Raw genomic sequence first — 144,179 nt, 5'->3', positions numbered from 1 at the left:
GATGATGCATTGTAAGAACATGCTGGTGCTAGGATCAGAAACGTGATGATGCATTGTAAGTGCATGCTGGTGCTAAGATCAGAAACATGTGATGATACATTGTAAGAACACGCTGGCGTTAGGATCAGAAACATGTGATGATACATTGTACGAACATGCTGGTGCTAGCATCAGAAACATGTGATGATACATTGTAAATACATTCTGATGCTAGGATCAGAAACATGTGATGATACATTGTAAGAACACACTGGTGCTAGGATCAGAAACATGTGATGATACATTGTAAGAACACGCTGGCGCTAGGATCCGAAACATGTGATGATACATTGTAAGAACATGCTGGTTCTAGGATCAGAAACATGCGATGATACATTGTAATTACATGCTGATGCTAGGATCAGAAACATGTGATGATATATTGTAAGAACATGCTGGTGCTTCGATCAGAAACACTACAAGGGTTCCAAGGACCCTTTGCCATCCTAAATATGAATATGTTTTTGTGGTTACCAATATAGGAGTAAAAAATTATAGGGGGTTTAGCCTGAAGGAGATGCAAAGAGACACTGGCAAGGTGTCTTCCTGTGTGTCTACAGAAGAAAAGCCATTAATGCTGAACTGTGTTCTACTGCTATCAAAAATGAGGAAGTATCTGAGGACAAAGATAAAATAATTGGCTTTGACAATTGGCTACTTAACTGCTGCCATTTCAGGAGGGTCTGCCTGCACTGGTAGCAAAGAGGGATAAAGCCCAAACTATCGCTGTGGTGATCGGAGTTTGGCTCAGGTGATTGATGACACTTGCAAGGGATGATGGGGAAGCCTATGTTGGCAGGGAGGATGGACATGTCCATTCTGGGGGCGTGGGAGGCAGGGTGGAGAAAAATGAGCACAGCCACGGTCCATTAGATGAGGGATGGCATTGGTTATGGTTAATCAAGCCACAACCTTATGGCAGTCATTAACAAGGGCACAGGAGCATTGGTGATGCAGGTAGCTTGCCTTCCTCCACCCAGAGATAGGGTCATAGACCTGCATTAATGTTTTCATTACCAGGATGCCAGCTTGAGAGCAAACTCACTGATATCCACCTGAGTGATGACTCCTGCAGATGGACGTCTCCCTAGTGGATCTGGGGATTCCCACCATTAGAAAATGAAAGGGATTGAGTCTGATGGGGAGACTTAATGATCCACGGCCAGAGGGAGGAAGGTCCTTGAAAAAATGCCATGGGATCTGGCATATTTCTGTCTGTGATGATGTAATTGACAGACCCTTCTGCTTTGCCAGGATGATCTTTACTTCTCATCTCATGGCTTTCACCTATTGGTTAAAGTACTTGCTGTCCCCATAGTGCCTTTTTGCACAAAGTTGAGCATATGGACACCCACTTAGTGAATTCTAATTTGGACAGTATCAAAGCAGTGCTACTCAACGTTAGAAGCATGTCTGAGCTTGATGCCTACTATTACCTTGGAGGCATGTATATTTGTAGAGCTACAGAACGTTTATTCCAGTGTAAAGATAGCACTCTCTCCTTTTTGCGGATCATCACCTAGCATACACAGGTCCACAGGGAGCTGCAGGGGCCACACCCATATTTTTTAGAGAACTTATTGTTTTTTAATAATTCATGCATGATTCCATACTGGAAATTGTAAAGACCCAGGTAACACTCAATAAAACTGCATACCATATCACTGCCAACTACAGGTACCCTTATATGTTTCTATTTAAGCGTGCTGGTTATTACAATCAGATCAAAAAGCTTTCCATCAAACTGAATAGTTACTATGGGTAACTTTAACTAGTCCACTACACACTAGTGTACTTCTAGAACTAACAGTAAAGATGGTCAAGGATTCCTCAGTTTTATTAATGCTTATTGCATTGATTAGGTTATTCTACTTCTGTCCTCGAATAACGATCTTCTTAAGTTTGTTTTTACCATCTTTACCCTTCCTTCCTACTTTGTAAAATCTGACTACCTAGCAGTAGCATCCTCTCTTTGAAAAAAAAGTGTTTAAGGATTATTTCAAAATAAACCTCTTCCTCTTTATAGACTCTGTTGAAAGTTGCAGTTCTCTAAATAACCTATTACCTTATGCTATTTTATACTACTTTGAATTCTGTTACCTTCTGGGAGCTACATCAAAGTGTCTGCACCCAACCACCACAAAAATAATGGCAAAGTTAAATATAATATTAAAAAATGGCTTTCAAAGATACTGTCAGGACAAAAAATAAATTGTCACTCATTCCTCTCTAACATAAACGACAAGCAGGTGGAGTATTTAATTTAGATGCTTTAATACTTAGAAACACATCAGGATGGATAGCAACATCATAAAATACAAACAAACTGGTTAACAGACAGACCTTATATGCATACAGGGTTGCATCACAACAGCTTACTACAAAATGGCAGTCAGGTTCACACGTGCTCAGTATTTATACACTTGTGCAAGCCCGTGGACAGCTTCTTAAAGGTACATACATGCATATTTTATCTACATCCTCTTAAAAAGATTGTCCTTTGTAAAAACAGTATTAGAGTTAGACATGCATTGCTACAGATATTAGAAGCAAAACACAGTGATCATGCCCAAGTTGCCGTGTATCTGCTACAGGGTTTAGAGATATGACCAAATCTCGTAACGTAACAATATGGACTAAATTTAGCAACAGGGACAGTCTTCAGTGAACAACTTGTATCAAGAACTTCAGGATTAGTCACAGGAACGGGAATATTCTCTAGAACTTCCTCAGAAATTGGAACACCGGACAACTCACTATGAGATAAAGAGTCTTTCTCACAGGCTATGTACTGTGGTATAGGCTCGGACACCGGTCTCAAATGTTTCCGATTCTGCCTAAATTCTGCTCCTTGCAATTCCACAATGTATGATCTCAGCTCTGGGCAAATATTCTCCCTGACTCCAATCCAATCATAATCTGTTTGCATTCTTACCACTTCTCCTTCTCATAATGGATTGAGTGGTTTGCTGGTTTTATCATAGTAGGACTTCTGGGTTAGGCATTTCTTCAACAGATTGGCTTTCACTGAACTGTTGTTCTTGACACATGGAACCAACAACCGACTACTGATCGGTAATGTGGTTCTGGTTTGTCTCGACAGAAGTCTCTAAGGAGGTGAACCAAGATATTTATCACAAGGAACATTTCTGAGATTTAAGAGATTTAGGAAAACATCACTATTATCTCGTCTTGACTTCTCTAGTAACTGTTTTGCACTTTGAACTGCACATTCTGCCAAACCATTTGACTGCGGGTACTCAGGGCTACTCATGACATAAGTAAAGCCCCATTCTTCAGCAAATCTTTTGAACTGTTGGCTTGTAAACTGCATGCCATTGTCAAAAATAACTTTGTGCAGACTACCATGTACAGCAAAATGACACTTCATCATAGTAATGACAGTACTCGATGCTAGGTTAGGAAGTAGGTCAATCTTGAACCAATTAGAGTAAGAGTCTACTAACATCAAATAATGTTGACCATTCCACTCGAAGATATCAGTGGCTGCCATAGACCAAGGTAATTCAGGAATCTGATTATGCTGAAGTGGTTCCTTCTGTTGATGTGGCTTAGTACTATTACACACTAAACAAGATAAAAGTGGTCTCTCAATGTCTTGTGACATAGAAGGCCAAAATACTAGCCCTCTTGCCCTTCTTTTGGTAGAATCGATTCCTGGGTGACCATGACCACAATGCAAGACAGTAATGTACTCTTGTTACAAGGACTTTGGAACAATCACTTTTAGACCTTTCATAATGATACCATTGTCACACAAAATCTTATCTCTGTATGGAAAATAAGGTTGCACTTCTTGAGGTAAACTAGATGACTTTGATGGCCATCCTTGATTGATAAAGTGGTTGTTGAGCCTTTGTCAAACTGGATCTGTGGCTGTGTGATCTCTCAGCTCATCAAGATGCATGAAAGAAATATTTCTCCCTTCCATGACTTCAAAATCATGGTTCTTATTCTCATGCTGTTCTGTGGTATTTCTGGGTGATCAGGACAATGTATCAGCAAGATAAAGAATAGACAAGACTGAAATTATACATCTGCAATCTCAACATAATACGTTGCAGTCTGGCTGGAGGTATATGCATAGGCTTTCTCTAAATAGTGACTAGAGGTTGGTGGTCTGTTTTGATCTGGATAGATCTACCATAAACATAATCATGGGAAAATGCAAACACAATTGCCAAAAGCTCCTTTTCGATTTGGTATAGTGCATCTCAGTTTAGGTAAGAGTTCTCGATGCACAGGCAACAGGTTGATACTCTTGTAGAATGACTGCACCTAAACCAAATTTCGAAGCTTCACAGGAAAGTGTAACTGGCTTGTGAATATCATAGTATCTGAGAGTTGGTGGACTAGCAATTCTCTATTTCAGGACTTCAAATGCTCTTTGGTGTTTCTCTAACCAAGACCAGGATACATCTTTACATGTCAGTTCTCTGAGTGGTGCAGATATTTGACTCAAGTCTGGAATGAACTTGCCTAGATAGTTAACCATGCCAAGAAAATGTTGCAGGGCATGAACATTGTCGGGAGCTGGCATCTTGAGAATAGCTGTTTGTTTAGAAGGGTCTGGCCGTAAGCCTGAACTGGTAAATAAATGACTAACATAAGTAACTTCTTGTAGCCTGAACCTGCATTTCTGTGGATTAAGCTTAAGATTCACTTGACATGCTCTTTCTAGAACTTTTCTGAGGTTTCTGTCATGCTCAGCTTTACCATTACCTCCTACTAGTATGTCACCTACTATAATAGCACGAGGATACCCAGAAAAGATTTGCTCCATTGCACTTTGAAAGACTTCACTTGCAGAATTTATCCCAAATGGTATTCTCAAAAATCTGTACCTTCCAAACGGAGTACTGAACCTAGTGAGCAATGAGGGTTTTTTGTCAAGCTGAATTTGCCAAAATGAACTCTTTGCACCTAAGACAGAAAAAACAATGGCATTTGGCATCAAGGCTGTGACTTCTTTGACTGTGTGCATTGGATGATGAGGTCTTTTGAGGTCTTTGTTCAAATCTCCTGGATCAATACATATTCTGATGTCATCTGAGCTTTTTTGATAAGCTACCACCATGGAAGATACTCATTCAGTTGGAGTTGTAACTGGACAAATTACACCTTGTCACACCATTTTATCTAGCTTGACTTTGACTCTGTCCTGAATGGCTATTGGAACTTTACAAGCTGGCCTGATAACTGGACTGACCTCTGGGTCTAACTTCATGGAGTACACAACTGGAAGCTTCCCTAATTTGCCTTTTAAAAGATCAGCATAGTTGGAAAAAATGTACTGGACAAAATTAGAGTAGTGGTCTTTCAAGCTAACTTGATGGACATCCTTATTAAATGAAAGCAGTCCCACTTTCAAACTTTCTCTGAACCCTAATAATGACTGGACGTGCCTCTTGACCACATAAAATAACAAGTCATAGCTTCTTCCAGCAGAGTAACATGAAAGCACTACTGAGCCTTCAGTCTGAATTTCTTCTCCTCCATAAGTGACAAGCTTGCCAAATCAAGCCTTTCACCATGACACATTCTAGCAACAAATGTTTATGCTGACATAACATTGCACTTGGAACCTGTATCAACTTTGAGCTCTGTGGGTTTGCTATTTATCTGAACAGTACAAAATACTTCATTTTTTGCCCTTAAATCTACTGCATTGACTGACTCATGAAGCACCGACACACCATCCACATGAAGAGTAGGGTTGCAGCTCTCTAATTCATCAACCCATTTCTTAAAATGTTCCCTTTTAATAAAATAATGTGAGCCTTTTGATTTGGAAAACCTTTTGAAATAATTCCATTTATTGCATTTATGGCATTGCTGACAAAAAGCTAAGCATTTCTCCCTTTTAGATTCATGATTTCCACCACAATTACAACAGATGGCAATGAAAGTAGGTTGGAGCCCATGCTATGAGTTTGCTGACTCACTCTTATGCTTCACTGAGGCTGTGCGAACTCTGGAATTTGCTGGAAAGTTCTGGGATTTACCAGTGAGTGCTGCAGGGGCTACTGTTGCTGCCATGTGTTTGAGTCTGTTTCTTTTAACTACGTGCTGCATACTATCAACATGAGCTTTATCACTGTGCCTTCTAGAGCTATTCTCATTTGTAAGCTTATTTGGGTGCTTTTCTGTGAGCTTGTATATCTGACAAATCTCAAATCTCAATGGTCTTATTCAAAGTTAAATCACTGTCATGAAGCAAAATCTTTCTCACAGCATCATCTTTTATACCACACACAAGTCAGTCCTTTATCAACTCATCCCTTAAATCACCAAATTTGCATGTTTTAGCTTTGTTCTTCAAATCAGTTATATATGCTGCAAAAGTTTCACTGGGTTGTTGATCCCTTGTGTAAAATAAGTGGCTTTTCATTGTAACATTTGTCTGGGGGTTACAGATCTCTCTACATTTATGTTTTAAGCACTCATGGTCCTGCTTGACTAAGCCTGTACAGCAATGTGATGGTTTCCCCCCTCTCTGGTATAGATAGCAGGTGCATACACAAATGGAAGTTCCCTTTCTATGGCTTCTGGTCCAGCTAAAATAAGTAGAATAAATGCCTTTGTACGGTCATCTTTATCAGAAAATGCAGCCTGTATGAAAATGTACTCTTGCTCAAACACTCTCAAGTTCTCAGCAATAGTACTGTCAAACACAAGTGCACTGGATTTTCGAAATCCATCTGCCATGCCCACAAAGTATACACAAACACACTGAAAATATGGCCCTTATTATTATGTACAAACAAACTGTTCTGTGAGCTTGTAATAGCATTCAAATGCACAATAAAGTCTTCAAAATACTGTACTTTGCAAAATATGCTCTGTAATGGCTGTATTCTGTGAAATAACTTTACTGTAATACTGCACAAACATGTGAACACTTTATACACTTCTGATAACTTGGATATATTTGATAAATATGAAAAATATGGATTAACTAATCACATATTGAAAAATGTGGTCATTTCCCCTTATTTTATTTGTTTTGTGTAATTCAGACTTTATTTTTAGCATTTTCTATAGTCATTCGAATATTTTGATCAATATTGCAGATATCGGTTTTGCAAAAATCATATATGCCTTGTTTCATATTTTGTGAATAAGAAATAGTGCTGATCAAGTTTTAATATGTAAAATTTGTTTCTGACCTGCTTTGCAAAGTATGTACATTGTAGGGATGATTCACTCTTGTATATTCCACCAATTCTAAGCAAGTGCCTTAAGTCACTTCAGCCATGCCGCCTCTAACACCATGTCCTTTAGACATGCCACCTCTAACACCATGTCCTTTAGATATGCCTCTTCTGACACCATGTCCTTTAGACATGCCACTTCTAACACCATGTCCTTTAGATATGCCTCTTCTGACACCATGCAGGTGGAGTATTTAGTTTAGATGCTTTAATACATAGAAACACATCAGGATGGATAGCAGCATCATAAAATATAAACAAACTGGTTAACAGACAGACCTTACATACATACATGCTTACATCTCAACAGTCACCTTGCCTTCTGAATCTTGGAAGGGGCTTTGAAAATGTAACAGTACGGATATGTTATTGGGAGCCCTTGCCTTCTGAGTCTTAGAATGGGCATTGAAAAGGTAACTAAGGCCCTAAGACAACTATATTGGTTAGAACTACCCCACCAACTCACTCTCACACAACTCTCTACTGCCCACCAAATGTACTATAAACCTGATAAAACACCAGCTCTACAAGGCCTCCTCAATTGCCATATAAGTACTTGTCCACTAAGATCCACTAATAAAGCTCTAATTGAAGTAACCAGGAGTAAAAATATCTCAGGTGACTCTCTATACTCCTACTACATTACTAAACTGTGGAATAACTTACCACTTGACATTAGAACTATAACTAGCTTTAAAAACTTCAAGCATCACATTAAAGCCCACCTCGCCAATTCCTGGACTTGTACATGTACTGGGCATGGGTAGCCCAAACCATGGAACTAGCTGATTTTAAACTTTTAATTGTATATGTAATGAGCATTGGATTTAAGTCATATGACTACCTTATGTTGTTTTTTTCTTTCTCACTGTTAATATCTGCCAGATTTTAAGTCTTTAGTTTGCTATGCCTGTATATAAGACTAAGTATCGTAATTGCACTCTTATTGAATACAATGTCACTACCTGCTACTACTGTAAGAACTGTCTTCTAGAGGCACTGTTATACAAGATTATCGGTCTTGTCTCCCACTTGACCAATTTATTCTGTTCTAGTCTTTTTACCGTTATGAATGTCTGTTACTATTGTTTTCTTTATTGTATTATACAATTTTCTTTCTAATAACAAAATAGTTTACTATCAATGGAGCTTTTCTCCCCGGGCCTCCGCTGAAAAAGGGTTTTATGCCCAGTCAGTCTCTCCCAGTAAACAAATGTAAAAAAATAAATAAATAAATAAATAAATGGCAGTCAGGCTCGCACGCTCTCAGTATTTATACACTTATGCAATCCCTTGGATAGCTTCTTAAAGGTGCGTACACAAACACATTGAGCTACATAAATAAATTCTCCTAGCTCTTTAAGCACAAATGCGATTCACTGAAGCAAAGTAATTAATCGAGTATACATATTTATATGATAATAAAGTGACTATCCGCTATTCAATAGATCGTCAAATGGATGGCAGGGAGACCTTAGTGGCTGAGCATTTCATAACAGTTCATTCAGGACAGTTGCTTTCATTTAGATTATTTGTACTGACTAGATAAAATCTGGATATTAGATTATATGCTTTATGTAATAGATTTAATTTAGAAAGATTGGAAGCCATTATCATGTTGATGCATAGCTCTGTTGCATGTTATGGTCTTAGAGAAATAGCATGGTGTGATTTGTAAGGGGCATCTTTAAGTCCTTCAGAGTGCAATAAAGACAAGAGGAGACATCCCTACATGTCTGCTGTCACAAGTCAAATTAAAACATTAAAAACTCAAGTTACTCAGTTTCCATTGGTCCAGACAATGTAACCGCTGGTTTTCTACATACAATCAAAGAAAACCTAACTAATCCCTTATCATTTATATTAAACAAAATGTTAGGCTGTGAGCACATCGATGACCTAGCTGTGAGGCTGTAGTGATGCCAGTTAAAAAAGGGGTTCATATCATGTCTGGCAATTTTAGACCCAACAGTTTGTCCTGCACTCTGTGTTAAATCATAAAAACAGTCTTATGGGAATGGCCAAAATGGCATAAGAGATCTACTTTTAAACATACAGCAGTACTGATATGTTATTGGGAGCCCTTGCCTTCTGAATCTTGGAATGGGCATTGAAAAGGTAACAGTATGGATACGTTATTGAGAGCCATTGCCTTCTGAGTCTTGGAATGGGCATTGAAAGGGTAAGAGCAGCACTTGATACAAAAAAGTGCGCACACTGCTTATCTAGGATATGTTAAGGCATTGGACTCCATTCATATAAAGAGAAATGATAAATTAAAAGCATTAAGTGTCAATCCATGTATAATCTGACGTGTAAAACACTGGATAAGAAAGTGAATGTGACACATCAGAGTCAGTGCACTTGGGTTACCACTGGTGTCCCACATGACACTGTCCTGGGGTTATGTCTATTTTTCCTCAGATATAAAAGTGAAACATGGGTTCTGGATAGGCAATAACACTGATGATTGAAAACTGAGCAATACAATTACTTCAATATAAGACTCAAATTTCTGTAAGATACGCACCCGGTGAAATAGCAGTGATGTTACTTTTAATGTCAGTAAAAGTAACTTTAGGAGACTTGAGAGAAAAATACATAAATTATAAGTACAAAAATGATAATTGCATAAAAAAAGACTCGGACATTAAAGATACAGGGATAATGGTATACAACAATGTAAAGTGTAACTAATATACACCGACCAAAGTAAGAAAAACATTTCCTGCAGCCATCTTATTGTAAAGTACATAATCAGTGACTCAGGGGACTTCAGTGTCCCACTCTATAGCATATTGACTGAGCCCGTCATTGAAAACAGCACTGCATTTTGTAGATTTCAAACAAGTCACTCAAAGCTTCTTGAAAAGGTATGATGATTCCTTAACAGAAAAACCATAAGACTGAGCAATCTGAACTGTTTATAAAGTCATCAGGAACTATTATATTATGCTTCTCGTGTTACTTAAAGGTGGTTTCTGCTTAGTCAATAAAGCAATGCCTGATCCAGTTCTGTTTGCAAGTTTATGCATGCAATGCACTGCTAGGTGGTGTTAACACCAGTATGGGGACCCTAATAGCTAAAACATAACAGTCAGGAAAAAAAAGTGATAGGCCCAGCAGATAGTGTTGTCACCTCACAGCTTGGCTGAAGTGCCTTTTGTGTGGAGTCTGAATGCCCTCCCTATTTTTTGTGGGGGTTTCTTAAGGGTGCTCTGGTTTCCTCCCACATTGCAAAGACACGCAGTAGGTGGACTGGAGACATTAATTTGGCCATAGGAGTGAGTGTGCCTGCGAGTGTGTGGTTTGCAACAACTATTGCAGCAGGGCTAGCCACCTGGTGGTGTAAACCTTGGCTCTAGATGACTGTCACTGTTGAAGTGACACCCCAATCCCATGTACAAAAATGGGAAAAAAGGGAGTTGTGGATCAATGGAGCTACATTACACAACACCTTCAAGATTATGGAATAAGATTCCACCTCTAACTAGAATAAGTCAGCCGCTAGCTTCCTTTAAAAGTTATTTTAATGTGTACCAGAGAATATCAGCATGTAATTATAGCAGTCGGACTTCTTCAAGGCCAGTACCCCTGAAGCAATTGACAGTGAAATCTAAGATCCTGTGAACTAGTGTAGTGTTGGATGACTTTTTTCCCCAATCATATTTAACACTGCCCTGCCAAAAACAGGACTTCTTTTCAGATGAGTGTAGCCTGGTCATAAGAAAAAAAATATGGCTGAACTAGATGGGACCAAGAATTCACTATTACAGAGTGTGAATGCCTGAATTTGTTTATTCATTTGTATTTGTTAAATGAGATAGAGCACTGATCAACATGGACATTTTTCAGACTCTGCCCAGCATCACTGCCTGCTAAAGTAAATTGCTGAGAATAATACAGAAGGCAAAAGGACACAAAGAGAATCAAGCCGTGTGCTACAGAGTGGGCAAATGGATGCTGTGCGACTGCTTAAATAATCAGCATTTCAACAACTGTCAGCTGCTTCAGTAAGGCACAGCCTACTGTCCATGGTTATATTAACAATCCTTTCAATTCAGAAGCAGCCACTTGGTCTCACACTGTTCTTTATATATACTCATACACACACCCACACACAGACACACACAGACACACACACACACACACACACACACACACACACACACACACACACACACACACACACACATATATATATATATATATATATATATATATATATGTACACACACACACACACACACACACACACACACACACACACACACACACACACAAACACACACATATATATATATGGGTCTACTTTGAATAACCGAACCGCCACTTCACCGACACCCAGAAGATCGAGACGAAACGACCGAACAGGTAGGTGATCGAAAAGGCGATATTCCGACAGCCGAAAGACCGACAACGGCAACGTGTGAGCGCGATCCAGTAAGTGTGCGATAGTGACGGATTTAGGATTGGGGAGCGGACAGGTAAGTGTACGATAGTGAGGGATTTTAGGTTAGGGTGGGGGAAGGTGAGTGTGCGGTAGTGTCGGACTTAGGGTTCCGGTAAGGTAAGTGTGTGATAGTGACATAGTGTAGTGTAGGGAAGGGTTGAGTGTGTTAGGGTTAGTATGCGGGTGGAGTGAGTGTGCGATAGTGACGGGCTTAATGTTTTAGGGTGGGTTAAGTGAGTTAGGGTGCAGGTAGGGTAACTGTGCGATAGTGACGGTGTTGAGGTTTAGGGGTGGGTTAAGTGAGTTAGGGTTAGGGTGCGGGTTGGGTAAGTGTGCGGTAGTGTCGGACGTTAGGGTTAGGGTTTAGGTTAAGGTTAGTGGATATGTTATTGTGTGCAATGTGTAGTTTACATTTTTTGTGTCGGTGTAATGGTGTTTGGTTTTTTGAGTTGTTGGTGTTTGTCGGTGTTGTGTGTTTTCAGTTGTTTGGGGTCGGTAAATTGTGTGTCGGTGAATCAGAAGTTCGGTTATACAAAGTAGACCCATATATATATATATATATATATATATATATATATATATATATATATATATACACACACACACACACACACACACACACACACACACACACACACATATATATATATATATATATATATATATATATATATACACACACTTGTTTTGCCACAGTTTGCCATAGTGTTTCAGCTCATCCCCTTTTCTGTTTCACTCCTGCCAGCATGAGCAGTTCCTCATTTTCTGCCATCCCCACCTCATAATTCTTTGTTCTTCCTCTGCCCAGTTCCCAGTTGTGCTATTTACATGAATTCTTGATCATTTGGATTGCAGACTACACACAGATTTTGTTTCTTTATTCATTTTACAGCTTGCATTGATGAAGTTTGCATCTGATATTTGCATTTGTTATATCTGTATTTTCTTTTTTCTTTTTGTGTTATACCACAATGAAACAGTTATTTGACATTCTGTGGTGGTTATCAAATCTTGTGTCTGCCTGTTGTGCTCTGGCATTATTATGGCTTCAAAGATCTAAGGGGATCTAATTGGCTAAGCTTCTGGTGTCATTCTAAGGAGATCCAGTATCTGTCTGCCTCAGACAAAATGGTCAATAGACCACGATGCTTTGCCAGAGATGGCCTGCACCTGCCACCCCTGAGATTCTAGATACTGGTAAAGCCTTTTGCCACCCCTATAGGGCCTTTTTTAGGCAAGGTTCAAATGACAAATTCACCACCATAACAGGAACAGGCAAGCAAAAACTGACAGTAATGCTACTAAATGTAAGAAGTCTAAATCTCAAAATGCACTCACTCGAGGCACTCCTTAAAATGGAGAACATTGATGTCAGTGCAGTGACTGAGATCTGGTTCAAGGCTCCAGAGAGCACCCCTGTATTACCAGGATATAACTCATACCACACTTTTTGGCCATCTAACCTGGACTGGAACACCAAAGGTGGAGGTGTGTCCATATTCATTAAGGATATCCACACCTCCAGGCTAGTTGCTCAGTACAATGCAGCCCACGTTATCCAAGTGCAACTAACTCTGGGCAAAACTGCAATCCAAATTGTAGCTTGCTACAGATCCCTCACCATGCCCTAGGATTCCCACTCCTCTTTTCTTGATATACTGGAAAATATTAGGGGTCAACCAAGCACCCTAATATTGTGCGATTTCAACTACCCCACCATTAACCGGGAAAACTACACATGTACCAACTCCTTCGCTCAGCGCTTTCTGGAATTCATAAATTCCAGTGCCCTGGATCAACTTATCCACATCCCCACCAGGGGCAACAATATCCCAGACCTAGTCAATACCAATATGAGTGATCGGTGTTCCACACCTGAAGTCAACTCCTCGTTGGACAGATCCGACTATAAGCCAATCACCCTAGATATCCACATCCCGCCCCCAGCCCCATTAAGGAAACCATGGTAAAAAATTTCTCCAAAGCCAACTTCATGCTTCTTAAGATAGAAATGGTGAACTTTATGACACCCATGCAGATGGACAATACAGTTACAACTGCTGAATCCTACACAAATGCACTGTATAAGCACTTACACAAGTGCATGGATCATGCTAGCCCAAACAGAACCAAGACACTATCCTCCAAAAAAAGGAAGCCAATCTGATGGTCCCCTGACATAAACAAATTGTACAACAGAAGGAAGAAACTGTTGCAAAAGAGAGTAAAACCGCATGAGTGGAGGAACTCCCTGGTCAGCCTCAGTAAGAAGCTGAGATCCCTCATAAAATCCTCCAAAGCTAGCTATGAAAACAAAATCACCACTAATTCTAAGGGCAACCACAAATAATTCTATAGCTATGTCAAGAATCTCAATGGCAACACCCAGATCTGCTCTGAGTTACAGCACAGAGGCATGAAAATTACAGAACCAACTGATATTGCCAACATCCTGGCAGATAGGTTCAGTGCTAACGTTACCCCCCCTCACCCCCTAAAGGGCCCATATCTGTACAGGAAGAATGCAGAGTCCCTGTAATCACAACTATGCAGGTAAAAGCTGCACTCTTCTTCTTCTTTCGGTTGCTCCCGTTAGGGGTCGGCACAGCAGATCATCTGTTTCCATTTCTTCCTGTCCTCTGCATCTTGCTCTGTCACACCAACCACCTGCATGTCCTCTCTCACCACATCCATAAACCTTATCTTAGGCCTTCTTCATTTCCTGTTACCTGGCAGCTTCATCCTTAGCATGTTTTTCCCAATATACTCTGCATCCCTCCTCAGCACATGTCCAAACCAATGTAATCTTGCCTCTCTGGCTTTGTCTCCAAACCTTCCAACCTGGGCTGACCCGCTAATATACTTATTCCTAATCCTGTCCATCCTCGTCACACCCAGTGCAAATCTTAACACCTTCAACTCTGCCATGTCAAGCTCTGAATCCTGCCTTTTTGTCAATGCCACTGTCTCCAACCCATATAACATAGCTGGTCTCACTACCCTCTTGTAGACCTTCCCTTTCACTCTTACTGGTACTTGTCTGTCACAAATCTCTCCTGACACTCTTCTCCACCCACTCCATCCTGCCTGTACTCTCTTCTTCACCTCTCTTCCACACTCACCATTACTCTGAACTGTTGATCCCAAGTATTTAAACTCATCCACCTTCACCACCTCTACTCCCTGCATCCTCACCATTCCTCTATCCTCCCTTTCATTCACACACATATATTCTGTCTTAGTCCTGCTGACCTTCATTCCTCTTCTCTCTAGAGCATATCTCCACCTCTCCAGGGTCTCCTCCACTTGTTCTCTACTCTCACTACAGATCAAAATGTCATCTGCAAACATCATAGTCCACGGAGACTCCTGTCTGATCTCGTCTGTCAACCTGTCCATCACCATTGCAAATAAGAAAGGGCTCAGAGCGGATCCTTGATGTAATCCCAACTCCACCTTAAACGCATCCTTCACTCCCACCACAGACCTCACTGCTGTCGCACTACCCTCGTACATGTCCTGTACCACTCTTACATACTTCTCTGACACTCCCGACTTCCTCATACAATACCACAACTCCTCTCTAGGCACCCTGTCATATGCTTTCTTTAAGTCCACAAAGACACAATGCAACTCCTTCTGACCTTCTCTGTACTTCTCCATCAACACTCTCAGAGCAAACATCGCATCTGTAGTGCTCTTTCCCGGCATGAAACCATACTGCTGATCACTAATCATCACCTCCCTTCTTAACCTTGCTTCCACTACTCTTTCCCATAACTTCATGCTGTGACTGATCAATTTAATCCCTCTGTAGTTACTACAGCTCTGCACATCACCCTTATTCTTAAAAATCGGTACCAAAACACTTTTTCCCCATTCCTTAGGCATCCTCTCACTTTCCAAGATTTCATTAAACAATCTAGTTAAAAACTCCACTGCCATTTCTCCTAAACACCTCCATGCTTCCACAGGTATGTCATCTGGACCAACAGCCTTTCCATTCTTCATCCTTTTCATAGCTATCTTTACTTCCTTTTTGCAAATCCACTGCACTTCATGATTCACTATCCACACAACATCTGACCTTCTCTCCCTCTCATTCTCTTCATTCATCAGCCCCTCAAAGTACTCTTTCCATCTGCTCAAAGCAGCACTCTCTAAAGCCAAAAACACAGCATCCATGGGACCGCACAACATCCCAAGCTGCGTTTTACATGAACTTCAGAACAAACTGGTTCCCCACCTAAGCACCATGTTCAATCATAGCCTCACGTCAGGCTTTGTGCCAGCTGAATGTCACACAGCAACAGTTATCCCAGTCACTAAAGGGAGAGCTACCACTGATCCTGGGAACTATCACCCTATTAGCCTGAAGAACCTCGTCTGCAAGGCCATGGAACGTATCATAATGGAATTCATAAACCAAGAAATTGGTAACCTCCAAACTCTAGACCCCACCCAGTTCGGGTTTGTGAAAGGCAGATCTTGCCTCCTGAACCTGGTCGACTTCTCTTGAGGCAGTCACCAAAGCCATAGACGAGGCTTTCGACACCATCCCCCATTCTGGAATTATAGCTAAACTCACTAAATTAGGTATAAATCCCTATGTCACAAGATGGGTTGCCAACTGGCTCACTGACAGAACCCACACTGTAAAAGTTGCAGACTCCAAATCTGACTTCAAACCAGTGACAAGTGGAGTACCACAGGGTTCAGTCCTGGGACCTCTCCTGTTTGCTATCTACTTCTTTGAAGTACAGGCTAACACAGAAGGCCCCTGGCTAATGAAGTTCACAGATGACTGCAAACTAGGAGCTATAGTCCAGTCCCCAAATGATGTGGACATCCTACAGAAGGGCCTCACTGAGATAGATGCCTGGTGTCAGAGCCATGGCCTCAAGCTCAATGCCAAAAAGTGCATTGTTATCCCCTTTGGTAAAAACTCTGTACCCATGAACTACCACATAGGCAGCAGTCTTCTTAAGACTGAATGTGTGATAAGAGACCTTGGGACCCAGGTGGACAGTAGTCTCTCCTTTGATAATCACATTGCCACAGTAGTCAGGAAATCCTTCTACATAGCACATCTCATCACAAAAGGGTTCTCATCCGGAAAAAAGAGGTCATTGTTCCCCTCTACTTGACACTCATAGGTTCATAGGTTCATACTAGGCTATCTGCCCTAGGGCATTTATAAGCCTAGCCAGAGTGTGTGTGGCTTTCACCACCCCTTAGGATGAGAATACTATACCCATTAGTTTTCTGTGCCTCTGTCCAGCAGTGACACAGAGATGATTCCCGGGGTAAACCTACGATCTCCCATCCACTCGTCAAGATTTCTCTTGAACAGAGTCAGTGAGGGGCTCTGCCTCACATGGACTGGGATTCTGTTCCATAGTGTAGGGAGTCTCTGGGTGATGAATCTGTCCCTCCAGCCCGCCCTATTTATATCCGTGTTGAGGTTTAAGTCTCTTGCTCGTGGCTCTGGTGGATTTGGATTTTTTGAGGTGGAGCATGTCCATTAATTCTGGGTTGGACATGGCCTTGTATGTCAGGCACAGATCACCTCTGAGCAGACGGTATGCGACTGAATAGAGCTGGAGTTTCTTCAGTCGGGCATCGTATGACATATGTTTGAGCCCCTTTATCCTTTTGGTGAGGAACTTTTGGGGTCTTTCCAACTGCTGCAGGTGTCGGGTAAGGTAAATTCCGAATGGGGCATTGTACTCAATCATTGGTCTGATAAGTGAAGAGTACAGGGGTACAATGACCTCTCCTGATCTGGATGTGAATCCCTTCATGATCAGGTGGGCAATGTAGAAGGTCTTCCTAACCACTTTGGCAATGTGAGTGTCAAAAGAGAGGTTACTGTCAACTTGGGTCCCCAGGTCCATGATAACTTCTTCCGTGTTTAATGGATTACCACCTATGTGGTAATTAGGGGTTACCTTGTTTTTCCCAAAGGGTATGGCTATACATTTTTTGGCATTTAGCTTAAGGCCATGGCTCTGGCACCAGTTATCCATTTCTATGAGACCTCTCTGGAGGATGTCTGTGTCTGATGGAGTGTCAATTATGGTGCCCAGTTTGCAGTCATCTACAAATTTTGTCAGCCACAATCCCCCTATGTTTGCCTGCACTTCAGAAAAATAAATGCTGAACAAGAGGGGGCCCAGGACTGAGCCCTGTGGGACACCGCTCGTGACCGGCTTAGAGTCTGACATGGCACCAGCAACTCTAACCCTGTGTGTTCTGTCCTTGAGCCAGTTTGCAACCCATCTTGTGACATATGGGTTTACATCTAAGCTGGTGAGCTTTTTTATGATGCCCGAGTGGGGTATTGTGTGGAACACTTTTGCTAGGTCAAGGTAGGCTGTGTGAACTGCCTTACCCTCATCAATGGCCTTAGTGACTGTTTCGAAAAAGTCGACCAAGTTCAATTGGCAGGATCTGCCCTTGACAAAACCAAATTGGGTAGGATCCAGTGTCTGTAGGTCCCCAATGTCTTTATTTATGAGTTCCATTATGATCCTCTCCATAGCTTTGCAGACAAGGCTCGTCAAGCTTATGGGGCGGTAATTTCCAGGGTCCGTAGAAGCACCGCCTTTGTGGAGTGGGACCACAGTTGCCATACGCCATTCTTTGGGTACGTATCCTGTAGTAAGGCTAAGATTAAACAGCAGCCTTATGTGTGGGTTTAGTTCCTCATTGAGTTCGTGTAGCACACAGCCGGGGACACCGTCCGATCCCATTGATGCTGTGTTTTTTGCTTTAGAGAGAGCAGCTCTCACCTGGGCATCTGAGATGTTTGGGAGGCTAGACTCTGGTGGGATAGATATTTCTCCTTTGGGGAGGGAGGGGAGAAATTTGCACTGAACCTGTCTGCCAGTATGTTGGCAATGTCTGTGGGTTCAGTGATTCTTTTATCATTTTGGACTAATTCTGAGCATATCTGGGAGTTTCCACCCAGGTTTCTAACATAGCTAAAGAAGGCCTTATGATTGTCTTTTGTGTCATTAGCGATTTTTCTCTCAAAGTTGGCCTTGGATGATTTTATGAGTGATCGTAGTTTTTTGCTAGTATTGATCAGAGATGGCTTCCCTTTTAGGGATTTTGCTCTGTCATGTAGTAGCTTTCTCCTCTTGTTGTAGAGTTTGTTTATGGCTGGGGTCCACCAGACCGGGCGCCTGCCTTTGGTGGAAAGGGTCTTGATTTTATTAGGGATTGCTTGAGCCATACATTCCTGGAGGTGCTCGTAGAAGGCATTTGTAAGGGTTTCAGCAGCGTGGGTTGTGGTTTCCACTGGCTCTGGGGCCTTGAAGGATACCACTCCAGTCTTAAGAAGTGTGAAGTTTGCTTTTGAGAAGTTCTTCACTGTGGTCTTTTTTGCTGGGGTGGGGCGGGATGTGGATCTCCAGTGAGATTAATTTATGGTCTGATCTCACCAATGAGGGATATACTTGCGGTGTGGAGCATTTTGTCCCCATGTTTGTGATGATCAGGTCTAGTATATTTTCTCCTCTTGTGGGAATGGTGACTAGTTGTTCCATAGCATTTGAGTTTATGAACTCCAGGAACCTTTGGGCTAGGGTGTTGGGGCTTGAGTAATGTTCCCAGTCTATGTTTGGGTAGTTGAACTCACCCAATATGATGGTGTTTGGAGAGACATTCATACTCTCCAGTGTCTTCAGGAAGGCTGTGTGGGTTTCCTGAGTTTGAGAAGGTGGTCTGTAGCATGTTACAAACTGTAGGGCAGTTTTACCTATGGTTAATTGCACCTGGATGGTCTCCGATGGTTTGTGCATTGCCAATGACCTGGAGGTGTGGGTATCCTTTATGTATATGGATACTCCCCCTCCTTTTGTGGTTCGGTCCGGATTTTGGGGCCGGAACGCATGATATGAGGTATAACCTGATAGTGCTGAGGTGCTCTCAGGAGCCTTGAACCAGGTTTCAGTCACAGCACAGACATCGATGTTCTCCTTACTGAGGAGGGCTTCAAGGGCATGCATCTTGAGGTTTAGACTTCTGGCATTGAGCAGTATTACCCTTAGTTTTTATCCATTTTTGTTTTCTAGGGTGGTAGGTTTATCATTTGAGCCTTGCCTAAAAAAGGCACTATGGGGGTGGCAAGAGCCTTTGCCAATATCCGGAAGCCCAGGGGTGACAGGTGCAAGCCATCCCTTGCGAAGCAGCGTGGCTTGTCAAGCATGTCATCCCAGGCAGACAGACATTGGATCCCTTTAGAATGACACCAGTAATTAAGCCAATTATTAAAGCTGATCATTTTGTCTCTGTATTGTGGCATCATTCTTGGTGAGGGTAGGATACTGCTCAGGGTCATACCGGCCTGGGCTACATAATCTGAGAGCTCCTCTATGTCTCTTTTCATGTAGTCCAGGGAGGTACGTCTCAGGTCGTTCACACTGGCATGGACAATGACTGAGTCATACTTGTACTTGCTGTGGAGTGACCTGAGTGCTTGTGTTATGTGGCGGATTCTAGCGCCTGACAGGCAGCTTACTGTGATCTTTTCCTTGTTCAGTCTGGTGAGTGGGACGTCAGTGTGTCTGACTATGGAGTCACCTATAACAAGTGTGTCTGGCATTGTGTTTGGCCTTAGTACAACGCCCATTTTGAAATATACCACACAAGACATCTGCAGTAGCTGGAAAGGCCACAGAAGTACCTCACAAAGAGAATTACTGGCCTCAAACAGATGCCCTACACTGATCGTCTCAAAAAACTCCAGATTTACTCTATAGCATATCGCCTACTCCAAGGTGATCTCTGCCTAACATATAAAGCTACGTCAAACCCAGAGCTGTTGGACATGCTACACCTAAAGAAATCCCAATCCTTCCAAGCTACACGCTCTATTGACCTAAACATTGTCACCACAATAAACAGGACATGCTTGAGGGATAGATTCCTGTCCCAGAGACTTCCCATACTCTGGAACAAGCTACCCATCTATGTCAAGCAAAATTCCTCATTAACACTCTTCAAGAAAAATCTTGATGAGTGGATGGGAAATAGAAAATACACCCCAGGGATCACTTCTGTGGCTCTGCTCAACAGGGGCACAGGAAATTAACTTTCTTGGATTGGCATAAGCCAGGGAACTTTGTTGGCTAGGCTTACTTAGGCCTTTGGGACGATAGCCTAGTACCTACCTATGAACCTATGAACCTATGGATCATATCATCTGTCTGTATTAGAAATAAGTAAACAAAATCACATGTACCTCATCTTGGCATTTTACTTGAGTTTGTAGTGCTCCTGAAGTGTGAATCCAGTGTGCATCACTACACGTACATGTCATTACTATGAGTTACACTGTCATACACTGGGGTTAGAGTGTGCTCACTGCACTTGCTATGTGGTTAGGGTGTGCTGCAACACATTTATAATGTTGCTACAGTGTACTACACTGCACTTACAGTTTATTTAGGGTATACTGCACTGCACTGCACTTAGACTGTGATTAATGTGTGCTGCACTACATTTCCAGTGTGGCTAAAGTGCATTCCATTGTACTTACAATGTGTTTATGCTGCACTCTTCTGCACATACAGTGTGGATAGAGTATGCTACACTGCACATACAGTGCATTTAGGGTACACTACACTGCAATGCACTTAGACTGTGGCTTAAGTGTGCTGTACAACACTTGCAGTGTGGTCAGGATGTCCTGTACATTACATTTAAAGTGTGTGCAAGGTGTGCCAAATTGCACTTACACTGTGGCTAAATTGCATTGCACTGCACTTACAGTGTCGTTATGAAATTCTAAACTGCATTATGAGTGGCTAAAGTGTGTTGCACTACACTTGCAATGTAGTTAGGGTGTGCTACACTGCATTCACAATGTGGATATGGTGTGCTGCATTATACTTCCAGTGTGGTTAATGTGCATTGCACTTACAATGTGCTTAGGATATGCTACACTGTACTTACAATGTAGTCAGTGTGTACTGCTCTGTGCCTACAGTGTGACTACAGTGTGCTGCACTTCACCTACAGTGTGGTTATGCTGTTTTACACTATACACCCAGTGCAGTTAGGGTGCACTGCACTGCACTTGGGGTGTAGTTAAAATGTGCTGGAAAGTATGGTTAGGGTATGCTAAGACAGTACTTGCACAGTGTGGTCAAAAAGCACTGCAGTGAACTTAAAATGTGGTTCTTGAGCACTGCAGTGCATTTGCAGTGTGAGCCCAGAATTCTGCATTATAGTTGCAATGTGATTTTAGTGTGCAGTATGTTGAAAATGTGGTTTGAGTGTGTTTTAGTGAACTTACAATGCAGTTTTCATGTACTGCAGTGCACTTCTAGAGCAGGCCCTTTATGCTCTATTTCATTTGTAGCATGGTTGTAGTGCACTTCAGTGGATTTCCAGCATGGGTACATGTAGTGCACCAAAAGTATGGTTCTATTATGCTGCAGTGTGCATACAGTGCATCACCAGTGTGCTGTGGTACTCTTGTAATATGGGTTCCAAGTGCAGCAATGCATTTACAGTTTTGTTCCAGTGTGCTGAAATGCACTTGCAAAGTGGTTCCAGTGTGCTGAAGTGTATTTCCACTTTGGTAATAGTGCTGTTGCTTGCATCCTCTCTGCACAAATGATGATTGTTCCATTACCAACATACTGATTTGTCATTTCCTTTTTGCATACAGTTTTGCAATGTACTGCATTGTGATGCAGTTGCAACATATTCCTAGCTCACTGGAATACTCAGTACAGTATGCATTTTACTGCACTGCACTGCACTGCCTTATTTATTATTGCAGTCATGTTGCCTTGTATGTCACAGACACTTTTCTAGCATTATCTTACTGCTGGGTGAATTCATCTCTGGATCTTGTACTGTGGTACAAGATGAGATAAAAGTAAGACAAGATGTGTGTGTGTGCGAGTGTGTGTGTGTGTGTGTGTGTGTGTGTGTGTGTGTGTGTGTGTGTGTGTGTGTGTGTGTGTGTGTGTGTGTGTGTGTGTGTGTGTGTATTTCTGTAGAATATCAGACTAAGCACCTGAAGTCAGCTGCAAAGGTAGCCACCCCCACAGAAAGATGATCCAAAAAAAACTTTTTTAGAAGCACAGTCTGGGTGTCATAATGAAGCAACATCCCTGATTGAAATGATCTGGGAATCTTGTGTGCCCCTAGCCTGACTGTAGCATGGAGATATATGTACAGTAGTTTTCAGTTCCTTTGCAAACAAAAAAAAGTAGTGAAGATGTCCATACATCAAGCACTAGGTTAGGTTAGGATGGTGCAGTCTGTTCACAGCAGATTCAGGTGGGAGACTCTGCTGTGGTCAAAAAAATCCAAGAACACTTCCCTTAAGGATGCATACAAGCAAAAAAAAAAGTAGCTCTATATGCAGAGTTGTCATGATTCGTGATGATGACGAGTGTAACTCTAATAAGAATATTGTACAAAAGCCTGATTGTAAGACAGCTCATACCTGCAAAGTTGGTGTTCCAGGTTCAGTTATCACGTATCAAAAACTAGTTGAGGAGGAGAGATTTCAGTAAATGATGGCTAGTTATTTTTGGGGGATATGATATGGTGCCACTCTACTTCCTGGTAGTTCTTCAATGGAGGCCAGACAGCTTATGACACAAGTAGAGAGTGAAGGGAGGAAAACTCTGATGTCTGTCTTAGTCACATGCCTGGAAACATTGCAATGTCATTAAATGTTGTTGGACAGGAGAAGATATTCACTGGGATAGGAGATTAAGAAACCGAATATTACTTTTATGTAAGAGCAACAGGGCATTTTCAGCTCAGTTTTAGTTTTCAGCTCAGTTTTAGTTTGAGCAAACAAACATCAGACAAGAAGAGATGCTTTACCTTTTTAGGTCCTCATCAACATTTTGTAGCCAAATCTGACATGAGAAAAAAATGGTTAGTGCTGAGAAATACATACAGCGGTAGAAATATGGGGGTCAGTTCACAAGAACTGTCTTGGCAGGAAGTAAAAGAAAAAATATTTACGAGCAACTGGTATAAAGATAAGCTGAAATGTTTATTTGTATATTCCCCATATTTTTTTGTGAGTGTGTGAAAAGTCTGTTTTATAAAGAAAAGATACTGCTAACCTTACAGTTTTGACTTCAGCCTCTTAGTGGAATTTTCCTTTGATCATTGACCAGTCATTCTGCTGCGAGTTTATTTTATGCACATACCATCCCGTCTGATCATTGACCAGTCATTCTGCTGCGAATTTATTTTATGCACATACCATCCCATCTGTGAAGAATAGCTTTCTTGCTTCACTCTTTTCTTTTCACAAGAAACAACTTTATTAAATGAACACATATGACATAGGCAACCATACATATACATAAATGAAAACAAACCATAATGATATGTTTACTTGTAAACATTATACATTACTTATAATCTATTCAGTCATTGTCAGTCAGACATTACATAGCCCATTCTAATCCTGCCCTCTTTCAAACCTTGTTCCTCCTCTGCATGTTATTGTTCCCACAATTCCCATTTTTTCTATGCAATTTGCTCCTACCCTTTTCTAAAGATCCCAATTCCAGTTCTCTTATGTGTGTTACTATAGTCACTACTTCTAGCAAAGTTGGTTTAGACTTTGATTTCCATTTTCTAGTGACTGCTTTTTTGGCAGCCACCATAATTAATCTCAGTAAGGCCTTACTATGGCTAGGCAATTTTGATTCTATATTATAATCTGGTTTGGCAATCTTTGTCTGAGTTACTATCTTGTGGCCTTTCTTTCTCCTCCACTAAGGTTCTTTTATCAGCCATTTCAGTATTTCTGCCTATGGATCCCCTTCTTTCAATGCATTCTCATTCCAGAATGTTTTTGAAAGGGGTTTTGCATAAGAGACTTCCATGAAGATCAGTGATCCCCCCTTAGGGTCTTAATTTTGTGCTAGAGAAGTTAATACTTGCTGCATTTGAACCAGCTAACCTGGGTGACTTGAGATTCTTAACACAGAAAACCGTTTTACTGATTGCTCTGACTTCTGCAATAAGAGTTTCTGAGTTGCAAGCTCTTAAGTCGGATCAAGAGTATCTCAATTTCTACTGCCTAAAGTGGTATCTGTGTTTACTGTAAGCCAAACTATCCATCTCCCTGTGTTCTTCCCTGAAGCCCAAAATGAGGGAGAAAGGATACTTGAATGTCCACAGACAAAAAGTCTTACAGAACTTCCAATCAGTTGTTCATTTCTTGTGAAGATAAGAACAAGGGACAACCTGTGTCAAAACAGACTATTTCCAAGTGGTTGTCTCCAAATATTCCCTTTGTTATTCCAACCATAATAAAATTATTCCAAGCAGAATCAAAGCACACTCTACTTGGGCTTTGGTTTCATCTATGGCTTTTTGGAAAGGGTTAGACTCTAGATGCATTCTAGATGCAACAACTCGATCCTCTGCTTTTATAAAGCACTACAAGCTGCATTCCTTTTCTAGGTGAAGGACACGCTTAGCTAGCTCCATTCTCCAGGGACTCCTGGACCCTTTCCCTTCCACCTTCCAGATGTTCTAAGCTAGGGTGATCAATATAATGAAGCTAGTACAAGTGTGTAAGTAAAGTTACCATAACAGTAGATGTTCAGATTACCACTGCTGCAGTAGCTGCTTCCTCCCTCCTTCTTCCTCTTTATTTTTATTTATTTATTTAGCATTTGTTTACTGGGAAAGTCCAACTAGACACTTTTCTGCGGAGCCCCAGGGAGAAAAGCTCCATGAGTAACAATAAATTTTAATGCACACATTACAGTATGCATAAGAAAATACAAATTTGTTACATCTAGACAGCAAAACCTAGGCTTTGAAAATAGCTAGTACTATTTGTAAAGTATGACTTATGTCAAGATATATGGTTAAGACAGGTTGGTAGGAATAAAGGATTAAACACCAGGGAAGAAGTTGCGTATTATTGGGGTATACTGTGATGTATCAGAGCATTCATGAGGGGTTAGTACAGGAACATAGCCACTTATTTTTTAGATAAGCTTTAAGTGATGGCTTAAAGTGGTTAGTGGATGCGACTGAGAGAATGGAGTTAGGAAGGGAGTTCCATGTACAAGATATATAGCTGGAAAATAAAGGCTCTCATGTAGTGTTGTTGGCCTTGGAGATGGTGAGTAAGTTCTTATTGTTAGAGCAAAGTGGTCTGCTGGAACTGTAAGGAAGGATGAGATTTTGTAGTGCAGGGGTCCTGGTTGGTTGTGTTACAATTTTGTGAGTTAGAGAGACTTGGTTGTAAAGAATAATGTTGGGAAGCTTAAGCTAGTCTAACATCCTTAAAGTTGTACAATGACGTGTTCTATATGGGCAGCCAGATGCAAACTTAGCAATTTTATTATAACATGCTTCTAGCTTAGATAAGTCAGTTTTCCTAAGATTAGTTTAAATTGCAGAGGCATATAGTAGAGTGGAGAGATGATGGCTTCGTGCTAATGTAATTTTGGCCATTTTGGTCAGGAACCTTTTGTGCCTATATAGACTTCCAAGTTTCTTATGGACTTTTTTTATTGTTAGGGAGACATGCAAGTCAAATGTTAGGTTATTTAGAAAACCACCGGAGAAGGATCAAAGAAGTCTGGTGACAAGCACACTGCAAACTACCTCACAATACTGCTGATGTGAGTACTGTTCCGATTGAACAAACCCTCAAATTCAGTTAGACTTCGAACTCCGTATGAAGACTCTGCAGACAGTTCAAAAACTAAGGCTTTTATTCCAACGAACAACAAGGAAAAAACTGATTTAGTCACAAGCGCTTTCGCCTGGTCATACCAGGCTTTTTCAAGTGTAACTAAATTAAAAAACAACAAGCTTTTATACTAAAAGCACATTGCCCTTATTACAATTAAATTGTTCCATCACACCAATTATGCAAAATACCTAATTGATTGTAAATCAAGGATTTTATCCATGCAAGGTTCTTTGTGCAAAAAATGCTTAATTAAACAACACATATAATTAATATTGAATGCTCTTTGGAAACTATTAAATAAAAAATAAAAAATATATATATATTTTTGAAATTTTTCATCCTAAATGTTATTACTCCTTCGAATATTATTAAAAATATGAATTAAAAAATGCTCACAATGACTTTGATTAATTAGAATGACTGTGTATGAGCTTGACTGCAATTGCGTTCCAATATGTTATGAACTAATAAAGTGTTGGATAGGCTTGGGTAAGCTCAATGGTGTGCTTCCAAATGCACCCCTGTATGCCAAAAACTGCTCACCCTTCGCATTTACTTGTAATAAATACATTAAAAACAATGAAACTGCCTTTAAGAACTATTTAAACAAATGACATGCTTACCAAAATGAATGAAAATAAAAATAAAAAGAAAAAGAAAAGAAAAATGAAAGAAAAAATGTAACCAACAATAAAAAACTGCTTTGAATAAAAAACTTGAGACCAAGTTATAGGGCATTATAATATGCTCCTTTTCTTTTTCAAAACTGGTGCCAAACTTGTAGCCTCATTTAAACCAGGATGTTTGGTTGCATTTAACTGCAACTGCCACGTAAGTTCCCTGATAGCTAGTAGGGTTTCCCAGTCCCCCCCCCCTTTGGTCTTGTTGTATATTGTCAATCACAAAGAACTTTATGCTCATTTGTGGACAAGTTAAGAAGTGTCTGTAAAAGGCATTTGTGTCCTTACCCTTAGTGATATCATATTGGTGTTCGTGATATTCTATGCCTGAAGACCCTGTCAGTTTTTCCGACATAAAATGCCGGACAGGCCTGGCATAGACCAATATAAACTACCCCTGCGGCGTTACATGTAAAATGTCCCTTTGCGTATAAAGTAGTGTGCCTTGCCTTAATGTGCACCTTGGTCCCTTTTAAAATGTATTGACATTGATTACATTTTCCACAGGGAAATGTTCCATTCTGTTTAGTGGTCGCATTACTTCTTAGTTTTAATTCAGTTGTTAGATTTCTTTCAAATAGCCCTTTGAGGTTAATGTTTGCTTTTTTGACAAATCCCACCTTTGTGGGAACAAGCCCTGAAATTTCCTCCTGCATGGTTACCATTGGCCATAGGTTCCTTATGGTTCCTTCTATCATTAGAGAATCTTCAGAAAAAGTGTACACAAAATTTTTTGTAAAATTGGTGATCCCAGCTGATTTCTTTTTACTGATCTCAGTCCTAGTACTTAATAGCGGGGAATACTCTTGCTCTCTTTTCGAAATTATTTCATCTTTAATGGATTGAAATAATTGTTCTGGGTATCCTCTACTTAGAAATAACTCTTTTAGGAACTCCACCTCCTGTAAAAACATCAAGTTAGTACTACATATTCTTGATGCCCTTATGAGCTGGCCATTGATTATACCCATTTTTTGTTTCAAAGGATGCCCACTTTCGAAATGTAGAAAGCTGTTCGAATAAGTGTGCTTATGGAAAATGCTGGATATTAATCCAGCTCCGTTAGGATTCTTACATAATTTGATGTCCAAATAATGTAACTCAGTGTTACTGACCTCATATGTAAATGAAAGAAAGTCAGTGGAATTATTTAAATAATGCATAAATTCATTTAGCTGGTTCTCAGAACCTCCCCAGAGAATGCAAATGTCGTCAAGAAACCTCCTGTAATGCTTAATATGTTTGTTCCAGTTGGTTGAGTGTATATAATCCAACTCCCATTTGTGCAATACTATATTTGCATAGGCTGTAGCACACGGTGCACCCATTGCTACCCCACTCTTTTGTTTGAAAAATTTTCTGTTGCAAAACAGAAAATTGTTCTTTAGTACTGTGTCCATAAATTCAATAATCAGGTTGATGATGCTGCTGCTTAGTTTGGTTTCAGTAGCAATCATCTGCGAGAACCATTCCATGCCTTGTTGGTGAGGGATGCTTGGGAAGAGTTCAACTATATCCACTGTTACCATCAAATAATCAGAATTGTCTAAGTCTGGGGGTATGTTACTTAAAAATTCCCATGAATCCCTACAAACAAATGGTAGAGAAGATGTGTATTCCTTTAACTGCTGGTCTATAAATGTGCTTAATGGTTCTGTTACGCTGCCTGCCCCTGCAACTATGGGCCTGAATTTGAGTGGGTCTAGTCCTTTGTGCACCTTTGGAATTCCAAATAGGGTGGGGGTTCTAGGTTTAGGTACCAATAAATAATTATATAATTTCTCATCTATGCAGCCCTGCATCAAATGATCATATAACCCATCTTTTATGTTGGCAATCGAAATATTCAATTCATTCTGAGATGCTGGCTCATAAATTTCATCATTTTGTACCAAATTTTGTAAATAGTTCTCGTAATCATGCTGGAACATGAGTACGATTCCCCCTCCCTTGTCTGGTTTCATGACTCTTATGCACTTTTTCCTGATGTCCTGCATGATGTCCTCAAATACACCTGGAAAATTAGAGGAAGCTGTCCCCTTGTTGCCCCTAATGTCTTCTCTCCAAATCCTTTCAACCATTTCTTCGAATATTTTTAATGAAGGATGTGTAGGTGGGTTGAAAGTACTGCTTCTTGTTAAGGAGTTACCTGTATGCATCTGGTTTTTAAAAAATAAATTTAAATTAATGTTTCTAATGAAACTTTTAAGCTCTATCAGGAGGTTGGGAAGGTGACTATGCTTACTAGGAACAAAGTGCAAACCTTTTGTGAACAGTTCAAAATGCTTTTCAGAAATGAGTAAATCAGTGTAGTTGTAAATATAAAAATTGTTCTTGTTGAAAATTTTACAACCATGTGTTTCCTCCTCTGTCGTGAAACTGGGAACCATTAAAGTAGTGTTAAATACATTACTTATTTTCGTCCCCTCCCCCATGCTCGCTGCTGATGGTAACTCGTTGTTCCCCCTGGTCTCCCTTGGGGAACCTGAAAACCCTGCTGCTGATTAAACCCTTCCCTTCTAGCTAAACGTTCACTTCTCCTCGGGGGTTCGTGCATGGTTATTTCCTCATCCTGGTTGCAGTTGTTAAATGCATTGGCATTGTTGTTGGAATTAACATTAAAATTACTATTAAAATTATTGGCATCATTTCTTTCATGGTGTTCTAAATCACCACCTCTCCCTTTAAATGGTGTAGGATATGCCAAACCTTGTTTATATTCATAAAAATCCCTATCCAACTTTTTAGCCTTTCTGTCCAACACCTTACTGCAATACATATCAACTTCATTAAAAGTGTCATCATATTTTTTCTTGCAGCCTATAAAATTTTCATTCTCAGTTATTAAATCATCCAGTTTAGTAAGCTCATTCAAAATGCAATTTGATTTACATTTATAATCATCAATCATCATGTTTAACATCTCCAAACCCGTCCTGTTAAACAGTTCTACAAGTCTTTGATAAAGTTCAGAGCCTTTATGCGCATTATTCGGAAAGCGGTAACAACGTAAACCTTTAGGAATCCTCTCCACCCTGATACATTCTTTTAAATAATTAATTTCCATTTGGGTGTTTCTGTACGCATATAATTTAGTCCTGAACAACTCTAGTCTACTGTCCAACTGTTCAAAATTAGTGTTTGCAGTACCTGCTTTTAACTGCGGCTCCTGTTCGGCCCAAGCTTTGAAATTAAATCCACCATTCTCTCTGTTCCGATCTTGTTCACTCCGAAAACAGTCTTTAGTTGGCGACCCCTTTGAATCGTTTGCTGCTCCTTTTTTCCTGACCGCAGATACGCCATTCGGCTCCTTCTGCCGTTCTTGCCGATGCGGGACCTCCGTTGCATGCTGCTGGTTGCATGGAATGGAGTCGCTACCTCCATTCATATTTTCAAGAGTCTGGTTTAGCTGTGTTAGAAGTGAAAGTACCTGATTGAACTCACGCCTGGTGACTGGCGCATCATCCGGCTCCTGCCTCAGCAGGAGAGGTGTGCCCTCAAACCCGGGCTCCGATTGGTCCTCCGCCATTCCTTGGTACAAATAATGTAGAGAGAACCACCGTTGCTTAGAAAACCACCGGAGAAGGATCAAAGAAGTCCGGTGACAAGCACACTGCAAACTACCTCACAATACTGCTGATGTGAGTACTGTTCCGATTGAACAAACCCTCAAATTCAGTTAGACTTCGAACTCCGTATGAAGACTCTGCAGACAGTTCAAAAACTAAGGCTTTTATTCCAACGAACAACAAGGAAAAAACTGATTTAGTCACAAGCGCTTTCGCCTGGTCATACCAGGCTTTTTCAAGTGTAACTAAATTAAAAAACAACAAGCTTTTATACTAAAAGCACATTGCCCTTATTACAATTAAATTGTTCCATCACACCAATTATGCAAAATACCTAATTGATTGTAAATCAAGGATTTTATCCATGCAAGGTTCTTTGTGCAAAAAATGCTTAATTAAACAACACATATAATTAATATTGAATGCTCTTTGGAAACTATTAAATAAAAAATAAAAAATATATATATATTTTTGAAATTTTTCATCCTAAATGTTATTACTCCTTCGAATATTATTAAAAATATGAATTAAAAAATGCTCACAATGACTTTGATTAATTAGAATGACTGTGAATGAGCTTGACTGCAATTGCGTTCCAATATGTTATGAACTAATAAAGTGTTGGATAGGCTTGGGTAAGCTCAATGGTGTGCTTCCAAATGCACCCCTGTATGCCAAAAACTGCTCACCCTTCGCATTTACTTGTAATAAATACATTAAAAACAATGAAACTGCCTTTAAGAACTATTTAAACAAATGACATGCTTACCAAAATGAATGAAAATAAAAATAAAAATAAAAAGAAAAGAAAAATGAAAGAAAAAATGTAACCAACAATAAAAAACTGCTTTGAATAAAAAACTTGAGACCAAGTTATAGGGCATTATAATATGCTCCTTTTCTTTTTCAAAACTGGTGCCAAACTTGTAGCCTCATTTAAACCAGGATGTTTGGTTGCATTTAACTGCAACTGCCACGTAAGTTCCCTGATAGCTAGTAGGGTTTCCCAATCCCCCCCCCCTTTGGTCTTGTTGTATATTGTCAATCACAAAGAACTTTATGCTCATTTGTGGACAAGTTAAGAAGTGTCTGTAAAAGGCATTTGTGTCCTTACCCTTAGTGATATCATATTGGTGTTCGTATATTCTATGCCTGAAGACCCTGTCAGTTTTTCCGACATAAAATGCCGGACAGGCCTGGCATAGACCAATATAAACTACCCCTGCGGCGTTACATGTAAAATGTCCCTTTGCGTATAAAGTAGTGTGCCTTGCCTTAATGTGCACCTTGGTCCCTTTTAAAATGTATTGACATTGATTACATTTTCCACAGGGAAATGTTCCATTCTGTTTAGTGGTCGCATTACTTCTTAGTTTTAATTCAGTTGTTAGATTTCTTTCAAATAGCCCTTTGAGGTTAATGTTTGCTTTTTTGACAAATCCCACCTTTGTGGGAACAAGCCCTGAAATTTCCTCCTGCATGGTTACCATTGGCCATAGGTTCCTTATGGTTCCTTCTATCATTAGAGAATCTTCAGAAAAAGTGTACACAAAATTTTTTGTAAAATTGGTGATCCCAGCTGATTTCTTTTTACTGATCTCAGTCCTAGTACTTAATAGCGGGGAATACTCTTGCTCTCTTTTCGAAATTATTTCATCTTTAATGGATTGAAATAATTGTTCTGGGTATCCTCTACTTAGAAATAACTCTTTTAGGAACTCCACCAATAGGTTATTGTCTGTTTCCACTCCAAGAAGTTTTGTGTGGGTTGTCAGGGAGATGACAGTATTGTCCTTTGGCTATTACGTTAAATGGTGGGCATGAGATCGATGTCTTGTTAGGCTGGAAGAGCAATAATTTAGTTTTGTTTGGGTTCAGGATTAGATGGGCATTGGCTAACCATGTTTCAACAGAAGTGAAAGATTCCTGTGTTCGAGAATGAAGAGCTGATAGAGAAGTGGCAGCACAGATTAGTGTTGAATCATCTGCATACTGTATTATAGAACCATCTGGAGTAACTGTGTAGATTATTAGTGAAGAGGGAGAAAAGGAGATGGCCTAAGATAGATCCTTGGGGGACACCAATGGATAAAAGAAGGCATGGAGATAAGTCACCTTGGCATAGAACAGATTGCTGATGGTGAGATAAATAGTTATGGAACTAAGCTGTGGCAGATGGTGAGAAGGATAGTTCAGTTAGTACATCTATTAGTTTGGCATGGGAGACCATATCAAAAGCTTTTGATAGGTCTAGAAAGATGACAGATACAAAGTTGTTGTTATTTCTGTGATGGTTTATGGTATTAGTGAAGGATAAGAGAGCTGTAGTGGTACTATGTGATGGGCAAAACTTATCAGTCATGGCTGCTTGCCAAAGTAAAACGAAACCTTGAAAGCTTTGATTAACTGTAATTTATTTGAAGCGCTAAATTTTTACCCTTCCTGAAAATAACACTAGTCTCAGTGATCGTATAGTTTACTATACACGTTATTTGGACGATATTTTCATCCTTTTAAATGGTGACTTAGAGACTAGCAATAATGTTCTGGAACAATTTAACCAGTCAACCCAATTCTTACAATTTACATCTACATTTGATACAGAAGCAATAGCATATTCAGATATATGGCTAGTTAAGAATAGAGAATTGGGCAGTTTTGTAGCTAAAATCCACAGGAAAATACATATTCTAATTCATTCTTACACTTTTCAAATTGCCACCCATACCATCAAAAGCACTCTATCATCAAAGGACAATTGGTGAGAGCTTCATGCATAGTAAGTCAGGATGCTGAGTTTATGGATGAATGTTATTTATTGAAAAGTATGTTTTTACACCGGGGTTATCCAGAGACTTTGATAGACAGTTTAATTGATGAGGTTAAATACAAGAGATTTAACAGCATGTATAAACCTATACTGAATGTTAAACATACCTCACCTGAGCAGATAGGGACATTGAATACAAAGACCATTAATAATAGTGACCATATCCCTGTCTTGTTTAAGGATTTTCATTTAAGTTTTATCACTACATACACTATACATAGTCATTTTTGCATTGACATTATCCAGAAAAATTGGGATTTATTTAAAATTAATCCCAATATCTGTAGTAAAATGGGTGATATTCCTAGTGTTATTTTCAGGAAGGGTAAAAATTAAAAAAAACTACTTGAACAACAAAGACGTAGTTACCCTAGAATAACAGGTATGGATGAATGTCAAAGTTGCAATTTTTGTAAATATGTAGAAGTAGTGAACTCGTTTACAGTAGGAGGTTCACAATTTAGATTAAAATTGAGGTACAACTGTAACTCAAGAATGATTGTTTACTTGGCTAGGCGCCAATGCTGTCCTGCTTTTCATGTTGGCAAAACGGAGTGGAGGCTCCATGAAAGAATCTATGAGCATCAGTATGCTATAAGCAGGAAGAAGCTGGACAATGCCTTAGCCAAACACATCCAGGGAAACAATGAACATAGATTTAAATATTTGGTCATCGACCAGGTTTATCAGGTTATCAGGGGTGGCCCCTTGCCCTTGCAACTTGAGGAACTAGAGTTAGCCTGGCAGATTAAATTAAATGCATATCATTTTCCAGGCTTGAATGAAACCTGTTCCTTAAGCAGAATTTTAAAATTAAAGAGCCTAAGGAGATGAAGGAGTGATATTGTAGGTCTAGCATTTATTATGTATTCACTATATGTTCTCATGCATATATAATTTGAGTTTAATGTGTTATTAGCAATTGGTTTTAAATTTTATTTAAAATTTTATTTATGATTACATACTTGGTTTTAGTGATGTATCTTCATATGTACATATATTCTTTATGGAACCGCATTTGGTTTTCTTGTGTGCCTTTAAGGAAGAAGTGAATGAAGTTCTGCCTCATCTTGATCGGTTAAATGTTTACATCTGAGACTACTTATATGACTTTAAAATTTTTATACTGTTTTCTGAAGAAGTTTGTACATTGTGCAAACGAAAAGCGCTTCAAATAAATTACAGTTAATCACAGCTTTCAAGGCTTCGTTTTACTTTGGCAAGCAGCCATGACTGATTTTTTTACCTTGTTTAGCTGTTCACTGTGCTTTCTTGTTTATGGGCAAAACTTATGCTGAGTGTTTGAGAGAAGGTTGTTAGTAAGAATTTCATGACCTGGAGATGAATACACCTTTCGAGTAGCTTAGAAAGAGGTGAAAGAATAGCAATTGGCTGATAGTTTGTCAGTTCTGTGGAAGGTCCCCTTTATGAAGTGAGATTACATAGGAGATTTTCCACAGTTGAGAAACCTTGTTTTTGAGAATGTATTTATAAGGACTGATACTGGGAAGGCTATAGATTCAGCTGCAGTTTTGAGGTATTCACTGGGTAAGTTATCTACGGCAAGTGTAGTAGGTTTTACTTTCTGGACTAGTTTTTTTATAGTGGCTGTAGGAACTGGGGAGAAAGAGAATGAGGCATTGCTGGTTGTAGACTTGGTTGATTTGGTATCAGGTGTAGGGGTTTGCTGCTTGGAAAGGGCAATTATAGATTCAGTAAAATGTTTGTTAAAAATGGTAGCTATGCTATCAGAATTGTTGTGGATATTTGGGGTTGGTGCAGTAGATTTTCCTGGGTGAAGGATTGAGTTTATAAAGGACTTCTTCTTAGGAGATCTGAGGGGGAGTTGTGGATGCTGATATGATGCCTGGGCAGTGGGCAAGAAGGTGTGAGGGGGATGAAGTTAGAGCTAAATTTATCTGACCGTAGATTGGCTACGTCTTCAGGCTTAGAGTATGTGATATTATTTACTGTTAGCTCAGTGCAATTTTGAACATTATTAGTCTGAGGTTCTGATATAGTCACACAAGGCTTTGTGAATGTTTTTTGCCTGGGTTGCTAGTTTTGCCATGTTTCTAGTAATTGTATAACTTATACTTTATGTAGCGTTTATTACCACAATGTTACTGGGTTAGTTTGTAACTCTACTTATGTAACTTATGCTATCACTATGTCACTTAGTTACTTAGAAGCACTACTTGTATAACTTAGACCTTATGTAGCATTTACTGCCACAATGTTACTGGGTTAGATAGTAACTCTACTTATGTAACTTATGCTACTACTATGTTAGTTAGTTACTTAACAGCACTACTTGTATAACTTACACCTTATGTAGCGTTTGCTCACACAATGTTAGTGGGTTAGTTAGTAACTCTACTTATGTAACTTATGCTACTACTATGTTACTTAGTTACTTAGCACTACTTGCATAACTTATACCTTATGTAGCATTTACTACCACAATGTTACTGGGTTAGTTAGTAACTGTACTTATGTAACTTATGCTGCTTCTATGTTACTTAGCACTACTTGTATAATGTATACCTTATGTAGCATTTATTACCACAATGTTACTGGGTTAGTTAGTAACTCTGCTTATGTAACTTATGCTACTACTATGTCACGTAGTTACTTAACAGCACTACTTGTATAACTTATATCTTATGCAGAGTTTAGTACCACAATGTTACTGAGTAATTCTACTTATGCCACTTATGCTACTACTATGTTACGTAGCAGCACTACTTATATAACGTATAGCTTATGTAGCATTTACTACCACAATGTTACTGGATTAGTTGGTAACTTCATTTATGTAGCTTATGCTACAAATATGTTACTTAGTTACTTAGCAGCACTACTTATATAACTTATACCTTATGTACCATTTACTACCACAGTGCTGCTGGGTTAGTTAGTAACTCTACTTATGTAAATTATGCTACTACTATGTAACTTAGTTACTTAGCAGAACTACTTGAATAACTTATATCTTATGTAGCATTTACTACCACAATGTTACTGGGTTAGTTAGTAATTTCATTTATGTAACTTATGCTACTATTATGTTACTTAGTTACTTAGCAGCACTACTTGTATAACATATACCTTATGTAGAGTTTACACCACAATCTTACTTTGTTAGCTAGTAACTTCATTTATGTAACTTATGCTACCACTATCTTAGTTACTTAGCAGCACTACTTATATAACGTATACGTTATGTAGCATTTACTACCACAATGTTACTGGGTTAGTTAGTGACTCTACTTATGTAACTTATGCTACTACTATGTTACTTAGTTACTTAACAGCACTGCTTGTATAACTTATACCTTATGTAGTGTTTACTACCACAATGTTACTGGGTTAGTTAGTAACTCTACTTATGTAATTATGCTACCACTATGTTACTTAGTTACTTAACAGCACTACTTGTATAACTTATACCTTATGTAGCATTTACTACCACAATGTTACTGGGTTAGTTAGTAACTCTACTTATGTAACTTATGCTATTACTATGTCACTTAGTTACTTAACATCATTACTTGCACAACTTATACCTTATGCAGAGTTTAGTATTACAATGTTACTGAGTAATTCTACTTATGTCACTTATGCTACTAATATGTTACTTAGTAGCATTACTCATATAACTTATACCTTTTGTAGCGTTTACTACCACAATGTTACTGGGTTAGTTAGTAACTCTATTTATGTAACTTATGCTACTACTATGTTACTCAGTTACTTAGCAGGACTACTTATATAAGTTATATCTTATGTAGCATTTACTACTACAATGATGCTGGATTAGTTAGTAACTTCAGTTATGTAACTTTTGCTACTATTATGGTACTTAGTTACTTAGCAGCACTACTTGTATAGCGTATACCTTATGTAGAGTTTACTACCACGATCTTACTTAGTTAGCTAGTAACTTCATTTATGTAACTTATGCTACCACTATGTTAGTTACTTAGCAGCACTACTTATATAATGTATACCTTATATAGCATTTATTACCACAATATTACTGGGTTAGTTAGTAACTTCATTTATGTAACTTATGCTACAACTATGCTACTTAGTTACTCAGCAGCACTACTTATATCACTAATATCTTATGTAGCATTTACTGCCACTATGCTACTGAGTTAGTTAGTAACTCTTCTTATGTAAGTTATGCTACAACTATGTTACTTAGTTACTTAGCAACACTACTTGCATAACTTATACCTTATGCAGAGTTTAGTACCACTATGTTACTGAGTAATTCTACTTATGTCACTTAAACTACTACTATGTTACTTAGCAGCACTACTTATATAACGTATACCATATGTAGCATTTACTACCACAATGTTACTGGGTTAGTTAGTAACTTCATTTTTGTAACTTATGCTACAACTATGTTACTTAGTTACTTAGCAGCACTACTTATATAACTTATACCTTATGTACTATTTACTACCACAGTGCTGCTGCTATCGTACTTAGTTACTTAGCAGCACTACTTATATAACTTATACCTTATGTACCATTTACTACCACAGTGTTGCTGGGTTAGTTAGTAACTCTACTTATGTTACTTATGCTACTAGTATGTTACTTAGTTACTTAGCAGCACTGCTTGTATAACATATCTTATGTAGTGTTTACTACCACAATGTTACTGGGTTAGTTAGTAATTTCATTTATGTAACTTATGCTACTATTATGTTACTTAGTTACTTAGCAGCACAACTTGTATAACATATACCGTATGTAGAGTTTACACCAAGATCTTACTTTGTTAGCTAATAACTTAATTTATGTAACATGCTACCAGTATGTTAGTTACTTAGCAGCACTACTTATATAATGTATACTTTATGTAGCATTTAATACCACAATGTTACTGGGTTAGTTAGTAACTTCATTTGTGCAAGTTATGCTAAAACTATGTTACTTAGTTACTTAGCAGCACTACTTATATAACTTATACCTTATGTACCATTTACTACCACAGTGTTGCTGGGTTAGTTTGTAACTCTACTTATGTAAGTTATGCTACTACTATGTTACTTAGTTACTTAGCAGCACTACTTGTATAAGCTATACTTTATGTAGCATTTACTACCACAATGTTACTGGTTTAAATAGTAACTCTACTTATGTAACATAAGCTACCACTATGTTACTTAGTTACTTAACAGCACTACTTGTTTAACTTATACCTTATGCAGTGTTTACTACCACAGTGTTACTGGGTTAGTTAGTAACTCTACTTATGTAACTTATGGTACCACTATGTCACTTAGTTACTTACCAGCACTACCTGTATAACTTATACCTTATGTAGCATTTACACCCACAATGTTACTGGGTTAGTTAGTAACTCTACTTATGTAATTTATGCTATCACTATGTTACTTAGTTACTTAACAGCACTACTTGTATAACTTATACCTTATGTAGCATTTACTACCACAATGTTACTCGGTTAGTTAGTAACACTACTTATGTAACTTATGCTACTACTATGTCACTTAGTTACTTAACAGCATTACTTGTATAACTTATAACTTATGCAGAGTTTAGTACCACAATGTTACTGAGTAAGTCTACTTATGTCACTTATGCTGCTACTATGTTACTTAGCAGCACTACTCATATAACTTACACCTTTTGTAGCATTTACTACCACAATATTACTGGGTTAGTTAGTAATTCTACTTATGTAACTTATGCTACTGCTCTGTTACTCAGTTACTTAGCGTGACTACTTATGTAACTTATATGTTATGTAGCATTTACTACCACAATGTTACTCTTTTTTAGTAACTTCATTTATGTAACTTATGCCACTGTTATGTTACTTAGTTACTTAGCAGCACTACTTGTATAACGTATACCTTATGTAGAGTTTACTACCACGATATTACTTAGTTAGCTAGTAACTTCATTTATGGAACTTATGCTACCACTATGTTAGTTACTTAGCAGCACTACTTATATAAAGTATACCCTATGTAGCATTTACTACCACAATGTTACTGGGTTAGTTAGTAACTTCATTTATGTAACTTATACTATAACTATGTTACTTAGTTACTCATCAGCACTACTTATATCACTTATACCTTATGTAGCATTCACTACCGCAGTGTTACTGGGTTAGTTAGTAACCCTACTTATGTAACTTATGCTACTACTATGTTACGTAGTTACATAGCAGCATTACTTGTATAACTTATATGTTATGTAGCATTTACTACCATAGTGTTACTAGGTTAGTTAGTAACTCTACTTATGTAACTTATGCTACAACTATGTTACTCAGTTACTTAGCAACACTACTTGTATAACTTATACCTTATGCAGAGTTTACTACAATGTTACTGAGTAATTCTACTTATGTAACTTATGCTACTGCTATGTTACTTAGTTACTTAGCAGTACTACTTATATAATGTATACCTTATGTAGCATTTACTGCTTTATTACCACTATGTTAATTTTGTAGCTGACTCTACAACACTGATTTGTTTATATGTACAGTTTATGTATTTTTCCCTTCCCTTCTGAAAATGGATATTGCTTAGTAGGGCTCACCAAGTTAACCCAAATAAATGAGCAAACAGACAAACAAACAAATTAATAGATAGACAAGCGAATAAGTAAATAAATTAATACATTCATTTCAAACTAATGATGTGCTCCCTGGCAGGCTCCATTCACAATATATCAGTTAGCTTTATCCAACATGCAAATAATTGCATTTCGAAATTCTGAGAATCATACCTGCAATCCTCTGCCTTGTGGAACTGCAACTTCATATGTGGTGAAGCAGTCGCTTTCACCTTAAGACTGATGCCAGAAACATCCTGCAATACCTCAGTATTCTGAGATTACGCCAAGGCTAATCTACTGAAACTGAGTGATGACCTGGCCAAATTTAACATTCCCTTCCAACTCAAATCTGATGACCCCAATGCTTATGAGGTGTGCTTTACCTCCAAATTCTATGCACATGTGAATAACTGCATAGATGTATATGCAGCTCTACTGAAGTAATATACAATGCCAAATTCAAAAATAACCCCATGTGGTAGAGAACAAACATAAACAAACTCCATAACAAAAGAAAAGAAAACTAATCGCACATAAAAATAAGTGTAACTTTCAGGATGCAAAAAACAAAAGCTCCTGCTAAACTTAACAGAGAACTCTAGACCTTAATTAAATCAGCCAAAGCCAGATATAAGGTAAAATAGCCACCCAGGACAACCACAGAGTCTTCTTTAACTATGTTTAAAACCTTAGAAACAATGCCCACCACTGTGCAGAACTAACAGTAAATGATATCACATACTCAGACCCAGAGAACATAGTCATTATATACTAGGGGATACATTTACCTCTAACTACTCCCGCTCTCCCCCTCCTACATTCCAATACAACTGACCTGCAGCTACACCTCTCCCTTAAATCTCCCACCAACAAGTCTTCAAGGCACTATCGAAGGCCAAGAACACTGCTGCTGTGAGGCCAGATAGCATACCAGACTGCTTACTGGCCAGCCTGAAACAGGGTTTGTGAGACCTCCTACAGAGGCTATTCCATATCAGCCTCCAAACAGGCTTTGTGCCAGACAAATGGAGGACAGCAGCAGTCATACCCCCGCACAAAGGTGGGGCATCAATGGACCTGGGTAATTATAGATCTATATGTCTGACCAGTCTGATCTGTAAGGCTATGGAAAGGATCATTATGATATTAATAAACTAAGGCATAGGTAACCTAAAGACTCTCAACCCTAGCCAGTTTGGAGTTATCTGGGGGCAGATCCTACCTCCTTAGCCTGCTTGACTTCTTTTTGATGGTTACTGAAGAATGTATGAGGACAAATCAGACACACTAGACATCAAGGCCTTGCAAAGGCCGTCAACACCATCCCACACTCAGGTATTGTACATAAACTATTCCAGCTAAATGTTAATCCCATATAATTCATTTGCTCACAAAAAGAACTTAAGAAATTAGGGTGGCAGCTCTACCTACTCCAAAAGACCGGTTATTAGTGATGTACCACAGGGTTCAGTCTTCGGGCCACTCCTCTTTGGCACTAACTCCTTTGTGGTCAAAACTACATTTAGGAGTTTATAGCTGACCGAGTTTGCAGATGAGTCTAAATTTGGCGCCATTATAAACTCCGCAAAGGGCACCAAGATCTTGCAAGATGGGCGTTTCCCCAAACCAATAACCGATATCAAAACTATGGACTAAGACTAAATTCCAAGAACATTGACGATACAACCCTAAAAAATAATCCTTTAGTTAGGGACTAGGGAACCTATGTAGACAATGAACTTTGTTTGTCTTTCAATCACCATGTATCCACTATTGTGAGAAAGTCCATTTTTATTACCCAGCTTATTAAGCGTATTACTAATGGTATGGTGTCCAGGTTCAGGGATGTAATCATTCCAATGTATTTTGCATTCATCAGTCTAATCTTTGAGCATAACGCCTGCTTCAGTATTTATCTGTCCAAATATATGGCACAATTTGAATACTCACGATGCTTTCGTACAAAGAGTATCAGAGCACTTAACTCATACAAATTATGCAGACCATCTCAAACCCTTGTCCCTCTTCTTGGTGTCATACAGGCTAGTGAGAGGAAATCTCTGCCATGGGTATACAACCTCATCACACCCTATCCTGCCAGACCTAGTGAACATTCACAAGTCCATTGGGGGCATAAACACCCACTCAAGAGAGCCAAACCTCATTTGCAACATAAATTGATCATGGTGGAGGAATAGATATGTATCACAGATAATACCACTTTATTTATTTATTTTACATTTCTTTATTGGGATATTCCAACTGGGTATAAGACCCCTTTTCAGTGGAGTCCTAGGGATAAAAACTCTACGTCACAGTTCAATACAGAATGCAAAAATAATTAACTTTCTTTCTCCACATAAAGTAAAATACTTTTCTTACACTATTCAAACATAATCTGGATGAATTGATAGGTAACTCCAAATTCAGATCTGGTTTAGCACCCTCGTCACTTGTGGATAGGAGCAATTTGTAAATGTGCTGCTGGTCTCTGGGTTTTCATACTTAAAATATAAGGGCTAGAAATTTCATGGGATTCTACGGCTAGGCTTCCAAAGATTCCCACAGATCAATAGCCTAGTAAATATTTATGAACCTGTAAGTATCTAAGTACCTATACTAATTCCAAAGCTTTGATATCTTGAGATATTCTCACCTACTCCAAGGAATGACCTCTAAAAATAATTTAAAAGTATAGCAGTGAATTTTGGAATTAGTTATTTTTTCCATTGAACCCACAACATAATATATGAGATGCTAGGAGTCAGAGTATCGTTCATCACACTTCAAAAAGAATCATATCATCGCTAATATCCCTTCCTCTCCTAACCCATGTCCAATGCAACACCTGAAGACATAGCCAACAAATTTAACAATCATTTTATAAACTCAATAACCTCCATAATAAATCCCCCCCCCCCAGAAACAACACTAGCACCCCCACAATCTCTATACCTCTTCCAAACCCTCCTAACTCCTTCTCTCTAAAAGCAGTATCAAAGTCATTACTCTCTAAACTTAAACCTTGCTCCCCATCTGTTGACAAGCTACCCTCTTACTTCCTGCAGATTGCCTCTGAACCTCTTGCCTATCCTGTATCCATCTTAATCAACCGATCCATTTCTGAATCCTATGTCCCCACTGTGTGGAAGAATTTCTTTACTCTACCTATTCACAAAGGGGGCAACTCCTCAGACATATTCAACTTCAGACCGATCGCCATACTCTCTCCACTCTCAAAAATCCTAGAGAAATGCATTCACAAGCAGGTGATGCATTACCTTCACCAAGAAAACCTTCTCACACCCACACAGCATGGTTTCCGTCCCAAGCATAGTACAACTACTGCACTCGTATCATTCATCAATATAGTCTCCCTAGCTCGTGATAACAATAAACTTGTCTCATGCCTATTCCTTGACCTTTCTAAAGCCTTTGACACTATCTCTCACCCACTCCTTCTAGATAAACTCACTAACTTACATTTCTCTCCCCCTACTATCTCCTGGTTCTCCAGCTATCTCTCTACCTGCCAGCAATCAGTTAAATGGCTCTCTGCACTATCCTCCCCTCTCACTGTACAAATGGGAGCCCCCCGAGGGTCCATACTTGGACCACTACTCTTTTATATTTTCACCAACTTGCTCTACTCCTCTTGTCCCCAGTCATCTCTTGTGCAATATGCTGATGACTCAACTGTTATAACCATTGCTGACATCCCAGCTGACCTCCACTCAAGTACCCAGGCATCCTTCCACACCATTGAGACTTGCTTAGTGATAACAAGATAATACTTAATCAAAAATAACGAAGCTCCTACTCTTCCTCCCTAAAAACATCACCACACTCAAAAGTACATTTACCATCTTATCCTGCAACAGCGCTATCATCTCAGCCGAATCGAATACTAAATTGCTAGGCGTTACAAAGGATGATTGCCTTCTATACTAGTTTCTTGGACGATATATTCATGTTGGTTAGGGGTGGCAAAGCAGATGCCACAGAACTGGTAGATTTCTTCAGTTCCACCACTAATTTTCTTTCTTTTACCCACACATTTAGTCCTGACAGAATCACCTACCTGGATGTGGATTTGTGAAAAGATTTAAGCATTAATTCATTGTGTGCTAAAATTCACAGGAAGGACACTTATTCCAACACCTTCCTTCACTGCAGCAGTTGTCACCCGACTTATCAAAAGAGATCTGTAGTGAAAGGTCAGCTTGTCAGGGCTGCTCGAATGGTGTCAAAACTTTCAGATTTCACTGAGGAATGTAACACACTCAGATCTATGTTTCTGGGCTGGGGTTATCCTAAACAACTGGTGGATGAGCTGATCCAATAGGTTAGTCATAAGAGAGAACAGGGGACATACCAACCAATTTTAAAAGACCCTCATGGCAACGTGCTCCAAAATAACCAGCTCATGACCAACCATCCTGAGAGTTTACTTCCACCACCTTGTAGTCTTTTTACATCATTCAGTACAGACTACACGATAGTTTCATCCATCCTTCAGAAAAACTGGGTGTTCATTCAAAATGACAGCAATCTTAGAAATAAACTATCATAGTACCCTAAAATCACTTGGAGGAGAGGAAAGAACCTAAAACATCTTTTGGATGTCAATGAGTTACACCCCCCCTATCAGGATAGGGATGTTTCAATGCAACATGTGCAATTTTTGCTCTCACATGGATACGGGGGAACAATTCAGAATTAGAGATCAAAAATACAAAGTTAAGCATGAGTTCAACTGCCAATCTAAAGCCATTGTTTACCTTGCCCAGTGCCAACAGTGAACAGCTTTTTATATCAGCAAAACAGACAGGAAACTCCGGGAATGTGTTTATGAGCACACGTACCACATCAGGAAACTAAAACCAGTCAATGCACTGGAAAAACATGTAGCTGACAACACCAACCATAAATTTTTGTTCAAGGCTACTGACTGTGTAAATTCTGATGGGAGAGGAGGGCCTGAAACCGTCCATCTTGAAGTGTTGGAACTCACGTGACAAATCCGCACGGACGCCAGCACATATCCAGGTTTAAATGAAATATAACCACAAGTAAACCAAAATAGAGACAACAGGAACGATACGAAATCCAAAGAAAATAGCGTATTAAAATTTATTATCCGCTTTCGTCAAAAGACTTCCTCAGAATGGTAAAAACATTCAAACTAGATCATTAAATACAGAAGGGAACAAACAATCAATTAAACAACTTAACAAGAACTATTTAAAGGACCTTTACCAATAATTTAAGTAAAAAAAGAAGAAACAATGTCACAATCTTTGTTGACTTGAAGCTTGCAATGTTTTAAAAAACATTTCACGTTTATAGCTTCATTTAAACTAGGAGAAAGATCAGATTTTAACTTAATTTGCCAAACAGTCTCCCTTTGCTGCAAATAATTTTTAAAATCACCATCTCTCATATCCTTCTTACAAAATTCTAATACAGAAAACAAAAACTTTCTAAAAGAAGAACAAACAATAGAATGTTTAAACAGAGCATTGGTCTCATCTCTGTTCTTAATACTATAAAGATGTTCTCTGATACGAGTTTTTAAATGCCTAGTGGTCATTCCGACGTAAAACGCCGGACACCCAGAACATAAAGCAATATAAATGACCCCTTGAGTACAACAATTAGTGAAACCAGGTACTGCAAAGGTCCTGTCAGATGAAGCAACAGTAATATAGGGACCTAAAGAAATGTATCTACACATGTTGCACTGATGGCAACAGTGCATGCCCTTTTTATCAGTTACATTTAAGTTGTCACCATTGCAATGATGTTCCAAAGCCCTTTTTAAATTAAAGTCATTCCTTAGAACAAAATAAGGTTTCTTCCCCAGGGTGTCATAAATATCGGAATTACCTTTGATTACTCTCCAATTTTTTTCCAGCAAATGCTGAATGCGATTGCTATCTGAACTCATTTCAAGGGAACAAATCAAATTAACATTAATATCTTCAGCAGATGACCCAACAGTTTGATTCTTGGTCAGATTAGATGTCATGTCTAGTAAAGGTGGATAGTGAGTGAAACGTTTATTATAAATATCGGCAACAATCTGTGCCAGTAAATGTTTTCCATATCCTCTTTCTAAAAACATTGAAGTGATGAATTCAAATTCGTGAGTTAAATCAATATCCCTAGAGGTCATACGACAAGCTCTGATGAATTGCCCTTTCGGAATATTAGTAATATGTCTTGGATGGCCACTACGAAAATGCAGATACCCGTTGGTAAATGTCTTTTTGCGATGAATACGACTGTGGAATCTCCCATCACCTACGTCCCACCATAATAGAGTGTCCAAAAAACTAACATTTAACCCAACATTACCCTTCACAAACTTCAAATAGTTAGATAAAGAATTAACATCTAAAATAAAAGCTTCAACTGTCATCAAATCACCTTCAATAATAAAAATTAAATCATCTACAAATCGGGAATAAAAAGAAATTTTGTATTTATTTGTCAAAAGGGGAATAAATTCATGCTCCCACTAAGCCATAACTAAATTGGCATAAGCGGGGGCTGCTGAAGACCCCATCGCAACTCCTCTTTTTTGCCTATAATAAACATTCTCAAATAAGAAAAAATTATTATACAGAATAATTTCCAAAAACGTACAAATGTTAGAAATGGCATTGTTACTGAACTCAGATCTATTCTTAGTTAAAAAAGTCCGCACTGCATCAACCCCCTCTTCATGGGGAATGCAAGTGTATAATGAAATGACATCAATGGTAAATATAATATGCTTCTTAGGATCAAAAATTCCCTTCTGACCATAAATATTAAGTTTGTTTAAAAAATGCCATGAGTCACGAATATAAGAAGCTTCATTGACTTTGACAGGTCCTAAAACAGCATCAATGACCAAGGAAACACCTTCAGTGACGGAATGTGGAGAGGAAACAATAGGTCTAAAAGGGGGGTTGTTTAAACATTTGTGAGTCTTAGGTATACCAAATATAACCCCAATTCTGGGTTCCTGTACTACACAGAATTCATACATGTCAAAACTAATGTCTCCAGACATAAGGGCTTCATACAAATGAGAATGGATTAAACGTTGACTACGGTGAATGTCATAAAGTGTAACTTCCTCATATTCATCCCTATTACTTAAAATATCAAACATTCTTGTTTTATAAATTTCTTGTTCCATAATAACTATGTTTCCCCCTTTGTCGCTCTTCATAAACCTTATTCTATCAGTCATAGTCCGTAGGTTATTAAGGTCTTTCCTTTCTCTAATGGTCAAATTGTTATAACTTTTAAATCTAGTATTTAACATATCATGAACATCCTGAATACACATTTCTTCGAACACCTTGATGGTATGTTGTAACCTAGGTGTGTAACAAGAGGGTTTAGCAAGAATTTTCATAGTTTCAGGCACATTGTGCATCAGATAAAACAAGTTCAGCTTTCTGGTGTATTTTTTAATATCAACTACTGTTCTGCCATAGTTTGCCCTAGAACTGGGAACAAAATTTAAACCAAATTTCAAAACATTCAACTCATCATCAGAAAAAACATTGTTGGTCAAATTAATTATACTAAAATTGTCTAACAGTCCATTCAAGTCTCGTCCCCCGAGGAATTGGACCCCAAGAAGGTCCGACTTCTGGTAAACACTGTTTTTTGATTTGTGTAATTCTTCTTGTTGAAAAAAGAAGAAGTTCCAGAACCGGAACCATCCTTAGTTTTAACAATCTTGTCATTCCCAACAATGGGAGGTATGTCACTTTCAATGACTTCCAGATGATTCCCATCAGAGACAGTATCAATCTGATCATTACCCCCGGGCAAAAAATCACCAGGCGCTGCAGTCACAGTAACCGGTGAAAGATCTTGGTTGCTTGAATCAAACCCTTTTGTGCTAGTAACACGACTGTTGCCAGAGGAAACAGTCGAAACAACAGTACTATAAGACGCTTTACCATTGTTGTTGAAAGTTTGTCCTTTGAAATTGTTAGGTCTACTAGTAACAGCAAAATTGTCATAAGCAGTTTTGTTATTGTAAGACGAAATGTCCCGCGCTAATTTCAACTGCTTTCTATTAATAACTTCAACAGAGTGCTGTTCAATTTCGTCAGACAAATGATGAAAAAAATCAACAGAATTTTGACCAACAAGTTTGTTTTAAATAAGATTCAATGGTAATTATCTCTTTTTTAAGTAAATCCATCTTGGTGATATTATTGTCTATCAATAATTTCAAAAAGCGCAAACCAGCTTCGTTAAAGAACGCTACCAAAGTATCGAACATAGGCTGCCCAACATTGACAGCATTAGGGCATTTGAAAAATCGAAGTCCCTTTGGGCATAATATTTAATTCAATGCAGCGTAAAAAGTAGCAATTCTCAAGGTCAATGGATTTGTACCTTTTTAATAACCTTACCAGCTGCTCGCGTTGAAATCGTCGTTATTCAACCCTTTAGGAAGACTCCCAGAGTGGCAAAAAGGATTCTCCGCACGGTCAAAAAACTGCTCAATAGTCCTACGACCAATAATGCATTGTTTCTTAACATCAGAGTCCTTCTTTGACCCGGGAAAATTCCCCAGATCGATGACAGTGTCCATCTCATGAAATGATCCACCCGGACTGGATACATTCGCCACGGAATCATGCTCGTTGGCCTTCGTTACCAAAAATTTTAAAGAGTTCTTAATATCAGTAAGAGTAGCCACCAACAAACTGTTCAAATTCGCAGTTTCAGAAGTAGGTGTCGGATGAACAGTTAAATTGAGTAATGAATCATCAGCTGCCTCCGCCATGGTAGTAGCACAATAAAACAAAGAAACCAACCAAGTGCCAAAAAGAAATAAAACCACAAGTAAACCAAAATAGAGGCAACAGGAATGATACGAAATCCAAAGAAAATAGCGTATTAAAATTTATTATCCGCTATATGACTGATAGAATAAGGTTTATGAAGAGCGACAAAGGGGGAAACATAGTTATTATGGAACAAGAAATTTATAAAACAAGAATGTTTGATATTTTAAGTAATAGGGATGAATATGAGGAAGTTACACTTTATGACATTCACCGTAGTCAACGTTTAATCCATTCTCATTTGTATGAAGCCCTTATGTCTGGAGACATTAGTTTTGACATGTATGAATTCTGTGTAGTACAGGAACCCAGAATTGGGGTTATATTTGGTATACCTAAGACTCACAAATGTTTAAACAACCCCCCTTTTAGACCTATTGTTTCCTCTCCACATTCCGTCACTGAAGGTGTTTCCTTGGTCATTGATGCTGTTTTAGGACCTGTCAAAGTCAATGAAGCTTCTTATATTCGTGACTCATGGCATTTGGTAAACAAACTTAATATTTATGGTCAGAAGGGAATTTTTGATCCTAAGAAGCATATTATATTTACCATTGATGTCATTTCATTATACACTTGCATTCCCCATGAAGAGGGGGTTGATGCAGTGCGGACTTTTTTAACTAAGAATAGATCTGAGTTCAGTAACAATGCCATTTCTAACATTTGTACGTTTTTGGAAATTATTCTGTATAATAATTTTTTCTTATTTGAGAATGTTTATTATAGGCAAAAAAGAAGAGTTGCGATGGGGTCTTCAGCAGCCTCCGCTTATGCCAATTTAGTTATGGCTTAGTGGGAGCATGAATTTATTCCCCTTTTGACAAATAAATACAAAATTTCTTTTTATTCCCGATTTGTAGATGATTTAATTTTTATTATTGAAGGTGATTTGATGACAGTTGAAGCTTTTATTTTAGATGTTAATTCTTTATCTAACTATTTGAAGTTTGTGAAGGGTAATGTTGGGTTAAATGTTAGTTTTTTGGACACTCTATTATGGTGGGACGTAGGTGATGGGAGATTCCACAGTCGTATTCATCGTAAGAAGACTTTTACCAATGGGTATTTGCATTTCCGTAGTGGACATCCGAAACACATTATAACTAATATTCCCAAAGGGCAATTTATTAGAGCTTGTCGTATGACGTGTAGGGATGTTGATTTAATCCAGGAATTTGAATTTATTACTTCAATGTTTTTAGAAAGAGGATATGGGAAACATTTACTGGCACAGATTGTTGCCGATATTTATAATAAACATTTCACTCACTATCCACCTTTACTAGACATGACATCTAATCTGACCAAGAATCAAACTGTTGGGTCATCTGCCGAAGATATTAATGTTAATTTGATTTGTTCCCTTGAAATGAGTTCAGATAGCAATCGCATTCAGCATTTGCTGGAAAAAAATTGGAGAGTAATCAAAGGTAATTCCGATATTTATGACACCCTGGGGAAGAAACCTTATTTTGTTCTAAGGAGCGACTTTAATTTAAAAAGGGCTTTGGAACATCATTGCAATGGTGACAACTTAAATGTAACTGATAAAAAGGGCATGCACTGTTGCCATCAGTGCAACATGTGTAGATACATTTCTTTAGGTTCCTATATTACTGTTGCTTCATCTGACAGGACCTTTGCAGTACCTGGTTTCGCTAATTGTTGTACCCAAGGGGTCATTTATATTGCTTTATGTTCTGGGTGTCCGGCGTTTTACGTCGGAATGACCACTAGACATTTAAAAACTCGTATCAGAGAACATCTTTATAGTATTAAGAACAGAGATGAGACCAATGCTCTGTTTAAACATTCTATTGTTTGTTCTTCTTTTAGAAATTTTTGTTTTCTGTATTAGAAATTTGTAAGAAGGATATGAGAGATGGTGATTTTAAAAATTATTTGCAGCAAAGGGAGACTGTTTGGCAAATTAAGTTAAAATCTGATCTTTCTCCTGGTTTAAATGAAGCTATAAATGTGAAATGTTTTTTAAAACATCGCAAGCTTCAAGTCAACAAAGATTGTGACATTGTTTCTTCTTTTTTTACTTAAATTATTGGTAAAGGTCCTTTAAATAGTGCTTGTTAAGTTGTTTAATTGATTAATTGTTTGTTCCCTTCTGTATTTAATGATCTAGTTTGAATGTTTTTACCATTCTGAGGAAGTCTTTTGACGAAAGCGGATAATAAATTTTAATACGCTATTTTCTTTGGATTTCGTATCGTTCCTGTTGTCTCTATTTTGGTTTACTTGTGGTTTTATTTCTTTTTGGCACTTGGTTGGCTTCTTTAAATGAAATGTGCTCGATTCATTGCATTTTAAAATTGAAGAGTCTTCTAAGATGACTTGGTTCCATTGCCTAGTACTTGGGCATTAGAGTTCAGGATTCAACAGTCCATATCACTTTTGACAACTTCATTGCATATATTGTTTTTTATATATATATATATATATATATATATATATATATATATATATATATATATATATTGTTTCATAGTTGCTGCTTATCCATTATTTATTTATCATTCATTTCCTTTGACATCTGTGTAAAAATTTTTTAACACACTTTTTCCTTTCTCTATTATGTTCTCTCTCTATATATATTCTCTGTATATCCTAACATTGTTGTTTAATGGGTTGTATCTCAACCTCCTTCCACTAGGAGTCTCCATTGTTTTATTATAGACAGGAACAGGTTTGACTCTTAGTTTTACCAACAGATTCTAATTGTTAGTTTGTATTTACCAGTTTTTACTATATAAACTGTAGCAGTAGTGGCGACCCTCTGTTTATGGTAGCCATGTACTAAGTTAAGTATTTTTGGCGTCACTACTTTGTCCACCATCGACGGTTTATGTAAGTAGATGTTGTTGTAACCTGTTTACCTTAATTAGATTGATTAGATTGTGTCTGTCAGTAATGGCAGCTTTTGCCTTTAGGTAAGTGATTGAACATATTTTTTATGCCACAAGGCAATCACATGGAGCCGGTAATTTTAAATGGTGCCATGACCAGTTTACAACTAGCCGTTTTACACCTTTAGAGTTTGTGCACTTGACTGGGACAAATATGACCTAGTACTTGTTTGTGTCACTTGATAGCCTTAACCTGTGAGTATTGTGTTTTAGTTTACGATGATAACTGTTGTATGTATAAAGTAAATGCATACAACCAGTTCTCTTACTTGGTGTTAGACCTGCCTACAAGGGTCAAAACACGATTAACATTACAAATCAGCTTGGAGCTTGTTTTTGACCGGTGCCATGACCAGTTTATATCTGGTGGACTTGCACCTCTTGTCTTTGCCCTCTTTTATTGGGTCAGACATGACCTGAAGTTTAAATTAAGGGGTTTGATGTTGCTTGTCTGTGTCTGTCAATATTGCATAACAGTTTTACTTGTAGGTATTGCCTTTTAGGTTTTTAATTTTTATTTTTTATTTTTATGCTTAATTGTTTCATGCTTAAAGGTGAAAGCATGCTATCCGTCCCTTTTTACACAGAGTTGTGACTGGTTCACAGCGGACGGACTTGTGATTTTAAACCTAGAACTGTTAGGCATACCTAATGTTTTAATGCTTTTAACAATTGGTGTGATATTTTATTTGTGGATGTTTACGGCTAAATAGGCATGCTTGCAGCATGTTTCTTTCATACTGGGTTGTGACCTACTCTTAGGGAGTAAAACATGTCTTCACATGAAAGTTAGTTTGAAATGCATGACAGTTTTTTTCAGGCATTGCATTTTAGCTTAGTGATTGAAACTGTGTCATGCATAAGGTGAATGCAAGCAGTCATTTTTGCTTATATTATACTATATTTTATTGTGTTGTGATTTGCTCATAAAGGGGCGGGCTTGTGGCCACTGACCTAGAGCTGTTTAGCATACTTAATGAATTGATGTTTTTAACCAATGGTGTGCCATTTGATTTAATTGTGGAAGTTATAAGAAGGGGCATGTGTATTAGTACTTTGTCTGAAGAAGTCTTGGGATTGCCTGAGACGAAAAGCGCTTTACAAATAAACGGTTCAAACTGCCTGATTTGTGGTGTGGTGACTTGCTTTACTCAGCTAGTTTTTTTTACAATAGATGATCAGCTTAAGTTTGATCTCCATATTACTAACTTGGTAAAAAGAACTCATCAGAAACTTGGACACCTTTTCTATAGCAAGAAATAATTAACTAACACTGCCTGAATAACTCTCACCCAGGCTTTATTACTCCCAACACTCCTGTACAGCTGCCGCATATTCACAAACCTAAATTCTACACTTATTTCCAAGCTTGAAACTACCTATAATAAGATCACCAGATTTGCAGCTAACCAAACCTACAAGTCACAACACTGCTTAGGACTACAGCAACTAGACTGGCTAGAATTCCCTCAGCTGCTCCAACTATACCAACTACAAATCATCCACTCTATCCTCTAGCTACCCTCCTTCTGCCCCAGCCTCTCCACTATAATATCCAAATATTCCCCTGCTAGGACGCTACGCAGCTCAAATCAAGAATTATTAGACATCTACAAACCCAAAACCAAAATAGGCTGTCTTCTGTATAACTATAACCCAGCTACATCCTGGAACCAACTCCCCTTGGAAATAAAATCCCTCCAGCATAGCAAATGTTTCAAATTAGCCACAAGGAAATACCTAAAAACAAAGTGGTCTTGCTACTGTAGCCAACCACCCTGAAACCACCAACCCTTCACCTATGTCACCTCCTCACTCTTAATGTATCTTTAACACTGTTCCCCTGCCTCGTCTACCTCTTCCCTTCCTCTATCTCCAACCACTCTTAATTCTTACAGTCTCAAAACAACCTACCTGTCTGGTCTGTCTCCTATACTCTACCTCCCCTACATCTCCTACTAGCCATTCTTACTTTCCTTTCTTGTTTCCAAACTCCTATACAACTAGATCCTACCCACTGTAAATAAGCATCTGCCTAACTATTAACTCATTTTGATCTAAGCAGCTTAAATAATATTGTAACTAGTCACATTTGTCTCTGCTAATTGTTTAAAACCTTGTTTGTAACAACTCACAGACTTGTCTGCCAATTGTTAATACTCTGTATAATTGAATTGCCTGAGGAGTTTTTTTCTCTCTCCAAGTCTCTGCTTGGAAGATCCTATAGCTGATTGTTACTACTATGTTACTAAAATTTAATAAATTATTTTCTAGTCCTGAGGAGCTTTTCTCCCCGGGTCTCTGCTGAAAACGAGCCAAAAGCTCAGCCAGACTAACCCGGTTAACAAATGTAAAATAAAATAAAATAAATAAATAATATGACATGGTAGCATCGATCCTCAAACTTAAAAAAAAAAAATCATACCATCGCTAATACGACACCGTTACATCGATCCTCACACTCCAAAAAGCATCATACCATCAGTAATATGACATGGTTATATCAATCCTCATATTTCAAAAAGAATCATACCATCGGTAATATGACGGTTACATCGATCCTCACACTTCAAAAAGAATCATACCATTGCTAATATCGCATGGTTACAGTGAGCTGCTTATATCAGGATATTTACTGAATTGCTCTAGTGTGCTGCCACTCTGATTTCACTATACTGCTATTCGGTTAGTGAAGGGTTGGCTCATTACCATATTTGATAACTTCAAACTGGTAAGTCAGACTTTAACACTGCTGAATTCATTTACTTCAAGTAGATCCCTATAATTTATTGTTGCCTTGCTTTGCCATACTGCTTTTCCAAGAAGTCCAAGGAATATTAATAAAGACTTATCAAGATGAAAGGTTATAGTGAGAGTTAAACTAGTCTTCTTTGCAGCTTTCTTCTCTGCCTTCTGTGTCTTACATAAATCTCAGAAATGACATCCCACTAAGAAACTTACTACTTCAATGCTAATTTACAGAAAATCTGGGGAGTCTACCTTTGCATTTTGTTGTATCCAAATTACAGAGCTAACTACCTCAGGCCTCAAGCCTCTGAGTCTCACCATAGTTTCAAAATCTGTAAAATGTCATCTGACTAAAAAATACCACTGCCGATTTTTAAACCATCCAGCTCCCTCAACTATTTCTCTGAACTGCACATGCAGGCAAACTGTACTACAATGGTCTTGTTGAAGCAGTATACACTGCCATTTCCTTAACTTACACTTCATTCATTCTCCTCTAAGCTTCCTCTCACATCACTTTCATGTAATCACTTTCCCCTGGCTGCCCTACATGCTGACATCAGCACTAATCGCTGTATTAAAGTGGCATCCGTGGATACAGCTAGTGCGTACTTCTCCCTCTCCTGCTTGTCACCGAGTTATCTGACCTGCATTCTTTTACTGACTATTTGTCCCTTTTATGCCCCACATCTCTGAAATCATCTCCGTCTCCTACCTTTACCCCTTCTCATTGCACTAGTAATTCTGCCCTGTACGACTTGACAATCACCTGTCATATGCACTTCTAAAATCCGTCCCTGTTGTTGAACTAATATTTTTATTAAATCTGACAAGTGTATACTGCACTGCCAAAGCAGATGAATATTTTTAGTATTATCTTGGCTATCTGGCACTGAGAATAATTGCCATATAATATTTTTAATATATTTTCTATGTGACCACCAGGTTGTACTGCTATAGAAATATGTTATTTTACCATGTTCTTTGTTTGCTTTCTTTTTATTTCATTGTGTTTTACAGGAGCATTGCATTTCTTCCTAGGCCATGACTGAACATTGGTCCATTCCGGTTGGAACTTCTGAGTTAACAAAAAGAAGCAGATAAATTAGTCAATAAAAGTAGATTGTAGTGTGCAGCTCTTATCGCACATTGCCTAAGCACTTTTAAGCTTACATACATTTTCTCCTACAAGAGCCAGATGCACCACACACACACACACACACACACACACACACACACACACACACACACACACACACACACACACACACACACACACACACACACACACACACATTCTGTTACTATAATAGTCCATATTACAAAAACAAAACCACCAAAAACTTAACAACGGTGGTAAAACAGTAATAAGAAAAGAAGTAAGAGAGCAAAAACACCACGACTGACCATTCCCAGAGGGAAAATAAGCTCCAGATGGAAAAGTTAAGTTCTTCTCGGCAGAAACAACCCCCAGAGGAGGTTGTCTGCTTCCCAGAATTTTCAGACTGGGAGAGCTGAGGTTTTTTTTTTCTTTCTTTCTTTTTTTTTAGAGCTGTAATTATTTTTACCAAAAATGCATGTCTGACTGCCTGGAAGACAGAGTTGTAACAATAAATAATTTCTGTGGCTGCAGAACAATTCAAAAAGTGTCAGCAATACTGCTGCTACAGTATGTTTTCTTTTCCTGATGTTCTGGTTTCTCTCTCTGTTGTGTGCCCCTGTTAGGCTTTTGTTCCCTCGCAGCCTGTCATGTGGTAGGTGGTTCTGTACCAGGTCATGGAGTTTGTCACAATTAACAGAATAGAACAGATGGATCCTCCTGCCAGCTGCTGCAGGGAACAGAAGGAGGAGCTGCAGAAGTTACTCCACGTGCTTCCTTTGCATGGGAATGTGCTAGAACTCGCATGCACATCTGGCCTTTTTGCACCTATCAATATGAGGTCAGACCACTGACATATGGGTAATATTCATAGTATGTTTCATAAAAACACACCAGACTTTTCACTTGTGGGAATATACCAGCTTTCTTAAGCCCCTTATTTGTGTGAAGCTACTTTTTTGTTTTCTTTTCAAGTCTTTGAAATTCATTTGCTTTGGAGCTAGTTCTCCACTCCTGATTCCTTGATTTTACTATTCCCTAACTGTAATCCCCATACTTTTAATGTTGTGAAAGATTCCAGTTTGTGTGGCTTCTGTGTTCATCCTTGTGTGCTTTATTTTTTGTCTACTTTTATGTGAGCAAAGAGTAACTATCTTTAAGTAGGAGGGTGGAGGTGAGGCCCCTCATATGGGTCATACAGACTATCATGTCCTCCTGTGAAAACAATGATGTAGGTGAGCATAACTGTATTTAACAGAGTTATGTTGTTATTTGTAACTGTCCAACTGGACCTTCACTCAGCTGGGTCTCAACATTTCACAGGTAAACCATACTTTTCCATATTTCATTTGTATCTTTTTTCCTCATGAGTGCCAAACATCAACCCTCGCAGAATTAAACGGGTTTATATCATAAGCTCGAAAGTTGATAACTCCGAAGCACAAAACTCCGAACTTCAAATCTCGAAGTTCAAAAACATTAAACCATAGAATGCAGATTGCCATAGTGTGCGGGAAAGGAAGATTTGCCTTTACTGCACTGTAGTGGGATCTCGGAGTTGGTATATTTAAGTAGTTGGGGGTGTGGGGGGTGCAGGGGGGCTTGCCCTCCTGCAAAGAGCATTTTGCTTTTTGTTTTAGGTAATTAGGGGTTTTTTTTGGAGGATTCAATGTCAACTTTCAAGGTTTGAAGTTAGCGTTTTTGAGCTTCGGAGTTATCAGCTTTTGATTATGTATAGACCCAATTAAACAAACCAGTCTTTCACTACTGGTACAGTCATCTGTTGTAAGAGACCAACATCTAGGCAGCCATCATAGCTTTTTGTTATAAAGGTCTAATTCCCTCCTCTTGGCAGTTACTTGCATTCCCACAGATGAGGGTATGCAATACTTTTCCAGTGGGTTTGCATGTTCTTGCACATGTCCCAAGAAATCTACCACATATGTGGCATGGCAGGGGTAAAGTATATGTCAAGACAATTGCTGTATGCACGGGTTTACTATTAGATTTCCAAAACTGCTTTGATCGACCAGGATGTGGTTGAAAGGCACTTTTCAAGTGGGCAAAATGCTGAATCAGAAAACATTGGCTACACTACAGCGAATGTGTAGTGAAGTTCGATTTTCTGAGTTTGGCATTGCATACAGAGATCATGGTTCTGTGAGGAACAGGGAATTAATCCATTTCCTCACTGTAGTGTGATCTTGGAGTTTATATATATAATTTGCAGAGGGCATGTGAGGTGCAGGGTGGCTTGCCCCCCTGCAAAATAGTAAAATACATGTACTGTTGACGGTGGAAAGTCATGGTAAGGTAAGCTGCATAGCATGGGTGACTGACGTCACCTCCTACTATGTCGAATAGGTCAAAGTCCGGAATTGTTGTATTCCATTTCGAGTTTGTAGCCTATTCAATGGCATGGATTCATCTTTCTGGGTCGACATTTTGGCCAGTCAACCAAAGCAGTTTCGGGAATGTAATAGTAAGCCATATGCAAGGTACCTTTTCTCTCATATATGTCCACACAGTGGTGAGTCAGACTGCAACCCTCCCCTCAGGATGGGCAGGCTGGTATCGACCACTCATTTCCATCTACCCTTGTCTTGGCTTCTCCAGCACCAGAGCTGTTAATCAAACTTGGATCTTGATGGCTTTACATAGGGCTTTATCCCTCTGTGCCATACATCCAAGCTGCTTTTTCATGTTATTGAAGTGTTCAGAAGCAGAAGCTATAAGAAGAAGGGTCCATCTTTGGCAACCTTAAGGACTGATGCTGCAAGCTTTAGAACCGCTTGGCAAATATTATGCATTATAAGATAATTTTTCTTATCTTCCTTCATCTTTTTTCGGTTAGAAATTTATTAAAAACTTTAACATTTTCTTTTAGAGTTTAATTTTCTTTTGTTCTTCATTGGATAGGCCTAGGCTCTCTCCGACCACCTCATAATGTACACCCACTTTTTATGAAATGTACATGTGGTTGGATAAGTCCTCTTACAGAGAGCCAAACTATGTGTTTATACTGTTTAGGCAATTCACACAACACTTCTCTTTGACAAAGGCACCATAGATTTAGTGATTCCATAAGAAGACGAAGACCCTACAAGTGCTGCTAGTCCTTTCTGCTTTTCTGTCTAAGCAGCAATCCTGTCAGCATATGGGTTGTACGCTGTAGTCATCATCTACTCCTTCTAAACGTGTTTCTTTGAAGAAGAAACCAAAACAAAAGTCTTAATTTGTTAAAAAGTGAGATCTGCCTCAGCCATAGTCACTCTTTCTAAAACAAATTCCATGACCTCTTCAGGGGTTTCATAGGGACATGTTTGCCCTGAACTTGTAAGCAAAGATATCCCCCTGGAATCTGAAGATTCAGTTAGCAACTATCTGCTTTAGTGGTGAAGACTACCACTCCTCCAGTTACTCCAGGCTTCTTCTGTACTTTCAAGATTTGAAAGTTCCTCATCATTGAGGCTGCTGCCAGCTTACCAAATCACTATCAATAAATTAGTAGAAGCTTTGTGACACCTGGATGTCACCTTAGATCGGGGACGCCATGGACTTGCATTTAATTTTCATCCAGGTGCAACATTATAACCAGCCCCCATTTTTCTAACTACAGCTAGAGGCACCATTGCAACTCCTGACACACATTCCATTGACTTTAGCAACACCTAGATTAACTGCATGACATTCCATTGACCTTAGCAACACCTAGATTAACTGCATGTCATTCCATTGACCTTAGCAACACCTAGATTAACTGCATGTCATTCCATTGACCTTAGCAACACCTAGAGTAACTGCATGTCATTCCATTCACTTTAGGAACACCTAGAGTAACTGCATGTCATTCCATTGACCTTAGCAACACCTAGATTAGCTGCATGTCATTCCATTGACCTTAGCAATACCTAGATTAACTGCATGTCATTCCATTCACCTTAGCAATACCTAGATTAACTACATGTCATTCTATTGACCTTAGCAACACCTAGATTAACTGCATGTTATTTCATTGACCTTAGTAACACCTAGATTAACTGCATGTCATTCCATTCACCTTAGCAACACCTAGATTAACTGCATGTCATTCCATTCACCTTAGCAACACCTAGATTAACTGCATGTCATTCCATTAGCAACACCTAGAGTAACTGCATGTCATTCCATTGACTTTAGCAACACCTAGATTAACTGCATGTCATTCCATTGACCTTAGCAACACTTAGATTAGCTGCATGTCATTCCATTGATCTTAGCAACACCTAGATTAACTGCATGTCATTCCATTGACTTTAGCAACACCTAGATTAACTGCATGTCATTCCATTGACCTTAGCAACAACTAGATTAGCTGCATGTCATTCCATTGACCTTAGCAACACCTAGATTAACTGCATGCCATTCCAGTGACCTTAGCAACACCTAGATTAACTGCATGTCATTCCATTGACCTTAGCAACACCTAGATTAACTGCATGTCATTCCATTGACCTTAGCAACACCTAGATTAACTGCATGTCATTCCACTGACCTTAGCAACACCTAGAGTAACTGCATGTCCCCAGAATCTATATTATCTGTATGTTTCTCCAGTGCCATTTATCCAGCATCAGTCACATGCCTACGCAGCTTCACTCTCTTCCATGCCTTTTTTACTTGAAGCTGATGTCTCCATAATTGGTGGCCTCAGCTTTGGGTCATCCTGCACCAGGACTGACATAAGCATTCCCAGCATCACAATATGGGAGCCCATATACTCTTTTTTCCCCAGTGTTGGTGGTTCTGGTACTTGTGTCAGCAGCCTGGCATCTGGAAATTGCCCAGCCTGAAGCATTACAACAGGCAGCTACTTACAGATCACTCAGACCAACAAGGGACCTTTCTGACCAGCCAACTCTTTTACGTCAGGCCGAACAACCCTGTCCCATTGTCCTAGCCCAAGCATACATCTCAAACTCTTACAGCAAGAAATCTGTACAAAACCATACATAAAAGTGGGATGAAGGCCCAAAATGGGGGACAATTTTTAAATATTGCTCTTACAAACTTAAAAAGTTGATAAAATTATAGGTTTTACATTAGGATGAATTTTCTGAAGGGTATGAAGTCTGAAACTCAAATGTCTGTCATCATTTTCTAACTTGAATCATTAACGATTTGCCATTCATTTAACAGAAAATGACAATTTTATGAAAAAAAGACCAAAAATATAAGGCAAAAATCTGGACATTCTGAGAAAAATCTGTACAGTTGAGAGGTATTGAGCCCAGGACATCTCCCATACCCGTTGTTGTTCCTCCCAGCCAACAAAATCTTACAGTCTTCAAATACAGAACCACTGGAAATGAAAACTAGGAAATCCTCAACTAAACCTGTTTTTGGATCCCATTATGGAAGATCTGGATGACAATAATGGGCCCACCTTCCTTTGCTGTAGATGATCCTTAATTCAGAAAATGTATCCATATAATGTAGCAGCTGTAGAAGGAGAACTGGCCTCCTGATCCTAGCTCCTCTCCCCAGACAAGAATCTAACAAGCCGTACCCCTTAGTACTTCTGGGTGGTCCCCCTATTAGTCAATATTCTTATGGATGCCACAACAATATCATGGGAAGATGGAGACAGGGCCCTATCATTAAGGAAAGTAGAGTAGAATTTCGACCTGCAGAAGGAGGGCGTAGTTTGGATGAAGACTCCAAAACCAGACATTACTGCATCTGTAGTGGCCCCCCTTCAGTCTCCCACTACTCAGAAAACCACTTTCCAATCACCAGACAAAGAGCCTAGAGCCACACACATATTTGGAGAGAGTGCGTCTGCATTCAGTACTTTGTTCCTGCAGGCCCTGAATTACCTGATCCACATGAAGTACTTTCATAGGGAATGGCTGACGAAATGCAACGTGCAGTAGAATCGTGCCAGATGGGTCATAAATGGAAGACGTGGAACCAGGCAATTGCTTCTGCCAACATTTGCAGCACCATGGCCCACAAAGCTTGCAGGCATGTGGAAGGAGATGCAGCAGATCTGGTATTATCATATACAAGCACTCTGGACTGCAATGAGCCAGTCAACTGAGGACACTAATGTGACTTTCTTGGATGCATTTTTCATGGGAAACCTCCTATATGGAATTGAACTCCCTATGGATCTTAAGAGCATGAAAGAGATTTTTGCCTGTATATGAGGGACCCAACACTAAATATGGTTTCAGTATGATTCACAGCAGCAGGGATAACAACAGGAGGCTGTTGGGTGCAGGTAAACCTCAATGCCTGATTTCCAGCAAGCTCCTAAGCTCACAGGTTGGGAACTTAGTGCTTATTAAGAGAATTTAGTCAGCCCCCCACCCAGTAGATGACAGCAGTTCTGACTCAGGAGATAACTGAGGGAAGATTCTCCCCTAGTTTCAAGCATGGAGAAAAATCTATGAGAACTGAAGGATAATGGAAATTATATCCAGAGGTGAGACAATATCCTTTATAACCCCTTCCAGAATTCCATCCCTATCCATGGCAGGCATTCCATCCAGTGAAAAATCTATGAGAACCAAAGGATAATGCAAATAATATCCAGAGGTGAGACAATATCCTTTATAACCCCTTCCGGAATTCCATCACTATCCATGGCAGGCATTCCATCCAGTGAAAAATCTACGAGAACCAAAGGATAATGCAAATAATATCCAGAGGTGAGACAATATCATTTATAACCCCTTCTGGAATTCCATCACTATCCATGGCAGGCATTCCATCCAGTGAAAAGCATTTGGGAAAGATGGAAGTATTCTTTAGCAAATGAGCCACTCAGGAGGTTCCACCAGAACTAAAAGGTTTAGGATTTTATTCTAGATTCTTTTCAGTGCCAAAGAAAACAAAGTGTTTGAAAACCATTTCTGATACCAGTGTTCCAGAAGCACATATCCCCAGAGATCCCTTTCATATGGTCATGTAGTCCATCCTTCCATGCTTATTGGAATGAGACTGGATGTGATTGTTGGACCTCCAAAATACCTGCCTTCACATCAAAATAAAGGAGTCAAGTAGGTTTCCATGTTCCTGAGAGAGATCTAATCACGGTCAATTCAAGTAGGTTTCTATGTTCCTGAGAGATCGAATCACTGTCAATTCAAGTAGGTTTCTATGTTCCTGAGAGATCTAATCACTGTCAATTCAAGTAGGTTTCTATTTTCCTGAGAGATCGAATCACTGTCAATTGAAGTAGGTTTCTATGTTTCTGAGAGATCGAATCACTATCAATTCAAGTAGGTTTCTATGTTCCTGAGAGAGATCGAATCACTGTCAATTCAAGTAGGTTTTTATGTTCCTGAGAGATCGAATTACTGTCAATTCAAGTAGGTTTCTATGTTCCTGAGAGATCGAATCACTGTCAATTCAAGTAGGTTTCTATGTTCCTGAGAGATCGAATCACTGTCAATTCAAGTAGGTTTCTGTGTTCCTGAGAGATCGAATCACTGTCAATTCAAGTAGGTTTCTATGTTCCTGAGAGATCGAATCACTGTCAATTCAAGTAGGTTTCTATGTTCCTGAGAGAGATCTAATCACTGTCAATTCAAGACTCTCCTGTTTGGTCTCACTTCACCCTCTAGAGTGTTTACTGACGTTGGTCAGTAGTTACAGCAAATCAAAGATTGCACAGAACTAAGAGTTTCTCTTTACTGTATGAATTGCTTCTCACAGCACCATCTCTGAGCAGTCTAGTTTGCAGAAGTGAGTCATTACTCAAACTACTCCTTTCTTTTGGAGTAACGGTTAACCTTCCAAGGTCCCAGATTTGTATTTTCAGTATTTGAACACAACAATCTGTTGAGAGTATTTTTACCTGACAATCCCATATGCATGGTAATGAAATCTGGCTAAACGTCTGCAACGGAACCCATTTCAGCTACAGACTCCTCAAGATACAACTTACCAAATGGGGTAAGGGGTGGTTATTACATTCAGTAGACTGCCCAGAGGATCTGCACACCTCCTCCGGAACCCTGTTTGGTCATTAGTACTCAAGAATTAATCTTTTACCCTCCTAACATTTCACGACTCTCTCTGAAAGGGGATCATCTCCATCCAGTTAACAAACATGGAGAAATTCACTCCTTGGTACATAACAAACATGGAGGAAGTCACTCCTACCCACTTTGTAGATGGCATGAATGCATGATAGCAGGGCATCAGATCTTATCAATTACTAATGGTGATGCACATCCTGGGGATGCCAGTCTCCTGGGGATACCAGTCTCGAGAGACAGAGTTATATATATATATATATATATATATATATATATATATATATATATATATATATATATATATATCTATAGCACTACTGAAACACCAAAATCCTGAAGACCAAAATCCTGAGACCAAAATCTCGAAAGCTCAAAATACTGAAAACTCAAAATCCTGAAAACACACAGGATACCAACACTTACTGTATTCCAGCACAAGTACATACAGAAACAAAACACAAACCATATTACTATTCTCCAAGTATAAAATGGGGGGGGCAAGCCCCCCTGCACCTCCTGTGTGGGGGCTGTGCCCCCCACATCCCCTGCTACTTAAATATATCAACTCCAAGACTGCACTTAGTGTAGTTGATATGGAGCAGGGGATGTGGGGGGGGCAGCCCCCCTGCATATAGTTGAAGGGTAATATGTTTCTGTATGTACTTGTGCTGGAATATAGTAAGTGTTGGTATCAGGATTTTGAGTTTTCAGAATTTTGAACTTTCGAGATTTTGGTCTCAGTATTTTGGTCTTCAGGATTTTGGTCTTTCAGGATTCTGTAGCACTCCCATATGTATATGTATATATATATATATATATATATATATATATATATATATATATATATATATATATATATATATATATATATATATATTCAGTAGCAACCACAACTGAAACAAAAGAAACACTACAAACTAAAAACAAACTGCTAGTGTAGAACAAATGACTCAAGAAAGAATAATTAAGCGCTTTCATTCCTTTTTTAATCAACCTGGGAACCTCATCAGAAACATTACAGAAGCCTTTTCAGCCCTGTTAAAATATCCCTCCTGAATGAAGTAAACACATAAAACACCAATCAAAACCATCATTAGTTTAAACAAAATCAATTAAAAACCTATAACACATTAAACTACTGTAAAAACAACTAACTAACTAACTAACTATATATATATATATATATATATATATATATATATATATATATATATATATTTGAATTTATAAAAAATCATTAAAAGAGTTTATATAAAGTTCATCCTTAGTAAGCATTTTAAGTTGACGTTCCCATTTAATCCTGGGTAATGATCTGCCCGTAAATAAATCTGCCACTTACATTTCCTAACCTCTAAAATGTTATTACAACTAAAGATGAAATTGTTAGTGTTAACCTGTTCTAACACTTTGAAGTGAAATTTACAAAAGTTTTCACATTCAATACCATACCTAGCTAGAGCGTTTGTCATGTCAGAATCTTTAATTGCCTTGACATGCTCCCAAATTCTAAAACATAACTCTGTTAAGCTTTTACCTATATAAAATTGTGGACATGCATCACATTTAGCTGCATAAACAATGCAGTTACTATGACAGTTGAATCTTTTCTTAGACTCATCAATAAAATCAATATGCTCAAAATAATGGGAACTTGCATTACTAATATAACTGCACTGCTTGCAATTGGCGCATGCAAAAGTGCAGTGCATTCCAATACCTAGCCTGTACTCATTGACCAAGTCTCTTTCAAGTAGAACCTTCAAACACTAGGGCTTTTTAAAGACAAATTATGGAACAACTCCTAAAATTTTACTGAGCTCTGTATTTCCCAAAATTATCTTCCAGTTAGTTTTAATAATAGTTTTAAAGGCTTGAGTATCGACAGTAAGAGGCATAGGAAATGCACCTCTTCTGTCGTTGTATAGCCTAACTTCCCCATAGTTGATGTCGGCTTGTTTACCAAACTGTATATCCTTAATCAAAATTGGAGGAAATTGTACTTCTCTCAATAATAATTTCATGTTTGATTTAACTTAATTCTATTGCTGTGTATCCTCTATTTACAAATAATTTAGTAAGAAACTCAACGGCCTGTAAAAAAAACTTCATCTTTAATAATAATTCTACTTTGTCCAATCAACTGACCCTGAAACATGTTTAAGTTCATTCTTTTAGGGTGATAGCTTAGAAAATGATGATAATTATTTGTAAATATATCTGTCCTAAAAATACTGCTGTCAACGTTTTGCAATCCTATATTTATATTAACAGTAACATCCAAAAAATGATATCAACACCTTTACCACTAGTAGTAAACAATAACCAGAAATACTTGCATTAATACTATTAACAAAATCATCATTCTGCATTAGCCCCCCCAAATAAAAATCAAATCATCAATGTAATGTTTATAATATTTGATGTAGTTAAAATGTGGGAGTGATGTTAATATGCTGTTTTCCCACCAGCACATTACCAAGTTTGCAAAGGCGGGGGCTACTTTAGCCCCCACTACTATGCTGGTAAGTTGCTGGTAGATATGTTACTTAAAAGAAAAAAAACAATATTTTTTAAGAAAAATATCCATTAACACAATTATGATATTGACAATTACTGAATTCATTTTACACATCTCGCTCAGATATAACTTAACAAATTACAACCCTTCTTTTTGATCGATGCGTGTATATAAAGATGATATAAAAATCATTTCAAATAACACTTCTTCTCCAGTAAATACATATTCTTTTAAGGTGTTCAAAACAGACCAAGAGTCTTTTAAGAAATCTGGACTACCTTGCACTATAAGGTTCAATAGAGTATCAAGGTAATAGGCCTGTAGGGTGGATTCTTTTTATCCTTATGGATCTTTGGTATTCCAAAAATCTTACCGAATTCAGGTTGGTCAATGCTCAAAAAATCAAAACTCTTTAACTCAGTATAACCTTCATTATGTAAATTAAATAATAACAGAATAAAACTTGCTTCACGGTACCTCCAAGAATAACTTTTGGAAAACACCAATAAGTGCCAATGACTGCCAAAAAAGTTATAATCCACAGTTTATTGTCACAAAGCACGAACACGAACTGATACGACAAGCAGATAAAACAAACAAACGAAATTTGTAGCAAACAGAGTTAAGCGCTTTCAACCATAGTAACTGGTCTTCATCAGAACTACTACTTTTTAATTAATCCGCTACTTATATAAACTTTTTGGCGCCAAAAACACTCACTCCATTTAAAGTTATACAAACACATTATTAAATGAATAACTAAATAAATGTCAATCCTACCACAACATGTGAATATTAGAATATTTATAATACATTCTACCTAACCTTAAAATTCACTAATTTAAACAAAGCAACTACGCATTTTCAACCATATGTTGCTCATCAGTATGATACCATAATTAAAAGACAAACTTCACAAAAACACGCGTAATATACGCTTAATATAAATACGATATAATATTCAACAGCCATCAACAAACCCATATATATTTAAAAATACATGTATATTCAGAAAGAATGTTTTAAAAAATTATTATGTATGATAGTAATCTATTAGTAAATAATATATATACAAATAAATATATATAAAAATATATATAAAAATATTCTTAAGCAGATGAATTATTTCACTTACTAGATGAATTATGTTGCTTAATGCTTAATGATTAATAATAATAATAACTCTATGGACAACAAAGATGTAAATGGACTGTTCCATTTTCATTAAAAAATTGATTCTTTTTAAGAAATTGATTCTTTTTAAAAAACAACTAATCCAATATTAACTTATTAATATATTAATATAAAATTATAATTGTAAAATAACTACTAAAATTTAGTTAAAATTACTTGAATAATTAAATAGATAAATTACATAAATATATAAATAAATAAATAAATATATATCTTATAATTTATTATATCACTTTATACTAATAACTTGTTTGGCATCTACTTCTCTGAAGTACAGGTCAACACTAAGGGACTCTGGCTAACAAAGTTTGCAGATGACTGCAAACTGGGAGCCATTATTGAATCCCCAAATGATGTGGATACTCTACAAAAGGGCCTTACAGAAACAAATGCTTGGTGCCAGAGCCATGGGCTCAAGCTCAATGCCAAGAAATGTATTGTTATCCCCTTTGGGAAAAAACATGTATCCATGAATTACCATATAGGTGGCAGTACACTAAACACAGAAAGTGTGATAAGAGACTTAGGGACACAGGTGGACAGTGGTCTCACCTTTGATAACCACATCGCCACAGCAGTCAGGAAATCCTTCTATGTGGCACACCTCATCACGAAGGGCTTTTCATCCAGAAAAAATGAGGTCATTGTCCCACTGTACTCATCCCTCATTAGACCCATTATAGAATACAATGCCCCATTTGGTATGTACCTCTCAAGACATCTGCAACAACTGGAAAGGCCTCAGAAATACCTCACTAAAAGAATCACAGGCCTAAAGCAGATGCCCTACGCTGACCGCCTTAAAAAACTCCAGCTGTACTCTGTCGCATATCGTCTACTCAGAGGTGATCTCTGCTTAACATACAAGGCCATGTCAAACCCAGAGCTGTTAGACATGCTACACTTAAAGAAATCCCAATCCCTCAGAGCTACACGCTCCAGGGATCTAAACCTTGTCATCACAATAAACAAAACATGCTGGAGGGATAGGTTCCTGAGCCAGAGACTCCCCAGACTCTGGAATAGATTGCCCATACATGTCAAGCAGAGTGCCTCTTTGGACCTCTTCAAGAGGAACCTTGACGATTGGATGGGAGAAAGGAAATTCACCCCAGGGATCACGTCAGTCGCCCTGCTAGACAGGGGTCCAGGAAAGTAAATAATGTGGGAAGAAATAGCCAGGGAATTGTTATGGCTAGGCTTGTATAGGCCCTAGGGCTGATAGCCTAGTACCAACCTATGAACCTATGAACCTATGAACAAAAATTTAGTTGGTATAAATTCATTTAATCCAGGAAAGGTGGTGGCATCTAAGCATATTTGCCACCATGTTTCTTTGTATGCTAGTAAACTTTTAATATCACCACCTCTGGGGTCCGTTTCCATAATATCAAGAATGCTAAACATGAAATAATGGTCATCACCTTTAGTGTCTACATGCCAAAATAAGGCATTAGTTTTATCTTTAGTCTTAATACTGTAGATGTGGTCATATATACGTCTTTTAAGACATCTTTCTGTCTTTCCAACGTAAAAACTTGGACATTTACCACATTTAGCTAGATATACTACATTTTTTGTATTATAATTCCCATATCTACATCTTATATTAGATTTCAATCCATTCTGTAATTTTATCTTACTTTCCAAAGACATATATCTACATTGATTACAGAATCCACATTTACTACTTCTATTGTTGTCACTCAAAAAACTTTTACTTTTCTTCTCTGTATATCTATGTTCCATAAGAGACTTCATATTTCTACCCATTTTGTATATAAAATTTGGTTTAGTTCCCAATAATTTTACCAAACTTATATCACTACTTATTAAATACCAAAATTTATAAATAATTCTTTTAATCTGATCTACCCCTAAATTATATTGTAATATAAATAGTCTCTGATAATTATGATTCGATGTGTTCATAAGGGATTTAGTATCACAATTGTTAAATAATATATTGCCAGCTCCCAATAATGGTTTATATTTTATATTCCACTGATTGGTAACATATACTATTGTTTCATCCAACATTTCTTCAGGATATCCTCTTTGGATGAATAAACTTTTGATATACTCTAATTCTTTTTTCATATCTTCAAAATTAGAAACCATGCGTGCTGCACGGATACATTGCCCCTTAAAAACATTTTGTTTGACTTTTTGTGGGTGACAGCTATTATAAGCTAAATAGCTGTTAGAGAAAGTACTTTTCCTATGTATTGTGGAATAAACTGCACCCTCTTCATAATAGATATGGGTATCTAAATACGGTAAGCCATTATTACTCTGAGAGTATGTGAATTTCAAATAATCACTACTAGTATTGAGAACATCAATAAATTGTTGCAACATTTCTTGTTCGCCTTCCCACAAAATGTAAATATCATCAAGAAATCTTGAATAATATTTTACATAGGTAAAATATTGACTGGGAAATAAGATAGTGTCTTCCCAGTTAAGCATAACGAGGTTGGCATATATGGGGGCACAAGCTGCCCCCATAGCTACCCCTCTGGTTTGCTTAAAATATTCTCCTTTAAAATATATAAAGTTGTTGTCCAAAACAATGGACATAATTTCAACCAATAGACAAATTTCATCCCAGTCAAAATTAGTGTGTTTAACTATGCTAAGACAGCATCTTAAACATTCCTCATTGAACTTATCTTGTTCTAGTACAACTAAACCACACCCTTTATCAGCTTTCATGTAACACAACTCTTTATACTGATATAACTTATGTAAAAAGCATCTTGTTCAAAATAATTTAAATTAAACATTTTATGCTTGGGTTTGTTTTAACTAAATTATTAAAATCATTTTTACAGGATTTCAGAAAAGGACTCTGTCTTTAATAATGGTGGGTTAAACGGGCTAGTTTTTTTTTTTGCACTCAACTCATTTTCAACTGCATTGACATCATTAGAATGTACTTTAAATTTAGCTTTCAAAAAGCATTTTGAAGTGCACAATTAAGTCCATATATGAAGCTCTACAACTGGGTATAAATGTAAAGCCTTTTAATAGTACGCTTAGTGGATGGGAAGGGGAGACATGTGCCAATAAATTAAACCCAGGGGACTCACAAAATAGTGCCTTCTCCCTCTCCCCCTGCCTCTCCTTTTCTTGATTGGATCTCTCATTGTTGTTTGTCGACTGATTCCTTGTGCCTGTTCTTAACTCATTACATCTGAGTGACACCTCCAGGTCCATCTGCAGTTAACTCCTACTGACTCCTCTAGGTGTCAAATATTGCCTGTTTATATTTACATCAATAATACCAAAATCATGCTATGTAAAAGGTTTTAGAAGATTTCATCTTAAAGCTTACACAATAGCAACTCAGCTGCATTAATATCTGATCTCTGTCTAGTGTAAGTAAATAGATATTAACTATTTTATGATAATAATTCATATGGATATTGTTTTCACATTTTTCCAAATATCTCAACAACCAAGTAACACAGACAGAACTCCTCAGCCTCATATGAAATCTCTCAACAAGATGAATAAAATGCTGCTGACAGTATGTGTATAATTTGCATGGTTGCTGAGATATTGTAAGTTATTTACAAGATATTACAAATGTAACAGTTACTGTGTTTACTGTGACTTATAAAGTTTAGCTTAATACCTAGAACCTAAAGAATACTAGCACTATAAAATAGTTTGTGCTGAAGAGTTTACATTTACACTTCTTTTATAACCCCTATGGTTCCACAGATGTGAATATTTGTTTGAAATGTGAGGACATAAATTGATTCTGTCAAAACGCTTAGGCTCCACCTATTGGAAGTTACTGTGCAAACATCCTGAGCTCCATTGGAGTGAATGAGTTAATTGAAAAGTAGGGGCAGGCTGCTGTCTTGACACTGCAGACTCATTATTGTTATGACGATTGGAGAGAGATGGGCGAAGGCTGCCAGCCTAGTCAAATAGAATTTGATGCATAATTCTATCAACTGTATAAATAAATGTAAAATACAGGCTTGTGTTTTTAAATGTAAGAAAACACTGTAAAATGTGAACTTGAAGATTGTTGCAACATTGCCATCTGCTGTAAGAAAAACCAAGCCAAGTATTTCAAATGTGTCTTTTAAAATTTAAAAGATCTTATGAATCTCTTTAATGTTTTACAAGTTGGTTCCAGTGTGTCTGGATGAAAGTTTTATGCCCATTGTTTTAAGGCTAACGTTTATGACCAGAATTTACATGTGGAAGGTGCTTTATTGCTCTAGTTTCTGCTAGAGTGTATATGTGAAATGCCTTGTATTGTAAGTTTCTGAGCAGGTATTAGATTGCTAAATAATGCGGTTTGTGGACTGAGAACTCAGACCAAGTGTCAAGATGATGCAATATGAATACTGGGAAAACCTAAGTGTCAAAATGATGTAATTTGGGAGGGCCTCAGCGGAGCTGTTGGTTAGTGTTTAAAAACTATTGTTCCGTGAGAGACTAAAAGCATTTTGATCTTGGATATCTAACTCAGCACTCTGCCTAAGCTCACATGTAAGATCTAGCACTGTGATTTCTCTTAGGAATAGGTAAACTTAGAAGAAAGTTAGACTAAGTATTTTTCTATGAAATCAGACCTGTACTACTGTATTATTTTAAGTTTCTGTGTGACCTCTGAACTCTTAGATATATCTGTGGTGTGGTAGTTTTGTCTTGTGTTTTAATTATTTATTAAATATTTTTAAAAACCTTCTACCTGTGGCTGGTTTATATAGAGATAAAGCATGATTTAGAGTACATTATATATTTATAGAGTTTATTGTAATAAGTCCTTCCAATAAGCCTTGAGACTGAATAGTCATACTACCATTGGATTATAATATTGCACAGTAACAATTGGACACCCTTTTAAGGGCCTTTTAGTAGCTGATAATTAACTGGGTGGTAGCAGGAATTACTACCGTATGGTCTGGGTAATAGGGGCACAGCTGGAGAACCTGTGCTAGCCTTTTCCCAGGAAAGTCTGTGTGGTTGTATAACCTCTCCTCAAAGTGTGTGTGAGTGTATGTATCAGCTACCTGGGCAGAGACACGAAGCACTGGTTGGACAGAGAGGGTACTGGAGGTTTTAGCTTGCCCAGTTAGGCTGAGACATGGACCCTATAGCTGTGCCAGTGGGGAGTCTTACTGGGGACCTGGTGAGCAAAAGAGCAACCAGCCCCAGACTGAATGTGATCTCTGTGTGCACTTAAGGGAAATTGTACTTTACTGTGTGTATTAGTTATCCTCTTCTCTTCTCGGAGATGACCTCCCTGGTGTTAATGGTAAGGATTGAGGCTCCTTGATTGCTGGGCTAGGGCACGGTTATCACAGTCATTACCAGAGATATTATTAACTGTATTATTACTATTCATATTATGCACATTTTGGTTGTTTCCAAAATCCTTTAGCTGATTGACTCTGATACTAACACCAGTGCTATTATTATCAGGAGAAGCACCAATATTGCCATGAGATCCCTTACATTTGGTGATGTAAGCTTTATGTGGGGTATAAGCTAAAACATGTCAATCAAGCTTTCACTTTTTTCTGTTTCTTAATGCACCAATATACTGTTCTAATTTAATAGAAATGTTTTAAAACTGCAAAAAGCATTGTATTTGATAATGTTGTAGTTCAACAGCTTGATTTCATCCTCCAGCAATCACATTTTACCTTATTATGTTGAATAAGCAGCTGCTTGGCATGATAGCCTCCATATGCATATCTAAGTATATACAGTGGATATAAAAAGTGTGCCTCCATATGGATATCTAAGTATATACAGTGGGTATAAAAAGTGTGCCTCCATATGCATATTTAAGTATATACAGTGGGTATAACAAGTATGCCTCCAAATGCATATCTAAATATATACAGTGGGTATAAAAAGTGAGCCTCCATATGCATATCTAAGTATGTACAATGGGTATAAAAAGTGTGCCTCCATGTGCATATCTAAGTATATACAGTGGGTATAAAAAGTGTGCCTCCATATGCATATCTAAGTATATACAGTGGGTATAAAAAGTGTGCCTCCATATGCATATCTAAGTATATACAGTGGGTATACAAAGTGTGCCTCCATATGCATATCTAAGTATATACAGTGGGTATAAAAAATGTGCCTCCATATGCATATCTAAGCAGGTACAATGGGTATAAAAGTGTGCCTCCATATGCATATCTAAATATACACAGTGGGTATAAAAAGTGTGTCTCCATATGCATATCTAAGTATATATAGTGGGTATAAAAAGTGTGCCTCCAAATGCATATCTAAGTATGTAAAGTGGGTATAAAAATTGTGTCTCCATATGCATATCTAAGTATGTACAACTGGTATAAAAAGTGTGCCTTCATATGCATATCTAAGTATGTACAGTGGGTATAAAAAATGTGCCTCCATATGCATATCTAAGTATAGACAGTGGGTATAACAAGTGTGCCTCCATATGCATATCTAAGTATAAACAGTCGGTATAAAAAGTATGCCTCCAAATGCATATCTAAGTACATACTGTGGGTATAAAAAGTGTGTCTCCATGTATACACAGTGGGTATAAAAACTGTGCCTCCATCTGCATATCTAAGAATCTACAGTGGGTGTAAAAATTGTGCCTCCATATGCATATCTTAAAATCTAGAGTGGGTATATAAAAAGTGTGCCTCCATATGCATATATAAGTACCTACAGTGGGTATAAAAAGTGTGCCTCCATATGCATATCTAAGTATCTACAGTGGGTATAAAAAGTATGCTTTCATATGCATGTCTAAGTTTATACAGTGGGCATAAAAAGTGTGCCTCCATATGCATACCTAAGTATACACATTGGGTAAAAAAGTGTGCCTCCGTATGCATATCTAAGTATGTACAATGGGTATAAAAAGTGTGCCTCCATATGCATATCTAAGTATATACAGTGGGTATAAAAAGTGTGCCTCCAAATGCATATCTAAGTATATACAGTGGGTATAAAAATTGTGCCTCCAAATGCATATCTAAGTATACACATTGGGTAAAAAAGTGTGCCTCCGTATGCATATCTAAGTATACACAGTGCGTATAAAAAGTGAGTCTCCATATACATATCTAAGTGTACACAGTGGTTATAAAAAGTGTGCCTTCATATGCATTTCTAAGTAGCTACAGTGGGTATAAAAAGGGTGCTTCCATATGCATACCTAAGTATATACAGTGGTATAAAAAGGGTGCCTCCATAAGCATATCTAAGTATATACAGTGGATATAAAAAGTGTGCCTCCATGTGCATATCTAAGTATATACAGTGGGTATAAAAGTGTGCCTCCTTATGCATATCTAAGTATATTCAGTGGGTATAAAAAGTGTGCCTCCATATGCATATCTAAGTATATACAGAGGGTAAAAAAGTGTACCTCCATATGCATATCTAAGTATATACCGTGGGTATAACAAGTGTGCCTCCATAGGCATAGCTAAGTATATAAAGTGGGTATAAAAAGGCTGCCTCCATATGCTTATCTAAGTATGTACAATGGGTATAAGAAGTATGTCTCCATATGCATATGTAAGTATATACAACGGGTATAAAAAGTGTGCCTCCATATGCATATCTAAGTATACACAGTGGGTAAAAGTGTGCCTCCATATGCATATCTAAGTATCTACAGTGGGTCTAAAACATGTGCCTCCATATGCATATCTAAGTATATACAGTCGATATAAAAAGTGTGCTTCCATATGCATATCTAAGTATATACAGTGGGTATCAAAAGGGTGCCTCCATATGCATATCTAAGTATATACAGTGGGTATAAAAAGGGTGCCTCCATGCACATATCTAAGTATATACAGTGGATATAAAAAGTGTGCCTCCATATGCATAGCTAAGTGTATACAGTGGGTATAAACACTGTGCCTCAATAGGCATATTTAAGTATATACAGAAGGTATAAAAACTGTGCCTCCATATGCATATCTAAATATATACAGTCGGCATAAAACGTGTCCCTCCATATGCATATCTAAGTATATAAAGTGGGTATAAAAATCTGTCTACATATGCATATCTAAGTTATACAGTGGGTATAAAAAGTGTGCCTCCATATGCATATCTAAGTATCTACAGTGGGAATAAAAAGTGTGCCTCCAAATGCATAAGTAAGTATCTACAGCGGGTATAAATATTGTGCCTCTATATGTACATCTTTGTATCTACAGTGGGTATAAAAAGTGTGCATCCATATGCATATCTAAGTATCTAAAGTCGGTATAAAAGTGTGCCTCCATATGCATATGTAAGTATATACAGTGGGTATAAAAAGTGTGTCTCCATTTGCATATCTAAGTATCTACATTGGGTATAAAAAGTGTGCCTCCATATGCATCTCGAAGTATCTAAAGTCGGTAAAAAAAGTGTGCCTCCATATGCATATCTAAGTATCTACAGTGGGTATAAAAAGTGTGCATCCATATGCATATCTAAGTATATTTAGTGGGTATAAAAAGTGTGCCTCCATATGCATATTTAAGTATATACAGTGGGTATAAAAGGTGTGCCTCCATATGCATATCTAAGTATATACAGTGGGTATAAAAATTGTGCCTCCATATGCATATCTAAGTATGTACCATGGGTATAAAAAGTGTGCCTCCATATGCAAATCTATGTATATACAGTGGGTATAAAAAGTGTGCCTACATATGCATATCTAAGTAGATACATTGGATAATAAAGTGTGCCTCCGTATGCATATCTGAGTATGTACAGTGGGTATAAAAAGTGTGCCTCCATATGCATATCTAAGTATCTAATGTGGGTATAACAAGTGTGCCTCCATATGCATATCTAAGTATCTACAGTGGGTATAAAATGTGTGCCTCCATATGCATATCTAAGTATGTACAGTGTATATAAAAAGGGTGCCTCCATATGCATATCTAAGTATTTACAGTGGGTATAACAAGTGTGATTCCATATGCATATCTAAGTATATACAGAGGGTATAACAAGTGTGCTTCCATATGCATATCTAAGTATATACAGTGGGTATAAAAAGTGTGCCTCCATATCCATATCTATGTATATACAGTGGATATAAAAAGTGCGCCTCCATATGCATATCTAAGTATATACAGTGGGTATAACAAGTGTGCCTCCATATGCATGTCTAAGTATAGACAGTGGGTATAACAAGTGTGCCTCCATATGCATATCCAAGTATAAACAGTCGGTATGAAAAGTATGCCTCCAAATGCATATCTAAGTATATACAGTGGGTATAAAAAATGTGCCTCCATATGCATATCTAAGTAGGTACAATGGGTATAAAAAGTGTGCCTCCATATGCATATCTACATATACACAGTGGGTATAAAAAGTGTGTCTCCATATGCATATCTAAGTATATACAGTGGGTATAAAATGTGTGCCTCCAAATGCATATCTAAGTATGTAAAGTGGGTATAAAAAGTGTGTCTCCATATGCATATCTAAGTATGTACAACTGGTATAAAAAGTGTGCCTTCATTTGCATATCTACGTATCTACAGTGGGTATAAAAAATGTGCCTCCATATGCATATCTAAGTATATACAGTGGGTATAAAATGTGTGCCTCCATATGCATATCTAAGTATATACAGTGGGTATAAAAAGTGTGCCACTATATGCATATCTAAGTACATACAGTGGGTATAAAAAGTGTGTCTCCATATGCTTATCTATGTATACACAGTGGGTATAAAAACTGTGCCTCCATATGCATATCTAAGAATCTACAGTGGGTGTAAAAATTGTGCCTCCATATGCATATCTTAACATCTAGAGTGGGTATATAAAAAGTGTGCCTCCATATGCATATATAAGTACCTACAGTGGGTATAAAAAGTGTGCCTCCATATGCATATCTAAGTATCTACAGTGGGTATAAAAAGTGTGCATCCATATGCATATCTAAGTATCTACAGTGGGTATAAAAAGTGTGCTTTCATATGCATGTCTAAGTAGATACAGTGGGCATAAAACATGTCCCTCCATATGCATATCTAAGTATATATATATATATAGTCGGTATAAAAGGTGTGCCTCCATATGCATATCTATGTATATACAGTGGGTATAAAAAGTGTGCCTCCATATGCATATCTAAGTATCTACAGTGTATATAAAAAGGGTGCCTCCATATGTATATCTAAGTATTTACAGTGGGTATAACAAGTGTGCTTCCATATGCATATCTAAGTATATACAGAGGGTATAACAAGTGTGCTTCCATATGCATATCTAAGTATATACAGTGGGTATAGAAAGTGTGCCTCCATATCCATATCTAAGTATTTACAGTGGGTATAACAAGTGTGCCTCCATATCCATATCTAAGTATACACAGTGGGCATAACAAGTGTGCCTCCATATGCATTTCCAAGTATAAACAGTCGGTATAAAAAGTATGCCTCCAAATGCATATCTAAGTATATACAGTGGGTATAAAAAATGTGCCTCCATATGCATATCTAAGCAGGTACAATTAGTATAAAAAGTGTGCCTCCATATGCATATCTAAATATACACAGTGGGTATAAAAAGTGTGTCTCCATATGCGTATCTAAGTATATACAGTGGGTAAAAAAAGTGTGCCTCCAAATGCATATCTAAGTATGTAAAGTGGGTATAAAAAGTGTGTCTCCATATGCATATCTAAGTATGTACAACTGGTATAAAAAGTGTGCCTTCATATGCATATCTAAGTATATACAGTGGGTATAAAATGTTCATAGGTTCATAGGTTCATACTAGGCTATCTGCCCGAGGGCATTTACAAGCCTAGCCTCCATATGCATATCTAAGTATATACAGTGAGTATAAAAAGTGTGCCACTATATGCATATCTAAGTACATACAGTGGGTATAAAAAGTGTGCCTCCATATGCTTATCTATGTATACACAGTGGGTATAAAAACTGTGCCTCCATATGCATATCTAAGAATCTACAGTGGGTGTAAAAATTGTGCCTCCATATGCATATCTTAAAATCTAGAGTGGGTATATAAAAAGTGTGCCTCCATATGCATATATAAGTACCTATAGTGGGTATAAAAAGTGTGCCTCCATATGCATATCTAAGTATCTACAGGGGGTATAAAAAGTGTGCTTCCATATGCATGTCTAAGTATATACAGTGGGCATAAAACATGTCCCTCCATATGTATATCTAAGTATATATATATAGTGGGTATAAAAAGTGTGCCTCTATATGCATATGTATGTATATACAGTGGGTATAAAATGTGTGCCTCCATATGCATATTTTATTTATTTATTTTATTTTATTTTACATTTGTTGACCGGGATAGTCCGACTGGATGCATGTCCATTTTCAGCGGAGGCCCGGGGAGAAAAGCTCCAAGGGTAAGCAGATACAGCATTACATAATACCAGCATTACATATTACAAACAGATTATTTACAGAGATTACATAAGTAAGCAAGTTAAACAAGTTCCACAGGTTAAAGTTAGTCCTGAGCACAAGTCAGGATTAAATTAAATTACACTGGTTAACAGATTTTTACACATTCGAGTTAGCCAGGCTTGATACATTGACATAGCCAGTTAAGTGACAAATGTTGTTTGAGTCTAGTTTTAAATTGACCTAGGTGGAAAGTAAGGTAATATCAGCTGGAAGAGAGTTCCAGGATCTACTTACAGAGTTTGCAAAGAGAGAGTCACCGGCTGTGTTATTAATTTTGCTAGTCTGAATTAGTAGTTTGTTAGAAGATCGAAGCGGTCTAGGATTGTTATAGGGGGTGATAATATTTTTAAGTGCAGGAGTGTTGTCTGGATTATAGAGGATTTTATAGGCCATAATCAGTTGGTTATACTGGATTAGGCTAGGTAGTTCAAGCCAACCAAGCTGATTTAGATTGATGCAATGATGTGTCCTAAAAGGCAGCCCAGTGGCAAACCTGGCAATGTGGTTGTAGCAAATTGAGAGTTTGTTAAGGACAGTCTTGTTCAAATTCGAAAGTAGAGGGGATGCATACAGAAGGGTTGAAAGAAGGTGAGAGCGAGCTATGGCAATCTTAGCTGGAGGGGTTAGGAAGGCTTTTATTCTGTAAAGTGACCCTAGTTTTTTATTGATGGTTTTGATAGTTTGGTTAACATGTAGGTCAAATTTGAGATTATTGTCTATGATGACACCTAATAGTTTTGTAGATGGGTCAGGGGAGATTATTGTGCCATCATTTGATTTTATGGTAAAGGTGAAAGCGGTAGACCTACGTGTTGGTGAAAATAACAGCATTTTAGTTTTTTTGGGATTTAGGATCAGACAATGTTCAGAAAGGCAGTTTTCTATTGTATTAAAGGTGGTCTGGGTAGCTGACTATAACTCTACTGGAGATGTGGCTGAGCAAATCAGAGTAGAGTCATCAGCATATTGGATACAGCTGACTTTTGGGATGACAGTATAAAGGTCGTTAATGAAGATGGAGAACAGCAAGGGCCCTAGTATAGAGCCTTGTGGTACTCCGAGGGTGTTAGGTAGAAGGTTAGAGAGTTTGTTCTGCCAGAGGACAGCCTGCTGTCGACCATTCAGGTAGGATTGAAACCATTGGAGGGCTCCAGTATCTAGACAGAATGTTTGCAGGGTGTGGATTAAAAGTTGGTGATCAACCATATCGAATGCCTTGGAAAGATCCAAAAAGAGGGCTGAGGATATATAATTATTGTTGCGATTATGGTTTATGGTGTTAGTAAAGGCTAGGAGGGCTGAAGTAGAGCTGTGATGAGGACGGAAGCCATGCTGAGTGTCTGCCATAAGGTGATTTTGGATTAGGTGGCGCATGAATTGTCTATGAATACATTTTTCCATAATCTTTGCAAGTGGAGAGAGTATAGCTATTGGCCTATAATTGGAGAATTCAGTAGAGCTGCCTCCTTTGTGAAGTGGGATTACATAGGATATTTTCCAGATGGTGGGAATTTTAGCTTCTACTATGGTTTGATTGATTAGTATTGAGACGGGGTAAGCAATAGCATCAGCTGATTTTTGTAGGTACTCGGCAGGGAGTTGATCAGCAGAAAGTGTAGTGGGTTTTAATTTTTTGATCAAGATACGGATAAGTGAAGTGGCGAGCGGTTGTAAGCTGAACGCAAGTAGGTTTCTAGGGGTGCTACTTTCAGGACCAGGGGAGCTAGGAGGTAGTTGGCTAGCTAGGGCTTGAATTGTCTCAGTAAAGAATTGGTTAAAACTATCAGAAACATCTTCAGGGGTTTTATCAATCGTAGCAGCAGGGATTGGGGTTGAAGTTTGTCCAGGATGTAGTAGATTATTTAAACCTGCCCAAAACTTCTGAGGGTTATTTTGATTTACTGTCTGTAAATTACAGTAGTATTGTTTTTTGTCTTGTAAAAAAAAATTTTGGTTTCGTTCCTGGATTGCCTGTATTTAATGTGATCTTCTTTAGAAGAACGCCATAAAGCCCATGCTTTGTTTCTAAGGGTAATTTTGAGTTTAGACTCTATAGAAAGCCATGGTGCAGTTTTTGCCTTGGTTCTCTTTGAACGAACAGGTGCATGCAAATCAAGGATCTCAAGGAATTTGTTGTTAAAGTATGCTACTGCTTCATCTAAGGGGAGGTGTTTTAGAATAGACCAATTACATGAGTTTAGTTCTTGTTGGAATTTGGCAGGGTCAACGTTTTTATTGTTTCTAACCTTTCTGAGTAAGGGTTGTTGGGAATTAATGGTTTTGTGCTTAATTACATATGTGAGAAGGTGATCGCTTAGGCCATTAAGGAGGGTACCAGAGGTGTACAGTTGGGGGTGACTGTTTATGAGTACCCGGTCAAGTATACTTTCTTTTTGGTTGGGTTTACCTATCCTTGTAGGGGTGGATATGATTTGTGTAAATGCATGCAGGTTAATATGGGTGGTTGGGGATTCTAAGGAACAGGTGCCCCAGTCTATGTTAAAGTCTCCAAGTAGTAGGGTTTCTTGAGGGTAGTGACATGACAACCAGTGCAGGATATCTTCAAATGTAGATATATTGTTACCTGGGGGAATGTACATACAGATGATATTAATGCATTTATTTTTATTAAGTTGCAATTTGGTGGCAAGAATCTCAGAGTTATTAATCTGAGGAGGTTGTATTACATCTATGGTGACATTCAACTCAGATTTATAGAGTACAGCTACCCCACCCCCTTCCTCGAAGCACGATCCAGCCTGTGTATGTTGTACCCAGGTGGTAACACTTCATTGTCTTTAGTGTTAGGTTTTAACCAGGTTTCAGATAAACAGAGAATCTCAAGGGAGTGGACATCCAGAAATGCATGCAATTCATGTACCTTGTTATTAATGCTTCTAATATTGAGATGACAGACTAGGAGAGTTAGTTGGCCTATAAATTGTAGGTTTGTAGCTTAGATTACAAGTAGAGGGGGAATGTGTATCTGAAGTGAGTGGGCCAGGGCTGGGGTGAATATCACCACCAAGTATTAGGTTGAGTCTATACTTGGTGATGAACTTCAGGAATTTGTTTATTAGTTTGTGGTAGTGTTTGGATCTAGAGCTAATGTGCCTGGGGTTGAGATGTTGATAGACTGAACAAGATGTTGGATAGGATCTGATACTGTAAGTATGGTTGAAGGTGGAAGGATTTACAGCTGGGGTGATAGTATGGCCTTTTGGGACCTGAAATCCCTTAAGAAACTGGTTTTCATACAAGGTAAGGAGGTATGGTGTGAACAAGAGGGGTAGTAAAGAGGAGTATATCATTATCTGTGATTCAGCTAGTGAGTGAAGGAACTGTTTTACCTGGTGATGCAACACCAGAAGATAGAGTGGTGAGGTAAAGGTACTGGAAGGGGGGATGGGAGAATGCCAGATGAAAGCTAATAGGTGCTATTAAATGTAGGTAGTAGAATAGGGGTGGGTGGAATTATCCCAGATGAAAGCAGATAGGATCTAGAAAGTGGGGGAGTGGCTATAGTACTATAAATTTAGAGGTACTGGGGCGGGAGGGAATTGGGGGCAGGGAGGGGAGCAAAGAGAGCCCGAGCATAGTGAGGGCGAACGTAGCGGGGCTATTGCAGTTTACAAGGTTTCCTAAGGTGTCCTAAAGCTATAAGGTAAGTATTACAGCTCTAATGTAAGAGTCAATTTACTGCAGTTACAGGGGAAGGAGGCAACCACTCAAGTAGAAACAAAGAGCCCTATGGCTGACCAATATGGTGACCTGCTTAATTACAAAGCACTGTAAGTGAAAGCTTAACAAATGCTTTTTGTGTAACCTACTCTGTTTAAATGTTGAAAACAACTGATTACAGTCCTGTAGACACTGATTTGTAGGGAACTGTAGAGTTCAGTCTGTTTAAATGTTGAAAACAACTGATTGCAGTTCTGTAGACACCGATTTGTAGGGAACTGTAGAGTTCAGTCATATCTAAGTATATACAGTGGGTATAAAAATTGTGCCTCCATATGCATATCTAAGTATGTACCATGGGTATAAAAAGTGTGCCTCCATATGCATATCTATGTATATACAGTGGATATAAAAAGTGTGCCTACATATGCATATCTAAGCATATACATTGGGTAAAAAAGTGTGCCTCCTTATGCATATCTAAGTATGTACAATCGGCATAAAAATGTGTGCCTCCATATGCATATCTAAGTATACACAGTGGGTATGAAAAGTGTCTCCATATGCATATCTAAGTATCTACAGTGGGTATAAAAAGTGTGCCTCCATATGCATATCTGAGTATGTACAGTGGGTATAAAAAGTGTGCCTCCATATGCATATCTAAGTATCTAATGTGGGTATAACAAGTGTGCCTCCATATGCATATCTAAGTATCTACAGTGGGTATAAAATGTGTGCCTCCATATGCATATCTAAGTATCTACAGTGTATATAAAAAGGGTGCCTCCATAGGCATATCTAAGTATTTACAGTGGGTATAACAAGTGTGCTTCCATATGCATATCTAAGTATATACAGAGGGTATAACAAGTGTGCTTCCATATGCATACCTAAGTATATACAGTGGGTATAAAAAGTGTGCCTCCATTTCCATATCTAAGAATATACAGTGGGTATAAGAAATGAACCTCCATATGCATATCTAAGTATATACAGTGGGTATAACAAGTGTGCCTCCATATGCATATCTAAGTATACACAGTGGGTATAACAAGTGTGCCTCCATATGCAAATCCAAGTATAAACAGTCGGTACAAAAAGTATGCCTCCAAATGCATATCTAAGTATATACAGTGGGTATAAAAATGTGCCTCCAGATGCATATCTAAGCAAGTACAATGGGTATAAAAAGTGTGCCTCCATATGCATATCTAAATATACACAGTGGGTATAAAAAGTGTGTCTCCATATGCATATCTAAGTATATACAGTGGGTATAAAAAGTGTGCCTTCATATGCATGTCTAAGCATATACAGTGGGCATAAAACATGTCCCTCCATATGCATATCTAAGTATATAAAGTGGGTATAAAAAGTGTGCCTCCATATGCATATCTAAGTATCTACAGTGGATATAAAAAGTGTGCCTTCATGTGCATATCTAAGTATCTACAGTGGGTATAAAAAGTGTGCCTCTATATGCATATATTTGTATCTACAGTGGGTATAAAAAGTGTGCCTCCATATGCATATCTAAGTATCTACAGTGGGTATAGAAAGTGTGCCTCCATATGCATATCTAAGTATACACAGTGGGTATAAAAAGTGTGCCTACATGTGCATATCTAAGTATATACAGTGGGTATAAAAAGTTTGCCTCCATGTGCATATCTAAGTATATACAGTGGGTATATAAAGTGTGCCTCCATATGCATATCTAAGTACATACAGTGGGTATAAGAAGTGTGCCTCCATATGCATATCTAAGTAAATACCGTGGGTATAAAAAGTGTGCTTCCATATGCAAATCTGAGTATATACAGTGGGTTTAAAAAGTGTGCCTCTATATGCATATCTAAGTATCTACAGTGGGTATAGAAAGTGTGCCTCCATATGCATATCTAAGTATATACAGTGGGTATAAAAAGGGTGTCTCCATATGCATATCAAACTATATACAGTGGGCATAAAAAGTGTGCCTCCATATGCATATCTAGGTATATACAGTAGATATAAAACATGTTCCTCATATGCATATGTGTTTACAGAGTGTATAAAAAGGGTGCCTCCATATGCATATCTAACTATACACAGTCAATATAAAAAGTTTACTTCCATATGGATATCTAAGTAAATACAGTGGGTATAAAAAGGGTGCCTCCATATGCATATCTAAGTATATACAGTGAGTATAAAAAGTTTACCTGCATGCACATATCTAAGTATATACAGTGGGTATAAAAAGTGTGCCTCCATATGCATAGCTAAGTGTATACAGTGGGTATAAAAACTGTGCCTCAATATGCATATCTAAGTATATACAGTGGGTATAAAAAGTGTGCTTCCATAGGCATATCTAAATATATATAGTGGGTATAAAAACTGTGCCTCCATATGCATATCTAAGTATATACAGTCGGCATAAAACGTGTCCCTCCATATGCATATCTAAGTATATACAGTGGGTATAAAAAGTGTGCCTCCATATGCATATCTAAGTATCTACAGTGGGTATAAAAAGTGTGCCTCCATATGCATATCTAAGTATCTACAGTGGGTATAAAAAGTGTGCCTCCATATGCATATCTAAGTATATACAGTGGGTATAAAAGTGTGCCTCCATATGCATATCTAAGTATCTACAGTGGGTATAAAAAGTGTGCCTCCATATGCATATCTAAGTATATACAGTGGGTATAAAAAGTGTGCCTCCATATGCATATCTAAGTATACAGTGGGTATAACAAGTGTGCCTCCATATGCATATCTAAGTATCTACAGTGGGTATAAAAAGTGTGCCTCCATATGCATATCTAAGTATATACAGTGGGTATAAAAAGTGTGCCTCCATATGCATATCTAAGTATATACAGTGGGTATAAAAAGTGTGCCTCCATATGCATATCTAAGTATATACAGTGGGTATAAAAAGTGTGCCTCCATATGCATATCTAAGTATATACAGTGGGTATAAAAAGTGTGCCTCCATATGCATATCTAAGTAGTGGGTATAAAAAGTGTGTCTCCATATGCATATCTAAGTATATACAGTGGGTATAAAAAGTGTGCCTCCATATGCATATCTAAGTAGGTACAATGGGTATAAAAAGTGTGCCTCCATATGCATATCTAAGTATATACAGTGGGTATAAAAAGTGTGCCTCCATATGCATATCTAAGTATATACAGTGGGTATAAAAAGTGTGCCTCCATATGCATATCTAAGTATATACAGTGGGTATAAAAAGTGTGCCTCCATATGCATATCTAAGTATATACAGTGGGTATAAAAAGTGTGCCTCCATATGCATATCTAAGTATATACAGTGGGTATAAAAAGTGTGTCTCCATATGCATATCTAAGTATATACAGTGGGTATAAAAAGTGTGCCTCCATATGCATATCTATGTATATACATTCGGCATAAAACGTGTCCATCCATGTACATATCTAAGTATATAAAGTGGGTATAAAAGTGTGCCTACATATGCATATCTAGGTATATACAGTGGGTATAAAAAGTGTGCCTCCATATGCATATCTAAGTATATACAGTGGGTATAAAAAGTGTGCCTCCATATGCATATCTAAGTATATACAGTGGGTAAAACAAGTGTGCCTCCATATGCATATCTAAGTAGATACAGTGGGTATAAAAATTGTGTCTCCATATGCATATCTAAGTATACACAGTGGGCATAAAAAGTGTGCCTCCGTATGCATATCTAAGTATATACAGTGGGTATGAAAAGTGTGCCTCCATATGCATATCTAAGTATATACAGTGGGTATAAAAAGTGTGCCTCCATATGCATATCTAAGTATATACAGTGGGTATAAAAAGTGTGCCTCCATATGCATACCTAAGTATATACAGTGGGTATAAAAAGTGTGCCTCTATATGCATATCTAAGTATATACAGCGGGTATAAAAAGCATGCCTCCCTATGCATATCTAAGTATATGCATATCCAAGTATGTACAATGGCTATAAAAAGAGTGCCTTCATATGCATTTCTAAGTATCTACAGGGGGTATAAAATGTGTGACTACATATGCATATCTAAGTATATACAGTAGGTATAAAAAGTGTGCCTCCATATGCATATCTAAGTATATACAGTGGGTATAAAAAGTGTGCCTCCATATGCATATCTAAGTATATACAGTGGGTATAAAAAGTGTGCCTCCATATGCATATCTAAGTATCTAAAGTGGGTATAAAAAGTGTGCCTCCATATCCATATCTAAGTATCTAAAGTGGGTATAACAAGTGTGCCTCCATATGCATATCTAAGTATCTACAGTGGGTATAAAACGTGTGCCTCCATATGCATATCTAAGTATTTATAGTCGGTATAAAAAGTTTGCCGCAATATGCATATTTAAGTATATACAGAGGGTAAAAAAGTGTACCTCCATATGCATATCTAAGTATATACAGTGGGTATAAAAAGGGTGCGTCCATATGCATATCTAAGTATATACAGTGGGTATAAAAAGTGTGCCTCCATATGCATATCTAAGTATATACAGTGGGTATAAAAAGTGTGCCTCCATATGCATATCTAAGTATATACAGTGGGTATAAAAAGTGTGCCTCCATATGCATATCTAAGTATATACAGTGGGTATAAAAAGTGTGCCTCCATATGCATATCTAAGTATATACAGTGGGTATAAAAAGTGTGCCTCCATATGCATATCTATGTATATACAGAGGGTAAAAAAATTGTACCTCCATATGCATATCTAAGTATATACAGTGGGTATAAAAAGTGTGCCTCCATATGCATATCTAAGTATATACAGTGGGTATAAAAGTGTGCCTCCATATGCATATCTAAGTATATACAGTGGGTATAAAAAGTGTGCCTCCATATGCATATCTAAGTATCTACAGTGGGTATAAAAAGTGTGCCTCCATATGCATATCTAAGTATATACAGTGGGTATAACAAGTGTGCCTCCATATGCATATCTAAGTATATACAGTGGGTATAAAAAGTGTGCCTCCATATGCATATCTAAGTATATACAGTGGGTATAAAAAGTGTGCCTCCATATGCATATCTAAGTATATACAGTGGGTAAAAAAGTGTTCCTCCATATGCATATCTAAGTATATACAGTGGGTATAAAAAGTGTGCCTCCATGTGCATAGCTAAGTATATACTGTGGGTATAAAAAGTTTGCCTCCATGTGCATATCTAAGTATATACAGTGCCTCCATATGCATATCTAAGTATATACAGTGGGTATATAAAGTGCGCCTCCATATGCATATCTAAGTATATACAGTGGGTATAAAAAGTGTGCCTCCATATGCATATCTAAGTATATACAGTGGGTATAAAAAGTGTGCCTCCATATGCATATCTAAGTATATACAGTGGGTAAAACAAGTGTGCCTCCATAGACATGTCTAAGTAGATACAGTGGGTATAAAAAGGTTGCCTCCATATGCATATCTAAGTACATACAGTGGGTATAAAAGTGTGCCTCCATATGCATATCTAAGTATATACAGTGGGTATAAAAAGTGTGCCTCCATATGCATATCTAAGTATATACAGTGGGTATAAAAAGTGTGCCTCCATATGCATATCTAAGTATATACAGTGGGTATAAAAAGTGTGCCTCCATATGCATATCTAAGTATATACAGTGGGTATAAAAAGTGTGCCTCCATATGCATATCTAAGTATATACAGTGGGTATAAAAAGTGTGCCTCCATATGCATATCTAAGTATATACAGTGGGTATAAAACGTGTCCATCCATATGCATATCTAAGTATATAAAGTGGGTATAAGTGTGCCTCCATATGCATATCTAAGTATATAAAGTGGGTATAAAAAGTATGCCTCCATATGCATATCTAAGTATATACAGTGGGTATAAAAAGTGTGCCTCCATATGCATATCTAAGTATATACAGTGGGTATAAAAAGTGTGCCTCCATATGCATATCTAAGTATATACAGTGGGTATAAAAGTGTGCCTCCATATGCATATCTAAGTATATACAGTGGGTATAAAAGTGTGCCTCCATATGCATATCTAAGTATATACAGTGGGTATAAAAGTGTGCCTCCATATGCATATCTAAGTATATACAGTGGGTATAAAAGTGTGCCTCCATATGCATATCTAAGTATATACAGTGGGTATAAAAGTGTGCCTCCATATGCATATCTAAGTATATACAGTGGGTATAAAAGTGTGCCTCCATATGCATATCTAAGTATATACAGTGGGTATAAAAGTGTGCCTCCATATGCATATCTAAATATATACAGTGGGTATAACAAGTGTGCCTCCATATGCATATCTAAGTATATACAGTGGGTATAAAAGTGTGCCTCCATATGCATATCTAAGTATATACAGTGGGTATAAAAAGTGTGCCTCCATATGCATATCTAGGTATATACAGTGGGTATTAAAAGTGTGTCTCCATATGCATATCGAAGTATATACAGTGGGTATTAAAAGTGTGCCTCCATATGCATAACCAAGTATGTACAATGGGTATAAAAAGTGTGCCTCCATATACATATCTAGGTATATACAGTGGGTAAAAAAGTTTGCCTCCATATGCATATCTAAGTATATACAGTGGGTATAAAAAGTGTGCCTCCATATGCATATCTAAGTACATACAGTGGGTATAAAAAGTGTGCCTCCATATGCATATCTAAGTATATACAGTGGGTATAAAATGTGCCTCCATATGCATATCTAAGTATATACAGTGGGTATAAAAAGTGTGCCTCCATATGCATATCTAAGTATATACAGTGGGTATAAAAAGTGTGCCTCCATATGCATATCTAAGTATATACAGTGGGTATAAAAAGTGTGCCTCCATATGCATATCTAAGTATATACAGTGGGTATAAAAAGTGTGCCTCCATATGCATATCTAAGTATATACAGTGGGTAAAAAAGTGTGCCTCCATATGCATATCTAAGTATATACAGTGGGTATAAAAAGTGTGCCTCCATATGCATATCTAAGTATATACAGTGGGTATAAAAAGTGTGCCTCCATATGCATATCTAAGTATATACAGTGGGTATAAAAGTGTGCCTCCATATGCATATCTAAGTATATACAGTGGGTATAAAAAGTGTGCCTCCATATGCATATCTAAGTATATACAGTGAGTATAAAAAGTGTGCCTCCATATGCATATCCAAGTATTTACAGTGGGTATAACATAGTGTGCTTCCATATGCATATCTAAGTATCTACAGTGTGCATAAAACGTGTTCCTCCATATGCATATCTAAGTATTTACAGTGGGTATAAAAAGTGTGCCTCCATATGCATATCTAAGTATATACAGTGGGTATAAAAAGTGTGCCTCCATATGCATATCTAAGTATCTACAGTGGGTATAAAAATTGTGCCTCCATATGCATATCTAAGTATACACAGCGGGTATAAAATGTGTGCCACCATATGCATATCTAAGTATATACAGTGGGTATAAAAAGTGTGCTTCCATATGCATATCTAAGTATATACAGTGGGTATCAAAAGGGTGCCTCCATGTGCATATCTAAGTATATACAGTGGATATAAAAAGTGTGCCTCCATGTGCATATCTAAGTATATACAGTGGATATAAAAAGTGTGCCTCCATATGCATATCTAAGTATACAGTGGGTATAAAAGTGTGCCTCCATATGCATATCTAAGTATATACAGTGGGTATAAAAGTGTGCCTCCATATGCATATCTAAGTATACAGTGGGTATAAAAGTGTGCCTCCATATGCATATCTAAGTATATACTGTGGGTATAAAAAGTTTGCCTCCATGTGCATATCTATGTATATACAGAGGGTAAAAAAATTGTACCTCCATATGCATATCTAAGTATATACAGTGGGTATAAAAAGTGTGCCTCCATATGCATATCTAAGTATATACAGTGGGTAAAAAAGTGTTCCTCCATATGCATATCTAAGTACATGCAGTGGGTATAAAAAGTGTGCCTCCATATGCATATCTAAGTATATACAGTGGGTATAAAAAGTGTGCCTCCATATGCATATCTAAGTATATACAGTGGGTATAAAAAGTGTGCCTCCATATGCATATCTAAGTATATACAGTGGGTATAAAAAGTGTGCCTCCATATGCATATCTAAGTATATACAGTGGGTATAAAAAGTGTGCCTCCATATGCATATCTAAGTATATACAGTGGGTATAAAAAGTGTGCCTCCATATGCATATCTAAGTATATACAGTGGGTAAAACAAGTGTGCCTCCATATGCATATCTAAGTATATACAGTGGGTATAAAAAGTGTGCCTCCATATGCATATCTAAGTATATACAGTGGGTATAAAAAGTGTGCCTCCATATGCATATCTAAGTATATACAGTGGGTATAAAAGTGTGCCTCCATATGCATATCTAAGTATATACAGTGGGTATAAAAAGTGTGCCTCCATATGCATATCTAAGTATATACAGTGGGTATAAAAAGTGTGCCTCCATATGCATATCTAAGTATATACAGTGGGTATAAAAAGTGTGCCTCCATATGCATATCTAAGTATATACAGTGGGTATAATAAGTGTGCCTCCATATGCATATCTAAGTATATACAGTGGGTATAAAAAGTGTGCCTCCATATGCATATCTAAGTATATACAGTGGGTATAAAAAGTGTGCCTCCATATGCCTATCTAAGTATATACAGTGGGTAAGAAAGTGTGCCTCCGTATGCATATCTAAGTATGTACAATGGGTATAAAAAGTGTGCCTCCATATGCATATCTGAGTATATACAGTCGGTATAAAAAGTGTGCTTCCATATGCATATCTAAGTATAAAGTGGGTATAAAAAGGGTGCCTCCATATGCATATCTAAGTATTTATACTGGGTATAAAAAGTTTGCCTCCATATGCATATCTGAGTATATACAGAGGGTAAAAAAGTGTGCCTCCAAATGCATAAGTAAGTATCTACAGTGGGTATAAAAAGTGTGCCTCCATATGCATATCTAAGTATACACGGTATAAAAAGTGTCTCCATGTACATATCTGAGTATATACAGTGGGTATAAAAAGTGTGCCTCCATATGCATATCTAAGTATCTACAGTGGGTATAAAAAGTGTGCCTCCATATGCATATCTAAGTATATACAGTGGGTATAACAAGTGTGCCTCCATATGCATATCTAAGTATATACAGTGGGTATAAAGTGTGCCTCCATATGCATATCTAAGTATATACAGTGGGTATAAAAAGTGTGCCTCCATATGCATATCTAAGTATATACAGTGGGTATAAAAAGTGTGCCTCCATATGCATATCTAAGTATATACAGTGGGTATAAAAAGTGTGCCTCCATATGCATATCTAAGTATATACAGTGGGTATAAAAGTGTGCCTCCATATGCATATCTAAGTATATACAGTGGGTATAAAAACTGTGCCTCCATATGCATATCTATGTATATACAGTCGGCATAAAACGTGTCCATCCATATGCATTTCTATGTATACACAGTGGGCATAAAACGTGTGTCTCCATATGTGTATGTATGTATACACAGTGGGCATAAAAAGCGTGCCTCCAAATGCATATCTAAGTATATACAGTGGGTATAAAAATTGTGCCTCCAAATGCATATCTAAGTATCTACAGTGGGTATAAAAATTGTGCCTCAATATGCATATCTAAGTATATGCAGTGGGTATGAAAAGTGTGCCTCCATATGCTTATCTAAGTATATACAGTGGGTATAAAAAGTGTGCCTCCATATGCATATCTAAGTATATAAAGTGGGTATAAAAAGTGTGCCTCTATATGCATATCTAAGTATATACAGCGGGTATAAAAAGCATGCCTCCCTATGCATATCTAAGTATATGCAGTGGGTATAAAACGTGTGTCTCCATATGCATATGTATGTATACACAGTGGGCATAAAAATTGTGCCTCCATATGCATATCTACGTATACACAGCGGGTATAAAATGTGTGCCACCATATGCATATCTAAGTACATACAGTAGGTATAAAAGTGTGCCTCCATATGCATATCTAAGTATCTACAGTGGGTATAAAAGTGTGCCTCCATATGCATATCTAAGTATCTACAGTGGGTATAAAAGTGTGCCTCCATATGCATATCTAAGCATCTACAGTGGGTATAAAAAGTGTGCCTCCATATGCAGCTCTAAGTACATACAGTGGGTATAAAGTGTGCCTCCATATGCATATCTAAGTATATACAGTGGGTATAAAAGTGTGCCTCCATATGCATATCTAAGTATATACAGTGGGTATAAAAGTGTGCCTCCATATGCATATCTAAGTATACAGTGGGTATAAAAGTGTGCCTCCATATGCATATCTAAGTATATACAGTGGATATAAAAAGTGTGCTTCCATATGCATATCTAAGTATATACAGTGGGTATAACAGGTGTTCTTCCATATGCATATCTAAGTATACAGTGGGTATAAAAGTGTGCTTCCATATGCATATCAAAGTATATACAGTGGGTATAACAGGTGTTCTTCCATATGCATATCTAAGTATACACAGTGGGTATAAAAAGTGTGCCTCCATATCCACATCTAAGTATGTACAGTGGGTATAACAAGAGTGCCTCCATATGTATATGTAAGTATATACAGTGGGTATAACAAGAGTGCCTCCATATGCATATCTAAGTATGCACAGTGGGTATAAAATGGTACCTACATGTGCATATCCAAGTATATACAGTGGGTATAAAAATTATGCCTCCATGCGCATATCTAAGTATACAGAGTGGGTATATAAACAGTGCCTCCATATGCATATCTAAGTATATACAGTGGGTATAACAAGTGTGCCTCCATATGCATATCTAAGTATATACAGTGGGTATAAAAAGTGTGCCTCCATATGCATATCTAAGTATATACAGTGGGTATAAAAAGTGTGCCTCCATATGCATATCTAAGTATATACAGTGGGTATAAAAAGTGTGCCTCCATATGCATATCTAAGTATATACAGTGAGAATAAAATGTGTGCCTCCATATGCATATCTAAGTATATACAGTGGGTATAAAAAGTGTGCCTCCATATGCATATCTAAGTATATACAGTGGGTAAAAAAGTTTGCCTCCATATGCATATCTAAGTATGTAAAATGGGTATAAAAAGTGTGCCTCCATATGCATATCTAAGTATATACAGTGGGTATAAAAAGTGTGTCTCCATATGCATATCTATGTATACACAGTGGGCATAAAAAGTGTGCCTCCATATGCATATCTAAGTATCTACAGTGGGTATAAAAAGTGTGCCTCCATATGCATATCTAAGTATCTACAGTGGGTATAAAAAGTGTGCCTCCATATGCATATCTAAGTATCTACAGTGGGTATAAAAAGTGTGCCTCCATATGCATATCTAAGTATATACAGTGGGTATAAAATGTGTGCCTCCATATGCATATCTAAGTATATACAGTGGGTATAAAAAGTGTGCCTCCATATGCATATCTAAGTATATACAGTGGGTATAAAAAGTGTGCCTCCATATGCATATCTAAGTATATACAGTGGGTATAAAAAGTGTGCCTCCATATGCCTATCTAAGTATATACAGTGGGTAAGAAAGTGTGCCTCCGTATGCATATCTAAGTATGTACAGTGGGTATAAAAAGTGTGCCTCCATATGCATATCTAAGTATATACAGTGGGTATAAAAAGTGTGCCTCCATATGCATATCTAAGTATATACAGTGGGTATAACAAGTGTGTCTCCATATGCATATCTAAGTATACACAGTGGGTATAAAAAGCATGCATAAATGTGCATATCTAAGTATATACAGTGGGTATAAAAAGTGTGCCTCCATGTGCATATCTAAGTATATACTGTGGGTATAAAAATTTTGCCTCCATATGCATATCTAAGTATATACAGTGGGTATATAAAGTGTGCCTCCATATGCATATTTAAGTACATACAGTGGGTATAAAAGTGTGCCTCCATATGCATATCTAAGTATCTACAGTGGGTATAAAAAGTGTGCCTCCATATGCATATCTAAGTATATACAGTGGGTATAAAAAGTGTGCCTCCATATGCATATCTAAGTACATACAGTGGGTATAACAAGTGTGCCTCCATATCCGTATCTAAGTACATACAGTGAGTATAAAAAGTGTGCCTCCATATACATATCTAAGTATATAAAGTGGGTAAAAACATTTGCCTCCATATGCATATCTAAGTGTCTACAGTGGGTATAAAAAGTGTGCCTCCATATGCATATCTTTGTATCTACAATGGGTATAAAAGGTGTGCCTCCATATGCATATCTAAGTATCTACAGTGGGTATAAAAAATGTGCCTCCATATGCATATCTAAGTATATACAGTGGGTATAAAAAGTGTGCCTCCATATGCATATCTAAGTACATACAGTGGGTATAAAAAGTGTGCCTCCATATGCATATCTAAGTATATACAGTGGGTAAGAAAGTGTGCCTCCGTATGCATATCTAAGTATATACAGTGGGTATAAAAAGTGTGCCTCCATATGCATATCTAAGTATATACAGTGGGTATAAAAAGGGTGCCTCCATATGCATATCTAAGTATATACAGTGGGTATGAAAAGTGTGCCTCTTTATGGATATCTAAGTATATACAGTCGGCATAAAACGTGTCCATCCATATGCATATCTAAGTATATAAAGTGGGTATAAGTGTGCCTCCATATGCATATCTAGGTATATACAGTGGGTATAAAAAGTGTGCCTCCATATGCATATCTAAGTATCTACAGTGGGTATAAAAAGTGTGCCTCCATATGCATATCTAAGTATCTACAGTGGATATAAAAAGTGTGCCTCCATATGCATCTCTAAGTACAGTGGGTATAAAAATTGTGCCTCTATATGCATATCTCTGTATCTATAGTGGGTATAACAAGTGTGCCTCCATATGCATATCCAAGTATCTACAGTGTGTATAAAATGTGTGCCTCCATATGCATATCTAAGTATCTACAGTGGGTATAAAAAGTGTGCCTCCATATGCATATCTAAGTATCTACAGTGGGTATAAAAAGTGTGCCTCCATATGCATATCTAAGTATCTACAGTGGGTAGAAAACATGTGCCTCCATATGCATATCTAAGTGTCTACAGTGGGTATAAAAAGTGTGCCTCCATATGCATATCTAAGTATATAAAGTGGGTATAAAAGTGTGCCTACATATGCATATCTAGGTATATACAGTGGGTATAGAAAGTGTGCCTCCATATGCATATCTAAGTATCTACAGTGGGCATAAAAAGTGTGCCTCCATATGCATATCTAAGTAGGTACAATGGTTATATAAAGTGTGCCTCCATATGCATACCTAAGAATATACAGTGGGTATAAAAAGTGTGCCTCCATATGCATATCTAAGTATCTACAGTGGGTATAAAAAGTGTGCCTCCATATGCATATCTAAGTATCTACAGTGGGTATAAAAAGTGTGCCTCCATATGCATAAAAAGTGTGCCTCCATATGCATATCTAAGTATCTACAGTGGGTATAAAAAGTGTGCCTCCATATGCATATCTAAGTATATACAGTGGGTATAAAAGTGTGCCTCCATATGCATATCTAAGTATATACAGTGGGTATAAAAAGTGTGCCTCCATATGCATATCTAAGTATATACAGTGGGTATAAAAAGTGTGCCTCCATATGCATATCTAAGTATCTACAGTGGGTATAAAAAGTGTGCCTCCATATGCATATCTAAGTATCTACAGTGGGTATAAAAAGTGTGCCTCCATATGCATATCTAAGTATCTACAGTGGGTATAAAAAGTGTGCCTCCATATGTATATCTAAGTATGTACATTGGGTATAACAAGTGTGCATCCATACGCATATCCAAGTATCTACAGTGGGTATAAAAATGTGCGCCTCCATATACATATCTAAGTATATACAGTGAGAATAAAATGTGTGCCTCCATATGCATATCTAAGTATATACAGTGGGTATAAAAAGTGTGCCTCCATATGCATATCTAAGTATATACAGTGGGTATAAAAAGTGTGCCTCCATATGCATATCTAAGTATATACAGTGGGTATAAAAAGTGTGCCTCCATATGCATATCTAAGTATATACAGTGGGTATAAAAAGTGTGCCTCCATATGCATATCTAAGTATATACAGTGGGTATAACAAGTGTGCCTCCATATGCATATCTAAGTATATACAGTGGGTATTAAAAGTGTGCCTCCATATGCATATCTAAGTATGTACAATGGGTATAAAAAGTGTGCCTCCATATGCATATCTAAGTATATACAGTGGGTATAAAAGTGTGCCTCCATATGCATATCTAAGTACATACAGTGGGTATAAAAAGTGTGCCTCCATATGCATATCTAAGTATACAGTGGGCATAAAACGTGTGTCTCCATATGCATATCTATGTATACACAGTGGGCATAAAAAGTGTGTCTCCATAGTGTGCCTCCATATGCATATCTAAGTATATACAGTGGGTATAAAAATTGTGCCTCCAAATGCATAAGTAAGTATCTACAGTGGGTATAAAAAGGTTGCCTCCAAATGCATATCTAAGTATCTACAGTGGGTATAAAAAGTGTGCCTCCATATGCATATCTTTGTATCTACAGTGGGTTTAAAAAGTGTGCCTCCATATGCATATCTAAGTATCTACAGTGGGTATAAAAAGTGTGCCTCCATATGCATATCTTTGTATCTACAGTGGGTATAAAAGGTGTGCCTCCATATGCATATCTAAGTATCTACAGTGGGTATAAAAAGTGTGCCTCAATATGCATATCTAAGTATATACAGTGGGTATAACGAGTTTGCCTCCATATGTATATCTAAGTATACACAGTGGGTATAAAAAGGGTGCCTCCATATGTATATCTAAGTATATACAGTGGGTATAACGAGTTTGCCTCCATATGTATATCTAAGTATATACAGTGGGTATAACGAGTGTGCCTCCATATGCATGTCTAAGTATATACGGTGGGTAAAACAAGTGTGCCTCCATATGCATATCTAAGTATAAACACTAGGTATAAAAAGTATGCCTCCAAATGCATATCTAAGTGCATACAGTGGGTATAAAAAATGTGCCTCCATATGCATATCTAAGTAGGTACAATGGGTATAAAAATTGTGCCTCCATATGCATATCTAAATATACACAGTGGGCATAAAAAGTGTGTCTCCATATGCATATCTAAGTAGGTAAATTGGGTATAAAAAGTGTGTCTCCGTATGCATATCTAAGTATGTACAATGGGTATAAAAAGTATGCCTTCATATGCATATCTAAGAATCTAGAGTGGGTATTAAAATTGTGCCTCCATATGCATGTCTAAGTATACACAGTGGGTATAAAAAGTGTACCTCCATATGCATATCCTAAAATCTACAGTGGGTATATAAAAAGTGTGCCTCCATATGCATATCTAAGTACCTCCAGTCATTATAAAAAGTGTGCCTCCATATGGATATGTAAGTATCTACAGTAGGTATAAAAAGTGTGCCTTCATATGCATGTCTAAGTATCTATGTATACACAGTGGGTATAAAAAGTGTGCCTCCATATGCATATCTAAGTATATACAGTGGGTATAAAAAGTGTGCCTCCATATGCATATCTAAGTACATACAGTGGGTATAAAAAGTGTGCCTCCATATGCATACCTAAGTACCTACAGTGGGTACAAAAAGTGTGCCTCCATATGCATATCTAAGTATCTACAGTAGGTATAAAAAGTGTGCCTTCATATGCATGTCTAAGGATATACAGTGGGTATAAAAAGTGTGCCTCCATATGCATATCTTTGTATCTACAGTGGGTATAAAAGGTGTGCCTCCATATGCATATCTAAGTACATACAGTGGGTATAAGAAGTGTGCCTCCATATGCATATCTAAGTATATACAGTGGGTATAAAAGTGTGCCTCCATATGCATATCTAAGTATACACAGGGTATAAAAGTGTGCCTCCATATGCATGTCTAAGTCTATAAAGTGGGTATAAAAAGTGTGCCTCCATATGCATATCTAAGTATCTATAGTGGGTATAAAAAGTGTGCCTCCATATGCATATCTAAGTATATACAGTGGGTATAAAAAGTGTGTCTCCATATGCATATCTAATTATATACAGTGGGTATAAAAAGTGTGCCTCCATATGCATATCTAAGTATATACAGTGGGTATAAAAAGTGTGCTTCCATGTGCAAATCTAAGTATATACAGTGGATATAAAAAGTGTAACTCCATATGCATATCCTAAAATCTACAGTGGGTATATAAAAAGTGTGCCTCCATATGCATATCTAAGTACATCCAGTCGTTATAAAAAGTGTGCCTCCATATGCATATCTAAGTATCTACAGTAGGTATAAAAAGTGTGCCTTCATATGCATGTCTAAGCATATACAGTGGGCATAAAACATGTCCCTCCATATGCATATCTAAGTATATAAAGTTGGTATAAAGAGTGTGCCTCCATAGGCATATCTAATTATATACAGTGGGTATAAAAAGTGTGCCTCCGTATGCATATCTAAGTATCTACATTGAGTATAAAAAGTGTGCCGCCAAATGTATAAGTACCTACAGTGGGTATAAAAAGTGTGCCTCGATGTGCATATCTAAGTATCTATAGTGGGTTTAAAAATTGTGCCTCCATATGCATATCTAAGTATTTACGATGGGTATAAAATGTGTGCCTCTATATGCATATCTTTGTATATATAGTGGGTATAAAAAGTGTGCCTCCATATGCATATCTAAGTATCTACAGTGGGTATAAAAAGTGTGCCTCCATATGCATATCTAAGTATATACAGTGGGTATAAAAAGTGTGTCTACATATGCAAATCTAAGTATACACAGTGGGTATAAAAAGTGTGCCTCCATATGCATATCTAAGTATGTACAATGGGTATAAAAAGTGTGCCTTCATATGCATATCTAAGAATCTAGAGTGGGTATAAAAATTGTGCCTCCATATGCATGTCTAAGTATACACAGTAGGTATAAAAAGTGTACCTCCATATGCATATCCTAAAATCTACAGTGGGTATATAAAAAGTGTGCCTCCATATGCATATCTAAGTACCTCCAGTCATTATAAAAAGTGTGCCTCCATATGGATATGTAAGTATCTACAGTAGGTATAAAAAGTGTGCCTTCATATGCATGTCTAAGTATACACAGTGGGCATAAAACATGTCCCTCCATGTGCATATCTAAGTATATAAAGTGGGTATAAAAAGTGTGCCTCCATAGGCATATCTAAGTATATACAGTGGGTATAAAAAGTGTGCCTCCATATGCATATCTAGGTATCTACAGTGAGTATAAAAAGTGTGCCGCCAAATGTATAAGTACCTACAGTGGGTATAAAAAGTGTGCCTCCATATGCATATCTAAGTATCTATAGTGGGTATAAAAATTGTGCCTCCATATGCATATCTAAGTATTTACAGTGGGTATAAAAAGTGTGCCTCTATATGCATATCTTTGTATCTGTAGTGGGTATAAAAAGTGTGCTTCCATATGCATATCTAAGTATCTACAGTGGGTATAAAAAGTGTGCCTCAATATGCATATCTAAGTATATACAGTGGGTATAAAAAGTGTGTCTCCATATGCATATCTAAGTATACACATGGGTATAAAAAGTGTGCCTCCATATGCATATCTAAGTATATACAGTGGGTATAAAAAGTGTGCTTCCATGTGCAAATCTAAGTATATACAGTGGATATAAAAAGTGTACCTCCATATGCATATCCTAAAATCTACAGTGGGTATATAAAAAGTGTGCCTCCATATGCATATCTAAGTACATCCATTCGTTATAAAAAGTGTGCCTCCATATGGATATGTAAGTATCTACAGTAGGTATAAAAAGTGTGCCTTCATATGCATGTCTAAGTATACACAGTGGGCATAAAACATGTCCCTCCATATGCATATCTAAGTATATAAAGTTGGTATAAAGAGTGTGCCTCCATATGCATATCTAAGTATCTACAGTGAGTATAAAAAGTGTGCCGCCAAATGTATAAGTACCTACAGTGGGTATAAAAAGTGTGCCTCCATGTGCATATCTAAGTATCTATAGTGGGTTTAAAAATTGTGCCTCCATATGCATATCTAAGTATTTACGATGGGTATAAAACGTGTGCCTCTATATGCATATCTTTGTATATATAGTGGGTATAAAAAGTGTGCCTCCATATGCATATCTAAGTATCTACAGTGGGTATAAAAAGTGTGCCTCCATATGCATATCTAAGTATATACAGTGGGTATAAAAAGTGTGTCTCCATATGCAAATCTAAGTATACACAGTGGGTATAAAAAGTGTGCCTCCATATGCATATCTAAGTATATACAGTGGGTATAACAAGTGTGTCTCCATATGGATATCTAAGTATATATAGTGGGTATAAAAAGTGTCCCTCCATATGCATATCTAAGTATGTACAATGGGTATAAAAAGTGTGCCTCCATATGCATATCTAAGTATATACAGTTAGTATAAAAAGTGTGCCGCCATATGCATATCTAAGTATATACAGTGGGTAAAAAGTGTGCGTCCATATGCATATCTAAGTATGTAAAATGGGTAAAAAATGTGTGCCTCCATATGCATATCTAAGTATATACAGTGGGTATAAAAAGTGTGCCTCTATATGCATATCTAAGTACATACAGTGGGTCAAAAAATTGTGCCTCCATATGCATATCTAAGTATACACAGTGGGTATAAAATGTGTCTGCATATGCATGTCTATGTATCTACAGTAGGTATAAAAAGTGTGCCTCCATATGCATATTTAAGTATATACAGTGGGTATAAAAAGTGTGTCTCCATATGCATATCTAAGTATACACAGCGGGTATAAAAAGTGTGCCTCCATATGCATATCTAAGTATATACAGTGGGTATAAAACATGTGCCTCCATGTGCATATCTAAGTACATACAGTGGGTATAAAAAGTGTGCTTCCATATGCAAATCTAAGTATATACAGTGGGTATAAAAAGTGTGCCTCCATATGCATATCTAAGTATATACAGTGAGTATAAAAAGTGTGCCTCCATATGCATATCTAGATATATACAGTGGGTAAAAAGTGTGTGTCCATATACATATCTAAGTATGTAAAATGGGTATAAAAAGTGTGCCTCCATATGCATATCTAAGTATATACAGTGGGTATAAAAAGTGTGCCTCTGTATGCATATCTAAGTACATACAGTGGGTATAAAAAGTGTGCCTCCATATGCATATCTAAGTATACACAGTGGGTATAAAATATGTGTCTGCATATGCATGTCTCTGTATCTACAGTGGGTATAAAAAGTGTGCCTCCATATGCATATCTAACCATCTACAGTCGGTATAAAAAGTATGCCTCCATATGCATATCTAAGTATCTACAGGGGGTATAAAAAGTGTGCCTCGATATGCATATCTAAGTATACACAGTGGGTATAAAAAATGTGTCTCCATATGCATATCTAACTATATACAGTGGGTATAAAAAGTGTTCCTCCATATACATATCTAAGTATGTACAGTGGGTATAAAAAGTGTGCCTCCATATGCATATCTAAGTATATACAGTCGGTATAAAACTTTTGCCACCATATGCATATCTAAGTGTATACTGTGGGTATAAAAAATGTGCCTCCATATGCATATCTAAGTAAATACAGTGGGTATAACAAGTGTGCTTCCACATACATATCTAAGTATATACAGTGAGTATAAAAAGTGTGCCTACATATGCATATCTCAGTATATACAGTGGGTTTAAAAAGTGTGCCTCCATATGCAAATCTAAGTTTATACAGTGGGTATAAAAAGTGTGCCTCCAAATGCACAATTAAGTGTGTACAGTGGGCATAAAAAGTGTCCCCCAAATGCATATCTAAGTATAAACAGTGGGTATAACAAGTGAACCTCCATATGCATATCTAATTATACACAGTGGGTATAAAAAGGGTGCCTACATGTGCATATCTAAGTATATACAGTGGGTATAAAAAGTGTCCTTCCATGTGCATATCTAAGTATATACAGTGGGTATATAAAGTGTGCCTCCCTATGCAAATCTATGTATAAACTGTGGGTATAACAAGTTTGCGTCCATATACATATCTAAGTATATAGAGTGGGTATAAAAAGTGTGCTTTCATATGCATATCTAAGTATATACAGTGGGTATATAAAGTGTGCCTCCATATGCAAATCTATGTATAAACCGTGTGTATAACAAGTTTGCGTCCATATGCATATCTAAGTATATAGAGTGGGTATAAAAAGTGTGCTTTCATATGCATATCTAAGTATATACAGTGGGTATATAAAATGTGCCTCCATATGCAAATCTATGTATAAACCGTGGGTATAACAAGTTTGCTTCCATTTGCATATCTAAGTATATAGAGTGGGTATAAAAAGTGTGCTTCCATATGCATATCTAAGTATATACAGTGGGTATATAAAGTGTGCCTCCATATGCATATCTAAGTATGTATAGTGAGTATAAAAAGTGTGTCTCCATATGCATATATAAGTAGGTACAATGGGTATAAAAAGTGTGGCTCTATACGCGAATCTAAGAATATACAGTGGGTATAAAAAGTGTGCCTCCATATGCATATCTAAGTACACACAGTGGGTATAAAAGTATGCCTCCATATGCATATCTATGTACATATGCATATCTAAGTACACACAGTGGGTATAAAAAGTGTGCCTCCATATGAATATCTAAGTATCTACAATGCGTATAAAAAGTGTGCCTCCATATGCATATCTAAGTATATACAGTGGGCATAAATCATGTCCCTCCATATGCATATCTAAGTATATAAAGTGGGTATAAAAAGTGTGCCTCCATATGCATGTCTAAGTATATACAGGGGGGATAAAAAGTGTGCCTCCATATGCATATCTAAGTATCTACAGTGGCTATAAAAAGTGTGTCTCCATGAGCATTTCTAAGTATCTACAGTGGGTATAAACTGTGTGCCTCTATATGCATATCTTTGTATCTACAGTGGGTATAAAAAGCTTGCCTCCATATGCATATCTAAGTATCTACAGTGGGTATAAAACGTGTGCCTCCATATGCATATCTGTGTCTACAGTGGGTATAAAAAGTGTGCCTCCATATGCATATCTCAGTATCTACAGTGGGTATAAAAAGTGTGCCTTTATATGCATATCTAAGTATCTACAGTTGGTATAAAAAGTGTGCCTCTGTTTGCATATCTAAGTATGTGCAACGGGTATAAAAAGTGTGCCTTCATATGCATGTCTAAGTATATACAGTGGGTAAAAAAAGTGTGCCACCATATGCATATCTCAGTATATACAGTGGGTTTAAAAAGTGTGCCTCCATATGCAAATCTAAGTATATACAGTGGGTATAAAAAGTGTGCCTCCAAACGCACAATTAAGTGTATACAGTGGGCATAAAAAGTGTCCCCCAAATGCATATCTAAGTATAAACAGTGGGTATAAAAAGTGTGCCTCCATATGCATATCTAAGTATCTATAGTGGGTATAAAAAGTGTGCTTCCGTGTGCATATCTAAGTATCTACAGTGGGTATAAAAATTGTGCCTCCATATGCATATCTAAGTATCCATAGTGGGTATAAAAAGTATGCTTACATATGCATATCTAAGTATCTACAGTGGGTATAAAAAGTGTGCCTCCATATGCATATCTAAGGATCTACAGTGGGTATAAAAAGGGTGCCTCCATATGCATATCTAAGTATATACAGTGGGTATAAAAAGTGTGCCTCCATATGCATATCTAAGTATATAAAGTGGGTATAAAAAGTGTGCCTCCATATGCAAATCTAAGTATATACAGTGGGTATAAAATTGTGCCTCCAAATACACAATTAAGTGTATACAGTGGGCATAAGAAGTGTCCCCCCAAATGCATATCTAAGTATAAACAGTGGGTAGAAAAAGTGTGCCTCCATATGCATATCTAAGTATATACAGTGGGTATAAAAAGTGTGCCTCCATATGCATATCTAAGTATATAAAGTGGGTATAAAAAGTGTGCCTCCATATGCAAATCTAAGTATATACAGTGGGTATAAAATTGTGCCTCCAAATACACAATTAAGTATACAGTGGGCATAAGAAGTGTCCCCCCAAATGCATATCTAAGTATAAACAGTGGGTAGAAAAAGTGTGCCTCCATATGCATATCTAAGTATCTATAGTGGGTATAAAAGTGTGCCTGTGCATATCTAAGTATCTACAGTGGGTATAAAAATTGTGCCTCCATATGCATATCTAAGTATCCATAGTGGATATAAAAAGTATGCTTACATATGCATATCTAAGTATATACAGTGGGTGTAAAAAGTGTGCCTCCATATGCATATATAAGTACATACAGTGGGTGTAAAAAGTATGCTTACATATGCATATCTAAGTATCTACAGTGGGTATAAAAAGGGGGCCTCCATGTGCATATCTAAGTATATACAGTGAGTATAAAAAGTGTGCCTCCATATGCATATCTTAGTATGTACAGTGGGTATAAAAAGGGTGCCTCCATATGCATATCTTAGTATGTACAGTGGGTATAAAAAGTGTGCCGTCATATGCATATCTAAGTATATAAAGTGGGTATAAAAAGTGTGCCTCCATTTGCATACCTAAGTATATACAGTGGGTAAAAAAATGTGCCTCCATATGCTTATCTAAGTAGATACAGTGGGTATAAAAAGTGTGCCTCCATATGCATATCTTTGTATTTAAAGTGGGTATAAAACATGTGTCTTCATATGCATATCTAAGTATGTACAGTGGGTATAAAAAGTGTGCCTCCATATGCATATCTAAGTCGGTACAATGGGTATAAAAAGTGTGCCTCCATATGCATATCTAAGAATATACAGTGGGTATAAAAATTGTGCCTCCATATGCATATCTAAGTATATACAGTGGGTATAAAAAGTATGACTCTATATGCATATCTAAGTACATACATTGGGTATAAAAAGTGTGCCTCCATATGCTTATCTAAGTATATACAGTGGTTATAATAAGTGTGTCTCCATATGCATATCTATATATACACAGTGGCTTTAAAAAGTGTGCCTCCTTATGCATATCTAAGTATCTACAGTGGGTATAAAAAGTGTGCCTCCATATGCATATCTAAGTGTACACAGTAGGTATAAAAAGTGTGCCTCCATATGCATATCTTAAAATCTACAGTGGGTATATAAAAAGTGTGCCTCCATTTGCATATCTAAGTATCTACAGTGGGTATAAAAAGTGTGCCTCCATATGCATATCAAAGTATCTACAGTGGGTATAAAAAGTGTGCCTCCATATGCATATCTATGTATATACAGTGGGCATAAATCATGTCCCTCTATATGCATATCTAAGTATATAAAGTGGGTATAAAAAGTGTGCCTCCATATGCATATCTAAGTATATACAGTTGGTATACAAAGTCTGCCACCATATGCATATATAAGTATATACAGTGGGTATAAAAGTGTGCCTCTATATACATATCTAAGTATCTACAGTGGGTAAAAAAGTGTGCCTCCATTTGCATATATAAGTATCTACAGTGGGTATAAAAAGTGTGCCTCCATATGCATATCTAAGTATATACAGTGGGTATAAAAAGTGTGCCTCCATATGCATATCTATGTATACACAGTGGGCATAAAACATGTCCCTCCACATGCATATCTAAGTATATACATTTGGTATACAAAGTCTGCCACCATATGCATGTATAAGTATATACAGTGGGTATAAAAGTGTGCCTCCATATACATATCTAAGTATCTACAGTGGTAAAAAAATGTGCCTCCATTTGCATATATAAGTATCTACAGTGGGTATAAAATATGCATATCTTAAAATCTACAGTGGGTATATAAAAGGTGTGCCTCCATATGCATACCTAAGTACCTACAGTGGGTACAAAAAGTGTGCCTCCATATGCATCAATAAGTATCTACAGTGGGTAGAAAACATGTGCCTCCATATGCATATCTATGTATATACAGTGGGCATAAATCATGTCCATATGCATATCTAAGTATATAAAGTGGGTATAAAAAGTGTGCCTCCATATGCATATCTAAGTATATACAGTTGGTATACAAAGTCTGCCACCATATGCATATATAAGTATATACAGTGGGTATAAAAGTGTGCCTCTATATACATATCTAAGTATCTACAGTGGGTAAAAAAGTGTGCCTCCATTTGCATATATAAGTATCTACAGTGGGTATAAAAGTGTGCCTCCGTATGCATATCTAAGTATATACAGTGGGTATGAAAAGTGTGCCTCCATATGCATATCTATGTATATACAGTGGGCATAAAACATGTCCCTCCACATGCATATCTAAGTATATACATTTGGTATACAAAGTCTGCCACCATATGCATGTATAAGTATATACAGTGGGTATAAAAGTGTGCCTCCATATACATATCTAAGTATCTACAGTGGTAAAAAAATGTGCCTCCATTTGCATATATAAGTATCTACAGTGGGTATAAAAAGTGTGCCTCCATATGCATATCTAAGTATATACAGTGGTTATACAAGGTGTCCCTCCATGAGCATATGTAAGTATGAACAATGGGTATAAAAAGTGTTCCTCCATATGCATATCTAAGTATATACAGTGGGTATAAAAAGTGTGCCTCCATATGCATATCTAAGTATATACAGTGGGTATAAAAAGTGTGCCCCCCATATGCATATCTAAGTATATACAGTGAGTATAAAAAGTGTGCCTACATATGCATATCTCAGTATATACAGTGGGTTTAAAAAGTGTGCCTCCATATGCAAATCTAAGTTTATACAGTGGGTATAAAAAGTGTGCCTCCAAATGCACAATTAAGTGTGTACAGTGGGCATAAAAAGTGTCCCCCAAATGCATATCTAAGTATAAACAGTGGGTATAACAAGTGAACCTCCATATGCATATCTAATTATACACAGTGGGTATAAAAAGGGTGCCTACATGTGCATATCTAAGTATATACAGTGGGTATAAAAAGTGTCCTTCCATGTGCATATCTAAGTATATACAGTGGGTATATAAAGTGTGCCTCCCTATGCAAATCTATGTATAAACTGTGGGTATAACAAGTTTGCGTCCATATACATATCTAAGTATATAGAGTGGGTATAAAAAGTGTGCTTTCATATGCATATCTAAGTATATACAGTGGGTATATAAAGTGTGCCTCCATATGCAAATCTATGTATAAACCGTGTGTATAACAAGTTTGCGTCCATATGCATATCTAAGTATATAGAGTGGGTATAAAAAGTGTGCTTTCATATGCATATCTAAGTATATACAGTGGGTATATAAAATGTGCCTCCATATGCAAATCTATGTATAAACCGTGGGTATAACAAGTTTGCTTCCATTTGCATATCTAAGTATATAGAGTGGGTATAAAAAGTGTGCTTCCATATGCATATCTAAGTATATACAGTGGGTATATAAAGTGTGCCTCCATATGCATATCTAAGTATGTATAGTGAGTATAAAAAGTGTGTCTCCATATGCATATATAAGTAGGTACAATGGGTATAAAAAGTGTGGCTCTATACGCGAATCTAAGAATATACAGTGGGTATAAAAAGTGTGCCTCCATATGCATATCTAAGTACACACAGTGGGTATAAAATGTATGCCTCCATATGCATATCTATGTATACACAGTGGGCATAAAACATGTCCCTCCATATGCATATCTAAGTATATAAAGTGGGTATAAAAAGTGTGCCTCCATATGAATATCTAAGTATCTACAATGCGTATAAAAAGTGTGCCTCCATATGCATATCTAAGTATATACAGTGGGCATAAATCATGTCCCTCCATATGCATATCTAAGTATATAAAGTGGGTATAAAAAGTGTGCCTCCATATGCATGTCTAAGTATATACAGGGGGGATAAAAAGTGTGCCTCCATATGCATATCTAAGTATCTACAGTGGCTATAAAAAGTGTGTCTCCATGAGCATTTCTAAGTATCTACAGTGGGTATAAACTGTGTGCCTCTATATGCATATCTTTGTATCTACAGTGGGTATAAAAAGCTTGCCTCCATATGCATATCTAAGTATCTACAGTGGGTATAAAACGTGTGCCTCCATATGCATATCTGTGTCTACAGTGGGTATAAAAGTGTGCCTCCATATGCATATCTCAGTATCTACAGTGGGTATAAAAAGTGTGCCTTTATATGCATATCTAAGTATCTACAGTTGGTATAAAAAGTGTGCCTCTGTTTGCATATCTAAGTATGTGCAACGGGTATAAAAAGTGTGCCTTCATATGCATGTCTAAGTATATACAGTGGGTAAAAAGTGTGCCACCATATGCATATCTCAGTATATACAGTGGGTTTAAAAAGTGTGCCTCCATATGCAAATCTAAGTATATACAGTGGGTATAAAAAGTGTGCCTCCAAACGCACAATTAAGTGTATACAGTGGGCATAAAAAGTGTCCCCCAAATGCATATCTAAGTATAAACAGTGGGTATAAAAAGTGTGCCTCCATATGCATATCTAAGTATCTATAGTGGGTATAAAAAGTGTGCTTCCGTGTGCATATCTAAGTATCTACAGTGGGTATAAAAATTGTGCCTCCATATGCATATCTAAGTATCCATAGTGGGTATAAAAAGTATGCTTACATATGCATATCTAAGTATCTACAGTGGGTATAAAAAGTGTGCCTCCATATGCATATCTAAGGATCTACAGTGGGTATAAAAAGGGTGCCTCCATATGCATATCTAAGTATATACAGTGGGTATAAAAAGTGTGCCTCCATATGCATATCTAAGTATATAAAGTGGGTATAAAAAGTGTGCCTCCATATGCAAATCTAAGTATATACAGTGGGTATAAAATTGTGCCTCCAAATACACAATTAAGTGTATACAGTGGGCATAAGAAGTGTCCCCCCAAATGCATATCTAAGTATAAACAGTGGGTAGAAAAAGTGTGCCTCCATATGCATATCTAAGTATATACAGTGGGTATAAAAAGTGTGCCTCCATATGCATATCTAAGTATATAAAGTGGGTATAAAAAGTGTGCCTCCATATGCAAATCTAAGTATATACAGTGGGTATAAAATTGTGCCTCCAAATACACAATTAAGTGTATACAGTGGGCATAAGAAGTGTCCCCCCAAATGCATATCTAAGTATAAACAGTGGGTAGAAAAAGTGTGCCTCCATATGCATATCTAAGTATCTATAGTGGGTATAAAAAGTGTGCTTCCGTGTGCATATCTAAGTATCTACAGTGGGTATAAAAATTGTGCCTCCATATGCATATCTAAGTATCCATAGTGGATATAAAAAGTATGCTTACATATGCATATCTAAGTATATACAGTGGGTGTAAAAAGTGTGCCTCCATATGCATATATAAGTACATACAGTGGGTGTAAAAAGTATGCTTACATATGCATATCTAAGTATCTACAGTGGGTATAAAAAGGGGGCCTCCATGTGCATATCTAAGTATATACAGTGAGTATAAAAAGTGTGCCTCCATATGCATATCTTAGTATGTACAGTGGGTATAAAAAGGGTGCCTCCATATGCATATCTTAGTATGTACAGTGGGTATAAAAAGTGTGCCGTCATATGCATATCTAAGTATATAAAGTGGGTATAAAAAGTGTGCCTCCATTTGCATACCTAAGTATATACAGTGGGTATAAAAAGTGCGCTTCCATATGCTTATCTAAGTAGATACAGTGGGTATAAAAAGTGTGCCTCCATATGCATATCTTTGTATTTAAAGTGGGTATAAAACATGTGTCTTCATATGCATATCTAAGTATGTACAGTGGGTATAAAAAGTGTGCCTCCATATGCATATCTAAGTCGGTACAATGGGTATAAAAAGTGTGCCTCCATATGCATATCTAAGAATATACAGTGGGTATAAAAATTGTGCCTCCATATGCATATCTAAGTATATACAGTGGGTATAAAAAGTATGACTCTATATGCATATCTAAGTACATACATTGGGTATAAAAAGTGTGCCTCCATATGCTTATCTAAGTATATACAGTGGTTATAATAAGTGTGTCTCCATATGCATATCTATATATACACAGTGGCTTTAAAAAGTGTGCCTCCTTATGCATATCTAAGTATCTACAGTGGGTATAAAAATTGTGCCTCCATATGCATATCTACGTATACACAGCGGGTATAAAATGTGTGCCACCATATGCATATCTTAAAATCTACAGTGGGTATATAAAAGGTGTGCCTCCATATGCATACCTAAGTATCTACAGTGGGTATAAAAAGTGTGCCTCCATATGCATATCAAAGTATCTACAGTGGGTATAAAAAGTGTGCCTCCATATGCATATCTATGTATATACAGTGGGCATAAATCATGTCCCTCTATATGCATATCTAAGTATATAAAGTGGGTATAAAAAGTGTGCCTCCATATGCATATCTAAGTATATACAGTTGGTATACAAAGTCTGCCACCATATGCATATATAAGTATATACAGTGGGTATAAAAGTGTGCCTCTATATACATATCTAAGTATCTACAGTGGGTAAAAAAGTGTGCCTCCATTTGCATATATAAGTATCTACAGTGGGTATAAAAAGTGTGCCTCCATATGCATATCTAAGTATATACAGTGGGTATAAAAAGTGTGCCTCCATATGCATATCTATGTATATACAGTGGGCATAAAACATGTCCCTCCACATGCATATCTAAGTATATACATTTGGTATACAAAGTCTGCCACCATATGCATGTATAAGTATATACAGTGGGTATAAAAGTGTGCCTCCATATACATATCTAAGTATCTACAGTGGTAAAAAAATGTGCCTCCATTTGCATATATAAGTATCTACAGTGGGTATAAAAAGTGTGCCTCCATATGCATATCTAAGTATATACAGTGGTTATACAAGGTGTCCCTCCATGAGCATATGTAAGTATGAACAATGGGTATAAAAAGTGTTCCTCCATATGCATATCTAAGTATATACAGTGGGTATAAAAAGTGTGCCTCCATATGCATATCTAAGTATATACAGTGGGTATAAAAAGTGTGCCCCCCATATGCATATCTAAGTATATACAGTGAGTATAAAAAGTGTGCCTCCATATGCACATCTAAGTATATACAGTGGGTACAAAAACTGTGCCTCCATATGCATATCTAAGAATCTACAGTGGGTATAAAATGTGTGCCTCCATATGCTTATCTAAGTATATACAGTGGGTATAAACCATGCCGCTCCATATGTATATCTAAGTATATACAGTGGGTATAAAAAGTGTGCCTCCATATACATATCTAAGTATGTACAGTGGGTATAAAAAGTGTGTCTCCATATACATATCTAAGTATGTACAATGGGTATAAAATGTGTGTCTTCATATGCATATCTAAGTATCTACAGTGGGTATAAAAAGTGTGCCTCCATATGCATATCTAAATATATACAGTGGGTATAAAAAGTGTGCTTACATATGCATATCTAAGTATCTACAGTGGGTATAAAAAGTGTGCCTCCATATGCATATTTAAGGATCTACAGTGGGTTTAAAAAGTGTGCCTCCATATGCATATCTAAGTACGTACAGTGGGTATAAAAAGTGTGCCTGCATATACATATCTAAGTATATACAGTGGGCATAAAATGTGTGCCTCCATATGCATATCTAAGTATATACAGTGGGTATGAAAAGTGTGCCTCCATATGAATATCTATGTATATACAGTGGGTGTAAAAATTGTGCCTCCATATGCATATATAAGTACATACAGTGGGTGTAAAAAGTATGCCTCCATATGCATTTCTAAGTATATACAGTGGGTATAAAACGTCTGCCTCCATATGCATATCTAAGTATACACAGTAGGTATAAAAAGTGTGCCTCCATATGCATATAGGTTCATAGGTTCATAGGTTCGTACTAGCCTATCTGCCCTAGGGCATTTATAAGCCTAGCCAGAGTGTATGTGGCTTACACCACCCCTTAGGATGAGAATACTACGCCCTTTTAGGGTTTAGTTTACTATGCCTCTGTCTAGTAGTGACAAAGAGATGACCCCGGGTAAACCCCACGATCTCCCATCCACTGCGAGATTTCTCTTGAATAGAGTCAGTGAGGGGCTCTGCCCTCTGGGTATATAAAGGAGACCTCCATGTGCATATCTATGTATGTACAGTGGAAATAAAAAGTGTGCCTCCATATGCATATCTAAGTATACACAGTAGGTATAAAAAGTGTGCCTCCATATGCATATCTAAGTATCTACAGTGGGTATAAAAAGGTGCCTCCATATGCATATGTTAGTATGTACAGTGGGTATAAAAGTGTGCCTTCATATGCATTTCTAAGTATTTACAGTGGGCATAAAATATTTGCCTCCATATGCATATCTAAGTATATACAGTGGGTATAAAAAATGTGCCTCCATATGCATATGTAAGAATATACAGTGGGTATAAAAAGTGTGCCTCCATATGCATATCTATGTATATACAGTGGGTATAAAAAGTGTGCCTCCATATGCATCATCATACTCTTTTGGCTGTTCCCGTTAGGGTTCACCACAGTAGATCACCTGTTTCCATTTCTTCCTGTCCTCTGCATCTTGCTCTGTCACACCAATCACCTGCATGTCCTTTCTTACCACATTCATAAACCTTATCTTAGGCCTTCCTCTTTTCCTATTACCTGGTAGGTTCATCCTTAGCATCATTTTCCCAATATACTCAGCATCCCTCCTCAGCACATGTCCAAACCAACGTAATCGTGCCTCTCTTGCTTTGTCTCCAAACCTTCCAATCTTGGCTGACCCTCTAATATACTTATTCCTAATCCTGTCCACCCTTGTCACACCCAGGGCAAATCTTAACATCTTTAATTCTGCCACATCCAGCTGAATCTCGTGCCTTTTTGTCAATGCCACTGTCTCCAACCCATATAACATAGCTGGTCTCATTACCCTCTTGTAGACCTTCCTTTCACTCTTACAGGTACTCGTCTCACAAATCACTCCTCACACTCTTCTCCACCCACTCCATCCTGCCTGTACTCTCTTCTTCACCTCTCTTCCACACTGACCGTTACTTTGAACTATTGACCCCAAGTATTTAAACTCATCCACCTTCGCCACCTCTACTCCTTGCATCCTCACCATTCCTCTATCCTCCCTCTCATTCACACATATATATTCTGTCTTAGTCCTGCTGACCTTCATTCCTCTTCTCTCTAGAGCATATCTCCATCTCTCCAGGGTCTCCTCCACCTGTTCCCTACTCTGACTACAGATCACAATGTCATCTGCAAACATCATAGTCCACGGGGACGCCTGTCTGATCTCGTCTGTCAACCTGTCCATCACCATTGCAAATAAGAAAGGGCTCAGAGCTGATCCTTGATGTAACCCCACCTCCACCTTAAATGCATCTGTCACTCCCACCGCAGATCTCACCACTTTCACACTACCCTCGTACATATCCTGTACCACTCTTACATACTTTTCTGACACTCCTGACTTCTTCATACAATACCACAACTCCTCTCTAGGCACCCTGTCATATGCTTTCTCTAAATCCGCAAAGACACAATGCAACTCCTTCCAACATTCTCTGTACTTCTCCATCAACACTCCCAGAGAAAACATCGCATCTGTAGTGCTCTTTCCCGGCATGAAACCATACTGCTGATCACTAATCATCACCTCCCCTCTTAACCTTGCTTCCACTACTCTTTCCCATAACTTCATGCTGTGACTGATCAATTTAATCCCTCTGTAGTTACTACAGCTCTGCACATCACCCTTATTCTTAAACATCGGTACCAAAACACTTTTTCTCCATTCCTTAGGCATCCTCTCACTTTCCAAGATTTCATTAAACAATCTGGTTAAAAACTCCACTGCCATTTCACCTAAACACCTCCATGCTTCCACAGGTATGTCATCTGGGTCAACAGCCTTTCCATTCTTCATTCTCTTCATAGCTATCGTTAATTCCTCCTTGCTAATCCATTGTACTTCATGATTCACTATCCCTACACCATCCAACCTTCTCTCCCTCTCATTCTCTTCATTCATCAACCCCTCAAAATACTCTTTCCATCTCCTCAACACACTCTCCTCACTTGTGAGTATGTTTCCCTCATTATCCTTTATCACCTTTACCTGCTGCACATCTTTCCTAGCTTGGTCCCTCTGTCTAGCCAATCGGTACAGGTCCTTTTCTCACTCCTTAGTGTCCAACCCTTCATACAACTCTTCATATGCCTTAGCCTTAGCCACCTCTCTCTTTGCCATGCACCTCATCTCCTTATACTCCTGTCTACTTTCTTCATCTCTCTGACAATCCCACGTCTTCTTTGCCAACCTCTTTCTCTGTACACTCTCCTGTACTTCCTCATTCCACCACCATGACCCTTGTCGTCCTTCCTCTGTCCAGATGTGATACCAAGCACCTTTCTAGCCGTCTCCCTTACTAGCTCTGCTGTAGTTACCCAGCTATTTGGTAACTCTTCACTGCCACCCAGTGCCTGCCTTAACTCATCCCTGAACTCCACCTCACAATTACCCTTTTTCATTTTCCACCACTTGATCCTTGGTGCTGCCCTCACACTCCTCCTCCACTTCCTGATAACCAACGTCATCCTACAAACCACTATCCTATGCTGCCTAACTACACTTTCTCCGGTCACCACTTTACAGTCTCCAATCCCCTTCAAACTGGCCCTCCTACATAAGATATAATCCACCTGTGTGCATCTTCCTCCACACTTGTATGTCACCCTATGCTCCTCTCTCTTGTTAAAATACGTATTCACCACAGCCATGTCCATCCTTTTCACAAAATCCACTACCATCTGACCTTCTGCATTCCTTTGTTTAACACCATACCTACCCATCAGTTCCTCATCCCCTCTGTTCCCTTCACCAACATGCCAATTGAAATCTGCTCCAATCACCACTCTCTCACCCTTGGGTACAGTCATCACCACTTCATCCAATTCACTCCAAAATTTTTCTTTCTCATCCATTGCACACCCAACTTGTGGAGCATACACACTAACAACCTTCATCATTACACCATCAATTTCCAGCTTCATAAACATCACTGTATCCGACACTCTTTTCACCTCCAAAACACTCTCAGCATACTGTTCCTTCAGAATAACTCCTACGCCATTTCTCTTCCCATCCACACCATGATAAAACACTTTGAACCCACCTCCGATACACCTAGCCTTACTCCCCTTCCATCTGGTCTCTTGCACACAATATACTAACCTTCCTTCTGTCCATCATATCAGCTAGCTCTCCCTATACCAGTCATACTGCCAACATTCAAAGTTCTGACCCTCACTACCACAGTCCTAGCCTTTCTCCTCTCTTCCTGCCTTCGGCCATGTGTTCCGCTTCTCTCCTCCTTCGCCAACAGTAGCCCAATTTTCCCCAGCACCCTGAAGGCTAACAGTACTGGTGGCGGTCATTGTTAACCTGGGCCTCGACCGATCCGGTATAAAAATTTCTCTTGGTGTCTGCATGAAATGCTTTGGTGAAGTTTTATGCCAGATGCCCTTCCTGACGCAACCCTCCCCATTTATCCGGGCTTGGGACTGGTACAAAGAAATGCACTGGCTTGTGCATCCCCAGTGGCTGGGTTTCCCTCCATATGCATATCTAAGTATATGCAGTGGGTATACAAAGTGTGCCACCATATGCATATATAAGGATATACAGTGGGTATAAAAGTGTGCCTCCATGAGCATATCTAAGTATGAACAATGGGTATAAAAAGTGTGCCTCCATATGCATATCTAAGTATATACAGCGGGTACAAAAGTGTACCTCCATATGCATATCCAAGTATGTACAATGGGCATAAATTGTGTGCCTCCATATGAATATCTAAGTATGTACAATGGGTATAAAAAGTGTGCCTCCATATGCATATCTAAGTATCTATAGTGGGTATAAAAAGTGTGCCTCCATATGAATACCTAAGTATCTACACTGGGTATAAAAAGTGTGCCTCCATATGCATATCTATGTATATACAGTGGGCATAAAACATGTCCCTCCACATGCATATCTAAGTATATACATTTGGTATACAAAGTCTGCCACCATATGCATGTATAAGTATATACAGTGGGTATAAAAGTGTGCCTCCATATACATATCTAAGTATCTACAGTGGTAAAAAAGTGTGCCTCCATTTGCACATATAAGTATCTACAGTGGGTATAAAAAGTGTGCCTCCATATGCATATCTAAGTATATACAGTGGTTATACAAGGTGTCCCTCCATGAGTATATGTAAGTATGAACAATGGGTATAAAAAGTGTTCCTCCATATGCATATCTAAGTATATACAGTGGGTATAAAAAGTGTGCCTCTATATGCATATCTAAGTATATACAGTGGGTATAAAAAGTGTGCCCCCCATATGCATATCTAAGTATATACAGTGAGTATAAAAAGTGTGCCTCCATATGCACATCTAAGTATATACAGTGGGTACAAAAACTGTGCCTCCATATGCATATCTAAGAATCTACAGTGGGTATAAAATGTGTGCCTCCATATGCTTATCTAAGTATATACAGTGGGTATAAACCATGCCGCTCCATATGTATATCTAAGTATATACAGTGGGTATAAAAAGTGTGCCTCCATATACATATCTAAGTATGTACAGTGGGTATAAAAAGTGTGTCTCCATATACATATCTAAGTATGTACAATGGGTGTAAAATGTGTGTCTTCATATGCATATCTAAGTATCTACAGTGGGTATAAAAAGTGTGCCTCCATATGCATATCTAAATATATACAGTGGGTATAAAAAGTGTGCTTACATATGCATATCTAAGTATCTACAGTGGGTATAAAAAGTGTGCCTCCATATGCATATTTAAGGATCTACAGTGGGTTTAAAAAGTGTGCCTCCATATGCATATCTAAGTACGTACAGTGGGTATAAAAAGTGTGCCTGCATATACATATCTAAGTATATACAGTGGGCATAAAATGTGTGCCTCCATATGCATATCTAAGTATATACACTGGGTATGAAAAGTGTGCCTCCATATGAATATCTATGTATATACAGTGGGTGTAAAAAGTGTGCCTCCATATGCATATATAAGTACATACAGTGGGTGTAAAAAGTATGCCTCCATATGCATTTCTAAGTATATACAGTGGGTATAAAACGTCTGCCTCCATATGCATATCTAAGTATACACAGTAGGTATAAAAAGTGTGCCTCCATATGCATATAGGTTCATAGGTTCATAGGTTCGTACTAGCCTATCTGCCCTAGGGCATTTATAAGCCTAGCCAGAGTGTATGTGGCTTACACCACCCCTTAGGATGAGAATACTACGCCCTTTTAGGGTTTAGTTTACTATGCCTCTGTCTAGTAGTGACAAAGAGATGACCCCCGGGGTAAACCTACGATCTCCCATCCACTCGTCGAGATTTCTCTTGAATAGAGTCAGTGAGGGGCTCTGCCCTCTGGGTATATAAAGGAGACCTCCATGTGCATATCTATGTATGTACAGTGGAAATAAAAAGTGTGCCTCCATATGCATATCTAAGTATACACAGTAGGTATAAAAAGTGTGCCTCCATATGCATATCTAAGTATCTACAGTGGGTATAAAAAGGTGCCTCCATATGCATATGTTAGTATGTACAGTGGGTATAAAAGTGTGCCTTCATATGCATATCTAAGTATTTACAGTGGGCATAAAATATTTGCCTCCATATGCATATCTAAGTATATACAGTGGGTATAAAAAATGTGCCTCCATATGCATATGTAAGAATATACAGTGGGTATAAAAAGTGTGCCTCCATATGCATATCTATGTATATACAGTGGGTATAAAAGTGTGCCTCCATATGCATCATCATACTCTTTTGGCTGTTCCCGTTAGGGTTCACCACAGTAGATCACCTGTTTCCATTTCTTCCTGTCCTCTGCATCTTGCTCTGTCACACCAATCACCTGCATGTCCTTTCTTACCACATTCATAAACCTTATCTTAGGCCTTCCTCTTTTCCTATTACCTGGTAGGTTCATCCTTAGCATCATTTTCCCAATATACTCAGCATCCCTCCTCAGCACATGTCCAAACCAACGTAATCGTGCCTCTCTTGCTTTGTCTCCAAACCTTCCAATCTTGGCTGACCCTCTAATATACTTATTCCTAATCCTGTCCACCCTTGTCACACCCAGGGCAAATCTTAACATCTTTAATTCTGCCACATCCAGCTGAATCTCGTGCCTTTTTGTCAATGCCACTGTCTCCAACCCATATAACATAGCTGGTCTCATTACCCTCTTGTAGACCTTCCCTTTCACTCTTACAGGTACTCGTCTCTCACAAATCACTCCTCACACTCTTCTCCACCCACTCCATCCTGCCTGTACTCTCTTCTTCACCTCTCTTCCACACTGACCGTTACTTTGAACTATTGACCCCAAGTATTTAAACTCATCCACCTTCGCCACCTCTACTCCTTGCATCCTCACCATTCCTCTATCCTCCCTCTCATTCACACATATATATTCTGTCTTAGTCCTGCTGACCTTCATTCCTCTTCTCTCTAGAGCATATCTCCATCTCTCCAGGGTCTCCTCCACCTGTTCCCTACTCTGACTACAGATCACAATGTCATCTGCAAACATCATAGTCCACGGGGACGCCTGTCTGATCTCGTCTGTCAACCTGTCCATCACCATTGCAAATAAGAAAGGGCTCAGAGCTGATCCTTGATGTAACCCCACCTCCACCTTAAACGCATCTGTCACTCCCACCGCAGATCTCACCACTTTCACACTACCCTCGTACATATCCTGTACCACTCTTACATACTTTTCTGACACTCCTGACTTCCTCATACAATACCACAACTCCTCTCTAGGCACCCTGTCATATGCTTTCTCTAAATCCGCAAAGACACAATGCAACTCCTTCCAACATTCTCTGTACTTCTCCATCAACACTCCCAGAGCAAACATCGCATCTGTAGTGCTCTTTCCCGGCATGAAACCATACTGCTGATCACTAATCATCACCTCCCCTCTTAACCTTGCTTCCACTACTCTTTCCCATAACTTCATGCTGTGACTGATCAATTTAATCCCTCTGTAGTTACTACAGCTCTGCACATCACCCTTATTCTTAAACATCGGTACCAAAACACTTTTTCTCCATTCCTTAGGCATCCTCTCACTTTCCAAGATTTCATTAAACAATCTGGTTAAAAACTCCACTGCCATTTCACCTAAACACCTCCATGCTTCCACAGGTATGTCATCTGGGTCAACAGCCTTTCCATTCTTCATTCTCTTCATAGCTATTGTTAATTCCTCCTTGCTAATCCATTGTACTTCATGATTCACTATCCCTACATCATCCAACCTTCTCTCCCTCTCATTCTCTTCATTCATCAACCCCTCAAAATACTCTTTCCATCTCCTCAACACACTCTCCTCACTTGTGAGTATGTTTCCCTCATTATCCTTTATCACCTTTACCTGCTGCACATCTTTCCTAGCTTGGTCCCTCTGTCTAGCCAATCGGTACAGGTCCTTTTCTCACTCCTTAGTGTCCAACCCTTCATACAACTCTTCATATGCCTTAGCCTTAGCCACCTCTCTCTTTGCCATGCACCTCATCTCCTTATACTCCTGTCTACTTTCTTCATCTCTCTGACAATCCCACGTCTTCTTTGCCAACCTCTTTCTCTGTACACTCTCCTGTACTTCCTCATTCCACCACCATGACCCTTGTCGTCCTTCCTCTGTCCAGATGTGATACCAAGCACCTTTCTAGCCGTCTCCCTTACTAGCTCTGCTGTAGTTACCCAGCTATTTGGTAACTCTTCACTGCCACCCAGTGCCTGCCTTAACTCATCCCTGAACTCCACCTCACAATTACCCTTTTTCATTTTCCACCACTTGATCCTTGGTGCTGCCCTCACACTCCTCCTCCACTTCCTGATAACCAACGTCATCCTACAAACCACTATCCTATGCTGCCTAACTACACTTTCTCCGGTCACCACTTTACAGTCTCCAATCCCCTTCAAACTGGCCCTCCTACATAAGATATAATCCACCTGTGTGCATCTTCCTCCACACTTGTATGTCACCCTATGCTCCTCTCTCTTGTTAAAATACGTATTCACCACAGCCATGTCCATCCTTTTCACAAAATCCACTACCATCTGACCTTCTGCATTCCTTTGTTTAACACCATACCTACCCATCAGTTCCTCATCCCCTCTGTTCCCTTCACCAACATGCCAATTGAAATCTGCTCCAATCACCACTCTCTCACCCTTGGGTACAGTCATCACCACTTCATCCAATTCACTCCAAAATTTTTCTTTCTCATCCATTGCACACCCAACTTGTGGAGCATACACACTAACAACCTTCATCATTACACCATCAATTTCCAGCTTCATAAACATCACTGTATCCGACACTCTTTTCACCTCCAAAACACTCTCAGCGTACTGTTCCTTCAGAATAACTCCTACGCCATTTCTCTTCCCATCCACACCATGATAAAACACTTTGAACCCACCTCCGATACACCTAGCCTTACTCCCCTTCCATCTGGTCTCTTGCACACACAATATACTAACCTTCCTTCTGTCCATCATATCAGCTAGCTCTCTCCCTATACCAGTCATACTGCCAACATTCAAAGTTCTGACCCTCACTACCACAGTCCTAGCCTTTCTCCTCTCTTCCTGCCTTCGGCCATGTGTTCCGCCTCTTCTCCTCCTTCGGCCAACAGTAGCCCAATTTTCCCCCAGCACCCTGAAGGCTAACAGTACTGGTGGCGGTCATTGTTAACCTGGGCCTCGACCGATCCGGTATAAAAATTTCTCTTGGTGTCTGCATGAAATGCTTTGGTGAAGTTTTATGCCAGATGCCCTTCCTGACGCAACCCTCCCCATTTATCCGGGCTTGGGACTGGTACAAAGAAATGCACTGGCTTGTGCATCCCCAGTGGCTGGGTTTCCCTCCATATGCATATCTAAGTATATGCAGTGGGTATACAAAGTGTGCCACCATATGCATATATAAGGATATACAGTGGGTATAAAAGTGTGCCTCCATGAGCATATCTAAGTATGAACAATGGGTATAAAAAGTGTGCCTCCATATGCATATCTAAGTATATACAGCGGGTACAAAAGTGTACCTCCATATGCATATCCAAGTATGTACAATGGGCATAAATTGTGTGCCTCCATATGAATATCTAAGTATGTACAATGGGTATAAAAAGTGTGCCTCCATATGCATATCTAAGTATCTATAGTGGGTATAAAAAGTGTGCCTCCATATGCATACCTAAGTATCTACAGTGGGTATAAAAAGTGTGCCTCTATATGCATATATTTGTATCTACAGTGGGTATAAAAAGTGTGCCTCCATATGCATATCTAAGTATCTACAGTGGGTATAAAAAGTGTGCCTCCATATGCATATCTAAATATATACAGTGGGTATAACAAGTGTGTCTCCATATGCGTATCTAAGTATACACAGTGGGTATAAAAAGCATGCCTCCATGTGCATATCTAAGTATATACTGTGGGTATAAAAAGTGCGCCTCCATATGCATATCTAAGTATGTACAATGGGTATAAAAAGTGTGCCTCCATATGCATATCTAAGTAAATACAGTGGGTATAAAAAGTGTGCCCCCATATGAATATCCAAGTATATACAGTGGGTATAAAAAGTGTGCCTCCATATACACATCTAAATATATACAGTGGGTACAAAAAGTGTGCCTCCATATGCATATCTAAGTATATACAGTGGGTACAAAAAGTGTGCTTCCATATGCATATCTAAGTATCTACAGTGGGTATAAAAAGTGCTCCTCCATATGGATATCTAAGTATACACAGTGGGTATAAAAAGTGTGCCTCCATATGCATATCTAAGAATCTACAGTGGGTATAAAAAGTGTGCCTCCATATGCATATCTAAGTATCTACAGTGGGTATAAAACTTGTGCCTCCTATGCATATCTAAGTGTATACAGTAGGTATAAAAAATCTGCCTCCATATGCATATCTAAGTACATACAATGGGTATAACAAGTGTGCTTCCATATGGATATCTAAGTATATTCAGTGGGTAAAAAAGTGTACCTACATATGCATATCTAAGTATATACAGTGGGTATAACAAATGTGCCTCCATATGCATATCTAAGTATACACAGTGGCTATAAAAAGGGTGCCTACATGTGCATATCTAAGTATATACAGTGGGTATAAAAAGCGTGCCTACATGTGCATATCTAAGTATATACAGTGGGTATATAAAGTCTGCCTCCATATGCATATCTAAGTATCTACATTGGGTATAAAAAGTGTGCCTCTATACGCATATCTAAGTATCTACAGTGGGTATAAAAAGTGTGCCTCCATATGCGTATCTAATTATATACAGTGGGTATAACAAGTGAGCCTCCATATGCATATCTAAGTATCTACAGTGGGTGTAAAATGTGTGCCTCCATATGCAAATCTAAGTATTTACAGTGGGTATAAAAAGGGTGATTCCATATTCATATCTAAGTAATTACAGTGGGTATAAAACGTTTGCCTCCATATGCATATCTAAGTATATACAGTGGGTATAAAAAGTGTACTTCCGTATGCATATCTAAGTATATACAGTGTGTATAAAAAGGGTGCCTCCATATGCATACCGAAGTATATACAGTGGGTATAAAAAGGGTGCCTCCATATGCATATTTAAGTATATACAGTGGGTATAAAAGGTGTGCCTCCATGTGCATATCTATGTATATACAGTGGGTATAAAAAGTGTACCTCTATATGCATATCTAAGTGTATGCAGTGGGTATAAAAAGTGTGCCTCCATATGCATATCTAAGTATATACATTGGGTATAAGAAGTTTGCTTCCATATGCATATCTAAATATGTACAGTGGGTATAAAAAGTCTGCCTCCAAATGGATATCTAGGTATATACAGTGGGAATAAGATGTCTGGCTCCATATACATATCTAAGCATATACAGTGGGTATTTAAAGTGTGCCTCCATATGCATATCTAAGTTCTACAGTGGGTATAAAAAGTGTGCCTCCATATGCATTTCTAAGTATATACAGTGGGTATAAAAAGTGTGCCTCCATATGCATATCTAAGTATATACAGTGCTATAAAAAGTGTACCTCCATATGCATATCTAAGAATCGACAGTGGGTATAAAAAGTGTGCCTCCATATGCATATCTAAGTATATACAGTGGGTATAACAAGTTAGCCTCCATATGCATATGTAAGTATATACAGTGGGTATAACAAGTGTGCCTCCATATACATATTTAAGTTTCTACAGTGGGTATAAAAAGTGTGCCTCCATATGCATATCTAAGTATATACAGTGGGTATAAAAAGTGTGCCTCCATATGCATATCTAAGCAGATACAGTGGGTATAAAAAGTATGCCTCCATATACATATCTAAGTTTCTACAGTGGGTATAAAAAGGGTGCCTCCATATGCATATCTAAGTATCTACAGTGGGTATAAAAAGTGTTCCTCCATATGCATATCTAAGTATCTACAGTCGGTATAAAAAGTGTGCCTCCATATGCATATCTAAGAATCTACAGTTGGTATAAAAAGTGTGCCTGCATATTCATATCTAAGTATATACAGTCGGTAGAAAAAGTGTGCCTCCATATTCATATCTAAGTATATACAGTGAGTATAAAAAGTGCGCCTCCATATGCATATCTAAGAATCTACAGTGGGTATAAAAAGTTTGCCTGCATATTCATATCTAAGTATATACAGTGGGTATAAAAATTGTGTCTCCATATGCATATCTAAGTATCTACAGTGGGTGTAAAACGTGTGCCTCCATATGCATATCTAAGTATTTACAGTGGATATAAAAAGGGTGTTTCAATACGCATATCTAAGTATATACAGTGGGTATAAAACATGTGCTTCCATATGTATATCTACGTGTATACAGTGGGTGTAAAAAGGGTCCCTCCATACGCATATCTAAGTATACACAGTGGGTATAAAAATGGTGCCTCCATGTGCATATCTAAGTATATACATTGGGTTTAAAAATTGTGCCTCCATATGCATATCTAAGTATATACAGTGGGTATAAAAAGTGTGCCTCCATGTGCATATCTAAGTATATACAGTGGGTATAACAAGTGTGCTTCCATATGCATATCTAAGTATATACAGTGGTTATAAAAGGTGTGCCTCCATATGCATATCTAAGTATATATAGTGGGTATAAAAAGTGTGCCTCCATATGCATATCTAAGTATATACAGTGGGTATAAAAGGTGGCCCACCATATGCATATCTCAGTATATACAGTGAATATAATAAGTGTGCCTCCATATGCATATCTAGGTATATACAGTGGGTATAACAATTGTGCCTCCATATACATATCTAAGTATATACAGTGCATATAACAACTTTGCCTCTATATGCATATGTAAGTATATACAGTGGGTATAACAAGTGTGCCTCCATAAGCATATCTAAGTATAAACAGTGGGTATAAAAAGTGTGCCTCCTTATGCATAGCTAAGTATATACAGTGGGTATAACAAGTGTGCCTCCATATGCATGTGTATGTATATACAGTGGGTATTACAAGTGTGCCTCCCTATGCATATCTAAGTATATACAGTGGGTATAACAAGTGTGTCTCCATATGCATATCTAAGTATTTACAGTGGGTATAACAAGTGTGCCTCCATATGCATATCTAAGTTTATTCAGTGGGTATAAAATGTGTGCCTCCATATGCATATCTAAGTATATACAGTGGGTATAACAAGTGTGCCTCCATATGCATATCTAAGTTTATTCAGTGGGTATAAAAAGTGTGCCTCCTTATGCATATCTAAGTATATACAGTGGGTATAAAAAGTGTGCATCCATATGCATATCTAAGTATATGCAGTGGGTATAACGTGTGCCTCCATATGCATTTCTAAATTTATACAGTGGGTATAAAAAGTGTGCCTCCATATGTATTTCTAAGTACATACAGTGTGTATAAAAAGTATGCCTCCATATGCATATCTGAGTATATACAGTGTATATAGAAAGTGTGCACACACACACACACGCACACACACACACACACACACACACACACACACACACACACACACACACGCATACCTACACACCTACACACCTACACACACACACACACCTACACCTACACCTACACAGACACACACATACACACACACCTACACACACACACACACACACACACACACACACACACACACACACACACACACACACACACACACACATTTACGTATATACATATGTATAGTTTACATATATACAGATATTTATACAGTGGATGTAAAAAGTGCACACACACACACACACACACACACACACACACACACACATTTAGATATATAGATCGATATATACAGTGGATATAAAAAGTGTACACACCCCTGTTTTAATACCAGGCTTATGCATATCTAAATATATACAGTGGGTGTAAAAAGTGCACACGCACACACACACACACACACACACACACACACACACACACTTACACACACACACACACACACATTTACGTATATACATATGTATAGATTACATACAGACAGAATTTTATACAGTGGGTTTAAAAAGTGTACACACCCCTGTTAAAATGCCAGGTTGCTGTGATATAACAAATGAGACCACAGTCGATCATTTCAAAACTTTTCACACCTTTAATGTTACCTATAATCTGTACAATTCAGTTGAACAACAAACAAATCTGTTAGGGGAAAAAATATAAAAAATAAAAAAGTACAATAGGCTGGTTGCATAAGTGTGCACACCCTTAAACTAATACTCTGTTGTGTATGCACACCCTTAAAGTAATACTTTGTTGTGTGTGCACACCCTAAAACTAATACTTTGTTGAAGCACCTTTTGATTTAATTACAGCATTCAGTCTTCTTGGGTACACACCTGCCATCAATTAAAGAGACTCTGGGAGGATTCACAAATCCTCCGTGTAAGAGTTAATATGTCTTACATGGAGGCTGCAGTTAAACGGTGTGACGTCAGCATGCCATGCATATTCATGAGGGCATGCTGAATCACACCCTAGGCTAACACGGTCTGTGTAGGAAAGTAGGGGGCGTGTCCGCACAGTGAGTTCTGCAAAGGGACACGCCCCCAGAAGAGTCACAGTCCTGAAAGTAAACTCCCACGAGTGAGTCCGTGGAAATGTCAAGAAACACAACACCACACATGACCCCACAGACTATAAACCCAACTGTAATGTAAAACGTAAAAATCAACAGTTTAATTTTTTTTTTTTATAATTTCAAAAATGTTTGCCTGTAATTGCGCTCGTTTGTGCGGGTGTGCTCTTCGCTAAGCCACAGTTAGCAATCATTGGAAAAGCATATAAGATCTAAATATGCAAATTAAGCCAAGTAGCAATAGCGTAGCGGTAGAGACGTCGGCCAAAGAGGAGGTAGTCACGGTTCGAGCCCCAACAACATCATTTTCTATTTTTAGTGAAATAAGCACAAAACAATCCCCTGACATATATGTATATACATATATATATATATAACTATAATTTAAGTAAAATGTAATGAAATGGGCCATGTACTTCTGAAGAAATCTGACACAATAAAAAAAAAAAATTTATAAGTGCCCATAGCTGAGCAGCGAACTAACAAGCTGAGTATGACTGCCCGCAGGTGAGCAGTGGTTTAACAGGTGTAATATGAATGCCCGGAGTTGAGCAGCACTTTAACATGCCGAAACTGTGTGCCCGTGGTTGAGCAACATTTCACACAGCGTAATATGCATGCTCATAGCCAAATAACGCGTTAACCAGCGTAACCCGTTTGCGTGGAGCTAAGCAGCGCGCCAACCGTCTTACCGGCGGGCAACGTTGAGAAAGCTGTATCAAAGCCGCCCTTACACAGACACACCTCTTAGCCTGTCTAGACAGTAGTAAAATAAAAAAAAGCAATGCCCAGGCTCGAACCCAGGATACTGTGCATCATAGTCAAAGTACTGAACCACTAAGCCATGACAGTTGTACTGAGAAATGCAGTATTAGCATATATATAGGAATGAATGGAAATAGAAGCATGACAAAGCAGGTTTTCTTAAGCTGATATATTTCCAAAATGGCCAATCACAGATAAGTGCGGGAAAAATGGCATATATAAGCCCCATAGGTGGGAATACACAGCATAACTGATTGTGGAACCTATTTGCAGTCAGGAAGGCAGGTGTAGGAGAGGGCAGTCGCTTCCGAGCACAGAGGTGGGGTGTTTTGGAGTCCAAATATATGGTTTGGCTCCTAGTCCACGATCATGAGGCTCAACTCATGCAGGGCCAGGTTCCCTGGGGTGCGTACAAGGCAGAGGTGTGGAACCGGTTGGCACATGATCTCACCAGTGCCACAGGCATACCAAGGACTGGTGAACAGGTCCGTCACCACCATGCGGACCTGAAGAGACGTAAGCAGGACCAACTGAACCGTTGGATCCAGGAGGCTTGGCAAATGCCCAACGCCCCACTACTGAGTAAGTATCCATGTAATTAAGTATGTAAGAAATTATCCTAGCTGATATTATGGAGATGTATGCTCCAATATTACTTCATTTATATTAAAGCTGCAGGTGTGCGTTCTGTGAATCGGCGAGCCTATGATGATAGGCTGGTGCGGTTGCGCCACCAGGCAGGTTAGTAATTATTTTGCTGCAATTGTTATAGAATATAAGTGAGACAGCTTGTAAAAGAGTTCAGTGTTGTGACATATTAATAAAGTTCAAATAACACTAGAAGAAGGATTCTGCTAGTACTGCATGATTAGATAAGTGATGCAGCCTATAATCGAGAAATTAAAATTAAACAAGTCTGAAATAAAGATTTTCCACCTGTATTGTAATATCAGATAACTTGCTTCAGCCTGAAAATTACTGGTAAACAAGCTAAACACGATAGACATGTGTCAAATACATCCCCTTTTAAAATCTGCCATGTGAAACAAGTGAGTCTGTTGGAAAGGATTGTTGTAACCAAGTAAGAAATGTTAATAATGCCTAGAATTAAGTACCATCTTGAATTGTAAAAATAAAACAAGTGAGAGTGTGAGAAAGAGGTATGAATCGACCAAGAAAGCTGTAATAAGTCTTGAATAAAGTATACTGCAGTCAGTACATAATGAAATGAATGAGGCAGCCACAACCAAACAGTGAAATGTTTGTAATAAAGTACTGAAGCTGGAATGTGTCTGTCCCACAATTTGGATATGTTGCTGTACCCTTGCAATATGGAGATAGTATGGTTGTATGAAATACTGAACATCCACAGTTGTGTAGAGCCATATAAATCAAATGTAGCAGGATGCTGTACCTGAACACAGCCAGATATGAATGTGTATGAATAAAAATGCAATGTATATTAATGTAGCAGTAACAGTCCCATCACCAACATTCTTAAGGTTACATATAGGAAACTGTACTAAGACCTGTAGGGTATATATATCTGCAGCTACTAGAAATGTACAGCATATGTATAGGTAGTTGAAGTTGTTAATGAAATATTTCTTCTCCCTACCCTATTTTCACAAATAATGCCATTCCACACCAAACTGGGTATGTGTATACACAATTAATTCCCATGGACATTTGTCCTGTTGGTTCATACATATTTGCATGTACGTTGATGCATGTGCCCTGTTCACATATCCAAACCTGATGGCCTGTTGCCATCAGTCAACCCTGCATGCTGTTGGATTGTGTACTGTTGTTCAAAATATGCATGTGTTATATTTGCTGTTCAATGTTTGGAATTCATGGGTGTTTGGTAATGGGAATACTGATGCATGCTGTTACAACTAATTTTGAATGGTATTGTTTGTTACTAACCCAAAATGTCATAAAATATTGCTAAACATAGGACAACAGGGAAGGTGGGTTCCAGAGGAACCACCTCTCCCACCTCAGCTGGCGAGTGCACCTGGCACTAGTGCCCAGGCCGGAACCTCCTCCGGTGGCCCTGTGCCACCTTCGGGTGGAAGCGCTGCAGGGGATGGGGCTCATCCCCCCTCTATAAGCATGGCCGGAGGAGAACGTCCACTCACCCTCCAAAGTGTCAGGTCTGTGGTGCGTAGTGAGATCAGGCATTCTGTGCTTGAACCCCTACGCCAGCTTGAGGCACGGGTGACGCAACTCACGGGTGTGCCTGCCCGTCCTACACAGCCCCCAACACAGCCCCGTTCTGGGCAGTGAAGGCGCAGTGGCAACTGCCCATGGGTGGAGATCTCAGTTCCACTGTTGCCATCTGTGGGCTCATGGGCTCGCGATATCCAATCATCCGTCCCCGTCAATTGTGTTCACCCCCCACATGTGTCATACTCCACCCCTGTATGCGTCTTGATTGTCTTGTCTGTTAACCTCCCCAACCTACCTCCCCAAATATACCTACTTCCTGTACCTCACATTCCACTCTCACCTGAAAAAAAAAAAAGGGCACTCTGTTCCCACAAAAAAATTACGCCCCATACATAGCTGCCCATTTTGCAGACATGTCTGCTGGACATGTCAACTGGTAATTACAATTGGCTGTACAACATATTTTGTTGTCCTCACCCCTCTCTCAGGGGTGGAAGGTTTCAAATTTCACACCAAATTACACACATATGCACAGCTGTTGCTGATAAAGAAATGGGCAGCTATGGGCCTTTCCTACATCCTTCCTGCAAATCCCGAGCTTGTTTTCCTACTGTCCTACCCTCTTTGTGCCCCCTTTTTCACCACTTTCCTATCTCCCCATTTTCTTTTCTTTCAAAGAAATTAGCGCAGGTGTGCGCGAAAGTAAGCACTTTTAAGCAGTAGTCCGCGGGTGTGCACTTGTGTGCGCTTAGCTAAGCGTGTGTGCGCGAAGCTAAGCGACAGTGCGCATGCGTGAGCACCGCGCAAACCAGCCCTAACCCACTTACAACTGCTTAAAAGTGCCTTAGTCACTCTGAATGACAAGGCCTGTAGTCTGCTCAGCAGCAAAATAAAATTCCTCTGTCAGTCTCGAACCCAGGACCTTAGAAACACTAGTCTGTATGACTTACCACTAAGCCATGACTGATATGCAAGAACTTTGTGCTGAAAGCAATATATCATGAAATAGTAGGACTGAATGTAAAGGGAATATAGGAAGGCTATTACACAAAGCTTTTCTTGTATCTTTACTGGCAATTCTTGTGGAATTGCATTACATTAGTATGATAAGAGAAACAGCCATGCTAGTAGGTAATAATGTGACAGTAGCACCTTGCAAACCACACACACTATCAGAGCAGGATAAACACCACCATATTTGAATAGGTAAGAGGCCAGACCTCGCAACTGTAACTGATTTACAGGGATGTTCCTGATTTGCAAACAAATGTTAACTGTGCCCCACTGACTCCCTGTGAAATGTACTAACAGTAGGCAGAAAGGTGTGGAATCCCACATAATGGTAACTTTCAATTAGTTAAAGTACACACTACTTGCATGTCAGAAATGGTGTAGTAATACATATGCTCAAAATACCCCACAGTCACAACTGCAGAATATCTGAAATATATCACGGGTGTATCCCACTGATATGTACCATTCCCTGAGGCTGCTAAAATATACACCTGAGAGTATCTGAGGCCTGCAAGTGTCAGAAACTCACAGGCATATCATTCTGTCTGCTGTCACACACTCTGTGAATAGCTGTACAATTGCTTCCACAAGCACACCCTCATGTAGGAGTACAACCCAGAAATATCAAAGGATGTAGCCATCTAATAAAATAAGGACAGTATAGCAGTTTACAAGCACTGCATGTGCCTGATATTCATAACTGTTAGTACAAAGTACAAGGCCCCACTACTGCTCAGCAGCAAAATAAGATACCCTTGTAGGTGTCAAACCCCACACCTTGGCCTTACCAGACTGCATGCAGTACCACCAAACCACACCAAACATATAAGGAATTGCTGCTGAAAGAAATATATCATGCATTACAAGGAGTGAATGTAAATGGAAAATAGGAAAGCCATAGCAACACATTCCAGTAAAGACACTTAGCAGGCCTTCAAGGAGTGAATGTAAAGGCTAAATAATGAAGCCATAGCAACAAATTGCAAGAGCTACTGTTGTATACCAGTTAATCCACAAGTCCCACAGGAAAGCACATACTCCCATGTAAACAGTATTAGTATTATTAGGTGTCAGTTAACATACACACTGAGAAGAATGAACTGGAAGAAGCAACAGTCAGGTTTAAGTACAACATGCATTTCATTGCCTACAACACAGCCTTAGATATGAGAGACATACCAACCTTTACACTCACAGAACAGTGTCCACAGCAAACCGGCATGGTCCCCACCTTGAAAAACTGAAAGGGCTACGCCTACCTAACCTAACATTTTATAGCACTGTCCTGACATCACAGTGAGAACTGCAATTACCACACAGCAGGTTGCATGCAATTAGTAAATGCTGGCTAACAATTGGTGCAGAGGCCATCACATGCACATGTGCAGATACCTACAAAAGCAGCCTGTACTCCCAGTCCACACATGCAATAATATCATTGCAGCAACTGCAGGGAGAGAGAGAGACAGAGAGAGAGAGAGAGAGAGAGAGAGAGAGAGAGACCAAAAAAAAAAAAAAGAAAAAGAAAAAAATATCAAGACAGCATCAGCAAGCCATACAGCAGGAAGCCATACAGCAGCAAGGCAGCCATCAGCAAGCCAGCAGCAAGGCAGCCAGCAGCAAGCCATCCAAAACAGCAGTCAGAAACAAAGGTAATGTAAACTACATAATCTAATAATCTACATACTGTGAACCCTCCATATGTGTTAGCAGTCTGTATCTATATTTATATGAAGATGTGCATAGGGCAAGGGACATACTGCAACTGTTAGTGAAGGCTGGACATACATATGTAGTTGAAGGTTGCTAACAGTATGCTGCCATAGGCCCAGAGCCAATAGCATACTACCTACCTATGACACAATGCACACACACATGTACTCACTGCAATACCAACTATGTGAGGTGGAATGAGTGTGCCACTGACTGTGTGCAAGGTCTGCAATGGTGTGATTGCTCAGCATGACTTTGTGTCTGTCATGGTAGTGTGTGTCCTTGGTGTGAGGCCAGAGAAAGATGTGTCAGTTATTGGGATACAAACATACTACATTGCCATATGTTGTGCTGTGGTTCCGTGTATATGACTGCGGTGTAGGTAGGGGTATGGCGGCAAAGACTAGGGTGCATTACCATTGAAATTGTAATTGTGCATTGCATGCATTGCATGGGATGACAATATTCCCCATCCATTACCTTAATACATACCCCCAGTGTGAGGTTGTGCATTGGACCTCAAACAGTGTGCTGAGTGCTGGTGTATACTAGTTTGTTGTAAGGAGTGTGGCAGGCACTGTCACACAGTTGTTGGCTGAGCACTGATATATGGTAATTTACATGTGTATCCCCTGATAGATAGACAGATGCTATATATGGCAGTTCAGTGATATCAGTACAGTAGAGTATTATGTGTGCCATGTTACTTGCTCACATATTTTCCTATTCTTTCCAGGACGATGGTGCATCAGCGCAACCCCTGTTATTCGGCAGCAGAGGATGAGGAGATACACCAGAGCCTGGTGCGGGATTTTTCAACACTCTTTTCCCGGACCAGCCAGAACCAGCAGGAGAGGGCTTCACTGTGGCAAGACCTTGACCGTCGAGTAAATGACATAGGCATGCATAACCAGACATATGAGCAGGTACGCCATCACTGCAGTGATTTAATTAGAAATGTCTGTCAGCGTGCGTCTGATATCCACAGGCAACAGCTTGCCACAGGTGGTGGGGCACCTATACACCCCCCCTCACCAGACTGGAGGAGCTCCTCCTAAGTGTTGTGGCTCCAGCTCAACAACAACAACAACATCCACAGATGTGTGTAATGATGGAGGCTGGAGCCACCCAGCATGTGGACATGGAGTGTGCAGGTAATATGCCATATCTGTAGTTGACTGTTCCCTGCACTGGTAGTTTATGCATGTGTGAGATGTGTACTGTGTTTGTAGCTGTTATCCTGGACATTATTGTGCAAGATTGATATTCTCAATATCAGCAGTACACCTGTGAAACCAACTGTTGTACTACTGTACTGTATCATACTCACAGTATCAATGACACAGTTGTGCCCACTGACAATAACTGTCTTATTTGTGCAGGTCCCTCTGGAGTAACAGCAAGACAGCCAGTCCATGCTGGTGAGTGTGTAATAACAATACTTTTAATACTAATGATAATAATAGTAATAATACCCTCAAACAGTATTATGTGTTGGATTGCAGGTGTGTTTGTGTGTGTGTTTGCATCTCATGTACTGAGGAGTGTGCATGTGCCCATGTGTGCATGTGCCCATGAGTGCATGTGTGCATGTGCCCATGTGTGCATGTGCCCATGTGTGCATGTGCCCATGTGTACATGTGTGTATGTGCCCATGTGTGCATGTGCCCATGTGTGCATGTGCCCATGTGCCCATGTGTGCATGTGCCCATGTGTGCATGTGCCCATGTGCCCATGTGTGCATGTGCCCATGTGTGCATGTGCCCATGTGCCCATGTGTGCATGTGCCCATGTGTGCATGTGCCCATGTGCCCATGTGTGCATGTGCCCATGTGTGCATGTGTGCATGTGCCCATGTGCCCATGTGCACATGTGTGCATGTGCCCATGTGCACATGTGCCCATGTGCGCATGTGCGCATGTGCCCATGTGTGCATGTGCCTGTGTGCATCTGTGGTAACATTGTGTACACATTGTAAACTGTGTTTCCTGTCTTCCTCTCACAGGTTCTGGTGTTGCTCTGGTGGTGTGCAGCAGGGAACCTGAAGCCACTGCTGGGGATAGTGATAATGATGATACATGTGTAATGGCACAGGGAGGTGTGTCAGGGTCTGTTGTTGGTCAGCCAATCGACAGTACACAGCAGTCAACCCCATCAATGTGCACAGTCATCCTGCCGATACATCCATTGTCACCAATGTCCTTAGCTGAGGGACAGCATACAGTGGGCATTGACCAGGGTAATGTGGTATCAGTGGCACATGAATCCCCTCACAGCAGCCATGGCCAGAGTCCTGACATGGTACCACACAGGCAGATGTCCAGGGGTTCTTGTGGGAGCATCCGTGGTCGTACTGCCCCTGTCAGACATGCCTACAGAGGTCTTTCAAGCTCAGCTATGTTCCGGGCTGTAATGCAGGCACAGGCACGTATGGAACAGTACACCAGACAGGGTCTGAGGGAGCTTAGAGCACATCGCACTGCTATGAATGACACTATGCGTGACATTGCGGCTGCCATCCGTACTGTCGGCGAGGTCATTGACAGACGTTGGGGGGACACATTAGATCTGTTCCACAACTACATGTCCATGAGCCAGGGCAATGCAGGACGGTTGAGGCGTCGACGTGGACATATGCCAGCAACATCAGCAGCTGGCAGTCGTCGCGGACGACAACAAACCCGCAGCCACTCCCATAGTGCCAGTACCAGCCCCAGCAATGCTGGGTCTGTGCTGTCATCAGACCGCCCTAGGAAACCAATTGCACATGGCTCTGGACAGTCCCAGCAGGGACATGTGTCCAGTCATCAACCAACTGCTTCTGATGACAGTACCCAGTCTGGCTTAGTACCTGATACTGTCCGTAGCACCCCTGCCAGGCACAGGTACCGTGTCCGTGGCCAGAAACAGTGATCTGTATGACCTGGCAGGTACAGTCTGTGGCTGTCCACAAACACCCGTATATGGCAGCCATGAGGTGGAACTGTGTGCATGCATACACACATGCATAATGCTAACACCTAGGGCTAACACATACACACACACACCACATCAACATTGCCCCATGTTGTACTGTTGTCCCTCACTAACACACACACACACACACATACATGTCGATTGGATGTATCAGTGGCAGACTCAGGCATACCAAGTACACACCCTGTGCATATGATGAAACTGTGCCACCTCCTGCAATCTGTCACATTGATGCAGGAACAGGATAACATGGTGCTGATGCACAGGGTGACTACATAGAACTGTAGTAATATTATCATGTTTCACTTGAAAGAAAGTTACTGTTTGTCATTTCTGCATTTAAGTTACCTGTAACACATTGCATTTAAGTTACCTGGCACTTGCTCACTAAAGCAATTATATTTGTCAGCACTAAAATATTAAAAGCATTACACCCTCACAAACTCCCCTTGAGTACCTCGTTCCCCATTGGCCCTTTTTTTCAATTATAAAGGAATTCCCAGTACTATTCTAGCATGTCCAAAGGTCAGTTGTCAATCTCCTCTCCGGTCCAGCTGGTGAATCTGGTAATCTTGAGGCAATGTTACAACTGCCTCATCTACACAGACAACCCTCTCCTCCTCCCAACAAATTCCAACACATGTGAGAGATGCAACCATATAGCCATACTGGAGGCTAAGCTCTCTCAACTCAGTATTGGCGAAACCAGTCAGGAGGAGAAGGAAACCACACTCACTACAATTCCAGTCTCACATAGACCTACTACGACAGCAAACCAAACACATAAACACACAGAAACATACTCGGAGGCTCTAAATAAAAATCTGCCTAAGCAGCAGAGACCTCCAAAGCAGACACCCAAGCAACCGCTACCCCAAAACAAAACACGTGCAACACATAGCTCACAAAGCCAGTGTGCCGAACAGTCACAGCCCTTAAGGCTAAACAACACACCTGATACACTTGTAATAGGTGACTCTATCGTCAGGCACACTGACGTGCCGCTCACCAGGCTGAACAAGGAGAAGGTCATGGTGAGCTGCCTGTCAGGTGCTAGGATCCGTCACATAACACAAGCACTCAGGTCACTCCAAGGCAAGTACAAATATGACTCAGTCATTGTCCATGCTGGTGTGAATGACCTGAGACGTACCTCCCTGGACTACATGAAAAGAGACATAGAGGAGCTCTCTGAGCATGTAGCCCAGGCCGGTATGACCCTGACCTTGAGTAGCATCTTACCCTCACCAAGAATGATGCCACAATATGAAGACAAGATGATCAATTTCAACAACTGGATTAAGTATTGGTGTCATTCAAAGGGGATCCAATGCCTGTCAGCCTGGGAGGACATGCTCGACAAGCCACGATGCTTCGCTAGGGACTGCTTGCACCTGTCACCCCTGGGCTTTTGGATATTGGCAAAGGCTCTTGGCTACCCCCATAGTGCCTTTTTTAGGCAAGGCTCAAAAGACAAACCCACCTCCATAGGTATCACAAGGGATAAGAAACTAAGAGTAATGCTACTCAACGTCAGAAGTCTAAACCTCAAGATGCACGCACTCGAAACTCTCCTTAGCATGGAGAACATCGATATCTGTGCAGTAACAGAAACCTGGTTCAAGGCTCCCGAGAGCACCCCAGCACTAACAGGTTATACCTCATACCATGCTTTTCGGCCCCAAAACTTGGACCGAACCACAAAGGGAGGGGGAGTATCAATATTCGTCAAAGATACCCACACCTCCAGGTTGTTGGCACAGCACGAAGCATCAGAGACTATCCACGTGCAACTAACAGTGGGTAAAACTGCCTTCCAGTTTATAGCCTGCTACAGACCCCCCTCCCAAACCCAGGAACCCCACTCAGCCTTCCTGAGAACATTGGAAAATATGAAGGTCTCTCCAAACACCATTATATTGGGTGACTTCAACTACCCAAACATAGACTGGGAGCATTACTGTAGCTCCAGCACCCTAGCCCAAAGGTTCCTAGAATTTATAAACTCAAATGCTATGGAACAACTTATTACCACTCCCACAAGAGGGGAAATCATACTGGACCTGATCATCACCAACATGGGGACTCTATGCTACAGACCAGAAGTGTATCCCTCACTGGGAAGATCAGACCATAAACTAATCTCACTGGATATTCACATCCCGACTCCACCCCCTGCCCTGATAACCACAGTGAAAAACTTCTCTAAAGCAAATTTTACACTCCTCAAAACCGAGGTGTAATCCTTCAAAGCCCCCGGGCCTGTGGAAAATACGGCCCAGACCACAGAATACTTTATAAATGCATTCTATGAACACCTTCAGGAATGCATGGGTCATGCAATCCCAAATAAAACCAAGACCCAATCCTCCAAAGGCAGACGTCCTGTCTGGTGGACCCCAGCCATAAACAAACTATACAATAGAAGGAGGAAGCTACTACATGATAGAGAAAAATCCCAAAAAGGGAAGGCATCTCTGATCAGTATTAGCAAAAAACTACGGGCACTCATAAAATCGTCTAAGGCCAGCTTCTAGAGAAAACTTGCACAGGACACTAAGGATAATCACAAGGCTTTCTTTAGTTATGTTAGGAACCTGGGTGGGAATTCCCAGATATGCTCAGAATTAGTCCAAAATGACAAAGAATACACCGAACCCACAGACATTGCCAACATCCTAGCTGACAGGTTCAGCGCAAACTCCCCCCCCCAAAGGGCAAATATCTTTCCCAGCAGAGTGCTACCCCCCTGACATCTCAGATGCTCAGGTAAGAGCTGCCCTCTCCAAAGCAAAAAACACAGCATCAATGGGACCAGACAGTGTCCCGGGCTGCATCCTACATGAACTCCAAGAAGAGCTAAACCCAAACATAAAACTACTGTTCAATCTCAGTCTTACTACAGGATATGTACCCAAAGAGTGGCGTACAGCAACAGAGGTCCCTCTCCACAAAGGTGGTGCCTCAACGGATCCTGGAAACTATTGCCCCATAAGCCTGACTAGGTCTGCAAAGCTATGGAAAGGATCATCATGGACCTCATAAATAAAGATATTGGGGACCTACAGACACTGGATCCTACCCAGTTCGGCTTTGTTAAGGGCAGATCCTGCCTCTTAAACCTGGTTGATTTCTTTGAAACAGTCACCAAGGCCATTGACGAGGGGAAGGTGGTCCACACAGCCTACCTGGACCTTGCAAAAGCCTTTGATACAATACCCCACTCGGGCATTATAGATAAGCTCACCAGCTTAAATATAAACCTCTATGTCACTAGATGGGTTGCAAACTGGCTCAAGGACAGAACCTACATGGTTAGAATTGCTGGAGCCATGTCAGACTCCAAACCAGTTACAAGTGGCGTCCCACAAGACTCAGTCCTGGGACCTCTCTTGTTCGGTATATATTTCTCGGAGGTACAGGCCAACATGGAAGGACTGTGGCTGACCAAGTTCGCAGATGACTGCAAACTGGGCGCCATAATCAACTCTCTAGCCGACACAAGCATCCTCCAAAAGGGCCTCATAGAAACAGACAACTGGTGCCAGAGCCATGGCCTCAAGCTAAATGCCAAAAAGTGTATAGTCATCCCCTTTGGCAAAAACAAAGTGCCCACAAATTACCACATAGGTGGTAATCCATTAAGTATGGAAGAAGTAATTAGGGACCTGGGGACCCAAGTTGATAGCAATCTCTCATTTGACAACCACATGGCCAAAGTGGTTAGAAAAACATTTTATATAGCCCACCTAATCATGAAGGGATTCACATCTAGATCAGGGGACGTCATCGTGCCTCTTTACTCATCCCTCATTAGGCCCATAATTGAGTACAATGCCCCTTTTGTGATGTACCTTACCAGACACCTGCAGCAACTGGAAAGACCCCAAAAGTACCTCACCAAGAGGATCAAAGGGCTCAAACAGATGCCATATGCTGCCCGGTTAAAGAAACTCCAGCTCTACTCAGTGGCATACCGCCTGCTCAGAGGCGATCTGTGCCTGACGTATAAAGCCATGTCCAACCCGGAATTAATGGACATGCTGCACCTCAGAAAATCCAAATCCCATCGAGCTAGGCACTCGAGAGACTTGAACCTCAGCACTGAAATAAATAGGACATGCTGGAGGCACAGATTCATAACCCAGAGGCTCCCTTCACTCTGGAATAAAATCCCAGTCCAGGTTAGGCAGAGTCCCTCATTGACTCTCTTCAAGAGGAATCTTGATGAGTGGATGGGAGATTGTAGGTTTACCCCGGGTATCACTTATGTGTCACTGTTAGACAGAGGCACAGTATACTAACCTCGAAAAAGGGCATAGCAAAATTAATTTAAAATGGGTGGCGAAAGCCAAACACACTCTGGCTAGGCTTATAAATGCCCTAGGGCAGATAGCCTAGTATGAAACTATGAACCTATGTTGTTAACAGTACAGTGTAATGATATCATTGTGGGTATATCCTAGCATGCCTGATGCATTAACAGTGTGATTGTCATTGTAGTTTTTTATACACCACTATTAATTACCATAGTGTAATGTCTGCACATCTTTGCATTCTGGTGGTAAGGCTGAAAACACAAACCCACCTACATAGGTAGCACAGGGGATAAGAAAATGGAAGTAATGATACTCAATGCCAGACATGTAAACCGCACGATGCATGCAGTCCAAACTCTACTCAGCATGGAGAATGTTGATATCTGTGCAGTAATAGACAACAGGTTCAAGGGTCCCAAGAGCACCCTAGCACTACCAGGTTACACCTCATACCATGCTTGACAGCCCCAAAACACGGAACTAACTATGAAAGGAGGGTGAGTCTCAATAAATGTCAAGGATACCCACACCCCCAGGTTGTTGCCACAGCATGAATCATCACAGACTATCCACGTGCAACTAACAGTGGGTTAAACTGCCTTCCAGTTCATAGCCTGCTACAGACTACCCTCCTAAACACAGGTAACCCACTTGGCCTACTTAAGAACACATGAATATATGAAGGTGTCTCCAAACAACATTATATTGGGCAGCTGCATCTACCCACACATAGACTGGGAGCATTACTGTAGCTCCAACACCCTAGGCGAAAGGTTCCTAGAATCCATACACTCAAATGCTATGGAACAACTTGTTACCACTCCCACAAGAGGGGAAAACTTACTGCACCTGATCATCACCAACATGTGGACTCTATGCTCCAGACCAGAAGTGTATCCCTCACTTGTAAGATGACACCATAGAGTAATCTCACTATATTCACATACCAACCCCAGCCCCTGCACAGAAAACCACAGCGAAAAAGTTGTGTAATGCAAATTCCATGTATTCACATGAGGTAGGCTTCACACATAGGAACTATTTAAGGTCACAAGTACATATTTCTATGTGGCACACACATACCTCATGTGTGCATTGAAATTACTGCTATAATATATGTGATACAATAATAAAAGCAACACCCACCACACATTGACAAACTGTGTGACAAAAACACACAGGGCATTTGTAGGATTTAAACCCCTACCTAATTATGTTATGATACTTGAGGGAGACGCATTAGCAGAGCGCACTATTCATATTACTGGGAGGTTTCCCTTCTTCTGCTATACTTATAAGGTGCTGACATCATCAGTCTTTCGAAAGAGGAATGTACATCATGTAGTGTGTTCTTCCAGTTGCCAAAAGGGCCATTTCTTTCCAAGAAAATTGCACACACCCTAACCCCCCCCTCCAAACACACACACACACAGAGCAGTTGCAGGATTCAAACCCCTATCTAGCTATGTTATGACACTTGCGAGAGACACATTAGCGGAGCGCGCTATTCGCATTACTGAGAGGTTTCCCTTCTCCTGCTATACTTATAGGGTGCTGACATCATCAGTCTTTCGAAAGAGGAATGTACATCATGTAGTGTGTTCTTCCAGTTGCCAAAAGGGCCATTTCTTTCCAAGAAAATTGCACACACCCTGCCCCCCCCAAACACACTGAGCAGTTGCAGGGTTCAAACCCCTACCTAACTATGTTATGACACTTGAAAGAGACGCATTAGCAGAGCACGCTATTCAAATTACTGGGTGTCTTTTCTTCTCCTGCAGTATTTATAGGGTGCTGACATCATTATTTAGAAAGAGGTATGTACATCTATTACTATCCGTCAGTATGGGGGATAGCATATATATGTATTAACAGACGCCTACTTCAGGGTCACATGTGCACATCAGCACTGCCAGGTTATGTTTTATACCATGCTTCATGACCACAGGACTTGTAACACACAACACAACCAGTTCAGACCTCCCCTCCCATATCCAGGAACCACACTTGGCTTCCCTGGGAACAGTGTAGGATATGAAGGTGTTCACATACATCATTACAGTGGTTAACTTCAGGTACAGGAATATTGAGTGGGGGAAGTACTCAGGCCTCAACAACATCACCCTACAGCCACTACAATTTGTGAATCCATGTGCTATGGCAGGACCAATCACCACAGACACAAGGGGGAATACATATTGGACCTGACCATCAGCAACATGGGGACTCTATGTTCCACACCAGAGGTAGACCACCATTGTTAATATCTGACCATAACCAATTTTCCCTGGACATCCATATTCCATCCCCACCCCCAGGCTAGGAAATCACTGCAAACAAAGTATTTATCAAAAGCAGACTTTGCACTTGTGAAGACTGGGGTGGAATACTTCAAAGGACCCATGCTGGAGGATTATACAGGCCAATCTGCAGAATCCTTGACAAATGCATTCGATGAGCATCCGGAAGGTTTGCATTGATCATGCTATCCCAAATAAAACCAAGACTCCTCCACAACAGGAGACCTGTCTGGTTTACACCAGCCAGATATAAGCTGTACAACAGAAGGAGGGAGCTAATACATTACAGAGCAATATCCCACAGAGGGAGGACATCTCTGAACAGTATTGGCAAGACACTTCAATCCTTCAAAATCATCACTTGCAAGTGTTGACAGTGAAATTGTCCAGACACTGCAGATAAGGCTCCCCTCAGTCTGGAATTGAATCCCAATTAATGTTATAACTCCTCGCCAACCCTCTTCCAGCAAACTCCAGCCACATGGGATGTGAGATTGCAAATTCAACCCCTGGAATCTCCACTGTGTCCCTGCTTGACGGAGGCACAGCACACTAGCCTTAAATGGTGCCTTCTGTGACCTACTTTACAGAGGCACAGTAGCCTACTGTACTGGGGAGGCAGACACCAAATACACTCTGGCTAAGCTTATGTATTCCCTAGGGCAAACAGCCTAGTATTGACCTCTACACCCATATGTTTAAGTTTCAGATGCACAATATTTGTTGCTGATAAACTGTTTGCAGGTCTTTATTGCCATAGCTTTCCCTGTTTCTATGAACAACTTGTGTATCTGTGGAAGATGTTTGAATATGAGAGGGATCCACTATATTACTTATGTCTCTGCTGTCATTTAACTGTGTGCACTGGGCAGATTGCTGTATTGTGGGAGTTTCCTGGCTTAACACATACAAATGCCAGATATGTGTGGCCAACTGCTATACTGAGACATGGCCTAAGTGTGTGAGCATGCCCAGTTCAGGCTTTCCATGGCTTGTTGCCTGACATATGTCTCATTTATCAAAGTGTGCGAGCATGCCCAGTGTGAGCTTTCCATATGTTGAGATCTGAGGTCCACCACATTTGTGGTTGTGTGTGAACTTCAACAATATTTCACATTTATAGTTGTGTGTTGTAAGTCATGTTGTGTTCTTACTGCCCAACTGCTTTGTGTCTGAACCCAACAGGGATTATGCTGTGCCTGCAAGGTTTCCATGGGATAGTTTGCATACAGTTGTCAACATTCTTTCATACTGACCAAACACTGTAATATCGTATAGTGTACTGGTTCAGTACTTTCACTGTGGTGGACAGTATCCTGGGTTTCAGTCCTATCACTGCTTTAAATATTCATACTGAGCACACCAGACTGGTTAAGGGCCAGTTGTGCAAATATGACCATGTTGCATTTTGTTCAGCTATGGACTACTTAAACCAGGCTTGTCCAACATTAGTAGTGTATTCCGCAACTTGGGTGGACATTGACAAACACTAGCAATGTGCCCTAGGCCATTTCTAATGCTAGTCAGTGTGTTTGTCCTTCAACACACATTTTAACTGGAGTTTGCCATGACATTTTTCAAGGTTAGTATACTGTGCCTCTGTCTACCCGTGACATAAAAGTGATACCCAGGGTAAATCTACCATCTCCCATCCACTCATCAAGATTCCTCTTGAAGAGAGTCAATGAGGGACTCTCTGGCTAACCTGGACTGTGAGTTTACTCAAGAGTGGAGGGAGCT

This window comes from Protopterus annectens, chromosome 9.part0 (assembly GCF_019279795.1).
Source record: "Protopterus annectens isolate FY-2018-M chromosome 9.part0, PAN1.0, whole genome shotgun sequence".
Classification (NCBI taxonomy): Eukaryota; Metazoa; Chordata; order Ceratodontiformes; family Protopteridae; genus Protopterus; species Protopterus annectens.
This window is presented reverse-complemented; position numbering follows the sequence as displayed.